The sequence below is a fragment of the Quercus robur genome, chromosome 9 (genome assembly GCF_932294415.1).
Source record: "Quercus robur chromosome 9, dhQueRobu3.1, whole genome shotgun sequence".
NCBI classification, from domain to species: Eukaryota; Viridiplantae; Streptophyta; class Magnoliopsida; order Fagales; family Fagaceae; genus Quercus; species Quercus robur.
In genome coordinates this window covers 20,420,747-20,564,925 of record NC_065542.1, presented here as the reverse complement: position 1 = coordinate 20,564,925, position 144,179 = coordinate 20,420,747, and the positions used below count along the sequence as shown (strand labels likewise).

Here is a 144,179-nt window from a genome sequence, read left to right as displayed (position 1 = left end):
AAGTACAGGTAGCTTCTTTAGTTCAAGTCTCAGAGCCTAATACTCTGGACTTGAGGGGGAGTGTTGAAGAAAGTTGTGAATCAGATCAGAAAGGAAGAAAAAGAACGAAGAAAAAGAAGAAAGAGGAGAAGAAATGAAGTCTGAGATAAGTAGTGTAGTGTGGTAGTTGTAGAATTGTAGTGTTCAGTAATGTATATGTTCACACGTGAACTAGAATGTGTTCACACATGAGTTAACTAGCTGGCATATGTTCTGTAACTAATCCCGTGTAGTTTGGGATATTTTGGGCCTTACTCTGTTTTTGTATTTAGTCTCTATTTTGACTTGTACAATTTCATTATTCAGTTTTATAAGATTAGTTCAATTAAAAGAAAGTTCCAGATTCTTTCAACTCTCTGTCATTTTGCATCATACCATACAAAGTTGTTTCACCAATCACTTTTAGTCCTAAATCCCAATTACCACAAGGTCATTACTAGCTATTTATTTCAAATAACACATAATTTTAAAAAAAATGAATCCCAATTTACAAAGCATGAAGTGAAATTACAAAATAAAATCAATAAAACCTAGATCCCCACAAAATTCACTTCCAAAAATACACACATAATTTCCTAATTATTCAATAAATATAAAAAAAATTACCTCACTCAACAAATTCCTTTATTAGTCTATTAGTGTGTCCCTAATTGTAACCTCTTTAATCACATACATCATGAAAGCATTGCATCTACCATATCATTATCATGGGAAACTCCTTTGAGGATAGCTATAGAAATAGCAAACGCACTATCATATTTGCACTCCACAACTTCTATACCTATAATTCATAGGGATGTCAAGTCTACAAACATACTGCTTGATGATGATTTTACTACAATACTCTCTAACTTTGGAACTTCAAGGTTGATTCCAAGAGATCAAAAGCAATTAGTTACTGTAGTGCAAGGAACTCTTGTATATTTGGATCCTGAATACATGTAAACAAATTAATTGACAAAGAAAAGTGATGTTTATATCTTTGGAGTGGTCCTTGTGGAGCTACTAACAGGATAGAAGACACTTTCATTTGCTAGGCCCGAATAACAAAGAAGTCTAGCTATGTATTTTCTTATCTCATTGAAAGAGGATCAATTGTCTGGAATTATTGAAAATGGTATAGTATATTTTCTTGAAAATGCTTCTTATACTTGGCAAAGCATTGCGAGCACTCGGGAATTGCTTGATAAAGGGAGCTTATGGAGGGTGGCAACAACAGGGAGAAAATTAAAGTGAGGCAAGACCGATGATTATCAACGCCTACCACTCACAAAGTGATGACTCTAAGACAAGATCTGGATGACGTGTGTAAGCCAGTTAAGAGATAAATATCTCAAATGGTGGAAAAGGGACATGTTGGAGAGGATTTTTATGCCAGAAGAAGCTGAAGTCATCACTACCATTCCATTGAGCCCCATGCTACCCAAAGATAAGCTTGTTTGAGGAAGGACAACGAATAATTCCTTTATCGTCCGTGTTGGGAGACCACAATTTGACTCCCTACAATCACTCTAAAAACAGGCCCGCATGGCATGATGTCGAATGCTATAAAAGATTTGCGTGTGTCTTTCTCATCACCAATTGATTTTGAGGTGGAATGACACAGCTTATGGTCTGACAGTCCGTAATATGTACAATGTTAAATTACCGATTCTTCTAAAAACTTAAATTATAAAGAAATTGTGATTAATCACTTAATCATAATTCTAACATTTTCCCTAATGTGTTGGCTCAAACTTCTCCTTAATAAGTGGGGTCCAATACATAGAGTTAGGGAACAAACTCATGATCTCCTATGCTCTAATACCATAATAATTACAAAACTTAAATTGTTAGAAAATGATGAATTTAATCATTTAATCATAATTTTAACATATATGCTAGACAGAGGAAAAAACAAAATGCAGAGGAGAATGTTCCTCTGGTAATGGTAGTGCACAGCTGTGGAAATCTTTGTGTCTAGAAAGGTTCAGTTCTTTGCATGGCATGCTGGCCACAATAGCGTCCCCACGGTTGCTGGGTGTTAAGTGTTAACCCTTGCAGTGAGAATGCCCCAAGTGGACAGGTGAAGCCTCTATGTAAATTAGAGGAAGAGACCACAATCCACGCATTGTGGCTATGAAATGAAGTACACTGATAACAAAACCATTACCACCGCACATACATTTTGATGGATTACAAATCCTTGCTGGGATGGAGGGTGGAGCACGAGAAGAGCAAAGACAACGTTGAGACGTATGTCATGGAGGCATGGGCTATACGGAACAATCGTGGCAATCATACCACGGTTTACAAAATTACAACCAAGAAGGCCAACACAGGCAATAAGTGGCCCGGGGTGGCCCAATAGATTTTTGGGCCTAAGTCAATGTTTAAATTTAGACCTTGATATATTTGAATTTAATTGAATAATATTTTTTTGTACTTCGAATCTATTCATCTAATTTGTTTAGATGCAAAAAATTTTAGAATTTTTAATGAACTTCTTGTTCATAGAGTTTTTCATTTAAATTATTTTATAACTTTTTTTGAAATTATTTTTTTATTTTTTTAGATTTTCACATTTTTTTTTAGATTTTTTATTTTTTATTGTGTTTATTGATAGTAGCAAATTATCTAATTAACCCTTTTAAAACTTCATTAATTTTTACAATTTTTTTTTGTTAACAACTAGAATATATATAAAGCTACAGAGATTATAAATTAAATTTTTTTAAAAAAAACAAAGAAATAAGTGGACAGTGGTCCACCTACATTTTACTAATTCCCACCTTCCCCATTTGTTTTTGATAAACAATTGAGTAATGTTACATTCACAAATTTTCATAATAATTTCACAGCAAATTTTAGTGGTAATTTGTTATTAGTTCTAATTTGGGCCTACCATAAATAACAATTTTTTACCTATTAATAACAATTTTTCACCTAGAATTTGTTGTAAAAATATTGTGGATATAATATTATTCTAAACAATTTATTTTGAGTAATTCTAGGGATACAACAATTTCACGAAATTCATAAATTAGCATGGCAAAAAAAATAAATAAATAAAAATATTGCGAAATTATTGTTAATTCATTGTAACATTTTATTTTGTACATTGCATTAATAATTTAATGTATTTATTTTTATCTAATGGCAATATTTGAGACCTAATTAATACTTTTATAGCTAGGTATAGAAACTATAAGTTAAAATTGAGAGCCTTCTTTCACTTGGGGCCTTAGGCGACCACCTAATTCGAAGTGGGTGGCGTTATAAGTGGGAAGCAACAGAGAAATAATTAAAATTAACTTCGACGGAGCTTTGTTTTAAAAAGTGAAGAAGCGGCTGGCATTGGAGTCATAGCTAGCTAGAGATGAGCAGGGTCATTGTATTGCAGCGCTGAACAAGAAGATTCAGGTGCTGCAAGCCTGCAAGAAGCGACTGCTGATGAGGCACTGTCAGCTAGGCAATAAGCACTGCTTTTAGCTCGGGATCTGCACTTAACGAGGGTGATGCTCAATCCATTATCACAGCCTTGCAAGCCAATGGGACTTCCATGGTGCCTTGTGGGCATATCATGGATGAGATATGACAAGGAGCTCAACACTTCCAGAACTCTAGCTTCAGGAAGGTCCCCAGAGAAGCCAATGGACTAACTCCTGGACGGTGCTATATATGGACTTAAGGGAGCAATGGACCCCTCAATAAAATTACAATTTACCCCACTTTAACATGTTATCAATTCTTTTAAGAATAATATTATAACCACAAATTTTTTTAATAATATTTTTACAAACTATTAAGATGTATGTTTTTATTGGTGCGCACACTTGCATTACTTTTCACTTACCAATAATCACTTACCACATTAGTAATTTGTAAAATTTTTTGTAGTTTTAGAATTTTCCACCTTTCAAAAGCCATAAAAAAATTAATAAATTAAATCTAAAACAAAATATACAAGTCCAAAAAAATTAGCTCAACAACAAAAATAATTAATAATAAAGCTAAAAAAAAAAAAAGCTCAATCACTATTTTACAAAAAACAAATAACTTGACCTTTCAAAAAGTTTTAAACAAAAATTTGTAGTGGTTAAGAAGTAAAGTCAAAGGCCGAAGTTATCACAAATTGCGAGCAACAGAGTTACTCATCCTAACTCCAAATCCTGGTTCCGTCCCTTGACTAACTCAAGTCCACTTTTCTTCTTCCTTATTTGCAAGCTGATGTATCATACTCTTCATAGTTTGTAATTTGAAAAAAAAAAAAAAAATTTCTTCTGTTATAGCAAATGTTTGTAGTATAATTCCAATATAACTAAGCAAGTTAGAGGACAAATAATAAATCCTAATAAAACTAGGAAGAAGTAAAATCTTTTAAGTGAGCCGGTTGCTTGATGGTCCTTTTGCTCCTGGTAAATTTTTCCTACATCAGACAAAAGATGAAGAGAAGAGTTACTAAGATCTTTAATATTACAAACTTATTTAGGTTATTATATAAAAAACAGCAAATCAAAGAGTGATTACACTACTGTAGTATTTCAATGAAAGAAGCAACAAACTGAAAACAAAATTAAGTATTTTGATGAAGGATTTCCCTAAAGAACAGTTGCATGCTTGAGGTAGTTATTTTTTTTAGGCCAAAAACAAAAAAGTTTCCTTGTTCTAAAATTTTTTATTAGAATTGTGAACTTCATCAGTAATTGAGAGATTTTGGATGTTAATATGACTGTTTTTGCATAGTTCTTTTGGATAATATAAGAAAATTAACTGGAAAAAAGAAAAAGAAAACAATATATTTAAATCTCTCAAAGAATCACAATAATGCCTTGTATTATATGAAAGCTTTAGATGAGTCTGCTAAACAGAGAAGCCCTGTTTCACTAACAAATAGGAAAGAAAAAGTTCAAAGAAACCCCTTATAAGTGGGATGTTTGGGCTTTGAAAGACTATAGAAAGCAATTTAAAATATGCAAGAATATAGGGTATAACTGGTCATTGTTCTTAGAAATTTTTAGGCACAATCTAGTGGGAAAACTCCAAGTCTTTGAATTAAGTACAATGAAAAATTTTCCAATCTAGTACTCAGCAGGGAAAGAACTGTCAAATAAGTGAGCTTCAACAATGAATAATTTTATTTTGGCCAAGGTTGAATATAAATCAAACATTAAAAAAAAAAAAAAAGCTTTTTCCTAGAATCATTCCAAATTATATGCAACATCACATCAAAAGTCTTATTTCTACCATAAGATTTGAAAATATTCCAAACCCGAAGTGGTGAATACTCACAAGTTTTTATTTACTTTATGTTTTAAGGCACTTCAATCTTATATCTCTAGTGTTCTTTAGTGGTTTTGTTACATGGTTAATTAGCAATTAAATTCACTATTGCTTATATATATACATACATATAGTTGGTGAAAAGTTACAAATATATGTAAAACTAAAGACAGTCAAAACATAGAGTTTATGAAAATATAAAAGATGAATGGAAACTTACAGTTCCAATAGGGAAAGGAACTTCACATTGTAGATAAGGAAAGACAACTTTACAAGCTGATCCATAATGTGTATGAGGATCAGACAATCTCAATTTGTTCTCCTGTATGTCACCAAAATAGTACTCTTCGATTCGGCAAAACCAATTATCAACCCTAAGACTCAGAATAATAGTATCATCATACGGATGAAAAGCCATTGGTTTGAAATATGTTGAGGGGATCATCTGGGAGAGAATTGCTTGGGAGGGGATTGTGTATTTCAACAACCATACATAATTATTGTCAGTCCTAATACAATTGTGTTGAAGCATCCAAATACGCAGATTTGATTTGTCCGAATGGGAAAAATGCATCACACCCTGGTTTACTCCAATACATGCAAGCGGAGACTTTTTGGCAAGTTCAGGTAGGTCAATAGACTCGACCTTAACTCTTGCACTTGCAGTGATTTCTTGATCAACAATAAACTTAATCAGATGACCCGACATAGATAACCTATATAATGCACCATCAAAATAAACAGATCGTTTTTCCCAGTTAGCCTTACGAACATGATGTTCGAGTTGATGTTGATATTTCAAGCTAATCCAAACCCCAGTCTTTGAATTGTAAATATTGAGTGCACTAAAACCCTGAAAATAAACAATTTTATAGTGACAAGATTTAGAAGGGTCATAAGCCAATGCTGCATATTTATAACGACTTGTTCTTGGATGAGGCTGCTTAGTGATAGTATCAAATTGCTGGGTTAAGATGTTGAGGACATAATAACGACATAACCTTGGACTTGAACTTTGTGATTGAGGATACAGCGCGGTTGTGTAAAAACCTAGAACCAAACCATTGCATGAATCAAGCAAATCTCGTTTGTTGAGTGTCCGTTCAATTGTTTTCCACCAAGCAATTAACTTTTCATCCATAAGAACATCCTTAAAATTAATGCATCTTTTAACACATGAAACGTGTCCAGTATATGCAAGCTTTGATGCCATCTTTGGAAAGCAAAAGTTGATAATCAAAAACTGCCATGACTTACAAACACACGTGAGTTTTGCAAGAAGCTTTGCAGGAAACTTACAAAGAATTTCAATCTTCAAATCATTACTCAAATCGTCGAAGCTTGTAAAAACATGGTTTCTCTCCTTGTTGTTAAGCTTCCTACGTTTCATGGTGAGTGATTCCAAAACATAGGAAAAACCTTTTTTGATGAACTGAGACATTGAAAATTTATGCGCCTCTTTTGGTTTTGTTTTTTCTTCAAATCATCACTCTTTTGGTTTATATATATATAACCGAAACCTTTGAAACTCCCATAATTTTCTACATCAGCATAATATTTAAATAAAATTATTTTTGTTTAGTCCAAATTTAACAAGGAGTGAAACTTTATCTTTCTAACAAGTCCAAATTAAACTCAAACTCAAACTCATCATTATCATTATCATTAATATTAATATTTAAATAAAATTATCATTTTATTTTAATAAAATTATTTTTGTTTAATCCAAACTTAACAAGGATTGAAACTCTATCTCTCTAACAAATTCAACTAAAACTCAAACTCATCATTATCATTTTTTAAATATTTAAATAAAATTATCATTTTATTTAAATAAAATTATTTTTGTTTAATCCAAACTTATATATAAAACTGAAACCTCTGAAACTCTCACAATTTTCCACGTTAACACAATATTTAAATAAAATTATTATTTATTTAAATAAAATTATTATTTTTTAGTCCAAATTTAACAAGGTATGAAACTTTATCTTTCTAACAAGTCCAAATTAAACTTAAACTTAAACTCATCATTACCATTAATATTAATATTAATATTTAAATAAAATTATCATTTTATTTAAATAAATTTATTTTTGTTTAATCCAAACTTAACAAGGATTGAAACTCTATCTCTCTAATAAGTCCAATTAAAACTCAAACTCATCATTATCATTTTTTAAAAATATTTAAATAAAATTATTTTTGTTTAATCCAAACTTAACAATGAGTGAAACTCTATCTCTGTAACAAGTTCAACTAAAACTCATCATTATCATTTTTTTTTAAAAAAAACTTATTTTTGTTTAGTCCAAATTTAACAATGAGTGAAACTTTATCTCTCTAACAAGTCAAACTTTAACTCAAACTTAAACATTGATAATTTATTTCCAAATTTGTGAGGTTAATCATGAATACTATAAAAGCAAAGCAAACCCCAACATATACATATGAGCTCTTCTTATGTTATTTTATTCTCCTCTATTTTGTTAAAAAAAAATTTTTATTTTATGGTTTTTGATGTATTTTTTAAAAAGTAATTTTCGTACATGAATCACCAAACTCTCTCTAGTTGTTTTTTACAAGATAAAAAAACTTGCAATAATTGAAATTATTCTTTTGAATGTAACTCATATTTCTCTTATATTTCTCTACTGTTTAATCATATATATTTTGTTTTGTTTCAATAATTTCTAAGTCGTGAATCATCTTATTCTTTAATATGTTTTGGTCTTTCAAAAGTTTTAATATCTAAATTTTTGAGTTATTTTTTTGCTATATCTGAAATTGTCTGACAAATTTTTTGTAAGCCATTATAAGTTCAAGCAATGACTTCTTCATCAAATTATAATACAAATTGAAGTCATACAAGAGCAAATCTTGCAATGGTGTAGTTTCTTAAATTTTTTATAAAATTATTTTTATCTACCTCACAAATAGGTAGGCTCTCGTGTATAGTACAAGTTAGTGACTAGTTATACTATTTTTAAAATTTATCCCTTAATTTGAATAAAATTTAAATCTGTTAAAATTTAAATGATAAAATTTTACATAAATTATATTATTGTTAAATTTTAGATTTTCCACAAATTCACTATTTCTTTTATGGATAGTCATAATATTCACTTCACTTACACATACTCAACATTCATGGGTGAAGAGAACTATGGTTTTTTTTTTTAATTTTAATTTTTATTTTTATACTTTGTTGGTACTTGGTAGATATATATTATCCATTAACCGACCTTTTTTTTTATTTTTTATTTTTTGTAGAAAACATTAACCTACTTGATATGTTTTCGCTTTTGTTTTTATTATTATTATTATTATTATTATTATTATATATATATATATATATTTTTTTTTTTTTTTTTTTTGTGCTCAGTAACTATTTAGATAAGCATTATACAATCTGACCATATCTACAATTTTGTGGCTTACGTCAAAATGATTTATGTTTAGAAAAAATTGTTGCAATTTGGTAAAGCCATTTTACATAAGTAACTACTTTTAGTGTTTAAATAAAACACTTAAATTCTTTGGATTAAAATGAGTTATGTTTAGAAAAAATTGTTGCAATTTGGTAAAGTCATTTTACATAAGCAACTACTTTTAGTGTTTAAATAAAACACTTAAATTCTTTGGATTTCCTCTTAACACAACATGACTTTTTTTTTCTTTGGATTTTCTGTTCACACGCTACTTTTTTTAAGATTTACTTCAACTTTACACTTCCACAAATTAGACTAACATTAGACTTTTTGTTTATATCAACTTTTTCAATGTGAAATATCAAATAATTCATAAAGAATACTTACCATACGATTCTTTTTCTCTATTCTTCTACCTACAACCTTGCAGGTATGTATTTGTTTACTCTATTTTTTTACCATTAAATTGAATATGTTTTGTGTATTTTTTGTCTTTTGTTTAACCTAATTTTAAGTTTTATCCAATTTATATGATTATGGTTTGAAAATCAATCATTAAATATGCTTAGACATTATTTTTTAAATTATTTTGTGTTTTATGACACGGTTTCAATGGTAATATGTTGCTTTCATCATCTCAATTTTGATTTAGAGAATAATATTCTTTTTAGCTTATGACTAAGCATGTCTTGATAATTTGATGATAAATTATTCATAACAATTTGATTTTTATCGATCATGAAATTTTCTAATAAAGAACAATGATAAACAAGAGCAAGAATACATATAGTGTACAAAGAGATACTCAACAATCTCACAAAGATACAAAATTCTCATTAGAGCACAATTGGTATGTTACAAAATTAATAATAATTTTTTATTTAGGTGTTATCATTTTATATTTGATAGTTATTATACCAATACAATTTATTTATTTTGTTATTATAATAATTATTTATTTCATTATTGTTTATCAGATAAAATATATATTTTATAAGTTTATGATAAAAATGTGCAACGCATAAGCCTTTAACTAGTATATATAAAAGCAGAGACCTCATGTTGGAGAATATGAAATTGTGCCATGTGGCGCATTCTTTGAAGTTCTCTTTATTTAGTTTTCTACTTTAACAAAGTTTATATTTATATTAAAGTATTAGTTCATTGAATTAGCCAATAGAGTAAAAGCATATATTAATTATCTATTGTTGTGCATTAATTATTTATATTAAATGAATTTATATGATTATTTTTATAAACTCTATATAGAAAATAATTTTTAGTTGAAATAATAATAATAAATTTAGAATATGACATTCTTAATCATGTTTAGTTGTTTTGACAACAATTGTCACAAAAGCCATAAAAAATTAAATATTTTAAATTCACTCAAATTAATCTTAATCCTTTAAATTTCCTAACTTCTTTGTGTGTGTGCGCGGGTGTATATGTGTTTGTGTGGAACTAACACTATAGTATGTATTCTATATAATTAGAAAGATTACTAATATAATAAATATGTTTATTTTGTTATATTAATTATTTTAAGCATAATGAAATTTTAATATCATTTTTCTAAGATTTATATGAGAAACAATTGGTTTTTTTATTTATTTATTTATTTAATGTGAGAAACAATTGATTTGAAATATAACATTTTTACTCAAATTTAGTTGTTTTTGCAACAATTGAAACCATGTCCAACAAAAAGGGAAATTGTTTTTTAGTAACACACAATCAAGAATGTAAAAAATAATAATAATTGAAAGATGTGGGGCCCAATGATTTGAGGCCCTGGCCCATTTATTCATCGGGGCCTAAGGCCCGAGCCGAGGAAGGTTGTAGCCCAGGCTCGTTAATACGAGTACAAAATAATCTTGGGACGCAGTCGAGGACGATTCAGTCCTCGGCATGTCCGAGGTCTCACTAAAAGGAAGGGTAAAAACGGTATAGGAACAGTTTGAAAGAGAAAAAAGATCTAAAATATCTAGGTCAATAAAGAGGAAGACGCTGGATAGAATAATGGCTAAGGACAAAAGGAAAGCTGCCATTACTGTCATTCAGCACTCTGCACTTGACAGGACCATACTCCTCAGCTTTTACAACCACCCCCAACCACTCCAGGTATGGGCTGATGGGACAAGTATCAGTCTTGGAAAAATCGATCCTACACGTGGACGAAGGATAAGGGACACCTGCTAGTATAAAAAAGAAAAGTAAGCAATCCATAGGAGAGGCTGGGAAAAATGGCCAAAAACCAGAGCCTCCCAACCCGCCTCCAGGAGAAGGACTCCTAGGGCGACAACGACTTAACCATATATGAACACCACGAAAAACCCACCGTCCGGTGACCAAGGCCTAGTCTTTCAAACCCACGCTCTACAAATGATATTGTTTGGGCCTTTTTACGTGCGAACCCAACACTGTTACGGGTCGTTACAAATCTCGTCCTTACAATTGGCGTCGTCTGTGGGAAAGGCTTGTGTGTTGGCATAGACGGTAGGTCGAGACAGTTCCCTTGTCATTTCTAACAGCTGGTTGTAGTGTTCTAGCGTAAAGTTCCACTAGGGGCTATGTTTCTTTACTAGGGGCTACGCTTCATAGCGTCAGTCGCACGGATGGTTCTAGGGGCTTGGCCGAGGGGCTAACTCCCCAAAAACCCAAGGTCTCATGCCGTAGTCGAGGGGTTAATTCCCCCAACTACTTAAAATCAAGTTTTGGACAAAACCAAGGTATTGCATGGTCCACGGACTCAAACCTATGGGGAAACCAACTACTTGGAAGAAAAAACGGAGTTTTGGACAGAACCAAGGTATTGCATGGTCCTCGGACTCAAACCTATGGGGAAACCAACTACTTGAAAGAAAAAACTGAGTTTTGGACAGAACCAAGGTATTGCATGGTCCTCGGACTCAAACCTATGGGGAAACCAACTACTTGGAAGAAAAAAAAACTGAGTTTTGGACAGAACCAAGGTATTGCATGGTCCTTGGACTCAAACCTATGGGGAAACCAACTACTTGGAAGAAAAAACTGAGTTTTGGACAGAACCAAGGTATTGCATGGTCCTCGGACTCAAACCTATGGGGAAACCAACTACTTGGAAGAAAAAAACTGAGTTTTGGACAGAACCAAAGTATTGCATGGTCCACAGACTCAAACCTATGGGGAAACCAACTACTTGGAAGAAAAAACTGAGTTTTGGAAAGAACCAAGGTATTGCATGGTCCTCAGACTCAAACCTATGGGAAAACCAACTACTTGGAAGAAAAAACTGAGTTTTGGACAAAACCAAGGTATTGCATGGTCCTCGGACTCAAACCTATGGGGAAACCAACTACTTGGAAGAAAAAAACTGAGTTTTGGACAGAACCAAGGTATTGCATGGTCCTCGGACTCAAACCTATGGGGAAACCAACTACTTGGAAGAAAAAACTGAGTTTTGGACAGAACCAAGGTATTGCATGGTCCTCGGACTCAAACCTATGGGGAAACCAACTACTTGGAAGAAAAAAAAAACTGAGTTTTGGACAGAACCAAGGTATTGCATGGTCCTCGAACTCAAACCTATGGGGAAACCAACTACTTGGAAGAAAAAACTGAGTTTTGGACAGAATCAAGGTATTGTATGGTCCTCGGACTCAAACCTATGGGGAAACCAACTACTTGGAAGAAAAAACTGAGTTTTGGACAGAACCAAGGTATTGCATGGTCCTCGGACTCAAACCTATGGGGAAACCAACTACTTGGAAGAAAAAACTGAGTTTTGGATAGAACCAAGGTATTGCATGGTCCTCGGACTCAAACCTATGGAAAGGTCAGCTACTTAACAAGAATTCTAAATTGCTCAATCCGTGAATCAAGTACCAGAAGAGGTCAAAGCTATGAAAGTTATTAGGAAGATGGTAAAACGCCTCATTACTCGGCAACCTGAAGGGGCTGTTCATTTTTTGGGTTATATGCCCTCGGGTGATTACCTCCTACCCCACACCGAGCATTCAGCTGTCATCTCGGCTATTTTTGGGGTAAGTATCACTTTCTCAGGTCGGCATTATTGTGCCAAGCAACTTTGTTAAGTTCATAATAATATTTTTTCTTTAGTAAGGGTTTCGACCCTAAGTGTCGTTTGTTCAGGTTGGCATTATTGTGCCGAACAGCTCTTATAAGCTCATAGTCGTATCTTTTATCTTGGTAAGGGATTTTGGCCCTAAGTATCACTTCCTCAGGTCGGCATTATTGAGCCAAACAATATTATTAAGTTCATTATAAACACCTTTTCCTCAGTGAAGGTTCCTGCCCTGAGTGCCATTTATTTAAGTTGGCATTATTATGCCAGATAGTTCCAATAAGCACAGAGCAAGATCTTTTTATTTACTGAGATTTCGGCCCCAAACAACGTTCATATTATAAAAATAAAAAGAAAGAAGTTACAAGATAGTACGTCTATTCACGGCATAACTATTTCAAAAGAAGAGATAGAATATACGAAATCAAGAAATGATGACCTTTATTAATGTAAAGAGGTGTTACAGTGTAAAATGAAGGGCTTAAACAAAGCCTATATAGAAAATGAGTTATAAAAACAATAAAAAATAATAGCAAACAAACAGAAATCTTTTTAAGCTCTGCTCCCAAGTCTTTCCAAACTCTGCCCCAGTGGCACCCATATTGAGAGGAGGACCTTCCTTGGTGGGAGAGGAGAAGAAGAGGAAGAAGGAAAAGCACCAGGATGGATCTGGTGGTGGAAAGAAGAAGAAAGAGAGTCAAAAGGAGACACCAGTGAAGGAAGGGAGGAAGAAGTAGGGATACTTCGTCCCTGCGTCAGTCCTAACTCCTAACATGTTGGTGCCATGTTAGCTATGCTCATAAAAGAGCGGCTCGTACTGATAATGGGAGATCCCAGCTCAGCCGCACCAGAAGTTTGATGCGATGAGCCCCTGCTTCGGATTTTGATTGAAAGGAAGATAAGGGATATCTTTAGTCTCTCCCATGCCTGCCCTGACCAAGCCATTTTGAGCTTCGCAAGAACGTAACATTTCTGGGAAGGGTATGGTCTCTTCATTCCCATTCCTATCTTGGACTTATCACGATGCAAGGTGTGAGCGATCGGATAAGGGAAACTCTGGGGGAGGCTAAGGATTTTTAGATTTCAGAAGGATTAAAAGGGTCTCTGTACAAGAGAAATAACCTCTCGTTTTTCTTCTTATATGAAGGGTAAGACGGAAGGCATTTAATCTGTCCAGATTCCCAAGAAAATCTGTAAACAAGAAGATACCTGTTCCGCTTCCCCATACCGTCAATAACCGTCGAATTTAAATAGTCTTGTAAAAGGAAATCATTAAAGGCGCGTTTTGGATAAATCAAACGGCAGAAACGCATTATGAATGAATTCAGAGCAATTCTCGTAGCCCGGAATGTTCCCTGGGTAGATTAAGAGACACCAACATTAATGAAGGACAGAGTTAAACGAGCCGTGACAAAAGATTAGCATTACCAAAACCCTCCTCCCCAACCCAGAGGTTGGACAGCAGGATTTTGAGGGGCTATTGTGGGGCCCAATGATTTGAGGCCCTGGCCCATTTATTCATCGGTGCCCAAGGCCCGAGCCGAGGAAGGTTGTAGCGCAGGCTCGTTAATATGAGTACAAAATAATCTTGGGACGCAGCCGAGAACGATTCAGTCCTCGGCATGTCCGAGGTCTCACTAAAAGGAAGGGCAAAAACGGTATAGGAACAGTTTGAAAGAGAAAAAAGATCTAAAATATCTAGGTCAATAAAGAGGAAGACGCTGGATAGAATAACGGCTAAGGACAAAAGGAAAGCTGCCATTACTGCCATTCAGCACTCTGCACTTGACAGGACCATACTCCTCAGCTTTTACAACCACCCCCAACCACTCCAAGTATGGGCTGATGGGACAAGTATCAGTCTTGGAAGAATCGATCCTACACGTGTAAGACGGAAGGCATTTAATCGTTTTTCTTCTTATATGAAGGGTAAGACGGAAGGCATTTAATCTGTCCAGATTCCCAAGAAAATCTGTAAACAAGAAGATACCTGTTCCGCTTCCCCATACCGTCAATAACCGTCGAATTTAAATAGTCTCGTAAAAGGAAATCATTAAAGGCGCGTTTTGGATAAATCAAACGGCAGAAACGCATTATGAATGAATTCAGAGCAATTCTCGTAGCCCGGAATGTTCCCTGGGTAGATTAAGAGACACCAACATTAATGAAGGACAGAGTTAAACGAGCCGTGACAAAAGATTAGCATTACCAAAACCCTCCTCCCCAACCCAGAGGTTGGACAGCAGGATTTTGAGGGGCTATTGTGGGGCCCAATGATTTGAGGCCCTGGCCCATTTATTCATCGGGGCCCAAGGCCCGAGCCGAGGAAGGTTGTAGCGCAGGCTCGTTAATATGAGTACAAAATAATCTTGGGACGCAGCCGAGAACGATTCAGTCCTCGGCATGTCCGAGGTCTCACTAAAAGGAAGGGCAAAAACGGTATAGGAACAGTTTGAAAGAGAAAAAAGATCTAAAATATCTAGGTCAATAAAGAGGAAGACGCTGGATAGAATAACGGCTAAGGACAAAAGGAAAGCTGCCATTACTGCCATTCAACACTCTGCACTTGACAGGACCATACTCCTCAGCTTTTACAACCACCCCCAACCACTCCAAGTATGGGCTGATGGGACAAGTATCAGTCTTGGAAGAATCGATCCTACACGTGGACGAAGGATAAGGGACACCTGCTAGTATAAAAAAGAAAAGTAAGCAATCCATAGGAGAGGCTGGGAAAAATGGCCAAAAACCAGAGCCTCCCAGCCCGCCTCCAAGAGAAGGACTCCTAGGGCGAAAACGACTTAACCATATATGAACACCACGAAAAAAACCCACCGTCCGGTGACCAAGGCCTAGCCTTTCAAACCCACGCTCTACAAATGATATTGTTTGGGCCTTTTTACGTGCGAACCCAACACTGTTACGGGTCGTTACAAATCGCGTCCTTACAAAAGATATATGCATTTTTAAGTAGGCATGAAACATGCCTATCTATATTAGCTACTATGTCATGCAATTTTCAATTTGTAAACACGCATATATATATATATATATATATATATAGTATGATCAAATCACTATACTACTCTTAGTGTATTTTTATTTTGTCTATATATAAAATAACTGAAGATTACAATTTTTTACAATAAAATTTATTGAAATATCATTTTTATACATCGATTGTTGGGAGTAGGGATTTGAATCTTGAATGTTTCTATTGGAAATTGAGGCGTCAATCATTTAAGTTACAATATTTTTGGCAAAACTTATCGAAATATTAGAGAAAACTAATAATAAGTTGCATCGCACATTGTGCGGGAATTTAACTAGTTGTTTAAAAAGTCTATGTGCCCTAGTGGAAATCGATTTCTTATATATTCCTATATGAACTTGTATTCTTATTTTAGTGGTATTTCACCGACGAGCAGTCTCATGAATTAATAGGGTTGACCTAAACGGGTTGACCTCTACTTGGATTGTGACAGTTTAGGCCAACCCCTCTCTCTCTCTCTCTCTTTTTTCAATTACAAGAAATTAAAAAAAAAAAAAAAATTCATGAACATATAATAAACTAGTTATTGTATATAATAATACAATTATATTTACAATAATTTTATTCAATTGTGTCTTGCATAATAAAATTATAAAAGAAGCATATCATGTGTAAGGGGTCATGAGTTTTACCTAGAGACATTAAAAATGGCCATGAGAGTGCTTCCTCCTCAGGATGAAAAAAAAAAAAAAAAAAAAAAAAACAACGCTCGCTTACTTCAATATATCCAAGCGGAGAAATAGGAAATAAAGGCATGCTTAGTTCTAGGGCATAATTAAAAGAAAGGGTTAGAAAACCTACATTCACTAGCACTAGTTTTTCTAGAGGGGATTTGTAATAAGAAGTTGATAGCTTGAGCCGAAGAGGACTAAGTTACACTCAGGTGAATTGAGACATGCCTTGAGCATATTCCCTCATAACATTTTTTGATCAATTACAAATCCAAAGTAGATGGCCTAACATAAATAATCTATATAAAGCTGCCTTAACAACACGATCTTTGAGCTGATATCTCAAACTAGCATATATTATGGCAACAATGGTTGTCTTGGTGACTTAGAAATTGGTGTTCTCATCTTTTTGTTATTGTTGTCCCTTTTCATATGACTCCGCCATTCAAGACCTAAACCACATGAACTTATAAACACTCCCACTCTGCCATTCAACATTACTTTGATTTCCTTCACTATTTGAAGTGATAAAGTAATAATAATATGTGAAAAAAATATATAGTATTTCTACTATTATTAACTAAGAAAGACATTATGAATAGAAGCTTGTATATGATACAAACTATTTGTTTGTATAATACTTCTTATCTAATTACTCAAATCATGTGGAGTGACACACAATTTGTCAATCACATTGAAATTCACACATAACATAAGGTTGGTATGTTATATATTCTCTTCTTCTCTCTTTAATTTTTATTTAGAAAAAGCTTGAACCATTTCATTAGAAGGAAACATGATTTGGGTGAAGATTAATCATCACCCAAATCATTGAAGGATGTACAAACATCATGGTTACTCGTGATAATCTATCTACGTTTCATGGTCTTTACTCCAGAAAAATAGTACTAAACTAGAGAAGGAAAATCTATGGCTTTCTTTTCGTTTTTTTATACTGGAAATATATACCAAGCAATTGTTTAAAAGATATTGTGTTGGTGTTTCCTAGTGTTAATCGAATTCTGAATCCTAAAGTTTAAAAACACTTGCTACGGAGAAAGGGAAAAGTAAAACCAAGAAACCTTTTAAGACAGGGTATTTGTACGACAGGTCGTTTCATCATATATTAATGAGATGGACAAGTGTCAATTCACAATAAGATACCGTATAATTATTTTGTTTATCTTCATTGAATTACAAAAACGATAAGTCGTGGAATAATTAATAATTACCCATGACACGCCTTATGGGAAGATGATGGTTAATTTGGACATTGATGTTGAGGTTTTTTTTTAAAAATTTTTTTTAATTAATTAATTAATATGGAAGGGTTTATTTTGTTCAATATTAAACCTGAAAAAGAGTCGGTTTAGAATCCGTTTAGGAACAATTTATTTAACTGAAATTGAAATTTTTTTGTTGAAAATACTTTAGATAAAGCTAAAAATTAGCTGAAATAATACGGTTAGATAAAGCTAAAAATTAGCTGAAATAATACGGTGAGATCCATGAATAATACCAAAAAGTACAATGAGACCCATAAATTATAGTAAAAATAAACTAAATAATAAAAAAAATTGCATTTTTCAGCCGCAACTTTAGTTTGATTCACAACAAACCAAGCTCATGACAGAAATGAGTCAGCCAAGTTGTAGAATTTATGACCCTTACTTTGATTTGACAGGTCAGGTAAGGTTACCCTTGTATGACAAATATTTTTGTGGACAATGTTTCGTTACATAATTTGTTGTAGTTTTAGGTTACAACTTTACTCAATAAAATAAACATTATTATATATTTCGAAAATGTTTTTTTTACGCTCTTAATACACATGTCAAATTTTGTGTCAATATAATATTATTTACTATATGATTTATAAAGTTTATATTTTATACATAATTTTTAAACTACAAAAATTTGCAATTTAAAAAATTTATTGATGACATAGTTATTGATTTTTAATTTTCTAGAAATTTTGTAAGTACAAAGGATATAAAAAAAAATATATATATATATATATATAATCCAAGGGTAGATTTGTCAAAATTCACCTTTAATAAAAAGATATTGAGTAAGGTTTTAGCTTTAGGCTATATCCAATTTTGTAACTAAATTTTATCCTATTTTTGTTCACATATAAAATAAATAAATTGTTAAAAAAAAACTGACATATTTACTTTTTTTAATATATATATATATATATATATATATCACCAAGGTCCACGGTTGAATACAATAAAATACATTAACAGTCATGGTATAAGGAGATGGGAAATCGACAAATCCAAGATTGCTAAGCAAGAGTGCTTGAATTTCGATAATGATAAAGGGAGAGGATTTTTATCCAAAGGCCATATGCGTTGTCTCATTTGGGCCACCCATACAAATTGCTATACGTTGCCTTTGGTAAAGTCTCTGACAGTTGAAATTGATACGGTATAAATGTCTTACTGTGTCAGACCATGTTGTTATGTATATATATGTGTGTATCAGAGCACTCATTTGGTTGTAAACCCAATATAGAGTTTTGCCTCAAAAGCTATTTAGCATTTTGAATCTGGTAAATTAACGCGAATAGTACTTTTATAAAGTTAATGGATTTATAAATTATGAACGATAAATTATAGAGCTTTTAACTAAAAGCTCAAAATTTCAGCTTTAGCCTTAAATTTGTTTTCAGTTTCAGGACTGCCTGAAAGCTCTTAAGCAAAATTGCCAACTGTTTGGCAATTTCAGCCAAAAGAGCTTGAACCCCTTGAAGCACTTTTTAACTCCTCCAAAAGCAAAACCTGACAAGCCCATATATAAGTATAGGCACTACACTTATGGAAAAAAAATTTGTACTCTCTAAGTACAGTGACGTGGTATTCTTTCTTCTCAGATGCATTCCCAGAATGATTTAATTAGAAGGACCTACAATTCATGTAAAAGAAAGGAATACTAAATATTGAAACCTTGAGAGTACTAAATAATTACTCCTCTTTTTTAAGATTTGCCTATAAATAGGTCTCCTCTGTATAGTCTTACATGTAGTTGAATAATATTTAATTATTATTTATAACATAAATGGGTCAATGCAGCCATGTTCAATTTAATTGAAGAATTTAAGGTACAATTTCTAAGGAATTGTTCCTTAATTTTGCCCTACATACAACTCTTGTGTGCTAATTGCATTTATGTTTTGTCTAGGGTGGCAGGTGAGATATGGCAATCATGGAATGGCTGTGAGGATATCTAATGCTCTTGGGGTGTGTGGATGGTTATATTGGCTGGTAAATGATGCATGATAAATGACAAGAATGTTTTGAGTGAATTTTGGGGGAAAAGATATTGAAGAATATGGTGACCAAGAATGTTTGAGATTAACGCTCTGTTTGTTTCAATGTAAAATATTTGCAAAAGTAAAATATTTTACATGTAAAATATTTGCAGGAAAATATTTTCATTTTACCGTGTTTGACTGTGTACATGAAAATGTTTTGTAAAATATTTTTCAGTACATTACACAATGTAAAATGGATAGAAAAAATTATTAAACTAATTTATTTTATTAACTTCCAAAAAAATATATAGATATGGAGGGAGCATAAAATTTTACAAGGACTACAAAAAAGACTATCTTAAAACCATTGTGATTGAGGAAAAAACTGTTTTGGTTTACAAGGACTACAAAAAAGACTATCTTAAAATCATTGTGATTGAGGACAAAACTGTTTTGGTTTACAAGGACTACAAAAAGGACTACCTTGAATCCTGAAAATCAAGTTCAACACTGGAAGAAGAAAAAACAAAACAAAACAAATATCCCAAAAATTCCCGAAATCTCTAATCAAAATGAAACATAAACACCCCAATCACTTAACAGAAACTCACCCACACCAACAGAGGGAGAACTTTGAAGAGAAATGCTTTGAGGCTTCTTTTTGTTGTTTAAAATGCCATTTTTTTCTTCCTCTGCAACAATGCAGAATTCCTAAAATTGTAATAAAGAATCTGAGTGTTTTAAAATTTTTAAAATGCAAGTATAGAATCGTGGATGATTGCAAAAGAAAAGAAAGTGCAAAATTCTCAACAGAGTTATCACAAAAATCGTTGTTGGCATATTTCTCACACCCAACCACCACCATAACATAGCCACCACAGCAACCCACAAACCATCTTAGCTACCCACCCTCTGCCACCACGAGCCACCACCATGACCCACAATTTGTCCTAACCATCCACGACAGCCCACAAAAGTAGCCACGCTAGACCCAAGCGGAGCAAAAACCCAGATTGGTAACCCACTCGGCAGTAAAGGGAAAAAATTAAAACTAAGAACCTGTGGATGAGTTGATGACAGTGGAGGTGGCCAAGAAATGGTGGAGCTGACAACAACAATGGTGGATTACAGGAAAAAAAAAAAAAAAAAAAAAACTCAGGTGAAGCTGGTGATGGGTAGCGCCGGCGAAGGGAGGAGCCGGTAATGGGTGGTGCCTAAGGTGAAACCGGTTATAGGTGGGAGAGAAGCACCGTGGTGGACTGAGTTTTGGAGAAAATACTGATAGTGTGAGAGTGTGAGAAATAGGTAGAGCATCGGGCTGAGAGAAGAGAACAAAATGTAAAATGTTTTACCAATATTTCAAGTGTAAAATATTTTACACAAATTTGCCTTAGTTATTTTTGTTGACTGAAAATATTTTACTTTTGACTAAATATTTTACTGCAAAACAAACATCATAAAATGTGAAAATATTTTCCTGAAAATATTTTACTTCAAAACAAAAGGAGCGTAAATCAATTATTATGCAGAACAGAGATGAATCTGTTATTAAAAAATTTTCCATAACCAAATGTGTCATATCTGTTGTTGTCACCAAGTATTCTTATGGTGTCTATTGTGCATGAAAGATGTTCTAGCTAGAAGATCTGTATATTTCTACCCCACTACCATTTCTATTCTTTACTCAGGAATCTCTAGGGACCACCTTGGTACTAAGACATTGTTGAACCTTGAATATAACTAAAACGTAGCTTCTTATCATTCACAATTTCACACTGACACCAATCATTGCAGGAGAGGAGACATTCTCAAGCGATAAGGTAAATGATAATGAAGAAGGAGCCCATCTTCAGCAGTTCAAAAAGCTACTTTTGTTCTGTGGAAATGATTATTTGGGCTTGTCCTCACATCCAACAATTAAAAGGGCTGCTGTGAAGGTGTGCTTGATGATATTAACTTTATCAAAGTACACTTTTGCCACATTCGTAGTTTTGTTTTGAAATGAAAATTTTCCTTTTTCCTAAACACACTCCTAAGCAATTATGAACATTATTGTAAACCAGGCAGCCCAAGAACATGGAATGGGCCCAAGGGGTTCTGCTCTAATTTGCGGCTATACTAATTAACATAGGCAACTAGAATCAAGTTTGGCAGATCTACAGAAGAAAGAGGTAAAAGGTGTATTACAATAATGCCTTTAGCTGTTAATGTGTTTTATTTTTTTCTTTATTTGTGTTTGTTCTTATATAAACGGAATTGATCACAGCAATAGAACCCAAAAGTATTTAAGGAATTCTTAAAATGTTGTCATGAGGTGTGAAAGAATTTCAACTAGAGTGTTGGAATTCTACATTCATGTTGATCTGGTTCCATTGATGATGATTATGTATGGAATTGCAATATGTAATATGGTTGGTTGAAACCACAGAGATTAATCATGTGGTTGATCTCAGTGTTTCCTGGGAGGTTTAGTACTTTAGGTTGCATTCTTTTGATCACAATTTGTAATTCATGTATGACCTTCCGACTATTTCAACAGAAAACTAATGCATTCTTGTTTTAAATTTATGCCATAGGATTGCCTTCTCTGTCCAACAGGGTTTGCAGCCAATATGGCATTGATGGTAACAATAGGAAGTATTGCCTCTCTTCTGGCCGTGGACAGAAAACCTTCAGAGGAAGAAAGGATTGCCATATTTTCTGATGCACAAAATCATGCATCAATAATAGATGGTATTTATCTTGCTGAGCGGCAACAAAGTGTGGAAGTGTTCGTCTATCGACATTGTGACATGTCTCACCTTAATGCACTATTGTATGTTTCCATGCACATGTCCTAAACTTTCAGTGTCCTTACTGTTAAGCATATATATTAAGTATTGCAATGCATTTTTGGTTTCGACAGATTGAAATGCAAATTGAAGAGGAAAGTCGTTGTAACTGACAGGTTAGTCATGTTATAGTAAGTGTTACGCTTGGTTTCATGTTTGACAAGCTCCATGTGGTTGAAAACAAAACAAAACACAGTTAATGGTTTTAATACTTTCTATGAAATTATAAATTTTCTTCTCTTTTATTGATTTATTAATTTTTCAAACAATAATTTAAGAAACTTCTATCTTGGATTGGATTGAGAATCATAATCAATAAATTTTTTTTTTTCTAAATCCATAGTAAAAGAGTTACAGCACAAACAAACAGAAACAAGTGGCTAATCTGAAAAAACTAGAACACCAATAAGGATTATTATGTCAAAACACAGCAACCTGAAAACAAAGCAGAGTTAAAACCCAAATTAAAATCAATGAGAACAATTTGTTCTTAGTAGATCTATTTATCCTCTTCTTACTGCAATCTATTCCTGACATCATTAATGATAACTTTCAGAAAATTCTCTTCACTTATGCATTTTCCACAATGAATTTTATCATCCCTTTCTCTCCAAATATTATATAGAGTAGCCTGGCAATGATGCTTTTGAAATTACCACCATGAATCTTGTTAAAGATATAGATATGAGTTTATGTGTAATGGCCCAAGAGGATATATTGTAAGCCCATGTAGGCTAATGACGCAGGACAACCAGAACAAAATTGAAACAATAATAAAATAAATAGATATGACCTTGAAGTCAGCACCTAGGCTTTGGTTGGAGTCAGCATTGCTTGGAGTCAGCATCAAGCGGGGAAACTACTAAGAGTCAGCACCTAGGGTAGACCTGGAGTTAGCATTAGACCAAAGAAAGACCAAACGGCTTTTTTTTTCATTTATCAAAAATATCAACTATCTCCTCAAGGAGTACAATAGGTTGCTTATAAAGGATTGCTAAACCCTAGTTCTAATTAGCAAGGAAACCCTAATTGCCTTATTACAAAAATAACTTTGCTTCCCAAATTAAAATACTAATAGCCTAATAAACTACTAGGACCTAAAACATAAAAATACAATTGACTTGCAAACATAAATAATATTAAATAATAATTTTCTTGCATCTCCCGCATCATTCTCCTCTGGTTGGAGAAAACTCAACCTCGAGTTTTAAAACATTGAAGGATTAGGATGCTGACAAATAACACTTGCTTCAAGTTTGAAATCACCTTAGGGAGCATAGGGAAAAGAAAAACCTTGAATTCCACCACATCAAACTCATTTGGAATAACAAAATCAATGTGTGGAATCAGTATAATCTCTTCTTGAACCTTATGAACCATAGGAAGCACTGTGGTTTTAATCTCTTCGACTTCACCAAGATGTAGATCTTCAAGGACTGTGGAGGGTTGATCAGAAGCACATTCAACAATTTCAACTTTCACATCATGTGCACCTTCTAACATAATACTCTCTTTAGGCACCATCTTTTCACCTTGCTGCTCTTCAATAGATTCATTTCCTTGCACGCATGTGAAAGCAACATTTGTCGAGGCATGTACGTCTGTGCCAACATTAGGCTTTGGTGTTGCTGGAGGAGTCTCCACGACCAAGATATCATCATCAATGTTGTCTTTGATTGGGGCAGCAATAAGTTCATTGTGATCAAGTATCCTTGGTTTCGCAATTGAATTGGTTTAAGTCTTCTTTTGCTTCATCTGAGCAATCCTGTCTTGAACATTTTTCATGAGCTTTACAGATAATTCCTTTAATTCCTTGGTAGATAATTCCTTGGTAGATTGTTTAAAAGTGCGCCGAGGACATGAAATAGGATGAGTATGAGAATTCATCATATTTGCTTCAACTTGAAAAGTACCACACTGAGATTGGGGTAGATACTTAGCTCGATAGTATGATGACAAATACTCATCACAAAGCTTTTCTTTCATATCTTCCCACACATTGATGGCAGGTTCATACCTCATATATATAGCGGAAATATTCAAGATTCTCCCAAAACCTTTATGCTTTACCTCTTAACTTCAACTTGGCATACCTAACCTTTTTGTTATTTGCAAAATTTGCTTGCTCAAAGAATTGCTCCATCCCATTCATCTAGTTGACAAAATCTCGTGGATAAGTTTCATAACCATCAAAATAAGGTGCTTTTAATATTACCATGATTCTCTAAAATAGTGCTTCAACAAATAGTTGGAAGTTGGAACAAGAACCTGAGTTGCTGTGATGTTCTCTAGACAGATTGTTGGAATAGGCTTCTAAGACTATTTTCTCAAATAGTTGCTGAGACTGGGCTGGTTGACAGGTTTGGATTTCGTAGGCTGGGTCTTTTTTTTTTCTTTTTTCTTTTTTTGCAAAAATAATAAAATACATTGTTGCTTTAAGACACTACAGACACGGACTTAAAAAAAATTCAAACGGTCTTAAAAGAAACTACAGACACAGACTTAAAAGAAACTTAAAGTACAGACTCTAAAAGGAACTCAAACCACGGACTAAAAAGAAAGACTACAGAAACTAAAAGAGACCGGCGATGGGCTTGCAGTGCTAGGGACCGGTGATTGTGGCGGCGCGACGACAGGGAAGGTAGTGGCGGCACGATACATGGAGGAGTGGTGATGATGGTGTCGGCGGCGGTGGCTGATGTGTGTGTTGATAGTGTCGGTGGCAGTGGCTGGTGGGTCGGCGGCAACTTAGTGCTAATCTGTGGGTTTCGGCAGCTGGTGGGTCAATATCAGTGGTGGTTGGTCGAGGTTGCCGATGGGTCTCGACGTGGGTCTCTTCTCTCTTTGTGGTTGCAAGGGATTTGGAGACTTGATTGTGGGTTCTGGACTAGAGGTTTCTGGTTGGCTTCAAAATCTGGGTTTTTTTTTTTTTTTTTTTTTTTTTTTTTTTTTGGGTGATATTTTTTAGCTCTTTCCTGCAGTGATGCTTCAACAAATCGGTGTTTGCTCTGATACCAAAACTGACGTAGGACAACCAGAACAAAATTGAAACAACAATAAAATAAATAGATATGATCTAGGAGTCAGCACCTAGGCCTTGCTTGGAGTCAGCACCAAGCGGGGAAACCACTAGGAATCAGTACCTAGGGTAGCGCCAATGGTTGAAATTGCAAAGCTTCGTTAAAAGCATCAATTTTTGTTCGTTATTGATGATGTAAGTCACTTTTGTATATTGATTCTTATGAAATCAAAAGAAGTTCTTTGGAGCCTGTCCTTTGGATTGATGTTAACCCTTAAATGTAAAGTCTATGATATTTATTTGACATCTAAGGCATAGAGATAATGGACTTGAGCAATTTTTGGACAATCAAATTTATTTATTTATTTATTATTATCATCATCATCATCTTCTTTAACTTCCAACTTGCACCTTGGTTTAATACGAATATGGCACAGGGAAAAATGGCTTCTTGCTGTATACCTACTTTGATGCATGTGTATGCTTTGAGCATTACAGAGTTACTGTTGTTGAGAGTTCTTTTCAGGCTCATGGAACATTAGTTTGTGGTAAAAATGGGGGCGGAGTAGCTGAGGAGTTCAATTGTGAAGGATATGTCGACATATGCATTGGCAGTTTAAGTAAGGCCACAGGCTGCATTGGTGGATTCATAGCATGCAGGTAATTGTTCTAGTGTCCTGCATTCTTCCTTTGTGGTATTGACCCAAAAGAATAAAAATAAATCAATAGAAGTAGGGCTCATCTAGACAACTCTAGGCGATATAAGACTTTTCATTGTATTGGACATAGCATAACAGAGTCCAAATCTTCTGTCTCACTTTTCTTTCTCCACTCTATACTCCACCAATAAAAACTTGCCACGTGTTCACCTAATTAATTAAATACTACTATGAATTAATAACGGTAGTATTAATAAGTCAATAATGATAGTATTTAATTAATTAGGTGAACACGTAGCATGTTTTTATTAGTGGAGTATAGAGTGAAGCAGGAAAAGTGGGATAGAAGATTTGAACTCAGCATAACAAACCATTTTTCTTATTTTCTAGAGCTAGCCTTTATAGTTTATATAATGAATTCCTTGAATGTTTTGTTTCTTGTATGTGAAAATATGTCTGACTTGGAATGCTATTTTCTGAATGATATATGAACAGCAAAAGTTGGAAGCAACTCATACAATCAAGGGGACGCTCCTTTATATTTTCCACTACTATGCCGATCCCCATTGCTGCAGCTGCCCATGGTAAACCTTAGCAATCTGTTTTGTTGGGGCTCATTTGATGAAACTTTAAATCTCATTTTTTTTGTTTGATAGTTATTAATAAACAATTGTTCATGGTTCTGGTACGGATTAGGATCTGCCATATTTTTTATGATAACTCTACTGTGGAGTTCTTGAAATCCTATTCATTAATTGTTTGACATTGCAAGTTGGCATCTGTAGAACTACTTGGGGTATTATGAGGATTTAAGAGTACATTAGAAGCCCTAGACGCACTATGGTAATTTCACACATTTAAAATGTAGTTCTAGGCTTATGAAGTAAGGACACTTTATTTGGGGTGACGTACTTGTGTCATACCAGTATCGTACCTGTCATGTCATGTTTAATTTTTATTTTAGAAATTGCTCATGTCGCTGTGTTGCTATGAAGCACGGGTGCGTTTCGGGACTCGGGTGCGAGTGCGGGTGCGGGACTCGGCAATTTTTGAAAAAGTAGGGTGCGGGTGCGGCGGGACTCGGCGATTAAAAAATTATTAAAAATATTTTTATTTATATTTTCTATATATTTTTACTATTAAAATATTCTTAAAAAACACATTAATATACTTGATTCACAAAACAAAGAAAGAATAAGGCAAGAAACGCATCTGAGGTCAGAATTTCGGCCTCTCCGGCGATTTTCACGGCCAATTTCGGCTTGTTTCGGCCGTATCGGCCGTATCGGTCGCCGGCCGATATATACCGATATGGCCGATACGGCCCGATTCTGCTCGAATCAGCCCGGTTCTGCGCGAATCGAGCCGCGTCGGTGCGAATCGAGCCGAGTCGGCGCGAATCTGAGAAAAAAAAAAAAAAAAAAAAAAAAAAACGCAGACGCGGCACCGACACGCGGTCAACCGCGTCGGACTCGGGTGCGGCACCCTCCCAGCCGCGTCCGTGCATTCTAGCTGTGTTGTATCAGTAACCGTGTTCGTGTCCATGCTTCCTAGGTTCTAGCTGGAGAGGGCTATGTGTGTGTAGCTGTTATAATGAAACTGCAATAACTCTATGGACGTAACTCTACTTCTGGCCGAACTACATAAATTTGGCATGCTTGTATTTGTGCCTGATATTTCCTTCGCTTATATTTTTATTGATCACATCTCACAGAGTTAGGCTTATTTCTTACCTTCCCTAACATGTTCATGTTGTAGGAGATTTTTTTAGAACCCTTATATAACAATTGCGATTATATCATTTTTTTAAAAAATATTCTTAAATCTATTCAAAGCTTTGATGCTTTCGCACTTCAATTGCTACTTCCACTCTATGAGGGTTGACCTTTGAGGGGCTATTTTTGTATGTGTGTGTGTGTGTTTATGTGATTTTCTGAAGAAAATATGATGTCATAGATTGGTGATCTTTATATGCTATACTTCCTATAAGAAAATTAATTCTTATTTGCATCAACTAATTGTCACCTTTTCCTCCTTGGTGAAACAATTTCTTTGTTAATTTGAGTATCACAGGTAGCTTCTGTCATTGTGGCGAAAAAGGAAACATGGCGTAGAAGGGAAATTTGGAAAAGGGTACAGGACTTTTGCGCTTTTACTGGAATCCCCATCAAAAGTCCTATAATATCGTTTATTGTAGGGAGTGAAGAAAAGGCACCGCAAGCTAGCCGGTCACTCTCTCTCTCTCTCTTCTTCCCCCCCTCCCCCTCTCTCTGTTTCATTATGGTCATTGCTAAAACAACTACTGAATATGTCAATTAATCATTTCAAAACAGGCATTTGTTGACATCTGGTTTCTACGTAACCCCAGTCAGACCCCCAGCAGTGCCTCCCAACTCATGCAGGTTTGTTATGTACTCTTCAATCTTCATTTTTTTGGTCAAATAATAATAATTTTCCGTTGCCGGGACATGAATCTTCAATCTTCATTATACTTTTGTCTCTTTGTATATGTGTGCGTGCAATTTTTTAGTTTCAGTTGTACATTTATTGGTGACTCAATCTTATGAATCTGCTGCTATTGCTCTCCCTCATCAACTATTTGGATTGTGAGTTGTTCACCCCACAAAAGTGAGGTATTCCCAGATGTTCACACTTCACACACCTTTATCTGAAAATATTGTGAATAGTATTTCCAATTTGGACTAGAAATTTTGGTTGCCACTGAAAAAATTGGATTGCAATTATTTATTATATCTTTCATGTATATATATACAAATATGTATTCATACCTTAGACCCTTAGTGCTTTTTACATGCTCCATCTATTCTGTTCACTAGAATTGTCAATGGTTGCTCAAGTTAGGGTGTATGCAGTTGTGCCAACTGCCAAATTATTAACAAACTGATTATATAAAAGATAGGTCAAATCAGTGTATATAGTGGAAAACTGAAAATACATATACATAAAGATATGTACAAGATGCCTCCGGAAAGGCTATAGGAGTAAAAGATATTTTCAGGTCACAGTTTGGAAATCAAAAGCAAAGCCATCAATTATGGTCATATTCGGGTTTCTGTTCTCATTTGACTCTCTATCATATATGAATTGCTTGATGTTTTGTCAAATGCACGAATTTATTTTTTTAAATTATTTTTCTTTTGTTACTTCTAGGCTTGGGTGACTCTCAGTGCGGTACACACAACAGATGATTTGAAGAAGCTCACCGCTACACTCTCACAGTGCATTGCTTTCAGAGATATTGGCATCCAAATCTCAAATAAATGTGCAAAGTTGTAGTATTTGAATTCTCTTTCTCCCCCATCCTAGTTTGCATTAATTCCTTTTTGAAAGAAGGATTGGAATGTTTTAAACTTTGCTCTGTTAAAGCAGTAATGATTAAGATACTTATGGGCAACTTATGCTGGATGAATTCAATTTTTTTTAGCTATAAGCTTTTATTTGTAAAACCGTGTTTTGTGTGGTTTTCTTGGGGAAAATTCTAAAGAGTAATATTAGGGACAATATTTTTCATAAATGCTAATGTGTTAAGGTGTGGTTATAATTTATAATAACATCATTTTCATATGGAATAACAGCATGCTATCTAGAAGTTGGGAGAAATATTGTTAAAAAAATTGGAGTTTCTAGACTTCTTGAATGGGGGTATGAAGTGGATCATAATTATGTGACAGCGTTTTTTGAATTTTTGATTAGTGCGGCACCAAAGTCTAAACACTTTGGATTAAATCCTCCATGATTTAACTTTGTGAAAGTGGGTTTTGAATTTTTGATTGCTGCAGCAGAAAAGTCTAAATTCTGCCACTTCCAAAAATCTACAAAAGCCAAAAAATGCTACACAAAACAAACATCCATGGACCGCACTATGTTTCTCCCTCAATTTTCTGTGCAGCTTTTGAGACCTTTTCTTATTTATTTTTATTTGATATAGAATTCCACTCTCACTTAATCGAAGTGTATGTGTGCAAAACTCCTCTCTAGAAACTTGAATCCCAGCTCTTACCCCCTTCCCTCCACAAATACTTATACTTGTGAAATGATTATCACGCCAAGGGTGCGCGACGGTGCATCTGAGGCTTGAGGTGAGGCAAATGTTAGGTTATAAAAATTTTCTTTTAGAAAAACTTTTGAAATTTTGGTAGTAGTAGTAGTGGTGGTTATAGTCTTATAGATATAAGTGTTGGATCAGGCTGATCGCCCATAAGGCCATTAGTGTTTTGTACGTTACCCCCAACACTTCATTCATACATTGTTCATGACTTTATGAGGTGTGCCATTGTTATTAACAGACCAAGGCCAGCTGGTGCAAAAGTGGTGATCTCCTCCTCTTTCTCAGTCATTTTTGTTATCTAGTTGAGGTTTCTAGGTTGTGAAAATAATGCGTCTTGCTCTAGAAACAAGCACCACCACCAAGAAGACACATAGAGATGTTGCTGATATTGTGAAACAATTGGCAAGCCAATCCTAAAGGTATATACTCGATTTCTTTCTATTAGTTTTTAAAAACACAAACAAAATAAGCCCATCTTTTTCCTATTTTCGAGTTTTATTTTCTTTAAACTTGGGTTCATTTTACCGGCAGCCATAGAAGGTATATTTTCTACCCGCTTCATGGAGTGGGCTTATTAGATATTTCTTGGTTGTATTTTTAGTTATGACCCATTTAATAAGCTAGGTAATTTGTTTAAATAATTTAATAGGTCATGTGATTTATTACGTACAGACAGTTTTATTTTTTATTTTTTTGAAAAGGTACAGACAGTTTTATGAATTGCTATATAATGAATTGAATTTCTTTAACCAAATTTGGAAGTTTTATGAATTGCTACATATAATAAACTAGTCGCTAACCCGTGCGATACACGAGATAATTTTTATAATTTGGCTCAAAGCATATTATGGCTCAAAGCATATTATAATTTTTTTTTAACCCATAATAGTACAGAAGGTTAAAGCAAGAGCAAAATGGGGGAAAATATAAGGAGAATACAAATTGACTAAAAAAGGGATGAGAATCTTAACAAATTTAAGTTAAGAATAAGCAGTTGCCAATGTAAATCCTTCAATTTAAGAACTTTCATGGCCTTGCAATTAATGCCCAAAAACCAAGTCTTGTCTGGTTGAAAATAGCTACGGAATAAAAAAAAAAAAATTTAAAAGGGGGGCTCTCTCCTTTTCTTCTAACCTCAAGTGTCAAGCAAGGATCATAGGATGGATTATGGGCAATAATAAAAGTCCACAACACAAATTTGGGTAAAAGAAACCACCTGCAACATTTAACATTCTGTGAGGCAAAAGATATGACAATCCAACTACAAATTTGAGTTAAAAAATTAATTGCAAGTAATATAGAAAAGCATGATTCCAATCCAAAATTTGGATTCTAAAACAGTAATAGGTTCAGGAACAAAATATGATCCAACTCAGATTTTCAACAAAGATGAAAAAATTGATGTGTAACCCCAAAGTCTTAGGGCATAAAATTCAACTTAAGCAATCTATATATTAAACTCTAGGAGTTTAAACTTTCTTTTTCAGTTTTAGATGTCTTTGTGATTCTCATTAAAAAAAAAAGCTTTAAATGTAAATAATCACCCTTTCATCAACATGTTTAATATAAACACAGGCTAGGGAAAAAAACCATAACCAAAAAAAAAAAAAAAAAGAGAATCCTATAGAGTTGAGAACAATTACATCTCAGCGAAGAAGCAATTAACAATAAAAGTACTAAATTTCTAAACTTTGTTTTATCAACATAGTACAACTTTTTCATTAAAAAAATTAAATTAAAAAAAAAAAAAAAACATAGTACAACTTAAAATGATGAACCATAGAACAATGGAGAACTTTGTTCCGATTTTTTTTTTAATAGTAGAAAAAGGAACAAAACGGAATAGTAGAAGAATTAAAACCTTCTAGGTTGTGTTCCTTGCAATCCTCCAAAACCAAAGGAAACCCATCAAACAAAAAAAAAACATGAAAAATAATCAAGCAATAGGGAACCAAACGAAATAAAAGAAAAATCCATATGGAAAAAAGAGAGGAAAAAATAGGGATGTACAGAGATTCAATGGTGGAGTTTACAAACAAATAGAGAGACAAACGGATATAATTTGGGAAAACAAATTTGAAAAGAATTGGGAGAATTACCTGACATGATAAACCAATCAAAATCTCATCCTGATTATATTTTTGCTGAATAAAACTTTGGAGGCTGTACTTATTTTGCTAAATCTTGTCTTTGCCATTGCAAGGTGAAAACAACACAACTTTCTTATATCCTTTATGCAACATAAATTTCAATGAGGTTGATGGCATGCTAAGCATGGTTGTAGCTCTGTACCTGCAATTACATATATGTACTTACTTACATATTTGTATTGTAAGAGTTCCAATTAAAACAAATTAGAGATTAATTATAGTAAAGCTATTAATAACTTCCCTAATATGAAAAAAAGTCATCAAGAGCATTTACAAATATAATAAGTCTAGAGGATAATTCAGTGATATAACAATAAGGGAAGTGGCAGAATAAATAAAATCTAAATGCATCTTATAGGGAGTAACAATTAGCATAGCTGCTCCTGGCTGCTCCTTTTGGAATTTAGATCAAACATATCTTTGCAGCTCTCCATACCATTTTAAATCACAATCATATCATTGAAAAAACTATAACACTACAAGAAGAAACTATACAATGTATAAAAGGAATTGAAATGGAACAGAGCTGATATTGTACAAAATTACAACAGAAATTGCTATGATAAGCCTAAAGACTGAGCTAACCTACATTTTTTTATAAGTAAGATACACATACATTGGCTGGATCTTGAACCCAAGACCTCACCATCTACTTTGCTCTTACTAACATACAAGCAGGTTTAGAACACAAAGAGCCTCCACAAAGCTGATCAAGCTTGCTCTCCAAAATTCTTCATAGGTTTGATAGCCAATAAATTAAATCAAAACCAACCAACCAAAATACAGAAAACTAAATCCTACGAAATGCAAAATTAAAAATATTTTTGTTAGTGTTCATATATTTTGATGAAGATTAAGTCTTTCAAACATGGAAGACTCATAGCTTGTCTACAATTATATGGATAACAACAAATAGAACCCAAAATATATTTAAAACCTTATTCAGAAGTTTTGAATTAAAAAAACACAAATTAGTAAACCAAAGTGCTAAACTGGACCCAAAAACCACAATTTCACTCCTACTAACAAATAAATAAAGAGAACAGGTTAGGGAGGAAATCCTAAATTAAATTAAAACCTCAAAACACCAAGAGACAAAGCATAGGTAGAATTTGATCTTCTATGGTGTTCCCCTGGGAAAAACAAAAAAGAACAAAGAGGAAACATATTAGCAATTGAAATCTATAATTGCAGCAAACCCTAATTAGGAACCCCAAAATCCCAAAACTAATAAAAACCCCAAATCAATCCTTTAGCCTCAAAGTCATCTTGATTTCGTCCTAATTCAAGAATGTTCAGAAACTATGGAAACAAAAACCACAAATTAATTATAAGCAAATAGATTAGGACAACAGCAACAAAAAAGGAAGAAGATAAGGAAGATTGAGGATTCAAGGTGATCTTACCAAGGAGTTCTTGAGAAATTGAACCGGGAGATTTTGGGGCAACACTCACTTTTGGGTATCGAATTAGAGAGAATGTCTTTACACATATTGTGGCCTGGCCTGGGTGCGCAAACTGTAACGGTAAGAGTCAGTGGTGGTCAATTCAATTAACACAATTACCTTCACTCTCTACTTCAGCCTCCCCAGGCCCCTCCACTTCAATTTCGCCTTCAGGCTCCAGCCCACCCTCTGCTTCATCCTGAAAACAAAACCGTCACACGCATGCGATGGGTCCTTGTGAAAAACACCAAAATTATTGAATTCCTCTTTGTTCAGTAATTTTAGCGGTGTGTAAGAAGAGGTTTAGGGTTTTATCCGGGAACTTACACAAAGGATAGTATATAATAGAAAAATTAGCACGAACGATCGATGTTGGTGATGATGATTCAGTGGCTACGTGATTGACCTGTCAATGAAATATGCAAGAAGCAAAGAATTAATTTAGATAATAGCAGTGATTCAACAAAAAAAATAGAAAAGAAAAGAAGGTAATTGGGCTAATTAGTACTCCGATGTTTAGGGTTTTAACGGGTTTGATTGAAAAACAAATCAGAGGTTGAAAGGGTAGAGAAGAGAGATGAGGGAGAGAAATAGAGAACAAAGAGGCGGTGTGTAAGAAGAGGTTTAGGGTTTAGGGAAGGAGAACAAAAATTTGGGTATCGGGTTTGGTTTTGTCGTGGAAATAGAAATAGGTTTTTTTAGCTTTTTTTTTTTTTTTTTTTTTTTTTTTTTTTTAATAATGCTGATGATTTAAAAATAATGATGACGTGGACTGGGAAATAAAAATTGTTTTTTAATTTTTTTTTAAATAGTGATGATGTAGAAAATTGTGGGAGCTTCAAAAGTTTCGATTTTATATATATATATATATATATATATATATATATATAGATAAGAGAAAATAACTTTAAACAGGGTTGGAGGAAACCTTTTTAAATGTTTTTTCCCCTTTAATTCTAACTTTCCAAAAAATTTATTTTGACCCAAAACGCTGCCTAAGTTGTTATAAAAATTATTGTGTTTTATATTTAATTTTAATAATAGGGATCATATAAATGCATAATTGGGTTGGATTCAAATATTTATAGTGTAAAACCCAAATCTTAGTGGGTTTTAAAATTTAAACCCAAAGAAAAAATTGTAAATCCTCATTATAAGGGTTAGGTTGAATCAAACAATCCATTAAAATCAATCCATTGTCATCCCTATTGTCTAGGTATGACTACATATTCTTTAAATAATTTTTTAAGATAAAATAAACAAATACAAATAATCTATTTCAAAGTATGGAAAATTATGAGGTACACTTAAAATACTTCATAGTTCCTCGAGAATAAAGACAAGATGTTTCCCTCACCGTTTCCCCAAAAACAATACCCTCCAAAACGTAAGAAATGTTTTGTTGCATGCTGCATGCAAAACATTCACAACATGCATTGAGCCCACCAGCAAGTGTTGTGAGTTTTTTGCTCCATGCAACGAAAACACCAACGTAACTTACATGAAGTCATGAACTACTCTAATATGTCGGTTACTATCTCTTTCTCTCTATATACACTAATGGAGACAGATGAGCTTGCAGGAAAACTTGGTGGAAGAGGCTGTTGCAAAGCTTCAATCTTTGAAACTCCTACTGCCTCATGAGAACCATTCAACTCCCAAGAGATCAACAACGAAAAGCTATTGAAAACGAAACAACTCAAAGTTCCTCAAAGTCTGAACAAGGAAAAGACGTCTTCCACGTGTTTGACAAAATACAGCCGTGAGACCGGTGCTGAGTGGAGATTCAGATTGCTGAAATAACGCTTCAGAGATTGGTCCATTATCTTCCCAGTACTGGTAATATATATATATATATATATATATATATTTTTCTCGAACTCCTGTCATTATTTGCTTTAGCTATTTTGAAATTTTGAATTTGCTCAAAAGATTGACCAATTATTGTGTCATTGTGAAACCAAGAATATAATATGTATATATATGTAATGTATGTATGGTAAGAAAATTAATCAGGAGAAAAAAGTAACATGTAGTAAGGCTTGTTTGGTAACATGGGTTTGACCTATATATTTCCTTGTTTAGCTGCAATTCTTGTGGGTTAATTGTATAAGTAACGTGTGTAAATTGTAATATGTTTGATCTTACTCTATAAGAAAAGAATTAATGAAGAGAAAAATTGAAATAAAAAACAAAGTTTTAGACTAGACTCGCTCGAGCAAGAGGCCCAATGCAAGCAAATAGGGATGGGTAAATTATAGGGAGTGTATATCAACACTTAATAAGTGCTAATTGGCAAATCAAAAGTCTCTATTGGCACTTAGCCAAGACCACTCGAGAGACAGAGAGAGAAATTGCTACCTGATATTAGAGAATTCTGACTTAGTTGTATCTTAGAGACAAATTTGCTAATAACCCTTTAGCAAATTATTGTACAGGAGCCGATAATATTGTCTCAAAGATAGCAAATTTTCATTTGTGTCTCTAAGACATTAAAGTTTTTTAGAGTCCTTAGTTGTTCAGTGTTCACCGCATAATCCCCAACATCAATTCCATATTGGGGGGTGGTGGGTGAGATATGGCAATTGGGATGTGGTGGGTGAGATTTGGCAATTATGGAATGACAATGAGGATTTCTATTGCTCTCGGCGTGTGCTATTGGTTATAGTGGCTGGTAGGATTTCTTTGAAAAACAAAGATTTTGTCATCTTTCATGCATCATTTACCAAAAGCAAACAGTCTTCTGTCATTATCATGCATCATTTCCCAGCCAAATATGGCTATCTTGGCCATAACCTCTCCCAAGTCCCACCAAGAAGTGAACTACTCTCCGACTAGGCAGTTAGCCAAGCCAACTACCCACGTCTCTTATAACTACCCCAGAGGATAGTTATGGACATCTCTCACTCTCACTCTCACTCTGTTAATGGAAACAATGAATTTGTGGGACAGCTTGGTTGAAGAGGCACTAGCAAAGCTCGAATCTCTGAAACTCGTGCGGCATCTGAGACCCATTCACCTCCCCAGTGACCAACAACCAAAACCCATTGAAAATGAACCTCAAAGCAACTCAATATCAGACCAAGAAGAAGCAGGAAAAGAAGTCTTCCAGATGTTCGATGAAATGCAGCAGTGGGAACGGTCCTCTGTGGAGGTCCACATTGCAGAAGAAACGTTTCAAAGCTGGGTCTGTGAAATTTCCACTACTGGTAAGCTTTTTTTTTTTTTCCTCTCTCCAAATGCATATCTTTATTTGTGGGTGATGTTTGAAATTTGAATATGCTCTGCATATATTGGTTATGTATGCAATTTATAATAGTGAATTGCCAACCAAACAAAGGAAAAAAAGAAAAAGAAAAAGAAACAGGGTGATTAACTATTGTGTTAGTAAGTCATTGTAAAACGAAGAGTATTATATATACATGTGTATGTCTGGTGAGAAAATTAGAGTGTGAATTTTAGTGAGGGGGTAGTGAGGCTTGCATGCCAAATGGGTTTGACTTATTTCATTGTCACATGCAAGTATGCAACTCTTGTGAGTCAACGGAGTTCTGTTTTGGCTAGGGTGTGATACTAGAATGCGAATAGGGGAAACTAATGTTCTTGGTGCGTGTCTGGATGGATATATAGGCTGCTAAATGATGCATTGGCAGATGACAAGTAAGGTCGGGTGAGGACAGCAAGGTTAAGTTTGCAGTTATGCATGGCAGTTATAAGCCATTTATTGGAACTTTTTTTCACAATCAGGTGTGTCTTATCTTTTGCTCTCAGCGAGAACCTAGCTATATGGTGTCAATTGGGCATGACAAGATGTCTTAGTTTTAGAAGATCTGCATTATGTCTCCATCACCATCATTTTTTGTCAGGCCAACGCCCTCCAATGAGGATAAGCTTCTTGCATCAATGACCGGACCCAAAATTTTCATCACAATTAAAGCATAAACCCTTGTCTTGTCTCTCCTTAAGCTCTATACGAGTATGTTTCTTGTTATAATTATTGGTAGGATGTAAGTTTCTAACAGATAGAGGCAAGGCTCCTTATAATCTTCAGCTGCAAGTAGTCAATGCTTTTATTTTTATAAGTAAATTATAAGTGATGTAATTGCTCCAGTTGAAAGTAGTCAATGTTACGGATGGTACTTGGCTTCATAGAGACAAGCAAGTCCCTTGTAGCTGATAAAGTGGTTGGTTTAGAGCTTGGACATCAACACTTACGGTGTTCCTTGAGTCCACTAATGAAACAACCTACTTGATATGATGGTTGTAAGCCACCTACTCAGTTGAGAAACTTTCTGAACTGGCTTTGGTACTCTCTTTGAACCCGCTTGTTTGAGTTTGGTCATATCATCAAAAAAATTGTCAATCTCTGTTGGTCCATATCGGGTATGCAGACTGTTTTAAGCAGTGACCAAGTAAGTAAATTTTCTTCTTGTTTTGGCTAGTTAATACCATAGTTGCACTTCATCATCAAGGTGATTTGCGCTAATGCGGCCAAGGGAATTTACTGTTCCGCAAAATTTTGGAATTCAAAGAATTGTTCCACCTACATAACACAGTATTTTGGAATTCAAAGAATTATTCCACCTCCCAAAGTGACCAAGTAATATGTTTGAAAGAAAATTCTTTTTATTTTAATAAGATGTGTTTTTTTTTTTTTTTTTTTTTTTTTTTTTTTGAGAAAAAGGACATAGAGGAGCCTAAAGACTACAAAAGAATAGAATTATGTATAGAGAGACAACGACTATATAAATTCAAGGATGGAACTAGAACTAGTGAATCCCCATTCTCTAGTCCAATCAAATAAAGAGCCACAAAACAAAGCTACCAAAAGGATTCCTGATGTCTTTGTATCCTCAAACATATGATGATTTCATTCCCACCAAATTGTCTACATTAAACACAATGGAACTAATTTCCAAATGTCCGATGAATGCTTACCAAACCAATTCCTCTAACCAAACAATAGGTCTATGACCTTACCCGGTAGCAGCCATTGAATCCTGAAAGATCTGAATGCAAATCCGGTTGTTGAGGGAGTGGTTGTGGCGTTATGGGAGCAAGGAATGGGCATTATGGTGGAGGGTTATTGAGTTGAAATACGGGTCTTCAGTGTATATTGGTGATTGGGGAGGTTTGGGGCTCGCATGGAGTGGGTTTATGGAAGTATATTCCTCGAGGATTGGGATAGTTGGCATGTCCTCAGATAGATGTCCGGTGTAGTAATAGAGCTAGATTTTGGCATGATTTGTGGCTTGTCCCTGCCAAGGGTGGCTTTCTTTTCTTGGTGTGTGTCTTAGGGTTGGGTATTGATGACAAACAACTTAAGGAAGAGGGGTATAATTGTTATGGTGTGGTATTTCATGTACCTAACGGAGAGGATATGAACCACCTATTCCTACACTGTTCTGCGGCTTTGGACCTATGGGCATTGATATTTTGATTATTTGGAGTCTATTGGGTGATGCCCTCTATGGTATAGGAAGTGTTAGTGGCATGGAAGGAGGGTTGGTTTGGAGGGGGAAGTATTGGGACAATATGGTGGGTTGTTCCGTTGTGTCTTATGTGGTGCATCTGGTGTGAGCAGAATGCCCAATGTTTTGAGGGAGAAGAACTCATTGTGTTTAAATTGAAATATCTCTTTCTAAAGAATTTGTATGAGTGGACTTCTTTGAGTTCCTCTTTCTCTGCAGATGGGTTTCTTTCTGGATTCCCCGAGTTCTCATTTGTTGCTGATTTTTCTTTTCTTTGGTTTTGCTCTTTTGTTTTTGAATTGCCTCTTGTATACAGCCTGTATTCTTGGGCTTTCTCCAATTCTCCTTTTTTTTGGTTTTTAATGAAATTATTTACTTATCAAATATATATAATGTATATTATAAAGCTTACCTTAAGAACTAATACTAATCTCTTCTACTCCTAATAGTTAAAGATAAGCTCTGATAATTATCTACAACTTTATTTGAATAATGACTTGAAGGAAGATAAACTTAAACTAATCTGAAGTCAATTCGAGATCTGCCCATGTGTTGGTCCCTTGCCTCGTGCATCTATGCAGTCCATGAGCCATAACAGATGTAATGTGACTTTTAGGGGAAAGCTATTGAAGAATGTGGTGAACCAGAATGTTTGAATTTAAATTAATTATGCAGAACAATGATGAACCAGTTATTAAAACTTTTTTCATAATCAGAAGTTTCATATATTTTGCTATAACCAAGTACTCTTATGTGTCTATTGGGCATGAAAAGATGTTTTAGCCAGAAGATATGCATGTTTCTATCCCGTTACCATTTCTGTTCTCTATGGACAATCTTGGTGCTAAGACATAGTTGGACCTTGAATATAACTAATACGTAGCATCTTATCATTTTCATTGACATGGATCATTGCAGGAGAAGAAGTAACTGCTAATGAAGAGGAGTCCCATCCTCAGCAGTTCAAAAAGCTAATTTTGTTCTGTGGAAATGATTATTTGGGCTTGAGCTCACATCCAACCATTAAAAGGGCTGCTTCGAAGGTGTGCTTGATGATATTTCTTTTAAAGAAAACTTTTGTAAGACACTCCTAAAACATTATGAACTTTATTGTAAACCAGGCAGCCCAAGAACATGGAATGGGCCCAAGGGGTTCTGCTCTAGCTTGTGGCTATACTAATTACCATAGGCTACTTGAATCATGCTTGGCAGATCTAAAGAAGAAAGAGGTAAAAATTGTATTACTATAATTCCTTTAGCATTTTATGTGTTTTCTTTCTCCCTCCATCTGTGTTTGTTCTTATATATAGCCATTTCTAAATAAAGCTGACTTGATCACAGCAATAGAACTCAAAAATATAGGAGTATATAAGAAACTCATAAAACATAACTCATAAAACATTGGCATAAACTAGGGAGTTGGAATTCTGCATTTATGTTGATTTGGTTGTAGCGGTTATGATTATGTATGGATTTGCGAAATGTAATATGGTTGGTTGAAACCACAGATATCGATAATGTGGTATCCTTGCAGGTTTAATACTTCTGGTTTTGTTCTTATGATAACAATCTGTCATTCATGTTTGACCTTTTCTACAATTTCAACAGAAAAATGATGAATTCTTGTTTAAATTTTGCTATAGGATTGCCTCCTTTGCCCAACAGGGTATGCAGCCAACATGGCCTTGATGGTATCAATAGGAAGTATTGCCTCCCTCTTGGTTGTAGGTAGTAAACCTTCAGAGGAGGACAGGATTGCCATATTTTCTGATGCCCTGAATCATTCATCAATTATAGATGGTATTTGTCTGGCTGAGCGCCAACAAAGTGTGGAAGTGTTCATTTATCGACATTGTGACATGTCTCACCTTAATGCACTATTGTATGTTGTTACCTTATGTCCTAATTTTTCAGTGTCCCTATGACTGTTAAGCATACTTTACCCAGGACTCATTATTGCAATGCATTTTGTTTTTTGACAGATTGAAATGCAAAATGAAGAAGAAAGTCGTTGTAACTGATGGGTTAGTCATGTTATAAGTGTTCCTTTATTTTTTGCATGCTCCAAGTGGCTGAGACAAAAACCAAAAATTGAGAACCAGGAAAACACAGTTAATTGTTTTAATTCTCTGTGAAATTCTAAATTTTCTTTTCTTTTATCGATATATTAAATTTTCAAACAGGAAAAACTTTTATCTTCAATTAGATTGAGAATCATTGTCAACAAAATTATTTTTAGATGATTGATAAAACTTATCAAAACCACAGTAAAAGATTTACAGCACAAATTAACAGAATCAAGTAGCTAAGCTGCAAACTAGACCACCTACTTCACATACACATGGAACTAATTATCATGAGAAAACAGAGCAATTTGAAAATAAAAAAACAGAGTTAAAAAAGCCAGAAAGATCACAAGCAGGGAATCTCCACCCTCCAAATACAACAAGCGCTTGCTCTGAATATTTTTAGTTATCTTCTTTGGCTGCAATCTATACCTGACATTGTTAATATAACTTCTAGCAAATCCTCTTCAGTTAAGAATTTTCCAACATGAATTTTGTGGTCCTTTCTCTCCCAATACTATAAACGGTAGCTGCCAAGTTAGCCTGGCTATGGTGCTTTTGAAATCACCATTAAGCTTATCTGTAGCCCACCAAACTTCAGCATCCTATCATCCCACCATTTTGTCATACAAGCACCTTCTACAAATGGCTGACCAAATCCTTCTAAGAAGGGGTAATAAGAACAAAAAAAGTTCTCTCTAGATTCCATTCTACTCCTGCAGAACTGACACAGTAGGCCTCCATTGAAGCCCCACTTAACCATTCTTTCCTTTGTAGCAATTTGATCTTGAATAATCATCAAATTGATAAAAGCAGACCAATCTTCACCATTTAACGTTTAACTTGCTTCCTTTAGCTCTATGCACTTCCCAAGCATAACCACAACTGAATACCCCATTTGAAGTAGCAGTCCACAAGATTTTATCCTTCCCACCATGAATTCTAACTAGAGCCACCTGAGCTTGAATGAGAATCATATTATCTGATCCATTCCTCAACATTAATATTATTTATGTTTGTCTTCTAAACTTTCTTGTGACTTCATTATTTTGAAAACTAACGTTTCAAACATGTGTATGTGCATGTACATTGTTATATTTGATAAATGACTTCAATCTGTTTTTATTGCAGTTTGTTTAGTATGGATGGGGACTTTGCACCAATGGTCGAAATTGTGAAGCTTCGCAAGAAGCATCAGTTTTTGTTGGTTGTTGATGATGTAAGTCATTTTTATGTAGTGATGTTTATGCAATCAAAAGAAGCTGTTTAAGAACCTGTCTTGTGCACATGGTAGTCATCGTTGGATTGAAGTTAACCCTTCAATCTAAAGTCTGTGATTCTGATTTGACAGCTAAGGCATAAAGATTATGGACTAATCTGTTTGTCACAGTTTATTTTCTAAATACAGATCATGTACTACTTTTTAAAGGTTTAGTTTTTCTAAATACAGATATACTTTTACATAGTTTATTTTTAATCACAATAAGCCAAAGAAAATGAACTCTCCCAAACATTATTTATTACTATTAACTTTTTTTTTTCCCTTCAACTTGCACTTTGGTTTAGATCATGTATGGCACTGAGAAAAATGGCTTCTTCCTGTATACCTACTTTAATGCTTGTATATGCTTTGAAAATTAGTGTTACTGTTGTTGAGAGTTCTTTTCAGGCTCATGGAACTTTTGTTTGTGGCGAAAATGGGGGTGGAGTAGCTGAGAAGTTCAATTGTGAAAAAGAGGTTGACATATGCATTGGTACTTTGAGTAAGGCCACAGGCTGCTATGGTGGATTCATAGCATGCAGGTAACTGTTCTAGTGTACTCTTCATGTGTGGTATGATACAAAAGAATAAAAATAAATCAATAGAAGTAGGGCTCATCTAGACAACTCTCAGGAACATATGACTTCTCACTGTATTGGACATAGCATGCAAACTATTTTTCTTATTATTTTCTATAACTAGCCTTAATATAATGAGTTCCTTGAATGTCTTATCTATTGTATGTGAAAATATGTCTGATTTGGTTATGCTGCTTTCTGAACACTATATGAAAAGCAAAAGTTGGAAGCTAATCATACAATCAAGGGGTCGCTCCTTTATATTTTCCACTGCAATGCCGGTCCCCGATGTTGTAGCCGCCCATGGTAATTCTTAGCATTCTCTTTTGTTGGGTATCATTTATTGAAACAATAAGCTTATGTCGAATGTTTAATTAAAATTAAACTTCTTTCTTGTTCATGGTTCTTGCATGGATTAGGATCCTTTATGGTTTTTAGGGTAATGAAGTTCTTAAATTTTTATTATTATTTGACTTTGCAAGTTGGCATCTGTAGAACCACTGACAATATTATTGATGTTTCAGAAAACATTAGAAGCCCTATGTGTACCATGGTAATTGAGTAATATGCAGCCCTGGCTAAATAGGGTTGTGTTTGTGTATATCATAATCATGCAACTACTTTTGTAGCCTTCATAATAAAACTAGAGCTACTCTGAACATAAACCTAGTTCTGGATGACATATATTTAGTGTTCTTGTATGTGTGCCTGTTTTTCTTTGTTTATACTTTATATCGATAAATTATCGATTTCCCCCAAAGCTTAAGCTGTTAGGAAATTGTGAATTTAATCATTTTGTCCATTATTTTAACCTTTTTTTTTTTATCGTCAACTCAGTGATGTAGGGTTAGATCTCTCATATTACTTTGTAGGAGATATCTATAGAACCAACCCTTATGTAACAATTGCAAATACATCATTTTTAAAATACACCTAAATATATTCTAAGCTTCGATGCTTTCATGCTCTCATTCATATTCTCACATTGTGACATAGTTGATAGGACACTACTAGGGTTGACCTTTGAGGGGTTAATTGTGTGTGTATGGTCATTTGATTTTCTGAAGAAAATATTAAATCATATTATGAGTGATCTTTATATGTTACACTCCCTACTAGAAATTTGATTCTTATTTTGCATAAACTATTTATCCACTTTGCCTCCATGGTGAAATACTTTCTTTGTTAACTGCTTGAGTGTGACATGCAGCTGCTGTTACTGTGGCAAAAAAGGAAACATGGCGTAGAAGGGAAATTTGGAAGAGGGTACAAGACTTTCGTGTTCTTACTGGAATCCCCATCTCAAGTCCAATAATATCTCTTATTGTAGGGAGTGAAGAGAAGGCCCTGCTAGCTAGCCAGTTAGTATCTCTCATTATGATTAAGGTCATTGCTAAAGCAACTACTAAATATGTCAATCATTCTGGAACAGGCATTTGTTGACATCTGGTTTCTATGTAATTCCAATCGGACCCCCAGCAGTGCCTCCGAACTCATGCAGGTTTGTTGTGTACTCTTCATTGTACTTTTGTTTCTCTGTAAGTGTGACTGCAATTTTCTAGTTTAGGTTGTGTTTTGGTGACTCAATCTTACAAATTCGCTTTTATTGCTCTCACTCATTAACCAATAGGATTGTGGTTTGATGCTCACCCCCAAAAAAGTGGGATGTGGTTCCCAAGTGTTCACACTTCACACACCTTTACTGAAAATATTGTGGCTATTATCTCTCCAATTTGGACTAGTAATTTTGGTTGCCACTGACTGAAAACATTGGATTCATGCCTTAGTGCTTTTTACATGCTCTATCATATTCCACAGTATGTAACCCATGTATTCTGCTGACTAGATTTGTCAATGGTTTGCATAAGCTATTGAAAAAGATAAAACATAACTTTGATATCATGTTAGAAAAGTGAGACATAATGTTGATACCATGATAACATGTATGAGAAAATATGATAAAGAAAATAAAGAAAGAAGAGAAAAATTGCAGGAAATTAACTTGGTTCAGCTTTAGAGGGCTAATTCACAGCAGAAAGCCTTTGATGGCTACATCTTTCTATTAAGTTCTATATATTTCAAGAACCTGTTGAAGGGTAATTATAATAGGCTAAATTTTAAGCAAAACCAAGGTTATAATACTTGCACTACAACTAAGCTTAGGATGTAGTCACTGTGCCAAAATGTTAAGAAACTGATTATGTAATATAATTAGTATCTACGTCAAATCAATGTATATAGTGAAAATGCATATACATATAGATATATAAAAGATGAAAAACAATATAGAGTAAAGATATTGAACAACAAATAAAATTAGATCCAATTCATTCAGGTTAAAGTTTGGAAGTCAAAAGCAAAGCTATCAATTATGCTCAGATTTGGGTTTCTGTTCTCATTTATGGCCTGTTTGGAAGTTTAAAAAAGGAGGGGGAGTAGAGTAGAGGGAAGGAGAATAATTCAATTACCTTATTTGGAATTTTTTAAGGAAGGAGGGGGAGGAGTTTGGAGGGGTTTGGAGGGGTTTCAACTACCTCTAACCTCTCATTTTTAATTCCTCCAAATTGGAGAGATTTGGAGGAAGAGTAGAGTAGATAAATTATTGACTAGATAAATTTCTCAATTTACCATTTCTAAATTAATAATAGACCAATGTTGCAAGTTCATCTTCAAATAGGGGTAAATTTGTCTATTTTAATCATTTCCTCTCCTCTCCATCCTAATTTTTAAAACATCCAAACAAGGGGAAGGGCTAATTACTCCCTTCCCCCTTACTAATTTTAAAAACATCCAAACGAGGTAGAGGGCAACCATTCCCCTCTACTCTCCTCCCCACTACTCTCCTCCCTCTCTAAACTTCCAAACAGGCCATTAATACTTATTCTGGATGAATTGCTTGATGTTTTTATCAAACTCACGAAGTTATCTTTTTATTCTATTTTAGGCTCAGGGTGACTCTCAGTGCAGTGCACACAATGGAGGATCTGAAGAAGCTTACCACGACACTCTCGCAGTGCATTAATTTCAAAGATGTTGACATTCAAATCTCAAATAAAATTGCAAAGCTGTAGTGTTTGGATTCTTTTTCTCCCCTCCTGGATTGCATTAATTCATTTCTGCAATATGGATTGGAATGTTTGAAGTTTACTATATTAAAACAGTGATGATTAAGATACTTATGGGGCAGCTTAAGCCAGACAATTCCCTTTCTTTTCTTTTAGCCATCACTTTATTCACTATTCTTGAGTCTTCCTATGAATGTAAAATGATAAAATCTAAAAACTTGGACCATAACTATAAGCTATCCTTAACTTAAACAGACATTAATTTATAAGTCTCTGAACATTGGTCATGAAACAATTTGACTCGCAAAGAAACTATTAGTTCACATGTGCCGAGAAGTAAGAAAAAAATTTAGCACTGGCAATTGTCCTCAAAAACAAAATGAGGGTCCAATTGAAGGTGTTAAAGGAACCCATATAACTTATGATGATCTGCTGGGGTAAATACATCCATTTGATTAGCTATATAAGTGGACAGAAAAGGAGCAAAAGAATTTTAAAATGTATAACATTACCTCTTTTCCTTGTTCGAAGGGTACAGAACTTTGTTCAAGATTTTTTTTTTTTTTAATTTTTATAATTGGATTATGTGGCCTCGCCTTGAGAATTTAGTTTACCCGAGGCTCGATTGGTCAATTGGAGTTGATTGACATTACCCTTTTTCTTTTTTATTTTCTTTTTTTATAATGATATATTGTTGATTTTTTATAAATATAATTTATGATATATTGTTCATTAAATATGATCTACTACGTAATTATGTTTATTTATATTGCAATTAGTTTAAATTGTGTGGAAGAAAAAGATACTAGTCGACACATTTTGGGGAGGAACTTTCCTATAACATTTGATTCTCATACATAAAACATTCCTAAAAGAGTTGATTCTCATACATCTGTTTAGTAATTATCAAATTATAAATGGTCATGGTTTATTATTCTCATACCATAAAATAAAACAATTTGCGGTTTCATACATATTCTCGACCTATGCGCCTATGCGGACCTAGAGACTGCACTTATTGAATATTGCCAATAAAAGTCTGCATCAGTTACTCTATTTTTGCATGGTGAAGAAAAAATTATCTTAAGTGCAACCTAAAGTCCTACACTTCCTAATCCCTTCCTTAAATGTGGAAATAAATCCTTACTGATTAACCCTTTTACAAAGGAAAAATTGAAAAGAATTGTAAAATTTTTGGTGAGTTACAATCAAGCATCGTCTATGTCTCCATGCAGGAGTGTTTTAAATTTCAAATATTCTCACTTCCATGATGATTGCATTTAATCATTCCTTGCATGGAATTGATGAACAAATTAATCATCTTTAAGCAATTAATGTTTTATTAGTAATATATTACATGATTACATTTTCAGTCAGCAAGGAAAAGAAATAGGTAGAATAGCTTATCTATATTTTGGATTTGACAATGAGAATTAGAATGATTGGCTACAGTTGAAGAAAAATATCAACAAAGGGAATCCTGGGAACCTGTGCAGCACCATGAGATCAAGCAACACGATTGATTTTTCATGCATACTTGAGTGCCCTTGAGAATCCTTTGACATGACGTAGGGGATGAACTTGAAGTATACCTACATTGGCACACCATATTCATGTAAGAGAAGAGAGTACGCATTTATGGTACTCCGGGAGTACACAATAATTTCTCATTCATGATAATGATAATGATACTGAATAACTGAGATAGGAAAAATTCAAACTGAAATAATTTCATAAAATTTTGGATTTTAATTGAAAATTTAAAAAATTTATAACCTAATTTGAAATATGGCTAAAATTAGGGTTGTAACGAGCTGAGTGAGTAATAAAGGTTTGGGCTCAGCTCAACATAAAAGTATAATGTTCAAACTCGGTTTGAGCTCGAACCAAGCTTGCAAATAATATTCAAGCTGGAGCTTGTAAGAAAGTTTAAAAGCTTGAGCTTGGCTAAATTCGTTACTCAAACCAAACTCGAGCTAAATATCAAGCTCAAACTCGAGTTTAATATCATGATTTTGAGCTTGAGTTCCAACACAAATACATTGTCAAGCTTATTTAATTCAGACAAATGATTCCAGCACCCAATTAATAAAACTCTCAATAAGATATGAGTTTATTTATCAAGTACATATGAAGCTTATTACCAAGCTCAAATTTTTATTTATTTATTTTTTTAATCGAACCCTATTGTTTACAAACCTATTCATGAACACTTTTTTTTTTTTTTTTTTTTTGCTTGGGCTCGGCTTGCTTATTAAACAAACCTAAAACAAAGACTTGAACTTGACTTATTTTTAAACAAATAAAACTTAAACGGACTTTTTATATGAAAATGTTTTTATTTATAATAATAATAATTGATTTAGAATATATATGACATTCTTCCTCATGTTTAGTAGCTTTGACAACAATTGACACAAAAGCCATAAAAATTAAATATTTGTGAATTCACTAAAATTAGTCATAACCATTTAGATTTCCTAGCTTTTATTTTTGTGATATATAAACACACACACACACAAAATCAACATTGTAGTATTTATTGATTACTAATATGATAAATAAATATTTTTTTATATTAATTATTTTAAGTGGTTCATTAATTATTTAAGTATAATGAAATTTTGATGTTAGCTTTCTCAGATTTATATGAGAAAAAAAATTATTAGAAATATGGTATTCTTGCTCAAATTTAGTTCCTTTTGCAACAATGGAAACAAAGTCCAACAAAAGAAAAAAAAATAATACACAATCAAGAATGTGTATATATATATGGGTTAGGTTCAAGTTACACTTGGTATAACTCTAAGCAATGAAACCAATCAATATTTTTTAATTGGATGTAAATTTTGACAAATCGACTGTTGGATTACATTATCTTTATATATTCTCCATGCTTGCAAAATTTCAAGGTAATCAAAGATCAATATTCATGTTATCTATCAATTGTATAAATTTGAGTTTTTGTAGTTTAAAATAATGTATAAAAGATGAGTTTATGGATCGAATGATAAATAACATCCGATTGATATGAATTTTGGCATGCATGTTTAGAACACATAGAAGATGTAATCCAACGGTGAAATTTAGAAAATATAAATTCATTAACAAGTAATTGGGTGGTGTAATATTCAAGTTGTATATATACACATATGGAACCAACATTGTAGCATTGTTCTATGTAATTGAAAAGATTACTTATATGATAAATACATATATTTTTTATATTAATTATTTAAAGTGGTTCATTAATTATTTAAGTATATTGAAATTTTGATGCCGATTTTTTAAAATTTATATGAGAAACAATTGATTAGAAATATGATATTCTTGCTCAAATTTACTTACTTTTGCAATAGTGGAAACAAAGTTCAAAAAGATAAATAAATAATTTTTTTTTGAATTATATCTGTATTTTTATTTATCAAAATGATATTTGCATTTTTTTTAGTAGGCATGAAGTAGGCATGAAACAAGTCTATCTATATCAGTCACAATATCATGCAATTCTCAAATTTGTAAACACATATAGTATGATCAAATTATTACAAAATTCTTATTGTCTTTTTATTTTGTCTATAAAATAAAACAATAAAGATTAAAAAATTTTACAAGTAAAATTATTGAAATATTAGAGAAAACTAACAAAATGCATTGCACATCACGCGGGAACTAGACTAGTGAAAAAGTAAAAATGAAAGCTATAATTTGGGCAATGTACTTACATTTGCTATGAAGAAAGGAATCTCATAATTGAGCAACGGGAGCTCATTCAATTATTTAAAATATAAAATTATTTCTCTTTTGGCTAACTAGTTGTAATTTCCTTTGGGTGTACCAAATTTAGGGAGCTCAATAGCTTGAACCTAATAACTCAGGTCAATTTCTTGATCAACAAGAAACCTAATCAAATGGCTTGATATAGATAATCTATATAACACCCCTTCAAAATAAACAATTCACTTTTTCCAATAAACCTTAATAACACGATTTTCAAGCTAATATCTCAATGTAATCCAATCTCCACTCTTCGAAAATTGAGCACCTTAAAACCAACTTTGTAGCCCAACTTTGTAGTGATAAAATTTACAAGAGTCAAAAGTCAAAGCTCAATAAAAGGTTATGTCTTGTTCTTGGTTTATTTGGCTTAGTTAATTGTTAGGTTAAGGAATTAAGGACAACATAATGCCATAAGTTTGGACTTCGTTGAGAAATATTCAATGCTTTAAAATAAAAAAATGGAAACCAAATCAAGTAACTCTTGCATTTGAAGCCTAAACCGTATAAGATTTTCCCATCAAGTATCAAACCTCCCTTTTGATAAGAGAAATTCTCAAAGAAAACCCATTCAGCAATTCATGAGACGGGTCCAAAATAAGCAAGCTTTGATGCCATCTTGGGATAGCAAAAGTTGATGATGATCAAATGCTGCCATGCTTTAGAAACAAGAACCCTTCCGAGTAACTTGCTGTGAATGTGGTAAGAACCTTTCCGGGTAATTTGCTGACAATTTCAATCTTCGTGCTCTATGCAAGGACTTTTGCTGGATTGATTTTTCTCATGTACATAGACAGGGTAATAAACCAGCACACCTACTAGCTAAACATGCCTTAGGGATTGTTAATTTCTCAGCACGGATTAAGAACAATCCTTATTTCTAAGAAAAAGATCTTCTCTAGCTAGGATGTAGTATCTTCTTCGCACCATTAATAAAGTTTTCAATCTTCCCATTAAAATTTAAAAAAAAAAAAAAAAAAACTGACTCTCGTTCTTTTATTCATTAAATATAATCTGCAAAATTTTATTAGTTTAATTAAGTTAGATCTTACTTCTTAGCTTTTTTTTCTTTTTGTTTTTATTTTTTCGTATTATGTAGAATGGCCGGTCGGACTACACGTATGTACTGCACATCAGCTATGTAATCTGTCTTAATTTTATAAGGACATACATTATTCTTAATTTGTTAAACGAATCCGATAGTAGAGTCAAACGCAGGCCAAATACAGCAGCATCTAAGTAGAAACATATGAATGAGACAAAGCTATCTTTTTTTGTTAAGTGTGTCATGGTATAGCAACGTGCTTTTGTGAAATTAATTCCTATTAATGTGTGAAAGTAGCACTCTGTGCTTTACCGCGTGGCTGCGTGAGTAAGGAGAAATTATAAGGTCCACATTGTGGACAAGTGATGTGGTCAATCATTCCACTAAAAAACTTTCATATATTTAAAATTGTCGGTTAGAAATTTTTTTTAAACAGAAATTAATTACTGACTCAGCAATTTTAAACAAGTGGAAGTTTTTTAGTGGATTGGTGGACAAGTGACGTGGTCCACCAGAATACTCTATAATTTCTCGTGAGTAAGAGCAAGGGGCAAAGCCAAGAATTATTGTTGGGGGCAAGTTGCGACGCTAATATATGTATCAAGACAATTCCACATACACATAAAAAAAAAAAATTATATATATATATATATATATATACATACATGCTTTTTTATTATATACACATATATATACACATTTTTTTATTTGATAAGTTATATTTATACACACACTCAACCAAAAAAAAAAAAAAAAACTTAGTATTTTCAATTAAAATTATTTTTGATGGCTGTAAGGACCAGATTTGAGTTCCTAGCCCAAAAAGTGGATGAACTTTGGCCCAAAAAACCCAATACAATGAATTTGTAGAGGGTGGGTTGGAAAACTGGGCTTTAATGAATCAGACAACAAGTGAAGTGGATTCAAATGATAAGAAAAAGAAGACAGAATGGTTTAATCTAAAGAAAAATCGTCCTCGATACAGTCCGAGGAGATCAATTCTTATATATTTCTCTCAAGTTTGATTACAAGTTCAATTCTTGATTGCTATAGTATTTTCTCTTAATTTCTCGATCCCCTCTCCTAGGATCTCTCTTCTATTTTATACTACCTTCCCCTTTCATCTCCACCTTCCACATGCAGATTAGATTGTTGGTGTTGATTCTTGTCTCGTCAGCACCTTCCTAAAGTCTTTGGGTAGTAGCTGTAAGGCTGAAAGTTATTGTTTAGATATCACTTCCTCATTAATGCGGTCAGAGAGTTAACTGCAGAGCCTTTAATGTGGTGGTAGCAGCTTTCCCTTTAGATATTTCATTCTCTCCCTTTGTCTTGTTCCTTCTAGAAACTTATCCTCATCAGTGGAACTATCCGGAACATTGCTCTTGACGTCAGACCGCATCTTCTAACCTCGGCTTTGACCAGCCGAGGAAGCATTCATCCTCGGATCACTTCCCTGGAACATATCGCTTAAATCCCTTCCTTTATTTATCAGTGCTGACCTCTATCCCATGTCTTTCCATCCTCAGGCTTATGAGGTGTCCTTGGACTGGGCCCTTGGCCCAATACATTCTACTGGGCCTAATATCCCTATAATGGCGATCTTTCATAAAATAAAATTCATTTTTTCCATTTTCATAGTGAAATTCTTATTAAGTTTCATTTTAAATACAAATTATCAATTTTTATAATAAAGTAAAAAATCTCTCAATTGAACTAATGAAATTTTTAAAAACATAAATGATCCAAAACTTGGAGGAATAAGTTAGACTCCAAACATATCTAAAAGCTACCTTACTCTATCTAATTATGTGGCAACTAAAGACACATTTCATGTGTAGTTTTAGTGACAAATTTTTTTTAATGAGTCAATAATTTGTTAATCACCACATAACGGGTTGAAAAAGATAGATTCAAATATGTTTGATACCACACTTTATCAAATATTTAACATACATAAGAACATATTTTATAATAAAAAATAGAATTAGGAAAAATAAAGTTATATCTCTATTACTATTAGACCAATTATTTTTTTTAGAACATTATGAGACTAATTCAAATATTTAGGGGGGGTCAACTCTTATTTTTGTAGACCAAATTTTGAAAACATTAAAATAATTGTATATATATTTTTAAAAAATTCAAAATTTTGGGAAGGGTCATGGCCCCACACCCTTATACATACCTCCACCCTTGAGTAAGAGCAATAGAGCATGTCCTTTACATGCAGGGGCCGCCCCGCCGTGGGGGGGGATGGGGGGGTGGGAGTGCCCTTGAACACTCAAAATTTTCACTAATAATACTAGTATATTGAACAAAAATGTTGCCCCCTGACATAAAGGACAAAGAACTTTTCTATTTATTGTGTTGTACATGTACTAACTTGTCTAACTTTCTTTCAATTCACATCAATTTTTTTTACACCTAATACTAATAGACTTACACTCTTACTACAACTCTTATACTAATAGGTCCCACTTAGTAATGATTAAAAAAAAAATTAACCCACTACACAGAATAGGAGTCAAAATTCAGAGGCCTAAACCTAATAGAATTCTGAAATATATATAAATATATATATATATATATATATATATATATAATATAAACAAACTACTTTCAAGCATGCCTGACACCTCCCATAAAAAAATAAAAATTCTTTTGTTACCGGTTTCTTTCGGTTTGTAACCTAGAGTTTTCTGTTGAATTTTTAAAAGCATTCGAGCCATTGAGTTACATTTAAATATTCACATTCACATGTATATTGCATACTCTTAATACTTTTACTTTGATTTGTTTTTTTATTTTTTTTTTGAAGAATCAAATTATATGTTTAAACTGTTTGTATTTAGATTGATCTCTAGATTTGATTATTCTTAAAAATAAATTGATAATTATTTTTCTTTATTTTAATGATATGACATATATATTTGTAGTTAATTGAGATTATGGAGAATTCTGATCTTAATAATGAGTTCGGATCAATTCCTAAACGAACTTGTATTGAAGTAGATTCTGTATGACAATTACATTAGCATTTAATTGTTTATTTATTTTGTTATTAATTGATGAAGCCGAAGATCGTCAGTAAGCCACACGATACTCACACGCTCAAGATGATACCTGTGAAACAAAAAAACAAAGAACCCTAGGAGAGTACCGGTGTGGTATCGGCCAAAGACCCTCCGAAGGTTAAGTTAGAAAACCTTTCACAACTCTAGAGTGCCAGAACTGGGAGGAATTATGCGTACCTTGGTTTGTGAGGGTCTCAGGGTTTTTATAGTAGTGTAAGGTTGACAACCGTGCCTTGGTTAAGAAGGTGTTTCCTTTTAAGAGAGATTCTCTTTGATTTGCGTATTTTGTGGAGTTCTTTTCTTATAGGACTCTCTTGATTAGGATTGAGCGTGGTGCGTAAGATATTTCCATGTACGCTTATGCGTGTAGGCCAAGTAAGGCCATGTCAGACCCGTCAATGGTTCTATTATTCCCTTCAGCTTCCTTGCGTCGGCTTCTTACCTTCGTCTACACATTCCAATCGTCACCTTTAGGTTGACTCCCCAAAAGGTGACATCGTCAGCTTCCCGGTAGGGCCGTCGACCTTATCTTGTCATTGCTCGGGCTAATGGTCATGTAGATGAGGCTGACGAGTTCGTTAGGACCATCAGCTTTGCCTAATGGATGAGTTCATCAATTCTTCAACTTCCCTTATCATTAACATTGATTAATTTTTTACTTTCAATCTTGTCCCCCGACCTAAATTCCCGGCTCCGTCACTTTTTACATGCAAAAGTTTAAGATTTAACAAAATATCATGTTGTCTTACACTTCATTTTTTTTTTTTTTTTTTTTTTAATCTTTATATAACGTCTTACACTCCCTTTACACTCTTCAAATATATCATGTGTCAAATATAGAAATTCTAAAAAATTATTGACTCATAATATTAATTAAAGTATGGACATCATGCGTGTATACTTCCAATGTAAAACAATAATTTTCCTTTTTACATTAGATAAATTATTTAATAAATCTGGGGTTGGATTGTATTATCAAACTTGATACATTTTTCTTCTATAGCCCCCAAAACACAAACTAAAAATCAAAATGATCACAAGAATTAGCCCTACATTATCCATTTTTATAGATCTAATGATTTTTACTTATTAATTTTCATAAATATTTTTCAACAAGATTATATTATGTTATAATTGGTTTAAACATATAGTTGTATTGAATTCAACCGTATAGTTGTGTAATGAACAATTTGTTTGAGAAACAAACTAACAATTAAACACACACGCATACACACTTAATTACACTCTCTCACCTCGACCATATAGTTGTGTAATGAACAATTTGTTTGAGAAACAAACTAACAGTTAAACACACACACTTAATTACAATCTCTCACCAAGCTTAAACACATTATTTATCCCAAAGTACCACTACAAAATGGCCTAACTCTTATAGTAATAGAGTGGGGTTTTAAACGATGGGAAAGAGTTATTGCATTGATACAGTAAAAGTAGCATTATTTTTAGAAGAAGAAAAAAGAGTTGTTGCATTGATAACTTCAATTATCTTTGGAACAACATGGTTAAATTTAGTGATAGAGCCTAAGTTATTATATCTTTTTTTTTTCTTTTTCTTTTTTGTCTCACAGATTAGTCTAGAGGCCACAATTTTTTTGCAACTTATTAAAGTGGTAGGTCATGAGTGGTGAAAATAAAAACAATGTTAGTGATGAGTTCATGTGAAAGTTATTATCACCATTCGCAATCAGCCACCTAAACAAATTGTACAAGAGTTGAGTTCCTAGCAAAGTTATTTGAGTGATGTTGGAAATACCACAAAAAAAAAATATATATATATATATATATATATATATATATATATTTATATATATATATATATATATATATATATATATTATAAACATATGTGTTACCAATCATAATAAACTAGTCGCTAACCCGTGCGATGCACAGGATAGTTTTTAAAAAACATATATATTTACTTTGCTTAGAGAAATAATCACTTGAAACAAATAAGAATTCCCCTCTACTTACTATGGCTCAAAACATACTATGTAAGTTAATTTTATTTGAAATGTAATCAAACATTAAAGGAAAATAAACAATTGTATACCAATTATTGCAAAATATTTAGATGCACAAAAAATATATAATAAATGAATGCTTAGGCAAATATTCCATTTAATATTTTTTGTTTATTCATCTTTTGACTTATTTAAAAAATATATTCCTTATACTTTGTAATCTAGAAGAGTAGATGATACAAATATTCTACATGAGCACAATATAAAGGAAGAAACTCATAACAAACTTTAGGGATAATAATTTAATAATTTAACTATTTTTAGAGATAATTTTATAATTGAATTCATACAAATAAGTTATAAACACTCCCTCTCTCTAAAACTTTATAAAAACTACCATTCAAGCATAAGTAAATAAAGATACAACAACTACCAAAATAGCTTTGACATAAATATTTTGAAATTCCCAAGGTCTTTATACACAAAGGCAAAACAAATCTCCAGTGTACAACTCCTAATTTCCACTTGAAAATTTTATCTGCAAAATAAGAGAATTCATACCTAAAAAATAATTCATTTAGAAGGAAATAAAAGGAATCAATATATATTTTCTACTATTAATGGAGGCTTGCAATTAGTATGCACTTCCCTCCCTTTACCACTCATTTGAAACAATGGGAAGAATATTTTACATAAATCCATTAACTGCTTATACTCAGAAGATAAAGCAATTATGAAAGATACCATTTATTTCAACCAAAAAAAGAAAAAAAGAAAAAAAAAGAATAATCATAATGAATCGAAAAGAGTACTATATGGATGGCTTAGGGATGATGATCCAATATGTTTTGAAAATATTGAACATCAATGCAAGAACCTATACGTGACTTTTATTAAACATTACATTTATCACGAATTCTATCCAACACATGCTAGAAACTTTTAATTCAAAAACTTTTCATAACTAAAGAAAATCAAATATGACTACAAACGATGTGAAAAAAAATTTAAAACATTATTAGCAAAATATATTAAAAAACAAACATAGACCAAATACAATAGAAACTAATAAGGAACTTCATTAGCACAACTTTCCAATCAAAGCACAAAAGCGTATGAAAATAAAGAAAATGCTAAATGTACTACTAATTTTACAACAAAAGGCTTAGACAACTTACTTCAATGAACAATTGAAGGAGTGACATTTCATAACTTTGTACAAATGAGCCATTCTATCCACTACAATGACAACTTCAAATTCTAAAGCATCATCCAAGATGTTGGATTTGTGAATGTAGTATTATACAAAATATGAATGATTCCAATTCATGGGCAACTAAAAAGGCCTAATAGATGCTTCTAATGAGGGAAACATGAAAAGAACTTGCCTTAGTCAAATGAGTTCGATGTTGTTCTAGACAAAGAGAATTTCAAAGGATGTTACCAAGAAATTGCACATTGGAGATGGTGAATTTTTAAAAAATAATGTATGATATAGGTGGAACATTTTGAACAATGAATTTCATGATTTTACCTTCTCATATACTTTGTTCAGCGACAAAAATATTGCTCTACATGCATAGGAGGGATGCGGTGTTTTCCTTCATTGGTAAAGGAACAATGTTAGCACTGAATCACCTAGATCTGGAAAGAGCAATCTTTAAGTTGCAGAGTCCCACTCCATGGTCAGAAACTCCGTGCATAAACCCGCTATTGGATATAACTATCAAACTAATGGTTAAAAATGCCTATCAAACTAATGATTAAATAGAGACAAATAGAAATGTATATCATTAGTTAATATAAAGACATAATACATAAGCTAAGACATAGGCAGTAGGAACATTAAAAAATCTTATCAGATTAATATGAAATTGAAGTATTCTAAACATAATATACAAAGTTTTAGAAAAATGATTTGGCAATTAAAATTTTCTCCTATCTTAAAGCCAAAAACAGTTCCAATTATAAGATATCACATTAAGGAATCATGGATTAAAAGAAAAGATACCAAGTGTCAAATTAATTTGAAGATAACTATTATAAAAATAAAAAATAAAAACAAAAAACAAAAGAGTTAGCAGTGAAGTTGGATAAAGAAAATTAAGGGCCCGTTTAGTAGAGGAGTTTGGATAATGTTGTTTGTAGTTTTTTGAAATATGTGTGGGTAAAAATGTGTGTGAAAATGTGTGTAATGCTGTTTAAAAGCTGAAAATATATTGTTTAACAACTCTACCAAACAGGGCCTAAACATCTTAGACTTCTAAAGTGATCAAGTAGAGGAGGCAACCAATTCATATTCATTTGTAGGCCCAAAATGTCCTAACTATAAATGAAGCAAGGAGAAGGTGACTGTTGCTACCATTTTGAAATGAAAAAGGTAATAGTTTCAATTGCTCAAGTCTTTGCAAACAATTTGTAATTCTCATGCCTATAGTGGTTCTTTTTTAAGAGAACCATCTATAGCTCACAATATCAATGGAATAAGAATAACAAATTCTAAAAAAATATAAATTATGTTGTAAACAAAGAAGGCACCAGATTACCAATCAAAGTGAGTATTGGCTTTGCAATGCCCCAATTTATACTATCTTCCCTTTGCCCTGCTCTTCCTCATTTATTGGCCAACAATCTCTTCTTTTTTTCTTTTTTTTTCTATATCAATTAACACATGTCAGAACAAAGAAAAAACAACAAAATTGAACTTTATGTGATATCCCAGAACATTAATAATGAAACCAAAACAAATCCAAATATTTTATTAATAGTGAAACTAAAACAAACCCAAATATTTAATTAGACTGTAAAAAGGGGAAACTCAATACAGATCAAACCAAAAAAAAATCCATCTTTGTTTCTCATAAAAGACCTTAAAACACAACAAATTTTTCCAACATACTCAAAATATGTCTTTACCAAAAAAAATCCATCTTTGTTTCTCATAAAAGACCTTAAAATGCAACAAATTTTTCCAACATACTCAAAATATGTCTTTACCTGCACATCACAGGGTCCAATTGTACCCTTATGGCCGGCAGAATCTTGGTGAGTAATGCCTCCCTAAAATCCAAAAAACCCCATTTTAATTTCTTTACAATTAAACCTGATAATAATCAAGTAATTGAATAGCTTTGTGACAAAGTGTACCTGTAACATGTATGTGACAGTCAAAGAACCTGGAAAAACAAAATAGATATCACAATATAAACTGTCTGCTATACAAAACATATGTATGCACATTTATGTTACCAATATCAACATGTAATACAAAGTTTAAAGAAAATCAAACCAACCCATCAACAAAAAAGTAAATAATCGCTATGTTACAGTTTATAATCCAACCTAGATTGATTCTGATGTGGGGTTGATTCTGATGCCAAAACCCATATCCCCAAGCCACATAAGCAGCTTGCCCTTCCCCCTTTTACTATTTCAATTTTGTAGTAAAATTTGATACATTGAAAGGAACCAAAATTGAGGGAGAACCTATATTAGGGTTTCAAGTATTGATAAAAACCAATTCTAAATCAAAACAAAATCTGAACCAATTTCTTAAATCAAAACCAAAACAAATAGCCGAACCTAAATCCTATTAAACACCCAAAATTAATATAAAAGATTTTACCTGTAGCCGTTCCAGCAGTCTGATGTTGGTTGGTTGTGAGGCGAAGCATTTGTGGCATAGTTGAATTCGGTTACCGTCGCAGGGGAAGAGAGCATTTGTGGCGTAGTTGAATTCGGTTACCGTCGCAGGGGAAGAGAGAAAGATCTGCGTCTGGCTTTTCTGTTTTTGGGTTCCTGCGTATGGGTCCTGCAGTGTTTGAAGGAGAGACAGAGATAGAAATAGGTTTTATCAGGTTTGTTTTGGGGAGAAATAGTTTTGCGTTTGAAGGAGAGACACAGATAGAAATAGGTTTTATCGGGTTGCTTTTGGGGAGGAATAGGTTTTGCGTATGGTCTTTAGGGTTTTATTTATTTTTTAATAGTTTTATTTTTTTAAATGATGTGGAAATTTTTTTTAATAGTTTTATTTTTTTAAATAATGCTGATGTGGAAAAATGTGGGAGTTTCAAAAGTTTCGGTTTTTTTAAATAATGCTGATGTGGAAAAATGTGGGAGTTTCAAAAGTTTCGGTTTTATATATATATATAGACTAGTCGCTAACCCGTGCGATGCACGGGAAAACTATTAGAAAATAATAAAGCATGCATATATTAAAAGACAATTTAAGTTCATGTGTGCTTGCAAGGGATACATACCTAAACAGTTCTTGCGGTAGAAATAAAAGCCTTATCTTTGAGATAAAGAACTGATGTAAACAAACTAACCTTACATAAAACAAATTAAAAAAAAAAAAAACATAAAACTGATAAATCTCTTAAAACCTAAACCTAAACCTAAACATAAGGACTAAAGAAAATCTGGAGAGAGAGAGAGTTTGCAGAAACCAAAGAAAATCTCTCTATAGCTTAAGAAACACAATATACTAAAATCAAAGAGATAAAATTTTCAGAGGACAAAATATTATAGATAATTTAAAAGAATTTTGGTTTAATTCTTGAACACCGCAACTCTATAAAATTCATACTAATAATAATATTTTATGATAGCGCAGTTAGAATTTTGGTTTAATTCTTGAACACTGAATTGGAAATTGATTATATGAGTATTCAATGGTGAACAAAGTACCATGTATTAATTAATATATAAACAAAACTAACCTTACAAAAGCTGAACTTTATAAGCTAAAATCTATACCGTGCATTGTAGATCTTGAATGCTTTAGGGCTTCCTACGTCTGGAGAGAGAGAGTTTGCAGAAACTGTGGCTTTATATTTCTTAACTTGAGAGAGGGGTAAGGTTGCTAGGGTTTTGTAGATCTTGAATGCTTTAGGGCTTCCTACGTTTGGAGAAAGAGAGAGTTTGCAGAAACCGTGACTTTATATTTCTTAACTTGAGAGAGGGGTAAGGTTGCTAGGATTTTGAGGAGTTATAATTTTTATTTATTTTTTATTTTTTATTTTTTAAATATTGTGCTGACGTGGAAAATTGTGGTGCCAGCAAAGGCTTCGGTTTTATATATATATATAGATTAATTGAAAACATTCATTAGATTATGAAATATAGAAATATAACATTCATTGCTACGAAGGTATGTAAGTATTTTATAATAAAATTTATACTAGTTTTAGTATTTTCCAAATGGTTTATCTTACTCTCCTCCCACACTCCCAAGTCCCACCAAGGAGTGAACTACTCAACTACACTCCAACTTGGTAGTTAGGGGTGTGCATGACATGGTTTTTTTTAACCTAACTTGATCTTCTCAGATTAATTTCTCCTAACCAACCCAACCCATTCCTAGTATAGAAACAAACCCAATCTTGCCCACATGGGTAGGATTAGATTGGATTGGATTGATGAGTTGTGTTTATATGTTTTAGGATAAAATTTAGTTATAAAATTGGTTGTAACTTAAGACTACAACCTTATTCAATATCATTTTATTAGAGATAAATTTTGACAAATCCACCGTTGAATTACTTCTTTTTCTTATAACCTCCATGCTTGCAAAATTTCTAGAAAATTAAACATCAATAGCTATATCATCAATAAATTGTTTAAATTGCAAAGTTTTGTAATTTAAAATTATGCATAAAATATAAGCTTATAGATCATATGGTAAATAATATCTGATTGATACAAAATTTGACATTTGTATTAAGAGAGTAAAGAACATGAAATTCAACGGTTAGATTTTCAAAATATGTAGTAATTTTTATTTTATTGAGTAAGTTTGTAACCTAAGGCTACAACTAATTTTGTAGCTAAATTTTGTCCTATATTTTATAGCTTATAAAAAATTGGGTGTGCATCAACTATTTAAGCAATTTTTTTAATAAGTTATTAAAATTCACACAATTTCCTAAATGGTATTTCAAAATTTCAAATTCATCAAAACTAATTTTCAAAACCTTAATATTTGTTCCACATGTTTGTACTCACAATCTTCGAGCATTCACATCCCAAAATTCTATCACATCCTATTTTATCATCCCAAAAAGCTACTTTATCAATTATATCATACCATTTTACAATACTCTCAGCATTCCAACTTTTATTTTACAATACAACACATTAAAATAATATTTCTACATAATAAAATAATATATTTCAAAACCCAAATAAAAGCAAAAACCCAAAACCCAAAACCCAAAAACCCGGTGAGAGAGAGAGAGAGGAATTGATAAAGTAAGTGAATAATTTTTTTTTTTTTTTTTTTTTGAGTTACAGTGCAATTCTACCTTTAGAATTGCACTTTAGCACTATTGCAAATTTTTTTGCAATAGTTGGTTTTTACAAGTCCGAATGTGTGGGGAGTTTTGGACTTTTATGCTAAAATTTCCCTACATATAGCATATGTCATTCCCAATATGAATGCTCCTACAAATCGTGTTTTTAAAACATATTTATAATTTTGAAATCATGTTTATGTTGAAAACACGATTTTAACTAAGGTCACACACATACACTCTGTCCATATAAAAAAAAAGTATTTTATATCAAATGATACTACGTCAGTGGTATCAAAATCTAATAAATGAGAGACATGTAGATAAAAATAAATACCCATAAATACATGTCTTTCATTTATCAGTTAATAGTGGAATATTATTTTGACACAACTAACACGATATCATTTGACACAAAATCCCTCTCCCACCTGTAATAATCAGCCGACGTTTGTATTGTGGGTTAGGTGATCACCCTTTTAACTTTTAGTCCTAGTAGCAGCTAACCAAGCCAACTACGCTCGTTCCAGTCCAAATCTAATAACTACCTCTCTCTCCCTCTCTCTCTCTGTCTCTCTCTGCTAATGGAAACAATGAACTTGTGGGACAACTTGGTCGAAGAGGCACTTGTAAAGCTCGAAAATCTGAAACTCCTGCGGTCTCTGAGACCCATTCACCTCCCCAATGACCAACAATCAAAACCCATTGAAAATGAAGCTCAAAGCTCCTCAATATCCGACCATGAAGAAGCCGGAAAAGATCTCTTCCAGGTGTACGATGAAATGCAACAGTGGGACCGGTCCTCTGTGGAGGTCCAGATTGCAGAAGAAACGTTTCAGAGATGGGTCTGTGACATTCCCAGTACTGGTAACCTTCTTCTTTTCTCACCAAAATCCTATCTTTATTTGCTTTGGTTTTTGAAAAAAAAAAAAATTGTGGGTGATGTTTGAGATTTGAATATGCTCTGCGTATTTGCATTATGAAGCTAATAACGTTTTTGCCTTTTGATTTCATTGGTTATGCATGCAAGTAATAATAGTGAATGTCTGAATTGTAAACCAAAACCAACTATTGTGTTTGTAAGTCATTGTAAAACCGAGTGCAATATGGACATATTTATGTCTGGTGAGAAAATTTAGTGTGTGAATTTTAGCGTGGGGGTAGTGAGGGTTGTATGCCAAAATGGGTTTGACTTATTTCATTGTTACAGCTTACATGCAAGTAGGCAACTCTTGTGGGTCAATGAATGTTCTGTTTTGGCTGGGGTGTGTGTTTAAGCGGGCAATCATGATGAGATATGGGAATAGTGGAATGAGAATGGGAGAAACTAATGCTCTTAGTGTGTGTGTTGGATAAATATATTGGCTGCTAAATGATGCATTGACGGATGACAAATAAGTTCTGGTGAGGACAGTGAGGTTAAGTTTGATGTAATGTGAAATTTGGGCAAATGATATTGAAGAATATGGTGAACAAGAATACGTAACTCAATTATGCTCGGCAGTTATGAAACATTTTATTGGAACTTTTATCACAATCCGGTGTCTTATCTTTTGTTCTCACCAAGTACCGATATGGTGTCAATTGGGCATGATAAGATGTCTTAGTTTAAGAAGATATGCATATATCTTAGACTCTCAAGGGCCTTATTTGTTGTTGAATTTTACAAATATATATCATCTCATTATTCACATTGACACTGATCATTGCAGGGGATGAGGCTGTCTGCAGAGATAAAATAACTGGTAATGAAGCAGAGTCCTGCCCTCAGCAGTTCAGAAAGCTACTTTTGTTCTCTGGAAATGATTATTTGGGCTTGAGTTCACATCCTACAATTGGAAAGGCTGCTGCAAAGGTGTGCTTAATGATATTTCTTTACTCAAAGTATACTTTCCCCAAGTTCATAGGGTTTTTTTATTTTATTTTATTTTATTTTATTTTATTTTTTTATTTTTAATTTTTTTTAATTTTTAAAAATAGTTCTCCTTTTCCTAAAAGGACTGCTAATTGTAAACCAGGCTGCCCTAGAACTTGGAATGGGCCCAAGGGGTTCTGCTCTAATATGTGGCTATACCAATTACCATAGGCTATTGGAGTTGTGCTTGGCAGATCTAAAGATGAAAGAGGTATGTATTATAAAAATGACTTGAGCAGTTTATATGGTTTTTCTTTTTTATAAATTTTTTCTTGTTATTATATCTAACCATTTCTCAAGAAATTCAAGTTGTTCATGGTATAAGAACCCAAAAGTATGATTAAGAAATTCATAACATGTTGGCATGAGCCAGGGTTTGAATGAATGCCAATAAGGGTTTTGGTATACTACATTCATGATTGACTTGGTTCCAGTGATGATAATTATCCAGATCACAGGTTTTGCAAGATGTACTATGGTACATTGAAACTCATAAAGCAATTATGTAGTTTTCTTGGAGGTTTAATAAATTGGGTTGTGTTCTTTTGATCACCATTTGCAGATCATCTGACATTTTCTAGTTTTTTCAACTGAAAACTGATGCATTTTTGTTTAATATTTATGCTATAGGATTGCCTTCTTTGTCCTACAGGGTTTTCAGCGAATATGGCCGTGATGGTGGCATTAGGAAACGTTGGTGCTCTCTTGACTGCACGCAGGACACCTTTGGAGGAAGAAAGGATTGCCATATTTTCTGATTCACTGAATCATGCATCAATAATTGATGGTATTCGTCTTGCTGAGCGACAAAAAAGTGTGGAATTGTTCATCTATAGACATTGTGACATGTCTCACCTTAATGCACTGTTGTAGGTTTTACCATTTTCTCTTAAATTTTCAGTCTCACGTCATTGTTTAGCATACTCTACCCAAGAATGATATAATTGATGCATTTGTGTTTTGACAGATTGAATTGCAAAACGAAGAGGAAAGTCGTTGTGACTGATGGGTTAGTCATGTTGTAATATGCGTTACTTACAATTTCACTTTAGCAAGCTCCATGTGGCTGAGAAAATTAGGCAAAAATGAGAGCCAGAAAAGCACAGTGCATGGTTTTAAATTTTAATGCTTTCTTTTGATATTCTAAATTTAATTCTCTTTTATCCATTTATTATGTTGTCAAATGTGCACTTCTTCACTTGTTTTTTCCCCTCAAAAAAAAAAGAAAAAAAGAAAAAGAAACTTTTATCGTGGATTGGGTTGAGAATAATTGTTGAAAAAAATTCTCTTGCATTCCTCTGGGCATATACATCAAAGTCAAAGGTGGCCATCTTTGACACACATGGATCCCACTAGGATATTCTGAGGCTTGTATTATATATCATTCTTCTCATTCAGATCATAATGAGAACAAATTATTATATAATAAATGAAGTTTAGATACTTATAAAAAAAAATAATAAATGAAGTTTAGATAGGGGACTTCCAAGATGTCTTTTTAATCTTTAGTGGTTCACATTTATCACCATGTAAATGACTGTGCTAGGATGGGCTTTGTTAGTCAGTGGGAAACAGTGTAGTCTTTATTTGTTTAGCTAATTGTGTTCACGTCTTGGTTTGTTCTCTGACAGACTTTATGTCTGGTGTACTAATTAGGTTCATCTTCTAAACTTTTGTGTTATTTCATCATTTACAAAGAGGGTGTTTCTACATATGTGTCACGTGTGTGTGCGTCTGTGCATTGTTGGATTTGGTGGATGACTTCAATCTCTTTTTATTGCAGTCTATTTAGTATGGATGGAGACTTTGCACCAATGATCGAACTTGTGAAGCTTCGCAGGAAGCACCAGTTTTTGTTAGTCATTGATGATGTAAGTCACTTTTAGTATTAATGCTTATGATATCAAAAGAAGATGTGTCTTGTACACAAACTCATCTTGGGATTATGGTTAACCCCAACGTGAAGTCTATGATTTATTGATGGCTAAAGTATGGAGAATATGGCTAGATCACATCTCTGACAATCATATTCATTCTTTTAACTTTCAACTATCAACATGCATCTTGGTTTAGTTAATGAATGGTAGAGGCAAAAATGGCTTCTTCCTGTTTACCTTCTTCAATGCATTATATGCCCTGAACAATAGAGAGTTACTCTTGTTGAGATTTTTATTCCCAGGCCCATGGAACATTTGTTTGTGGTAAAAATGGGGGTGGAGTGGCTGAAGAGTTCAATTGTGAAGGAGATGTTGACATATGCATAGGCACTTTAAGTAAGGCTGCAGGTTGCCATGGTGGATTCATAGCATGCAGGTAATTCCTCTTGTGTGCTCTTCCCTCTAAGTATGATGGAGAATAATAGAAATAATTAGGCTTCTCTAGACAATTCCTGGGAAGACTTTCATTTTATTGGAACTGAGCAAAACAAATTATTTTTCTTTAGCATTTATACCATGAGTTCCTTGAATGTTTTATCTCCTGTATGTGAAAATATGTTTGATTTAGTTATGCCATTATCTGAATGCTATATGAACAGCAAAAGGTGGAAGCAACTCATACAGTCAAGGGGTCGCTCCTTTATATTTTCCACTGCCATGCCAGTCCCCATTGCTGCAGCTGCCCATGGTACACCTTATATCTTCCTTTCAAATGCAAGCTTTGTGGACAAATTATTGATAATTATCATTTTTATGTTTATTCCAAATAAAGGATCCTGAGTGAAGGGAAGAGTGAGAGCAGAACATAAAAGAAAGAAGTGACTAAGTTTTTATCCCAATTCACAGTGTTGTTGTGCCGTAGGAAGCACACATACTTCATTTAGGGTATTGTACTTGTGTTGGATACCTAACACGCCTGGGACACTTCTGCATGCGTATCCTAGCCGTGTCCTTTTTAAAAAAAAAAAAATGTAGGACACGGCCAAGACACGTAAACAAAAGGAATCGAATACCCTTTCACAAAACAAAAAGAGCATTCATGCCATAAATCTTAATATTGTATTTGAAAGTTAATAAATATCTTTATTCTTGGCTTGCATCCTAATTTCTAAACATCCTGTAATAGTCATGGATTTGCTTTATTATCAATTATTACTCTTAATTTGATATATATATATATATATATATATTTAACATTATATGAAAAAAATGCTTTATAATATATAGAAGATAACAATAAAAATTAATTTAATAGTTATTTAATAGATGTGTCCTGTTGTATCCATGTCGTACTCGTACCCATACCTGTGCACTGACAGTTAAAATTGATAGGCTGTTGCTTACCAACTCATTTGCCTACTCTTGCTGATGCATTTATGGAATTCAAAAAGTGTGAAAAATCAAAGCCTCAAGATATTTGTTAAATATATGTAATTACATAAAGGTGTAATACCAGATTATTTGGTATTCTAAGTAAGAACCCTCATAAAACCATTGGAATTATATCATTCTCAAGAACATAATTAAATAGCGAATGACCTTTAGGTCAAGTGGCATTTCCTAGTGTTTCCAACCGTGACATCTAGGTTCAAGTCCCCCTCCCCCCACTTGTAATATATAGAAAAAAGAGCATGCTTAAATATATTCTAGGCTTTGACACTTTCACACCAATGTTTTTGTGTTGTTATGGTGGTGCGTATATGCATGTATGTATGATTTTTTTGCTGATAGTATGAGACATAATTGAGTGATCTTTAAATGTTATGCTCAGTGAGAAATTCAAATTCTTAGTTGCCACAACTAATTGTTGCCTTTCCCTCCTTGGTGAAATACCATCTTACTTAATTACTTGAGTTATGGCATGCAGCTGCTGTTCTTGTGGCAAAAAAGGAGACATGGCGTAGAAGGGAAATTTGGAAACGGGTGCAAGACTTTCATGCTCTTACTGGAATCCCCATCACAAGTCCCATAATATCTCTTATTGTGGGGAGTGAAGAAAAGGCCCTACAGTCCAGCCGGTTTATCTCTCTCTCTCTCTCTCTCCTCTCTGTGTGTGTATGTGACTATTGTCATTGCTAAGACAGCTACTGAATATGCCAATAATTCTGGAACAGGCATTTGTTGAGATCTGGTTTCCATGTAACTGCAATCAGACCCCCAACAGTGCCTCCCAACTCATGCAGGTTTGTTGTGTACTATTTGTGATGCTTTTGTTTTTTTGTTTGTTTGTTTGTTTGTTTTTTTTTTTTTTGGGTTGTTAGTACCTATGTGAATGTAGCATTAGTTGTATATATCTTGCTAGCTTCATGCCAAGAACCCTGTTGCCTAGTGGTATTTTTTGGGATTAAGAATTTTGTGTGCCCCTGACTGAATACGATAGTGGATTCACTCATTGCATCTCTGTTTTCTCCCACCTCAATACAATCTGACCAGAATAAACCATCCACCCATCTTATTCTGTTGACTAGCAACAATTATCTCATACATTGGATATATGCACCCTCCCTCTCACAGTTTGGGTCCACAACTGTGTTGGACAGACCTGCTGTGAGGAGGATGCATGTATCTGATGTACAAGATAATTATTGCTAGTTAGCGAATATGACAGGTGGATGGTTTATTCTGGTCAGGCTGTATTGAGGTGGACAAAAAATATAAACAATCTGATCATGTAAAATAAATATCAGTGTATACAAATTATGAATACAGTAAGAATGCATATACATAAAGATATGTACAAGTTGGCACTGGATACAGATTTAGGAGTAATTATGTTTTATCATATGCACAAATTGAATTTTTATTCTGATTTTTTCCTTTTAGGCTTAGGGTGACTCTCACTGCAGTGCACACAATGGATGATCTGAAGAAGCTCACCACTGCATTGTCACAGTGCATTGATTTCCAAGATATTGGCATCCAAAACTCAAGTGGATATGCAAGGCTTTAGTATTTCGATTCCCCCTCCCCCACCCCCCCCCCCCCCCCCCCCCCTTCCTGTGGACTGCATTGATTCTTTTTTTTTGCTAGAGCATTGATTCATTTCTAGGATAATAATTTATATGTTGTAAATTTTGCTCAGTTAATCACTGTTGAATGATCTGAATAATGGATTTTCAGCCATAAGCTTTTATTGCTAGTGAATGATCTGGCTAGGTCAATTTACTCTCATCTAATTGAGTCTGCCCGTTCATTTAAATTCTAAGCTAGAGCCATGAGCGATTCTGAAGTAATACAAAGGAACTCATTTTTTGCAAAGAAACTATTATGAACCTTGTGGGAAGAATTTCAAAAAGGTTGGCACCTGGTCATTGTGTAATCGTCAAATATATATATATATACACACATCTGTGTGTGTGTTTAACGTGTTTGCATTGCATGGGCATGTGTTTTATAAGTAGTCACCACCAACATGCAAGTAAGAGCCAACAAAGCAGCATTATTACTAATTTACTATATATTATAATGCTTACCAGAAAGGACAGGACCTTGTCTTACATAGATCTCAAGTTTTTCACTTTTAACCTTTACTTCCAAAAGAGAGAATCCTAGAACCTCCAAAAGATATGTTGTCTATATAAAACCCCTTCTTACAAGTTATATATGTATTGTTCAATCGTGTAAATATGACTTTACTAAGAATCTCTTTGTATACTTAACCCCTATAAACCTCTCCACATAACAATATAAAAATCAAAACAATCAACCCTAGTTAGACTTGTCCAAAGAAGGTTTGGGAGAAGCCAGACCCAACCACCACCCCTCTCCTGATGTCAACCACGAGGAGTTGGAGGTGGAAGAAGAGCTACCTCGAGGAGTTTGCTGCTTCTGGTCATCAGGGTTTCTTTTCATATCCTTGCTTTCTGTTTCTTCCTCATTCTCAACCATTTCGAACTGTAAGGTACAAAAAAGCACATCATAAACGCAGGAAAACTGATTCATTTTCCTCATATATAGTAAGTTAAACAGAACAATGCAAGAAGTACTAATATTTTTCACGTCTTGTTAAGGTTATGAGTTGTGATTGGAACAATATATGCACTCTCTCGTGAGTGATACCACTTTTATAATACATCGATGATAAGTTACGTCATAAGTTGTGAAAATTTTTATACCACTAGACTTATTAGGGAAAAATAGAAATAAGTCTACAGATACTATTTTTCGCAACTATTGCCATGATTTATTGTGATTGGTATATGATAAAAAATTAAAAATGATGTCAATGATAGAAGGGCTATATATCACTAGTGAAATTTTTTTTTATCCTTATGATTACACAATTGGAGGAGATGAGGGCTAAGAGATGCTCACCTGTGGCATTGGAGCAATGGAGGTCAGGTTAAAGTGCCTTCTTTGAGAGGTGATAGTCCCACAAAACGCAGTGTCAGTGTCACTCTGTTGTGTCTGAGGGGGCTCATTGAGGTTAATGAGGGAGTTTTTGGTTGTAGTGATACTATGGGTCTGGGGGGTCTCAGGTGGGAGAGGAGGAGAAGGAGAGGGTTTAGTGATTACACACTGAAGGATGGCATTGCTGACAGGGCGCCTCTCAGCCAATGGCTTGACAGGTGAAGTTGGGCGTGGGCCAAGTTGAGGCTTATATGGAGGGAGGAGATGAGATTTTAAGGTTGTGGAAGAGGCTGAAGGTGGAGTTGAGATCACTAGGTGGTCTTCAGGGTGGACCATAGACTGAGGGGATGTGATCATGTTTGGCTTTGGCCACAGAAAGGACCCCTGTGGCTTGCATATCCTGAACCCACTCTTCAGCCTTTTTATCTTTGCTGCCTTGTCCTCTGTTGCTGTTGTTACTGCTGCCTTGTCTCCTCCCTTGTCCTCTTGTTCTTCACCTGATTTGTTCTTCTGTTCCAACTGATCCTTTGTCTCTCTTACAGTGTGTGATGGTGTTGTTGGAGATCCTATCAATAATAGTGGTGGTGCTTCTGATTCTGGCATGATTGTTTCCTCCCCTGCAGCTGATTTCAGCATACCCATTTTCTCCTGCATTAATAAGCGTCCATCAATGCCACTTCATTTACCTCTTTTTTTTCATTTTTTCTTTTTTTTTTTAAGCAGCGCCCTTAGAATAATAGTTAACAATCTATTTTAGGAAAATTTTGATACTACTTTTATGGAAAATGGAAAAAACTGTTAAAATATTAATTGTTTTTTTTTTCCTTTTTTTATAATTTTTTTTTAAATAGATCATTAACCATTACCTTAACGGTATTCGTTAACATTTTTTTTTTTTTAAAATTTATAAACCACTTCATTTATTACGTAGTAGTTAATTCAGCACCATTATTCATGAAATATATGTTGTAGATCCCATGTTATAATGTCGTTTGCAATAATTATTGTCATTCCTCCATTAAATCAAAACATGACAAAACTGACAAAATATTAAGACAACTGCTCAGGTGTTATTCATGTCTAGTACATCTCAAAATTATCCCAAGTAGTTCATCAAAAAAAAAGAAAAAAAAAATTCTCCCAAGTATTATTACCCGGAAGGGAATTGTTAACCCATTTATTAAATGTTATACTTGGCCTTAAAAAAAATTTATTAAATGTTAAACTTTAGATTTTCTAATTAAATACAATCATGTTTTTGTATTAATTAATATAACATAAAAGTTATTATTTTCTCCTAAAGACAATTAATTGGCCAATACAGTGACAATATAAAATTTAATTGGGTAACCTTATACAGCATAGCTAGAACTACAAATGTCCTTTATTTATTAATGGATCAGCATGTGGGTCATTTCCAAAGTTCGGATGCTATGGTCTTGACAATAATTGTCAGGCGCTTCAGGGCAAAAAAATAGAAATCATGGCAATATACCTACGCACTTTCAATCGACAAAACAGCAAGGATTAGAGGATAGGTTCATGGTTGGTACCTCCATTCCACTCAAATATTGTGAAATTTTCATCAATTCTTTGACTTCTTTATCAACATTAGCTTTCCTATTCATCCAATCTGTATACATTTCCTGTGAAAACATTAAGCAAATAGTTGATTATTTGGAGGGGGAAAAATATCAAATAGTTAATACAGGCATCGTCAAGCTGAATTGAACACTAGCAAAATCTGTTAATGTTCACCTTCAATGGAATCAGTGAACCTTCTTCATGGTCCCAGTTCAGACATGTCACAGAAGAATTTGGGGTGGTGGCAATGGGTAGATTCTCCTCTTGCTTTTTGGTCACCAGCTCCTGAATATTCCTGTTTGACCAACATGATCAAAGACACAATAAGACTAAACTCCATTTCAGAAAAGTGACTGTTAAGAAAAAAGGCACTAGGTACTAAAATCCACAAAAGTGATAAATGAAATAAAAAATGGAAAGAGAGATGGCATTATTATCAATAAGAACAAGGCCAAATATATAAAGGATCAATACTATCAAGAAAAAAGGTCACTACTTTTTCATTTTGGCCATCTCTTCCTTGAGCTCCCCAAGCTCTCTGGTAGAAATAGCATCCTGAGAAGGGCCATCTCCTGGCTTCCACCCAGGTGGTGGAATCCAATAAGGGTCTTGAATCCCAGCATCTTTCCTAATATTTAGCAGATCAGCACTCTCCAGCCAATACTCCATGGCCCCTTCAGAATTGTGCCGCCGCCGGAACCGCTCCTCCCCTCCGGGCGCCACCTTTCCAGCCATATGCTTCAGCAAATGGTCTAATAAACCTGTATCACCAACGAGCTTCCTTGCCTCTGTTCTCAGTGCTGGCCTTAGTATTGGATTCCCAAAGAAAGCTTTTTGGTCCTTCATAATTTTCAAGATGTTCACCTCAGCCAGCTTGTACCTTCATAAATACAATTTCATGTATCAATTTAAAGAAATTTCCAAATCTATTCAAATACGAAAACTACTTTCAATTTACTATTAGACTAATTATGTAGTAAAAAGTTAAATTTTTTGACATAATTATTGGAACAGCTCTTTGTGTCCTCACCTGTCCACAGACCATCTTTCTATGGAATTTTTGATCTTTTTCTTTTTACTCTGATTGTGAACCTGAATTTGAGATTGCTTCTTCTGTCGCTTAGCTCTTTTGGGCATTTGAGCTCTTCTAGAACCATGGCACTTTCTCTTAAGATTCTTCTTTGCCTTAGATGACTCTAGCTCCACAGCTTCACCATCAACTTCTTCTACCTCATCCTCATCCTCATCATCTTCATCACCACCTTCCTCTTCATCTTTCCCTTTCCCTTTCCCTTCTTCTTCTGCTTCTTTATCTTTCACATTCATTGATAAAGTTTCAACCTTTTGCTCTTCATGCCTGCCTATGAACCTGACCCTCTTACGCTTACCCCACTGGACCATCCCAGTGAGATTGACCTCAGAGCTGCACATACCCTTTTTAGAAGCTGCATCCCTGAGCCTAGTCCTCGAGGCTGGGCCCGAGTCTGAGTCTTTCTCAGCCTCCATACAAGGCACAACCCAGAAGCTCCATGAGTTTCTCTTTTCTGCAATTTCCTGAGTTGTTAGTCTTCTATAAAGCACCTCTCCAGCAAGTTCTGAATCCATTATGTATTTCTCATTCAGTGAAGGAAGCTTCTTCCCCTCTGGTTTCTCACAATTCCCATTGCTAAAATGTGTACGAAGAGAGCAAGTGCTTGGATACCTCACTGCTACGTTAAATTCAGTTTTCTCACTCACCTGAAAAAAAAAAAAAAAAAAAAAACCCAAGTCATCAAACTGACCCAATTGAAAAAAATAACAATACTTGTTAAAAAGAACCCAGAAAAGATGTATATATGAAAAATAAAACAATAACAATAACAATGGTGGAACTTTTGTGTATAATATGTACCATGATGACCCTGATTGAGTTGAGCTGTTCTGGGGTTTGTGGTGTGAGCTTGGAGTGATCAATTTCATAGAAAGATCCCACCTTTATGTGCTCTATAGCATCTGCATTACCAGAAAAGTGCAACTGAATAAACTTGAGGGACATGGGTGTAAATCAGTAAATCTAAAAAAACGATGAGGGCATATCAGGGATGTGATAAAAGATGCCGAGTAGGGGTACAATTGGAAGAACCTTTGGACAGTGAATGTCTAGCCAAAGATGGCCTTTCTGTTTGCCCCAAGTCCAAGTACATCATTTCCTGCTCAAAACCAAAAGCCAAAAAACGAAAACGCAGTCACAAACAAATTATACACAATTATTATACATACCCATTTTTCTGATTTTATAATTATAAAAAATAGTAAAAAATACACACTTTTATCTTACCCAAAATACTAACTTTTACGGGTCCGGTCCGGTGCTAGACACAAAAATTGACGCTTGTTGTATTCGTGTTGCATGACAATATCAAGTCCATCTTCATGGTTCAAAATTTATTTATTTTAACTCTAATAGTCGACTACATCATTTAAATTTTTAAATAATGTAGTATTAGATACACCAATAATAAAGAGTGTCATTTTTTGCCTAGTACACTAAACACCTACAATTTTCTCTTTATATTAAATTTCCTAAACCTGACATTACTATGCCATTCGTTTTAAATAGATTTATTTTATAGATTAGATTAATTTTTTTTTTTTTTAGTATACTAGATACAAAATATGGTCTTCTCTCCAAGTTTCCTAAATCTAAATGCTGAATATTTAAAATAATACACTTTAGATTTATAATATATAATCTAAATCACAAAATAAATTTACAATGTACCATTTTACTCTCCAATTCATGACCAAAATACTAGAGAGCCTATTCAATCAAATGTTAAGAGTATTTGGGCTAATAATTCGCACTTTGACAAGCACACATCACACATGCACGTACACAAACACAATCTGCAAAGAATATACGCTGTTTAGCTGCAATTGCAAATATATATATCAGCAAGTGATAATGGTTTTGATATACAATACATGCTTTGCCATTCATGCGGGTTTTAGCAAATCTCATCATTATAGAAAACCAAAATCTTCTCTCTTTTTCTCTACTACACGTCCATGCACACAAACCCCACAAATATCGCTGATTTGCTCTAACAGGATCTGGACAACATTACACGCGCTTTTGTAGCGCGTGCTAAGACAACAAATTGCTACTACTCAGCAATATTCACGTTGGATTGTTTTTGCTTTAGCATCAAATCAACTCAAATAAATATATCAACCCCAATTTCACAGCGCGAGTGGAAACATACTTGAATAACCAAAAATAAAAAAAATAAAAATTGAAACTCAGACCACCATGCTTGTGTGAGTGAGTGACAGCCCTAACTAACAAAATAGAGATCACCAAAGATGCTAAACCATAACTTTTTGGCACAGCTTTTGTTAAAAAATTTCCAAGTAATGAGCTGTTAACAAATTGTGGCAAAGTAATAGAGAGAGAGAGAGAGAGAGAGAGAGAGAGAGATTACTTTAGCTGTGGCATTTACATTATCTAGCTCCTCCATGGTTGTGAATCTGTAAAGAAAATACGGACCAAAATGTTTAATGTGCATGGTAACAACTAACAATATGGTTAAAATAAAAACTAAGATGGGAATTTGAGCAAGATGTTGAAATGGGTTTTCAATATAATGTACTTTGCAGCTTTTATTTGTTTGGATTCATGTAGGGTTCTATGTATATTATATAAATAAACACTGTGGCTGTGTAAGAAAAAGCTTTAGAGTATAAACATGGCAAAATATGCAGACCCGAACTTAGAAACAAACAGTCACATTAAAATAATAATATTGCCCAATGAGTTTAAACTATGAGACTATGCAGGAGCTTGTAAAACTAGCAAAGAGTTGTATCTATTCTTATTTTGAATTGAAACAAAGACCCAGGTTAGTTTGATTCATGAAAAATGAGTTTGAATTGCTTGGGTTAGATTTCCAGGTACTTTGCTATTGGTTCACATCAAAAAAGATTTCCAGGTACTTTCCTATTGGTTACATCAAAAAAGATTTCCATGTACTGAAAGTCAGAAAACCCATTTCCTAGAAAACAAGTACAAGCTTTTAAAAAAACTCCAAAACCCATTTTACAGTTTCCCTTCAGTTTCCTACGATTTTTCTCGTGAGCCAAACAACTTATACATTCTTATCTCCAAGAAAACTTGAAATGCAAGAAAAGAAAAACGCAAAAAAAAAAAGAAAAAAAAAGGGGTTATTAACTTATTACCTTTGTGAAATATACTGAAAACCCAAGTGGAATTTGACAAAAACAAGTTATAAAACCTGCAAAAAAAAAACCATCACCAAACAAGTTCATTGTGTCAAATTTCCATCACAGACTTAGTTCCATGAAACTTATCATGTCAGAACCAAACAGAGAAAATAGCTACCTAAGCAGACCTTAATTCTGATCGATGAGAATTAATTTGTTGTATCAACAAGTTGCTTTTTCTTTCTTTGTTTCCTTTTTCTCTGTGATATTTTTCTCGAGAAAGTGGGAGCGAAAATTTGTTATGAGTGAAATCCGATTGAGCGTAGTGTCACCATTTCATATATATGAGAGAGAGAGAGAGAGAGAGAGAGAGGCAATGATTATCAGACGTGTTGGACCTCACGTGACCTTTGGTCCCCTATAAACGGTTTGGGAATTTTTTGAAGTTACCGAAAATGCCCCTGTTGAACTTTTGCATGAGTGATATGAGACACTACTAGTATTGTTTATACTTTATACACTATTACCAGTACTTTCTCATTGTGTCACCCAAGTTATGTAGCTACACCTAGCAAAATGTTTTGAGTTTGTGCAAGTTTGGATTTGGACTGACTCAATTTCCTTTAGGGGTCTAAAAATCATTGTCCACCAAAAAAAATGGTTTGAGTTTGTGCAAAAGTTTGGATTTGGGTGGGTTAACATGTTTGGATTTAATTTTGTCGGGTTTACATATAGCAGTCAATAGTGTGATATACAAAATATTTCACTTTTTTATTTGTAACTTTTTAGAGTGATGAGTTTTTATTAGAATCACCTTCATATTATTAATTCCACCGTTAATGTCAATTTTATTAGTGTCTCTTTAGTATGACTTATTACTTTAATTTTTAGAAATATGTTAATTGAAGAAAACTATACTTAAGGGGGGGAAAATGAAGTTTTTTTTTTTTTTTTTTTTTTTTTGAGAAATGAAGTTAAAAAGAAACTGTACTTTGAAAAAGTGTAATTTCAAAACAATATTTCAAATGGGTTTGTATCGATCACAACATGCCATGCAAGCAGTTGTGAAAACTTTGTCATCAAATAAAATTTATTATTTTCAAAATCTATGAGAAACTTTGGCTTGACTAGTTTTGATCGGCGATGCACCTTAATTGCGTTATGTTGGATGATAATTATATCCCCACCTCAAACGTGATTGGTTATTTCTTTTTCTCATTCAGATATTTGTACCATCTATATGGTAGACTAGAATTTGCATTACAAAGATTTTCATCGATTTCTATGATATGATATCATATAGGCTTTTTTTTTAGCTAAATTTTTAGAATTTATATTGGTCAGCTTAACGTTTAAGTTTCTCAAAAAAGAACAAAAGCTTTACGTTCAATGATGACTAAAGATACACATAATCGGTCCATAATTTGAAAGAGTTCCTTTTCTTTTCTTTTTTTAGAGATAATAGCTTTTAGCACGAATTTTTTTTTTTTTTCTAGCTCATATTTTAGGGTCAGAACCCAATATATTGGAAAAAGAATTAGTTTTTCATAAAAGGCAATACCAAAATAGGTTTCTAATATAAAAAATACAATGGTACAATCTGACTTAGAAAAAGCTTAAAAATGACAATCTCTTATCCTATAAAGTTACTTTAACATAAACACAACTCGACAATCTAATTTAAATAATTATACCTAAACATAAGAATGTCTTATATATTCCAGCAAAATATTTTTTGAAGTCTCTAATCATCTGGCACTTCTTCTATTATATTTGAGCTTCCACTTTTTTTTTTCTTCTGCATTGCAATAAATATATCTAAAAGTTAGCTTCTAATTATGCATATATTAATCCCAAAAGATATTTTTAAAGTAAATAATTAACATAAATAATTATTGCAAAAAAAAGGAGTATAATATCTTGCAAGTGTCTTATTCATTTGTGCAATCAAAGCACTAACATTATCCTTAAGAATCAATTGCCAATAAAAGAAAAAAAAAACTAATAATCGATAAGCTTAATTAAAAGCATAAAACTTTTTTAAGCAAAGGGAAAATTTCCTCAATACCAAACAACTAGTACTGGTGATACGGTATCACACACAACAATATCTTGATAAAGCTCAAAAGCCCCCAAAGTACCAAACCCCCAAATTTTAAAGCTTTCTAAAAAGAAACTTAAAAGGCAAAAGGAAAGCTTTTTCTTTTAGTTTCTTCCGCCAAGAAGATCAAAGTTCCGCACAGCTTTAACACCTCATCCTTAATTATCGAAAATTATATATATATATATATATAAAAAAATGTCACATCAATATGATTGCAAAATTTGGGATATATGTACATCCCTCCAATATGTTAAAGTTTAAAACCATTTTCGGCCATTGCATAGCTAACCCAAAATACAATCACAGTAAGAGCATCCATAATGAAAAATGTCATCTTATCCTATTTTATTATTTTAAAAAACTACTTTATCAATTATATCATACTATTTTACAATATACCCAACATCTCAATTTTTATTTTACAATACAACACATTAAAATAATATAAATTATACAATAAAATAATAACAAATTATCTATCACTCCTCTCTCTCTCTCATTTCTGTCCCTACCTCTATGTCTCTCTCTCAACAACCAAACAACCCAATCACTACCATACCACCACCATGCCCACCATGCCACCATTACCCACTGTCCACCAAAATCTCACTGGAACCAAAAATCCAAATTAAGAAGAAAACAAAAAAAAAACCCAAAAAATACCTACCAAACCCATTAAAAAAAGCCAAACAACCCAGTCACCACCACCGCGCCTTCAACACTACCCACTACCCACCAAAATCCCATCGGAACAAAAACCCATATTAAAAAAAAAAAAAAAAATCCCAAATCAACCCCGATCAAAACCCAAATAGTTGTTGAGCAAAACCTCGACCAAAATCCCACTAGAAAACACACACACTGTTGTTGAGCAAAACCCAAATCAACCCCGATCAAAACACAACACATAAAACCCAAATATTAAAAAAACACACTTGTTGAGCAAAACCCAGATCAACGCCGATCAAAATACACAAAACACATTGCACCACCCCTGCTAGATCAATGTTTCTTCCATAGCACCACAACACACAAAACCTAGCCCATCTTCATCGAGCTTAAGCAACCCATTATCGGCGAGAATCACAGCCCATCATCGATGAGCTTGAGCAACCCATGCCAGACCCATGCTAGAATATGCCCACCGTGACAGAGAGACGTGATGAGAGAGAGAGAGGTTGTTGTGGAGAAGGATAGAAGAGATGAAAAACATAGAAAATAAAGAGAGAGAAAAAGTTAGATTCATTTATGGGTGAATAAAAAACTATTATTTAGTTTTACAATTGTGCTACAGTGCCATCCTACATTTAGGATGGCACTGTAGCACAATTGCAAAAAAATTTGCAATTCTGGCATTTTACAAGTCCGGTTGCCAACACATTTTTATGCCTTGATTGTACTTTTCCCCTACATTTTCCATTTGCAAGCCTAGTTGTGAAAGCTCTCATAGTTGGGAAGCTATTTAAAACCCTAGGAAAAGTTAGGATATATGGGTCATCTCAACTAAAAAAAAAAAAATTGATAGAACTCTATATGATAATTGAACAAAAGGGATAAATTTTCAATGTACAGAATTCACATTGTTCGATTCGAAAAGTTACCTTCATAAAACTGATGACTCAAACGTGTTTGGTCTCTGCTCTTAGTCTCTTTACTTTCTTCCACTCACTACACAATTTTCTCTACAATATTTTCTCCTTAATTTCAACACTAACACTAATCTAGTTCATGAGAAATATCCAAATGCAAACTCGGAATAATTAGGCCAGACACACTTGTAGAAGGCGATGGCAACAAAGACGATAATGACTGAAGAGTGACAATAATCTGAGAAGGGTCGTGTTAGGAGTTTTGTTAGTAAGATCAAAAGAATTTAACAAAGAGGTAGTCATAGCAAAATTCGAATTCTACTTATACAGCCATGTTGATGTAGGATGTCCCTTTATGCAGTATAATTTACAATCTCATGAAAGGCAACCGCTGTATACAATTTCAGTGTAATTGTACAAATCATTGCAACGCTTTTTGCAGCGTTTTGTGCATCTCTTTTTCCTTAACTGCGCCTTATCTTCACACGGAGTGTGAGAGGGAAAGCAAGGTGGAAATAGAGAATTAAGTGAGAAAAAGGAAGAAAAGGATCAGCTTGCACTGCATTTATTATATACCATTCTTTTTCTTTTTTGATAACAAAAAAAATGGGTAGAGGACAATCTGAGTTGGCGTATTCCACTTAGACATGACCATAATGACACCCTACCCACTAGGCCTAGACATATGGGAGCAGGGAATTCGGATGAGCCATAATTGTGCACTCAGCCCTGTTAATCTAAGATGCTAGTAAGCATGAGTCAAGAGCATAAAATTATTTCCTAAACGCTTCCCATTCTAACACTATACTAAATGAAAGCAAGCATAAATCTAGATCAAACATAACTAACAACTAAATACTTAAATCCAATTTGATTAAACTTTATTACAAAGTTCAAAGAAAGCACTTACTAGCATAAATCCTTTGCAAATGCTAAGAACTAGAAGATCTCCTAAGAAAGTACAAATGAAGAGACCTCAACAAGTTTTGTGTGTTCGTGGTCTCCTTTTTTGTAAAGATAACAATGTCCTTTCTATTGACTTCCACGAGTGCTTTGACAATTTGTCCTTTATATTATTGCGCCTGAGAGGTTGCCTTGTAACATGAAAGGTCATCTATCGAGTGGACAATTTTATTTACTGTCATAACATATTATCTTTTGTTTATCAAATCTTTTGAATTGTACTCTGAAAATGAATACACACAAATATAAATACATAGGAGATGAATACATATAAACATAAATATATAAGAGATTATGAGACGACTTACATATTCTTTAACTATTTTTTAAATGAAAAAATACAAAAAGAATATAATCCATGAATTTTTGTCAAAATTAAACTGACTATTGTGATTTTAATTTGAATAAACTTTTAGAAATGTCTAAATTGATATTGGTTGGGTTAGAGGGGTTTTTTTTTTTCAACCTTGTCGGGTAAATAAGTTTCTAATCTAATTCAACCCATCACATGTGTGTAAATTGTAGATTCCAACCCAACCTCATCCTTATGGGTCTAAGTGATTCAGTGGTCAATAGTTACATGTTTCCTGCATCGTAAAAATTGGATATTTATAATCTATTTCAAAACTTTTTTTTAAAAATAAATTATTACACTTTTTTTTTAGAGAGTTTCAACCTATGACATCCGCTTTACCAAGACACCAATTCAGTTTTTGGTGTAGGTGGGGATTGAACCCCAAATCTCTTACAATTATTAGAAACTTTACCAGTTGAACTAATTGAAACCCACAAATAAATTATTACACTTTAAATAATATTATGTTAATGGGTGTCTTTAGGAAAATTGTTATTAAACCATATTAGGAAGGTTTTTAACACAACTTTCATGGAAAATATAAATAATTGTTAGAAAAATTAATTGCTTTATCATTCTCTCATAAAATGTTTCTAAAAATAGTTCATAAACCAATGCTTTTAGAGCATTCATTAACATTTCCTATTTAAATAATATGCCTAAATTATATACCAAAATAAACCTAACAAAAAACATTAAAAATAAAAGTAATAAAACAAACTTTTATATATATATATATATATATATATATATATAACGAGTTGTGTTATGTCATATAAACTGAAAAAATCATCAACTTTTTTTTTTTGAGGAAAAAAAAAAAATCATCAACTTGAACCCAATACAACACAATACTCAAGATAAAATTCAAACCCAAGCCAATCCTACCTATGATCTATGAAACCAACCCAAGGCACCAAGTTGAGTTGGGTTGGGTTGAGTCAGGCTTGTTTTGTTGGATTTGTGGGTTAGATGCACACTCTTGCCCCAAGCATTACTTTTTGCAAATCCTTTTCCAACTTCTCATGAATCTTTTTTCCTTTTTTTTTTTTCCTTTCTTCCTATCTACACATGGGCTGAAACAAAGGAAAGCAATTGGGCTAGCCCTTCAAGCTCGAAAGATCAACCAAATGGGTAATGGGTGTCTAAGAAGTATATAAGGTTTCTTTACCTTTCCGTCACTACTGAATGTGGGAATCCAGGCTTCTGCACACGTGCATATGACTCAAGGCTTGCAAGTAAGACATTATTTTCTGATACTATTGGTAATACCTCAAGTCTTTCAAGCCCAAAAGACCAGCCTTATAGGAAGAGATGGTTAGGAGTTATAAACTTTTCAATAGATAACTTCTAAGTACTTTCCCATTAGACTAGACTTTTACGCTTGGAGAACCAGAAAGTGTTCCAAATGAGGAATTAGAGAAGAAGGGAGAGGTTTATCAACTTGAACTACAATTAGCACAAGTATATATACATACAAAGGCCATGCTACCATGATCTTCACGACTGGTTTTCCTAATTAATACTATTTCCACCCATAACTCTCCTCCCCTTCTTTAAATATTTTGTTACGTTTACAATTTGGACCAAAAAAAAAAAAAACTAATTTATAGGATCTCTACACCCTTTCTTATGCTTGTATGAAACAATTAAATTGGTTCAATTTTAAATTTGTTATTGTTTTGGCCACTCATTTATGAAATTCTAGTTCCATCCCTAGCATAGGTCAAGAGTTATTAAAAGAGCTATTATATATACTGAGGAAGTAGCTATTATTTAAATGTAAAATTCACACATAATTCTAATTGTATTCAATCTAGTTGGTATATAGTATGATTTAAACATTAAAAAGCTGTTGATGTCCAAAATATTACAAGTATTGAAGTCCAAAACTAATGAGCCCTTAAGGATAGAAAGTCCCAATCCATAAGCTAAGGCCCTTTTAAAATAGGTAAAAGGAAGCCCAAGCTCATGAATGGGTAAGCCTTAGGCCTTAGAGAAGGAAGAAAAAAGCAAAGGAAGCTTGGTCCAGTCTCTGTGAGAAGAACCCCCAAGGAGCCCAAAAAAAGACTGGTCCAGGATACTAAGGAGCTACCAGAACCAGGGAGGAGAAATTCGGGAAGTGCAGGAAAGAATCAGCTGGGACATGGATAGCTCAGAGAAGCATGCTCATAGGCATAAGGAACGAAGAAAGACATGTCCCATAAACTGCCTGCAACCCAAAAAAAAGGATTTGGAAACAGATAATGACTTAGGAACTAGCACTTATGAAGGGAAGCGTGGTACCTCGGGAAAAGTAGCAAGATGAACCATTAAGGAAGGTGGCTAGGGATCTTTCAGCTTGACAGAGGAGAATCTTCCGATTTAGAGAAAAAAGACAAAGGATGAGATAGCTGTCAGGGTAATTTTTGCGACAAAGGTTGAGATTGTAGAAATGAGCCCAAAAACTCCAATTGGATTTGTTAAATTCATCTGTTATTTGGAGAGCCAAGCCCAAAATTCGCAATCTGAGGTACACAAAGGCTAATGGTGCTTTATGGAAAGAGAAAACCAACACAAAATGAAACACAAGAAAGTGCAAAAACTATATATTCTTAAGTCAGAAATTTCAACCCACAGTCACCAAGAGGGAGAAATAAGGGAGGTCCCAAGCAAGAGAGGGAGAGTTCACCTGTATCAGTATTTTCACCTCCAAGCCTTCAAATTGTCCATACACTAGGTAGCTGACTGGGCTTTTGTGTCAAAGTTTTGGGTTTTTTGTAGGAAAATGTTGTTCCCTCTTGTGGGTTGGTGATGAATATTTATATCAAGCTTTAGGGGATGCTTGTGACCAGTTTTTTAGTTGGGAGGAAGGCCTTGGACTTTTCAGATGCTATTTCTATGACTTGGTGTATTATGTTTTATGCTTAGGGAAAGGATTGGTTGCTTTTTGCATGATTTTGGAAATAAAGTTGTTTCCTCTTCATGGCTAATATCTCTAGTCTTTGTAGACCTTGGAAAACTACATTTGGGTGGCTGAGTGGGCTAGGTTGTTAAGCCTTTTTCTTATAATTAGCTATGCTTTGGTGTGGAAAATGGAACTAGGCTGAAAATTAGGGGCACAATCACCCAGAGCATGGAGTCAAATCTGGGGTAGAAATTTCTGACACTGGACCTCCTTCATGGGCCCTAAGTGCCCCCAACGTCCCTAGCCCACTTTGTGGCACATATGGACTGGGCCCCTGTAAAGGTCCAATAGGAACTAAACCCAAACCCACCAAACCATTCCTACTTAATTCCCTAACCATTTGCATGGGCTTGGGCCATGCAACAAAGCAAAATACATTAATAAGATACATTAGACGGATCTGCTAAGCAATTGAGCTTAGCCGTTCTGTTGAACTATAAAAATTGTTACGAAAATGACTATTAATATTAGCCCCCCTCGCATGAATGGCGCTTGTGGCATGCGTGTGAGCTTCACAGAATTTTCGCAAGCTCTGAATACTTGATGAATTATGGTATGGGCCCACACCTGATGACAACATAGCCCATTAAATCTTCGTACGTTGCACGGACTAGCACATTGCCTGGGCATTTTTTTTTTCTTTCTAAAATCCCTCTTCCTTATCTCATGTTGTTGCTGCCATCATTGTTATTGACCTATACACATACATATATTTGTCTCACCCTCCTTTCCCTTTCTTTTTCTTCCTCTTTATTTTTTGGTCCACACCTTTTCCTTTGTTTCCTTGGTCTTCATTTTTATTCTTTACTTCAAGTAATAGGCGTGTCAAAGTCAGACTCCTTTATGACTTTTGTCTTATATATATGTGTGTGTGTGTAATATATGTCTAGCCATTTCTTCTCTTCTTTTGTTTTTGGTCCACACCTTTTCCTTGGGTAAAAGGCGTGTTAAGGTCAGGCCAACATAAAAGAATGGCCTCCCACCACTTGTTTGCACCCACCAACATTAGGTTCACCTTAGAAAGTGGGACACGAATTTCTCATTTTTTTTTCTTTTTGCCGAATGGTTCTCCACTTTGCTGTGTTGGGCACTTTGTCAGTCCATTCTGCTATCACCGTGACTGACCAGTGAGGCAAGAAGAAGGTCAAGAAAGAAAGGGTACAAGGGCAAGAGTGAAGAGATCAGCTCTTCCCATGGTTTGATTTTTATCTTCCTAGTCTTGCCTTATCCTCCTACCATACAAGCAGAGCCAAATGAGTTCAAAATGGTCGCGCTCCAAGGGTGGCAGCAAGAGTTCGAAATGGTCATAGATCCAGGATAGTGGTGGTTCGTCGCTGTCGTTTGGTGGGTCGACGGTTGACGACTCACCACTGAGACCGCTTTGCAATCCATGGGTCACGACAACTTCGCCTTTCCCTTTTCCTTTGCCGCTCAATCCCGCGACTGCAAATGAGGAAAAAATGGAGATTAGGTCTGACATTGTGGATTTTGATGAGTTTAATCTTCCACCACTGAATGGCATAACAGAGCTCCGACTTTGTTGCCAAGAGGTACTTCCCATTCCTATCATTTTTAGTATGGAATGTGGCCACTTTGTTGATTGGGACCGTTAGGTTGATAGGGAATTTCAAGATATTGAGTTTGTGAATTTATTGAATTGGTCTCAAATCTATGGTAATGTATTGGTGTCCCCCAGTCTAAACATGAAAAAAGACATTGCCGGGTTGCGACATTTGGTTCATAGGTGGAACTCAGCAACCCATAAATTCTTTTTTGCTTGGGGTGAGGCTACTATAAATTTAGAGGATGTAGAGAAAATTTTATTGTTGCCCTTGGTGGGTTGCAAGTGGCCATGGCCGATTGTGTTAGTTGAAGGGAGTGAGGGTATCATTGAAGAATTGTACATGGGTTATAGTGGTTGTGATGCTCCATCATGTAATAAACACTCTCGATTTGCTGCATGAGTTTGGTATTTTGAAAACTTTGAGGGAACCCTTGTTCGTCGTGTTGCTTTCGTGGTTTATTGGCTGAATCGCTATGTGTTAACTAAGTCCCCCTTTGATCATAAAAAAGCATATTTGTTTCCTCTGGCTGTATTGCTGGCTCGCGGCAAATCTCTCGCTATGGGCACCATGTGCTTAAGTAACTTGTATAATCATTTGGATGCTCTTCACACTTTCAAAATAGAGGGATCATTGCATTATGCCGTGGTAACTCATTTGAACTTGGCATTACTGCAAGTTTGGGTGTAGGAACGTGCTTTTCCTCTCGTAGCATACACTCGTTCCATCACAGCTATTCACAAGCGCTATCCACCAAGTCCTAAGAACAACCAGCTTAATTTTTTTACAAAAATTTTGTGAATCTCCTCCCATACTTCTTAAGTGGATAGGAGTTAAGTCTCCCTCACTATCTTGGGTCAAGTTGATGGATAGGGAGGTTGACTTTATCTGGCATCCATATGTTAGCATTGTCGATGGTTTTTTGTTAACATTGTTGGATGAAGATGTTGAGTCTAATGTGAGTGCATATAGTTTTTTGTTAGCTCATACTCCACTTTGGTTATTTCCTTGTGGTCCCTCAAGTTCTTGGGCACGGTACAACCTACACAGAGTTAGGCGTCAGTTTGGGTATGATCAAGGTGTGCCGAGTGAGAACCCAGTGGTCCTTGACAATGAGCATTCTGTGACTCCATTCGTTTTGCAAACCGGGCATTCTTGCTTGAATATGGCACCTCCGCTGGCATTGCTTCCTGAAAATCCGAGAGTTGGGGTTCTTACTCGGAGGGCTTGTCGATATTGGAATAAGATAGCTGTTAGGTTCAATGATTACGTAGTGGCTAGTAGGAATGAATGCATTTTCCCTCCCCTTCCTTTGGCACCACTTAATAGGTCGCCATATGAAATTTAGTCATGGGTTGATCGCATATTTTACAAAAGAGAAAATAGGTTTTGTGGCTTGGCATGATGAGGTAGCAGCTTGGGTGGCATACACAGGCGAAGTTCCTAAACCTTGGAAAAAATATGAACCCATGGCTAAAGCTTGCGTTTCTATTCCTTTGGTGCGTGGTGAGGTCTTGAATGCCAAGCCCCAAGCTAAAAGGGAAAGACCATAAACTTTTGTCGATGCCTCTGCCCTTCATCCTCCCTTTCCTAAAAAAATCTGCTCCTCAGTAGCTGCGGGCTCGAGGGTTTTATCCCGCACAATGTTGGCGCTTCGCGCCATGAAGGATGATGCTCTTGCGCCCTTGAATTGTGCCGTCACAATGCATCCTTTGCCTAGACCTGAGGTTTCTGACAACTAGGTACGTCCACTTCCTTCTCTTTTCCTCATTATTTCATTTATTTATATATTTTATTATTATTAGTTTTTGTTTTGGTTATTTTATCATTCATATACATTTTTTTTTTTTTTTATCTATCACTCCACTGGACTAACATCACTCCCCTTTTTTTCTTTTTTCTTTTTTTTTAGGTTCCTTCTTCTCCTGTGGTCTTTGACGGAAGAGTGATATCCTAGATTCATTTGAAAATGACTTGTCGGACGATTGTGAGAATGTTGCAGTATCTATTGCTGCTGCCTCCCCCTTTATCACTATAGAAGAAAGGTCTTTAGTGGGCCCCGACAATGAGATGACCTTGGTGAGTCAATTCCTCCAGTTTTTTCTAATCCACCCCTTGTTCCTCCTTTTCTCTCTCTCTCTCTCTCTCTCTCTCTCTCTCTCTCTCTCTTTTAATTTTATTTTACTAAAGGGGATCACCACCCTCTCATTCAGGATATTTCACTTATTGAAGAAAGCTATGATGAGACAAGTGAAAGTTCAGCTGGAACCACAGTGAGCCTTACAACAAAATTTTTTTTTTTTTTTTTAAATAATAATAACTTTATGCCTCTACTCATACCATGTGACTTCATGTGCATAAGGGACTTTGGATGTGAGCAAGGGAGTCGATGCTGTCGGGGAGGCGACCAACATGAAGCTTGTGATCACAAAAGCCTCAGTGAGTATTTTAATGCTTCCGGGGGTATGCATGTTCATATATATGTGTGTGTACATATATATGTGTGTGTGTGTGTGTGTGTGTGTGTGTACATATATGTCTTTCACTTCTTCTTTTTTTTAGTTTGTACATACATTTTGACTGGTCTATATATCACTTACCTACAGGTTTAGGTTACCCTCGGTATAGGTGTTGAGGCACCCGTCGATGCCACCATCGTATCAAATTCTTAGATTGAACCCATGTCCACATGTCTTGATTCCCTAGCTCTCATTTCTAATGGGGAGCACATCGAAGCTTTCTTAGGCAGGTTCGAACAAGATAGAAATAATGAGCATGAGGCTTTCCATTTCTACAACTTCCTAGGCCCAAGCGCACGTATCCATATCGGTTCTCAGTCCCTTTAGAGAGTGTTCCATTGTTGGAACATCTATAAACTAGGCACAATGATTTCATCAGGCAGTTGACAGTCGATTCAGTTGTCAGGAATCCTTTATTGAGGATCTTGGCTGCGGTGCTTATGGATATGCAAGAAACTCAGGTGAATGCCTTAACTAAAGAGCGATTGTTTGAGTGGAGGGATACTGTGAGAGACTTACATAAGGCTAGTTTGGAAGTTTCCTGTGTTCTCTGTCATCTTCAAGATTTTGCTACATTGTGATTTCGTAGTGACATGAAGATTCGTGATTGGCATCTATTGTGGGACGGATTTCTGAATTGGAAACAGAGCTCGCAATATTGAAGTCAGAAATGGTCTAGTTGCAAAGAAGTGCTCCAGATGCCATCATCTTGGATAACACTACCATTCATGGCCTGCTTTGAGTTTCCACCGTCTCTTTATCACATGCTTTTTTTTTTTTTAGACAGATGTATCTTGTAGGGAAAAGTGCTTAGACCCTTTTTTTTGGGTCCTTGTGTATGGAGACGCCCCACATCTTCTTTTGTTTTAGGTTGTGTACATGTACTGAACAACCCCTTTGGCTTTGTATTTGGTATTTTGCTTAGATTAACCTGGCATGGTTAATGTGACCCACATTTTGTATCTAAACATATTATGTATAAAATATATTATCAAACGCGTTTTCGTGCTTAGCTTTGAAAAATGTTGTTCATGCTTTATGGGTGCGTATGCATCTATTTTTAATACTCAAATTAAAGTAGTTTCGTACCTTCCTTTGAGATCATGTATGTTTGCAGGTTATGTATTGCTACTTAGAAGCAAGTCGCGATTAGTCAGGTAGTCAGCTTACCTTTACTCCATCCTCCAAGGAAGTGTCAATGAGCATGGTGCTTGACTATTGTGGCCTTTAAAGGGTGATTTGGGCCTTCTCGTACCTCATTCTTTGTGTTCATTATATATATTTTTGGCTCGCCATTTAGTGGTTGCCTCCCCTGTATAGTACGTAAGGCCACCATGCTAGTGTTTTTTGGACTATATTTATTTATGTAGTAGATCATGCTAGCTTGCCATTGTCTAGGGGGATGGTTTTGTTTTTCCTATGTTCGTAGTTAAATAGTATACCTACCATCCTTACCTATGGTAGGCTATGGCACCATTTGTATCCTCACACTCGATAGCTCTATTAGAGCAGTAATTAGCCATCGCTTAATAAATGTATCATGTGTTAATTTATAATGTTTAAGTGCATGGCGCTAGCTTTTGATTCATAAGCCCACTTGCTATTTTTGCAAGGTTTCAGGTATGAACATGCGTCATCGCCCTTCCCTTCTTTTTTTTTTTTTTGGTTGGTCCCCCTTACTATTTTGTAAGGTGTACCTTTGAGCAGATGTCAGACTCCTTCTTGTGAATGAGGATTTAGCCATGACATTACTTTATTGACTTCCTTACCACTTTGTAAGGCTTGTCATTGAAGGGGTACCCACCTGGCTTCCCTTACCTTCTTGAGAGCATAGTAGTCTCGCATGTAGGGGTCTTACCTTGATTGTGTTTTCATGAGCTTTCTTACGAATTTGTAAGGTTTGTTGCTTGAACAAAGTGATTCATGTTCTTTTGAGACATGTGCGCTTACATGTGTGTGTGTGTGTGTGTGTGTCAGAAAAAGGGAAAAGGCGAAATGAGCATGTGATGATGCCATTTTTTTTTTAAAAAAAAAGTGGGCATTCTCATGGCGGATGACGCCAAACCTCAAAAGTGAGACGGTGTTTTTCTCCTTAGAGGAAATAAAATAAAAATAAGTGATGCATGATACCTATGTTTCCAAAACATACCAGAACTCCTTGACTTCACTAAGCGTGATAAAGCTTAAGCCACTTGCCATTGATGGGATCCATTATGGCAGACTCGTCCTTTCACAACGTATGGGCCTTCCAAATTTGGCGCAAACTTGGAAGGAGCCGCTATGTTTCTTCTTACGTAATCTGCTACTCTAAGAATGAATTTGCCTTCCACGAAGATCCGTTCACACACATTCTGCTCATACATGCTGCTCATTCGCTGCCAGTATCGCCGTACCCTCTCGAATGCAATGTCACGCGTTTCATCCATTATTTCTAAGTCCACCAACTACACCTCAGTGCATATATTCGCATCTGTTTCAAGCTCTTAGCCTTGCAATGTGCAAGTTGTTGGCACCATCAACTCCATCGATGAGATGGTTTCAGTTCCATATACCAAAGAAAATGGTGAAAATTCAATGGCCATTTTGGTGGAGCTTCTATAGGCCTAAAGTGTGTCGAGAAGATATGTATTCCAACCTCCAACGTAGTCAAACACCATCTTACTAAGAATTCCCAATAAGACCCTATTGGTTGCTTCCACTTGTCCATTCCTTTGAAGGTAGTAAGGGGTTGACCTTCGATGCTTGATTTTGTAATACTCGATGATTGCTCAAATATCTTTGTTTATGAACGAAGTTCCATTGTCGCTCACAATCTTGTATGAAATCCCAAAAGGGTAAAGGATGTGCTCTTTAATGAAATTGGCCAAAGCCCTGTCACTCTCTTGAGCAGAATAGCTTCCACCCATTTCGTAAAATATTTAGTGGTGACAAGGATCCAAATGTATCCATTCGATGGTGGATGGATGGGGCCGATAAGATCAAGCCTCCAGGTGTGGAAAGGCAATGGTGTGCTCATGTCTTGCAAGCTCATAGGATGGGTATGGATGAGGTTCGCATGCGTTTGACAGGTGTGACAGCATTTAACAAACTCAGCGGTGTCCCTCTTCATCAAAGGCCAAAAATACCCTACAGATAGAAGTCATTCGTGGAGTTTCTTCCCCCTTAATGCTCTCTACACTCTCCACCGTGTACTTCTCTCATTACGTCTTGCGATTCTGTGAGGCCTAAGCATCTTAGTGGCTCACCATTGTATCCTTTACAAAACAAAATCCCTCATTCAGCAAAATAGCACCTGGCTAGCTTTTTGAGGTAATAAGCTTGTTAGTAGGTAGGACTCATTTCAAGATGAATTCCAGAAATGGTGTTCTCCAATCAATCGTCTGGAAGATAGCATATGATTTTGCCTTATCGAACACATTAGCATTTTGGGCACTGGCTTTGCACTTCGCTTGCTTGGTTCTTCATATCAGGCCAAAAATAACCCAAGTGTTAGAGGCGTCGATAGAGGGGGATTTCATTCTTGATGCAGCAGGTCCTCTCATGGACTTCGCTCAACCTCTTTGCTGCTTCTTCTAAATTTACACACCTTGCTAACACTCCTCTAGGTAGCCTCTGATAAAGCTTGCTAGCAACAAGCGTATAGTCTCGGAGCTGTTTGGCATCAATTTCTATTCCCTGTTCCAATAAGGCATCTCTCAAAGGTGCTTGCCAATCTTCAGCTCTTGCAGTCTTGTTTTTAAACTCCTCTTGCAAGAGTAGTGTAATGGGGATGCTTCTTTTGAGGATGATAACTTTGGTGCTTTCCCCTTCGAACATGATTTTGGACCTAAGCGTGGCTAAGGCATCAGTATGGTGGTTGTTCAATCTTTGCATGAGTTCTATAGTCAACTCATCAAAGTGATCCTTTAGCCTATGAGCCATCGCTTGATATGGGGCCAGTGAGGACTCTTTGAGAGAGAAATCACCCTTCGCTTGACTTACCACAAGATTCGAGTCTCCTCGCAACTTGAGCCTTTTGATTCCCATTTCTCGTGCTATCGCTAGGCTGATAAGATATGCTTCGTATTCCACCACATTATTAGAACAAAGAAAGTCTAACTTGAAAGACATGGATAGGGCTTCGTTTTCCTCATTAGCTAGGACAATACCAGCTCCTCCACCGGAGGAAATGGAAGATCCGTCAAATGTCATCTCCCATAGACATTTATTCTCCTCTAGGCATGCCACCTCTACAACTTCTCCAGGTACTTCATCTATGATTTGTGAGATGTCTTCTATAGATAATTGGGCTAGAAGCTCCGCTATTGCCTAACCCTTAATTGTCCTTGGAGTTGGAGTAACCATTGTGCCAGCCTACTCGAGAGAACATGCCTTTGCAAGAGCATCATTATCGGATTGGACTTCGTCATTAAGTGCATTGTGTGGGCTAAGAGATAATGTCGCAATTTTTGCGCTGCATATATCAAAGATAGACAAGTGCATTCAGCTCTTAGATAACGAGTTTCTGCATCTCTAAGGGCTCTACTTACATAGTATACGGGCTACTCAATACCATCTTCACCTTCTTGTGCGATTAGAGCTCCAACAACCTTGTCATTCGAGGCAAGATACAGTTGCAGTGGCACGCTTAGCGTTGGTGACCTAACAGTAGGTAGGTCGGTCATCATCTCTTGCAATTTGCGAAAAGCTAACTGGAGTTCATCGCTCCATTGAAACTTCACGCCTTTCTTTAGTAATGGAGTGAATGGGGTGATCGCTACTACTAACCCCGATATGAATCTCTAAATGTAAGAGAGCTTTCCTATAAAGGACTTCAATTCTTTGATTGATATTAGGGGTTTCATCGTGACTATGGCTTTCACTTTCAATGGGTCCACATCGATTCCTTTTTGATGAATAAGGAATCCTAGAAATTTTCCAGCTGTCACCCCAAATGCTCACTTCAAAGGATTCATGCGCAGTTTGTAACGACGACACCTCTTATAGACTTTCTTGAGGGTTCTCGTATGACTCTCTCTAGTTTTAGACTTTATGACTATATCGTCGACATAGTCCTCGAGTTCCTAATGCATCATGTTGTGGAAGATAGTGGTCATAGCTCTTTGATACATGGCACTCGCATTCTTAAGCCCAAATGCCATCACGATGTAGTAGAAATTTTCGATAGGAGTGCAAAATGCGATCTTTGTTGCGTCTCTTGGTGCCATTTTGATTTGATTGTAGCCGCTAGAACCATTCATAAAAGAGAACATCTCATGACCCGTGGCCAAGTCAATAAGCAAGTCCATATTAGGGAGAGGAAACTCGTCCTTTGAGCAGACCTTGTTCAGGTCTCGAAAGTTGACACAACATTTTATCTTTCTGTTCTTTTTCTTCATGGGAACTATATTTGGGAGCCACTGTTGGTGTTCAATAGGCTTGATAAATCCTGTTCTAACAACTTCTTAACCTCTTGAAGAATTCGAGCTTCGACATCAAGATGGAAAATCCTCCTTGGCTGCACCATCGGTTTAGCCCCCGGTTCAATATTAAGAGCATGAGCCACCATTCCGGGATCTAGACCCGGCATTTCTTCGTACTGCCATGCAAACACATCGCGATACTCTTTAAGCAAAGACACTAATTCCTTTTTCTCTGGTGGCATTAGCAAGGGATTGATGGAGATAGGAAGCTCCATATTATGATCATCCAAATTGACTATTTCAAGTTCCTCATTGATTGGCGACAACTTAGGTGGGGTCAACACTTCTTGCGATATTGCTTCTTTTTTAGTTGGATTAAATGTTTCTTCTAACAAACAGCAGGAGGAAGGAAAACCCCCTTGTGTCAGTCCGGGGCCCTCTCGCTTGGCGCATTCAGGCCCCATGCGCCTTCACAAGAGATAACCGGTGCACTCATCAGGCAGTTGAATCTTCTCACATCTTGGAGCATCATGAGTCGTCTCCTTTCGCTCTTTGTGTTTCTTCCTCCTTTCAAGGAGATCTCGCAAGTCCACTTCAAACCCTCCTTTAATATCGTCCAAACTAGGCAAAGGGGTGCCTAAGGGCTTCGTAATTGCTTCCTCTCCACTTATGGTCAATTGATCATAAAAGGCCGCTTCTAGATAACGAGCCTCTGATTGGTCGAAAGGAGTAGGATTGGCTGGGATACGAATCAGTTTTCCATTTAAGCGTCCTTTTACACATTGATGGTAGGTAGACGATATAAGCTTGTGCTTGTGTAGCCATGGCCTTCCTAATAACACATGGTAGGACATAGAAGAATTGAGAACATGGAACCTGGTGAGCCCCATGAGTGGTCCAACCTTTAGTACTAACTAAATGTGTCCAATGGTATGTTCACATCCTCCTCCGAATCTGGTAATCTCCATTGTTAATCCTTGTATTTTTCTTTCTGGAAATGCCTGCTGCAACAAGAATACTTAATGGAATAACATTGAGGGATGAGTCGGTGTCCACAAAGGCTCTCCTCACATGAACTTCATTTATCATTGTTAAGACATATAATGGCCTCTTATGATTGGGGTATTGGACTTCCATGTCTTCATCGGTAAAGGTGATTGCGTTGGTCATCTCTAGAAAGGCTCGACTTGCATGAGCTTCTGCTATAAAACAATTGGATTCGAATGAAGATGCAATGCCAACTATGGCTTCTATCGCTGCCATTCTAGCCTTAGGGGTTAATCCCAATTGGTTGAATAGTGAATGGAACGCGGGACTTCTTTGCAATGTCTTAATAGCAGATGGAGTAAGTGTGGCGAATATCATGAGATCCTCTTCTTCATCGCCAGCATGTATGACCACAGCGACTATCCCCTTTCCCTTATCATGCTAAGGCAAAGGATTTCTTTGTACACCTTGAGCGCCACGGCCTACTTTGAGAGTGCCATTTGCCAATTTCTTATGAAACAACCTTCGTATGTAACGACATTCCACAGTTGGGTGATGAATATATATGTGGTAGCGACAGAAACATGAATGTTCCTTGTCTTCCTCGGTTGGCTCTCTATCAATCTTGTACAGTTTTATCATTCCGTCCGCGATCCACTGATCAAGGATGACATTCAACTTCGCTGATGTGCAAGATATGGGCAGATATTCTTCAACTGCCTTGCCTTTCTCACGTTTCTTCTTGCTAGCAGGCTCATTGGCAGCCACTAAGAGCGCTTGGGGAGCATTCCTCTTATCAGTCTTTGTCCGCTCACTTATTTTCCAAGCTTTCTTGTTTTTCTTCCAAGATGCTACGGTTTTGTGAGCCTTTTGGAGTAGCGGAGCAAATTTCTTGATCTCCAAATTCTCAAGGTGAATTTTGTACTCAGAAAACGTATTATTAATGCAAATTTCAACCAATTCGTGCTCCTCGTACTTCATATGGCATTCGAGGGTTGTATCTTGGAATTGTTGTATGTAATTGAGAAAATCTTCGCCGGTCCTTTGCTTAGTGTTGTGCAGCCCAATCAATGTAACCTCCTCTTGCTCTTGGTAATACTTCCCACAAAAGCACTCCACCATGTCCTCCCACGACTTGATTGATCCAGCTGGGATCATGATGTACCATGAATAAGCCTTGTCAGAAAGCGACTTGGAAAACTCGTGAAGGCATAACTCCGAATCACTAGTGTATGGGCCCGTAGTATCTATGAACTTGCTTACATGCTCAAGAGAGTTTCCTCGTCATCCATTATAGAGTGAGAATGTGGGAACTTCACAATTTCGGGGATATGGTTTGTGCAATAGTTCAGACAGGTAAGGAGGTTGGCAAACGAATTGCCTTGGCACTTTGGAGATTTTTGCTTGTTCCCTCTCAATAAGCTTTGCTACGTCGGCAAGCGTGACATGTTGAGAATCATTATTAACACCAAAAGCATCACTAGCTTCGTCCTGCCTAGTCTTTTCGCTATTATCCGCCACCTTTTCATTTTGACCTTTTTCGAGTGCAAGCTCCTCCTGTCGTGAATTTTCCTTATCGCAAGCCTTGTTGGATTCTTCAATGCGCTAGATAGCTTGAGCGAGGTTGTCCTAGTTTCGCTGCATACCTCGCATCATTTCAAATAATTCCTTCATTTGCAGAGGGGGTTGTTCAACCTTCTCATCAAGACGTACTTCCCTCAAAGAGGAAGCGTCAGCGGCTGCTCCTTGAGATGGAGTGATGGTGTGGGACGTACGTTGGTTTATTAACTTGGGAGGCATGGTTTCTCCTTCCTTAGTTGCTTGACTCCCTAGCGGAGTCGCCAAAATGTCGGGGTAATTTTTACGACAAAGGTCGAGATTGTAGAAATAAGCCCAAAAACTCCCCTTGGGTTCGTTAAATTCATCTATTATTTGGAGAGCCAAGCCCAAAATTCGCAATGTGAGGTATACAAAGGCTAATGGTGCTTACAGACTGGACCTCCTTCATGGAGTCAAATTTGGGGTAGAAATTTCTAACGCTAGACCTCCTTCATGGGCCTTAAGTGCCCCCAGCATCCCTAGCCCACTTCGTGGCACATACGAACTGGGCCCATGTAAAGGGTTTAATAGGAACTAAACCCAAACCCACCAAACAATTCCTACTTAATTCCCCAACCATTTGCATGGGCTTAGGCCATGCAACAAAGCAAAATACACTGATAAGATACATTAGACGGATCTGCTAAGCAATTGAGCTTAGTCGTTTTGTCAAACCATAAAAATTGTAGCGAAAATGACTATTAACAATAGCCAAAAGGGAGGTTTTGAAAAGCCTCTCTAGAAACCTTGGGAAAAAAATATTAAAAGTCAATCCCTACGACCCCTCAAAGAAGAAGTTTAGTTGATGACTTTTTGGAGGGAAGCCTTAAAAGGGGAAAATAGTGAAAAAATAAGGAAGGGACCAACCACCAATGTTGCTGACATAACATTGGTTCTGGTACCCATGACAGCAAATGGAGGGAATCAGTGGTATACCAAAAGCCCTAAGAAGATGCTATAAAAGGGGGAGAAGCCATCAACAAAAACCATTAAGCAATAACTGATCAGAGCCTAAAAATTTTTTGAAAAACTTCCTTGAGATTCAAAAAGGGAGAAAAGGGGGAAAAACATCGTCCGTGATCCTGAGACAAACACTAGAGGATATAATTGGATTCAAACCTCACAAGTCTTAGAAGCCTAAAATAGCTGTCTAAGTCTGTGACTTTTGAACTTATTTGGACCTTGTAACATATCCCAATGCAAAAAGGACATAATGTATTAGAAACTCAAGAAATAATGAAGCATTATTTATTATTCTGAAGACCCCTAACGTTTTATTCACTTTTCTTTTTTACTTATATCATTCTTTACTATTCCCTACTGTGCAATATGTATATATTTTGTATGTGTAAGTGTGTATGTATTGTAAGATCCATGTTTTGTGCACAACTTGGTTCGTAATCAGCTCAATATAGTTACAGTGAACTAAGTCTAGTCCACCAAACAAGTATAAAGCCCAAGATCCTTATTTCTACATAGGCCTGGGTACTATCAAAAAAAGAACCCACAAAAGCAAAAGATGGAATCCAATATATTGTATGAAGCTCAAACACGTTTTAGAAATATGCGAGGAATAAAATAATAATTCAAATGAGTGATACAAAGAGTCATATTGAATTTCATAAAATATGATGTATACAATGATGCAAAGACACAATAAGTGGTCTTAGCAAAAAAAAACACACACACACGCAATGAGACTGTAATACCAAATATATATTCAGCTAAGAAAAAAAAAGTAATACAACTGCTATTTTTGAATTATGTATCATCTTTCTCAATCTGAATTAGATATCAACACCAACATCCAAACAAACGCTAAAGTCTTTTCTTTTTCTTTTTTAAGAAGAAAACAAACACCAAGTCTGATTTGAAGATAAGATAGTAAACTTTTAGCATACACAAAATTAGAATGCTCATAAGAAACTTTTAAGCTAATGGAGTCAGTATCCAAAATTTGTCCTTAAAAAAAAAAAAAAATTAAGGTTAACAAAAATTGAATCATAGAAAATAAAATAAAAAAGATAGGTTCCAAGTTTTATTTATAGTAGTAAATTGGAACATTTTTTTGGTAGCATCAGAAGAAGTACCAAAAACAGAAATTAACCATACTATTATTTTTCTAGGAAGTGGCTTAGGTACACAAATAGTTCATTAGCTTTGGTGGGGTTAACTAGTTCAACCCCATGATAATCTCCTTCAGTGAATCGTGTTTCCACCTTAATACCCTTCTTCTTAAACATCTCTACCAGTTTCTTTTGACTGTCAATCAATGGGTCTCCATCACAGCCCTTCACCACAACCAACCAACCCAGCTTCTTGATTTGATCACATTCATCACCCACCGTTGGATTGCAATATTCATGGTCACGGTCAGACCCAATTGGCAAAGACATTTTCCACATCAGATCAGTACCGCTTATTGGCAAAACTGGATCGTCGATCAACCTCAGCTCTGATTCACTCCTCTGTGTCGCACCAAAGAATGGTACGTGCAACAAAAGCCCTTTGATCTTCAATGGTTCAAGATCATCTACGGCTTTAGATACACGTAGCCCCACATGATAGGCTATATTGCCACCAGCACTAGTACCCATTAGATAACACTTGGAACAATCAACATGGTCACGTATCATTTTTTCATGTGTAGTCTTGATCCAATGTAACGCTTCCACCGAATCATCGTACGCCGCGGGAAGGCGGTGCTCGGGAGCGAGGCGGTACTCAACGGAGACGACCACGGTGGAGAGTTGATGTGCCATGTTGTAACAAAAGTCATGATTAGGTGTGGAATCAACATGTGTAATAATAAAGCCACCACCATGGTAGTACACGATGAGAGGAAGTTTTGTGGTGCTAGTGTTATTATCTAGGGCTTGACGGGGTAGGAATATGCGGACATAGGTGTTGTGTTCTGGGTTGAGAATTACATCTTTGGTGATCACAGGGGTGGAACCATCGTGATCATCAGGTGCAGCAGCGGTTTGAGGAAATTCGTAAAGACGTTTGATAGTACCATCGTCGTTTTCAACGATATAGAGAAACTTAAAGGGATCAATTGGCTTTGTAGTTTCTTCTTTAGACATGGTATTGAAATATGTTGATCAAGTACTGCGTTGAAGAAAGAGAGTTTAACAGTGTAGTTTATATATAAATAAAGTAAGCGTGGTTCGTAGTTTATATAGAGGGCGTTTGGATTCAAAAGAATCCTGCGTCCATGTTTTCCAGTGTTGTGTTTTCCTTTTTTTTTTTTTTTTTTTTGCCTGCATTTGTTGAGTTTGAGAGATAAAATGTACTGTTATGAACAGTATATGTACTGTTTACAGTATGTTCACGTATTAAAAAATATTAAAAATGGGTCCCACGGTACTATTTATACATTTAAAAATTATTTTGCTACAGTGTTTCAGTTTTCAGTTTTCAGTTTCAGCAACAATAAACTGTGGTTCCCAATGCTATGTTAGTTTTTATATAGATAAGATACATGTGGATCTCAACGATATATTAGAATCTATTTGGATACCATTTATTGTTAAAAATTGAAAACTAAAAACTGAAAACACTGTAACAAAATAATTTTTAAATGTGTAAATAGTGTCATGAGACCCATTTTTAATGAAAGTTTTACTGAAAAAAGAGGTTTATGGGTCCCGTAAACAATGCACGGGACCCTCGCGCAAAACGCTAGACGTGCAAACGCAGGACACTTACCGCTACCCAAACATTCACTTAGTTTATCAACAAATGTTCAAAGTATGATAGTTAACATTAGTAGTAAGTCCGTTTGATTAGAGATTTCTAATATCGTTGTTTAAGTGTTGTGGAAATACGTATGAGTTAAAAAGCGTTATACAAATACGTGTTTCAGTATTTAAATACTGAAAACTGTTGTTTAAACAAATATACCAACTCTCCCTATATTATTATAAATAAGCTAACATTGTGTGTGTGTATTAGAACTCATTTCTCTCTCTCTTGTGTGTGTTTGTTTTTCAAAAAAAAAAAAAAAAACTAACATTAGCCTGTTTGGTTAGAGATTTTTAGTATCATTATTTAAGTGTTGTAGAAATACGTGTGGATTAAAAAAGGTTGTGGAAATACGTTTTTCAACATTTAAACACTGAAAACTATTGTTTAAACCATTGTACCAAACACTCCCTATATTATTATAAATAAGCTAACATTGTGTATGTGTGTTAGAACCTCTTTTTCTCACTCTTGTGTGTGTTTGTTTCTTTTTAATAATTAAAAAAAAAAAGAAAATAAAAAAGAAAGAAAGGAAGCTAACATTAGTCATAATAGAACATTATTTATATAAATTTTTAATAAATTATTTGAACATTTCATGTGAATACGATAGATAGCTACCATTAGCCATAATAATTTTACTTCCTTAATAATTAGAACATTAGTTTATGTAGCATTAGTTGATCAACTAATGTTCTTAGTATGATAACTAACATTAGTCATAAAAATCATTATTTGGTGCCGTTTGGATTGCGCTGAAACCTATGTCTGCGTTACTTTTTTTTTTTTTTTTTTTTTTTTCATTTCACGCGTTTTGCTGAAAAGTAGGGGACAATTATCACTGTAGTAGTACTGTAGCAGTACTGTTTATATACTGTAACAGTACTATTCATGGGACCCACAACCACTTTATTAAAAAAAAATTAAAAATGGATCCCACGGCACTATTCACACATTTAAAAATTATTTTGCTACAATGTTTTCAGTTTTCATTTTTCAGTTTCAGTAACAATAAGTTCAATCCAAATGAACCCTTTATATGATTATAAATAAGCTAATATTACTCAATAAGCTAATTATATATCCATATAATTTCTTTAAAATATTTATAATATAATTTATTCGAATCTGCTGGCACCACCTTTTGAACTTCATTACCATTTGTCGAATTGATAATGTGCAGTGAGCCCACTATTATTATTATTATTATTATTATTATTATTATTATTATTATTATTATTTATTAAGGAGATTAACTTTCTATTATTATTAATTAGCTTGTAACCTCATACATATGCATTAATACACTTAAAGATATACAATAAGATGAATAATATAATTCTTATATATATATATATATTTAATTTAAATACTACTGATAGTCATTTTTATATTTTGTTAATTCTTTAAAAAAATTTGTAAGGATATTATTAGGTATAAAATGTAAATTGCCTATGTTTTTTTTTAAAAAAAATTATTGTGAACCAATTTTTTTTTTAACGATTAATTTATTCTAGACTCTTTAGTTTTTGTACTTAATAACTCATTTGGATGAATATTTATGATGTGGTCCCACATTTGATTCTAAAATAAAACTCTTTAAGAATAAATAATTTAAGACACATGACACAAAATTGGAACTCTAATTTGAAATTTTAATTTGAGTTTCTCTCAGTTTCACCTATTATTATATATATAGATAAGCTAACATTTTAAGCTAACATTAGTTGATCAACTAATGTTAGCTTATTAATTAGAACGTTAGTTGATCAACTAACGTTCAAAGTATGATAGCTAACATTAGTCATGAAAATCAGTAATTATATGATTATAAATAAGCTAACAATACTCAATAAGCTAATCATAAATCCATATAATTTATTAAAAATATTTATAATTAGAATTTATTCAAACCCGCCTACCAACAAAAAAAAAAAAAAAAACTGATTAGTGTCATACTTGCTTTTTAATAGTATAGAGAAACAAGTATATTGTAAAATAAAACATAGTCATCATACTCACATATGGAATTCTCTCAAAATAATTGCTTCCTTTCAACTTGTTTCTCAATTTGAGTGGCAAAATTATATAGAGACTTGTAAATAAAATTAGTTCCGTTTGAGGCTCTCACCCAACCCTATTGGTCTCATTGCCTAGATATTTAAAAAAAAAAAAAAAAATCCAACAGTTAGGGGTTGCTAGGTCTTGATACTCTCTTCTTAAAAATTTTATAAATTACTTGTTCCAAAAATTTAAGCAAGGAGATATTTATAATGGTTGGTCCCATACTCCCATTTGTGAGTTTTCGCCGACGCCACCATCTAATGATAAATACTAAAATACCACACGCAAAACCTTTTGACTTGCTAAAAACAATGTATGGGATTTAAAGAAGACAAAAACGATAGGTACCCAGTACCCAGATATGGATTTGGAGAAAGACAAGGTGGCGGTCACGAATACCCACTAGCAAGAGGTGACAAAACCAATACCCAATTATAGGAAAGTATAAGAGCATCCCGCAGAATCTCTATAAAGGTTGGTCCCATACTCCCATTTGTGAGTTTTCGCCGACGCCACCATCTAATGATAAATACTAAAATACTACACGCAAAACCTTTTGACTTGCTAAAAACAATGTATGGGATTTAAAGAAGACAAAAACGATGGGTACCTAGGGTGTGTTTAGATTGAACTTATTGTTGCTGAAACTGAAACTGAAAACTGAAAACTGAAAACACTGTAGCAAAATAATTTTTAAATGTGTAAATAGTACCGTGAGACCTATTTTTAATATTTTTTAATGAATAAAGTGGCTGTGGGTCCCATAAACAGTACTGCTACAGTACTGTGCCGTTTGTCCCCCTTTTCTGCAAAACGCTTGAAATGTAAAAAAAAAAAAAAAAATGAGTGAAAACGCAGACGCAGCAACGTAACGCAGAACCAAACACACACCCAGTACCCAGATATGGATTTGGAGAAAAACAAGGCGGCGGTCACAAATACCCACTAGCAAAAGGTGACAAAACCAATACCCAATTATAGAAAAGTATAAGAGCATCCCGCAGAATCTCTATATTTTTGTATTATTTGGAGAATGAGTTTTACCTTTTAACTATTCACTTTTTCAAATACATTTTTAACAGATTCTTTATCTCGTTTAAATATTATTTCTTCATTCATTATTTATTCTTTTTTTAACTACACATCTTCCAACATTTTTTTATTCAACACCTAATTATTATAATAGGAAAAAAGCATTTGAAGAGTGAACAATAGCTCATCAGACTTGATGAGCTACTGTTCATGAGCCCCAAAAAAAAAAATCTAAGAATAGAGAGTCTATTGGAGAGCTTTTTTTGGGTTTCACTCTCTATTATAGAGAGAATTTTGGGTTTACATAGACTATTGAAGATGCTCTGGTGTTTCAATATTACCAACTCACCATCTGACCAACTCACCATCTGAATTGGTGTTTTCCAAATCAATAATAAATTGACATTAGCTTAAAAATATAACACATCAGTTTACTGAACGACACCAATAAAATGAAAAAAACACCCTTAAAAAATTTTGGAAGCCTCGCCTCTTTCTCCCACTTTTCACATCTGAATTAAAAAAAAAAAAAAAAAAAAAAAAAAAAAAAAAAAAAACTAATTTCTCCTCTTCCTCCCTCTTACTTTATTGGTCTGTTTGGAAGTTTAAAAAAGGAGGGGGAGTAGAGTAGAGGAAGGGAGAGTAATTCAATTATCTTGTTTGGAAGTTTTTTAAGAAAGGAGGGGGAAGAGTTTGGAGGGTTTGGAGGGGTTTCAACCACCTCTAACCCCTCATTTTTAATTCCCTCAAATTGGAGAGATTTGGAGGGAGAGTAGAGTAGATAAATTATTGACTAGATAAATTTCTCAATTTATCCTCTCTAAATTAATAATAGACCAATGTTGCAAGTCAATTTTCAAATATGGGTAAATTTGTCGATTTTAATCATTTCTTCTCCTCTCCATCCTAATTTTTAAAGCATTCAAACAAAGAGAAGGGCTAATTACTCCATTCCCTCTTACTAATTTTAAAAACATTCAAATAAGGTGGAGGGGAACCATTCCCCTCTACTCTCTTCCCTCTCTAAACTTCCAAACAGGCCATATATCTCCCTCCCCGCAATCCTCTCCATTCTCTCTCTCAACCCAAACTCCGATTATGCCGCTAGTGCACGGCACTATCCAGCATCTCCAATTCCTATGAGACCGACCCTAATTCCTCTATTTTTAGCGGGCTCCATTGCCACTTCCTTCTAGATTTATTTCTGATTCCCTTGCTACTTCCAACACCAGACATGCAAGAAAGTTTTTTTTCTCTAATTTTTGGTTGCCTTTCAGTTTCTTTTCTAAAATATTTTTTTGTATGCTTCTTTTTTCTCTAAAATTACAGGTGGCTTTTAAATTTTTTTTTTAAAAAAAATCCAGATGCACATTTGTGTGTAGAAAAGGAATCTTGATTCTTGAACAATCGCAGGGATGCCAACGTAATAACATGCGTGTCTGAATTTTAACATTGTATTCCTACTTTCCCACCCTTTTTTTTATAGATGTATTTCCACGTTCTCACTAGTTTTAGCTTTTATAATTAAATTCCTTACACATTCCTTTGGAAGTGAGATTCATTTGTATATGTTTGATAAATGTCTCAACAAAGATGATCACTCCTTTGTTCATAAAATATTTAATATACCGTAAGGGGTTAATTTTTTTAAAGGATGTTATTTTGGGTCAAATTAAAGTTATGTTTTTGTTGTAGTTTCATGTGTAGAAACATAAAGCTTCTTTGTTTATTAGTTGATTACTAGTATTTGGTGGGTGTGCTTGAGTTTCAGCCATTAAAGCTATGCATTTTAAAGATTGTTTCTTTTAAATGCATCTAAATTTGTATTATATGCTAGCTTACTTGAAATTTTCAAATTTTGGTACTTTGTAGTGGTTTTTTTGTTGTTGTAGTTGTTTAGTATACCATTGGTGGTGGAATTGGAATTGGAATAGTAATACATTTACTTTAGTAAAAATAGAGGGATGAGGTGCAAATATACTTGGTAACAAAGAGATGATGGATTATTGTAGTGGTGGCAGTGGAGGAAATAGTGGCAGGGGCATATAGGAACCAATGGAGGGTTGTGATAGTGGTGAGATAAATATTGACCATCTGCTCCTTCATTGCTATTATGCACAAAATCTATGGTCTCTGGTGTTTTCTTTGTTTAGGATACATTAGGTTATACCTAGAAGTGTCTTGAAAACATTGTGTTCTTGGGATGTGATGTTTCTATTTTTTGAATAAGAGTTTCATAAATAAATAAATAAATAAAATAAAATAAATAAAAAATATTGAATGATGGAGTAAGTTGAGAATGAGATATTGTTTTTGTTTTCTATGTGATTTGGATTGGCATTCCCTTACTCTTTTCAATAAGAGTGGTTTTACTAGTTTGAAGGTTTGAGTTGAGGAAGTGAATAGGAATGAATTTGTTCATTTCCACATCTCCAATGTGGGGATGGATCCTTCTCTTGGTCCTTGCAAAAAAATGTTTGGTAAGATAGTTCAAATAACAATTTTCAATGTTTAAATAATGAAAACTAAGAGCCGAAAAAAAAAAATGTTTGGTAATGGATTTCATTTAGGAGTGTTTGAGTTAAAAGTTTCTCACTTTAGGGTATTTGAACATTGAATTTAAAAAATTCCATCTACCACTTTTCAGTTTTCAAATAACATTACTCAATGACACTTTTGTAAATATTTAGAAAAGTGTGGGACCCACTTGATAAAACCTAACATAACCCAACTCTCTCTCTCTCTCTCTCTCTCACCTCATCTTTTTCTTTTTCTTTCTTCACTTTCATATTTCTTCATCTCTCTTCACCTCCATTACTTCTCATCTCATCTCTCTATCTCTCTCTCTCTCTCTTTCCAAATCATAGCAAAATCATATGGAAAAGCCAAAGTAGACTAAAGAAAATCCAACCTCACCGATTAGAAAAAAACACAAACCCAGATTTCTTCATCTCTCTCTCATAATCTCTCTCTTCCTTTTTTTTTTTTTTTTTTTTTTTTTGTGCAACGGATTTGTTAGTTTTTTAGAAGAGTAATGATAGTGGGTTCCTGGGATTTTTTTAGCAAACGATTGTGTTTTTTTTTTTTTTCAAGAGGAGGAAGAAATTTTTTGAAGAGAGTAGAGGAAGAAGAAGACCAAACGAGAATAGCACAGAAAATTCTCACTCCTCTAATAATTATTAATAAAACTAGTCGGAAACCCGTGCAACGCACGGGAACTTACCTATTTGTAATAGACTAAAATAATTTTATAAAATTTTAAATTGATTATGAAACTATACTATTGCGTGAATTGCTCCTATCTTTTTGAGTTACAATTTAATGAATAAGCCAAATTTAGATATTGAAAAAAAAAATAACTAAAAAGTTCTGATGTTAAAACGTTCGAAAGGGGAAAAAAAATCAGAAAATTTACTATCACTGCCTAGAAATTATTGAAACAAAACAAAATATATATGACTACCAAATAGAGAAATATAAGAGAAAGATAGGTTACCTTCAAGAGAATAATCCATAGTTATAACAGTTAAAATTTGCTAAACCGTTTCAAATATTGCAAAAAATTGAACCCAAAAATTTAGATGGTCAAACTTTCAAAAGACAATAAAATTAAAAATCAAAACATTCAGAACCTACAAATTATAAAAAATAAAAAATAAATAAAAAAAATCATTATTGCAAGACAATTTCAGTAAGGATGGAAAGCTTTTCTAAGTTTTTTTTTATCCAATTCTTCCTAATTGATGAAAAATTTGGTTCAAACATTATCGAACACTTTGATGGTGCAAATAATATAGGCTTCCAACATAATCTTTAATTAATAAACAAAGAAACATGACACCATAAGAGAAAATATAAGATAACATATAATGCATATACCTTATTTCACAGCTGTGAGAAAATATCCACACAAAAGGAATTGAAAACTTGTACATACGCTCCATAAGGTAAATCTTAAGGTTATATAATCTAAAATAATATAGAATATAGCATCTTTGAACCACACAAAAAGTTAACAAACTTACTACAATACTTGTAGTTATACTATATATTGTAAAGTACTACTCTATACAAAACAATAGCAAAAAAAAACTAATTCACAAAAAGAGAAAAAGCAATAGCAAGCGTACCAAAGAAATTGAAGTTTAGGGTTTTCTCTCTTAATGGAGACGGACAGAGGAGATTGCTTTAGGATTTTCAAAGATTTTGTCTCTTATATATATATATATATATATATATATATATATATAAGAGACTCCTGTTAGGACTCTCTCACTATTTAGTTTTAAAAATTAATTTTTTTTTTAAATTAAAATGATGATATGGAAAATTGTGGGAGTTTCAAAGGTTTCGGTTTTATATATATATATATATAGATAATTGTACATGTTAGAAATTTATCACTTAAAAAAAAAATACATACACATACCATACTCACAATTATATTTTTTATTCACATTTTAAAATATGTTGTTTGAAACATGGTACCAAACACATTTTTTGCATTATGAGTATTTTATACACGTATTTTTACAACACTTTTTAAGTTATAGTTTTCACATCATTTTGAACAACAATACTTGAAAGCTACTACCAAATAGGCCCAAAAAGTGCTTGTTTTATTTAGAAGTAGTGTAGTATCATTTTATAATTTATTATTTTGTGTGATTTTAGGTGATATACTCGATGCGAAATCAATTTATTTGATCAAACGTCATCTATTAATGAAAGTTGTTCATTCATCCTTTACAAAAATATCTGCGTAGTTCGGCTTTTTGTTTGATCAATTTTCCTGATGTAGAATTATGGTGATCTTATGGCAATAAATGTGGATAATGATCTTATGGCAATGAGTGCAAATTGCTAGTTTGCTACCCAGTTGGGCTTTCATAATGAAATGTATAAAAAGGTCCTGTATTGTAAATAAAAAAATATCGATGAAATGTGTTAAAGTTTCCTTGTTATTCTAAACTCTTTCCCCACTTCTTACTCTCTATTCCGTACAGTTTGGTTCCCTCGAAGGACCATTGCTTTCATCTAGAACCAATTAGGTTCTTATTAGGATGCTGTTTGTATATTGAGCTCACTAGTTACTACTGAACTAAAAAGATGTTGTAGGCTCTTTATTAGCAGTTTGAGATGAATGGAGTGCATTTGTTTCTTATATTAGTTAAACAATAATCTTTTCTATTTCACTTTCATTTTAGAAGAGTCATTCGTTTTATTATGTACTTCTAGCATATGGTTCGGTCAAATGCTTTAAAGATCATTAGATAATTCTAAAAAAAAAAAAAAAAAAAAAAAAAAAAGATCATTAGATGATTGAAAACAATTATGCTTTCATGGATGGTCAATTAAAATCAACTAAAGGATTCTACCACTAAGTTTTTGAATTATGATTGATAGCTTTTTTGGACTAGCTGATTACTTGTTTAGAATTGTGCATTTCAATATAAGCTTTTTTCATAAATTCGGTTGCTTAACAATTAGGAGTAAATAGTGTTAGCATTAGTGTCCTAAAATCATATTGTACGATGCTATATATGATATTATGTATGACATTATGTTATAAATAATAAAGTTTTTTTATTATCTAAAATAATGGTAGCATGAATATTTGGACATTATCATATAATCCTTGAAATGTATAGTATGTGATTTAGTCACAGAAGATATAAATCATAAGTTATTTGTAAACTCAAAATCTTAGTTCGTAATCGGTGATGAAATTGAGCATTTCATCTGTGAATACTATAACGTGTCAACTAAAATAGTTTGTCTTGATTATGGAAGTGAAAACTTCTGGTTGATATACTGATGTGTCTTAAGTATATATTAGATTTTCAAATATGGTTCGTTCCCCAAACTTTTCAAATATAAATTAGATTTTTACCCTTAAATTTACATAAAATTTTCAAAAGAAATATGGTTAGCCCCTTAAACTCTTCATATTTTTTGTATGACACTATTAAATTGGTTCAATTTTATATTTGTTATTATTTTGGCCTCCCATTCATAAAATTCTAGTTCCACCCTTAACTTAGGTCAAGAGTTATGGAAAGAGTTATTATATGTGTATTTAGGAAATAGCTATTATTTAAATGTAAAATTGACACTTAATTCTAATTGTATTCAATCTAGTTGGTATATAGTATGATTTAAACATTAAAACAAAAGATGGAATCCAATATATTGTATGAAGCTTAAACACTTTTAGAAATATGCAAGGAATAAAATTATAATTCAAATGAGTGGTACAAAGAGTCATATTGAATTTCATGAAATGTGATGTATACAATGATGCAAAGACACAATACACACGCACACGCGATGAGACTGTAATACCAAATGCAGCAAAGAAAAAAAAAGTAATACAACTGCTATTTTTGAATTATATATCATCTTTCTCAATCAGAATCAGAGGCCAAAATGGGCAAATGCCCTTTTTTCGGAAATTAAACATCTTTGTGCCCTCATTCTGAAACTAAATAGGGAAATGCCCCTCTTTTGTAACTCGATAATGCTAAAATCGAGTTATATGAAATACTCGATACTATAATAATCGAGTTATAAACAGGTTTTTCCCGCACTGCTGGCATTTTTTTTTTGAATCTCTACATAACTCGATTATTTAAAAATCGAGTTATTTATACTGTTATAAACCCTGATTTCGTACTGTCTTTGTGTCAGGTGGAGTGTTTCAATGTAACTCGATTACTGTAATATCGAGTTATAAAGTATACTTGATATCCGTAAAGTCGAGTTATTCTCTTATAATTTCTGCACACCTTCTCCCACTCAGTGTGCCTTGCTCTCTGCTGAACTGAGGACTTTCTGCTGAACTGAGTTGGAACTCCTCCACGGATCAACAGCGGCTTTCTTCAAACTCAATTGAAATTTGTATCACCTCAGGTAAAAAATTCACATCACAATTTTAGGGCAATGTTATTTTCATTTGATATTGTACTAAATTTTGATTTTTTAGGTTGAATGAATGTGAAGTAAGTACATTGGTGTGATTTTGGTTATTTGTTGTAGTAAACGTTGGTGAGAAGAGAATGAAATAATTTCTTTACTATAGCAACATTTTGTATTGCACATAATCATCATTGGTTAGACATTTACAACAACATTTAGTGTTGAAGACAATGTGTAGACATTACCAACAATGTCTATTGTTTATGGTCAAATGTTGGTGTTAGTGTTAGTATTTCATTTTTAGCATGCAATAGTACACAATTTTATGAATGTCTTTTCTATGTACCATTCTATGCAGGATTACATTATTTAGCAACAGTTGATACACACTGTTAACTTGATCATTTGGTGTTATTGTATTCAGTGTCAATGTCTGGTTCTGGCAACCCACAACTCTATAGGCCTCATGATGTGTTCACTGCTATGGGTCGTTGTTGGGTATTGGAAGATGAGTTCAGCTATCCAATCAATCCGAATTTGCGAAATAGTGCTTACGTTCACAATACCATGAGACAGGAGTGGGCTTGGTTATTTCGTGAACAACAAATGTTTTATGATGAGTTGGTTGGTTTTAAGTTGCCAGTGCCTCGGCGACTCGCATCACAAATGCCCAGAGACAGCATCGACGAACTTCGTAAAGCATTGAACCGCATAAGAGAAGAAAATAATCGAATGAAGATACGTCTTAATCGATATCGGACCCAAGTCGAGATTCGAGAATCAGTGCAGGAAGGGTGGTACGAGCATGCACAGTTCATGCAATCACTTCTTGCTGATCCCATTTATCAGTCAGACGTGGAGATGTCAGATGAAGAGTAATCGTGTCGTGTCGTGGTGTAATTAGATTTTGTTGGAGAACTATTTTGCTTAACTATGTGTTATATGTATGGTTGCATTTGTAATATGTAAACCTTATTATTGATTATGAGAAGCATGCACGTTATTCGTAATGTAGATTATTCTCACATAAGTCATAAAAGTCAAATATTCTCACACATGATGTTTTTCAATAAGCACGTACGACATGACACAGAAAACATAAAATAACTTACACTAACATTATTAACTTAACCATAGACATAACACACACACACACACACACACACCACAGTGGCATTCATTCTGATAGGTAGTCCTCGTAGTTGAGGACATTGTTACGTTCTGCCGGAGTGAGTTGCCTGTTTGTTGCAACGGCTTGCTCCTCCGCCAATTGTAACATATGATACCTGGACCTACGAATTATCATAAGATTGTTCTCTTTTTTTATTTTCGTCACTGCACGCTCATATTGGTGCATGTTTTGTTGTGGCAGTGTGAGCGAGCTACGCTCGACAAGAGGCGCTCCGATTTGCAGGAGATCATTGTGCAGAGCGTTGGACTCGTTCACGCGAAAGTCCCACTCCTGTTGCAATCCGGCATAGTATTCCCTCTCGTCAGAATCTCTTTGCGTTCTATAGTTATTTGGAAAACGAGGTAGCATCCAATTACGCATTGACATTGGAAAATGTGACTTTAGATCGGTATGTGTAGAAGTTTTGCAAGGGTAGATGTATGTAAATGGGACTTCAGTATGTGTAGATGTTTTGCAAGGGTAGATGTAAATGGGACTTTATATAGGGGTTTTGCAAGAGCAAGTATTCAGGTGGATGTGAGTATAAGTATTCACGTGAATAAAGATGATATGAGTTGACAGTATATTGTTCAGTGGCGTCTGTTGGTGCATGTGATTCGTTGAGGTAGCTGTTTCATATGGCTATAGCTTGTGCTACAGTAGCGGGCTGGTGATGTGTACTGCAAAAGAGGTTGCGTATTTATTCACGTGAAGACTAATCAACATTGATGTGCTTCATCTGACATGATTTGACGAGACAATGTTGAGCTGTGTTAAATGTATCATAAACTTCTCAGGGATGCTATAGGTACATCCTTTAAAAATGTTGCATTGCAAAAGGATGCATAGCTGTGTATTGACGTGCGTGTAGGTGATATGACTGGATAGGGTTCAACAGTGCAAAGCTATTGAGCAGCACTACAAACATCAATGTAGCAATAGGACCAATAACACTCGAAATTGATGCACAAAAATTTCTGCGTTGCTATGTGTATTGACGTGAGTGTGGATGGGTACTTCTGGTCAGGGTTCAACAATACTGAGCTATCCACCGTAGCTACAGTCATTGCTCCCTATGGTGGAATTTGGCAAGTGTGATTGAAGAAAGCTGATAACAACATTAGGTTTTGTAATGGTTGGCAGGATTTCGCTGAATACCATTCTATCTGTTATGGTTATTTTTTAGTCTTCAGATATGAAGGAAATTCAAGCTTCCATATTGTTATATTTGATAAGACTGCCACTGAGATTCAATATCCACGTAGGAAGAATTGTAAATTGGAAGATCATCAGGTAAAAATATCAAAAACTTAGATGAAGATGATACAAACATTTCTTCCTTAATGTACAAACCCATAAAACATGAAGTCAGAGAAAAGTTTGTTCTTAAAAAATTACAGATTATGTCCAGAGGAAGAGAGAGAGAGCAATCCAAGCAGCCAAAAAATTGAAGCCTAAAAATCCTTCTTTCATGGGTATCTCGTGGCCACATAATATGGTGAGCCTTTATACATAATGTGATTATGATGTTCTCTTAAATATGGCTTGGAAACATATATGGGAAGCAAGTATATTATTGGGAAGCAATTTGTCACACATCAATGTCTTGTGCTATTACCCTCCATCAAAACATATTAAGCAATGAGATTCGGGGAAGGCTGGGTTGCATTTTTGAAAGACAATAATTTAGAAAAAGGAGATGTCACTGCCAATGAGGTGATCGAAAGGACTCCTGTTGTGATTAGTGTCTCAATATTTCACTTGGTTGACCATCAGAGTTTGGACAAGGATAACCTATTTAAAATTTAAACTAGTGATGTTTATGCTTATATTTAATTAGGGACTTTGATCACTACTATGGTTTATTTCTCTGACCAGTTTGGTATGTCTTGTTCAAAACTATTCAGAATTCCTGTGCTTCATCTGACATGACTTGTTGAGACAGTACTGAGCTGTGTTCAATGTATCATAAACTTTTCAGCCATGCTCTGCATCCTTGAAAACGGTGCATTGCAAAAGAAGGCATATCTGTGTATTGACTGGACAGGGTTGAACAGTGTGAAGCTGTTAAGCAGCACATGTAGCACTACGAACAACATCTGTGTACCAATGGTGGACAGCTCACACCCAAAATTGATGCATAGCCAATTCAGGGATGCTCTGCCTCTTCGAAAACGGTGCATTGCAAAGGGTTGCACATATGTGTATTCACGTGAGTGGGGATGGGTACGTGTGGTCAGGGTTCAATAGTTTCGAGATGTTGAGTATCACATGCAGAACTACATCAATCAAGTGTAGCAATGATGGACAGCTTACCCCCAAAAATTTGCTTACACTTTTGAAGGGTCCTCTGCATCCTTGAAAATAGTGCATTGCAAAATGTTGCATATCTGTTTATTCACGTGAGCATGGATGATATGACTGGACAGGGTTCAATAGTGTCGAGTTGTTGAGCAGCACATGCAGAACTGCGAACATGACTTCGCCGAACAGTGCCGAGCTGTGTTAGCCTTTTCCAACCTCACTTGCCAAATGCTAGTATTACGAGCAGTGAGTGTAGCAACAGTAGAGAGTTTTATCCCCCTGTTTCCCTACAAACTTTTCAGGGAGTATTTGCAGGTAGAAAATGTAGTTACATTTTCTCAACATCAATGTAAAATTACATGAAGAAAACTATGCTTCCAAGTTTTACATCAATGGCTTTCGATCATCACAATTGCAATATTAGGGAGCTTTCAAGCAATGCTACAACAAACCAATAACTTGAATGAAACATTTCAAAGGCTGATCAGGCTTTTAGGCCTTTACTCTATTTTTAAGCAAACCAAATATCGTTGTGAGAGTGTGTTGGGTGAGCCATATGGATTTTCAGTGAGTGAGTGGTTAGTCTGGTTTGGACGAGTCTTTATGTAATGTATCTATATAAAGTAGGACACTATTACAACTAAGATACATAGATACGTGCATATTATATCGTGACTCAAACAACTCATATAAAAGAATTATTCGAATTATTGAATCATATGCGCGGTTGGTCTATGTGGTTTGGATCAGTCTGTATGTATTGAATCTATTAAATTTTCCTACAAGTAATGTGCAATAAATATAATTTGGAGGCATTTCACTTCCTAAGGTTTTCCCTACATTACAAAGCAAAGGACATTGTTCGTCCATGACCCACATTACTTGAATGTAGCAACAAAGAACACGTATGAAAAAAATGAGAAAGTGATTTCACATAAACTTAGCCAAAAGTAATAAACAGTTAATCTTTAGAGTTGCAAAAGTTGAACATACATAATCATCATTTGTCACACATTAACAATAACATCATGTATTGCACATAATGTGTAGACATTAACAACAACGTCTAATGTTCGTAGGTAGAAATTTTTGGAAATCATCATTGCTTGAATCTGAGAAGTCTGAAATATCTGTTTCATCATCTAACGCAGTAATTTCATTAATAGACTTCATGGCTCGCTCTTGCGCCTTCCCCTTTAGATGCTTCCTAGCCTTTTGGATTGCGTGAAAACGGTCTAGTCGCCTTTGCATTTGATTGTTCTCTTGTTCAAGACGAGCAAGTATGTTGGTAGGTTCATCTCTAGGTAACTCGGCAGAGCGTGCCTTAGGAACTCGTAACCCGTGCCATCGACAATACACCTCTAACTCACACCTCTTCTCGTATAGGGTTGACCATGGTGGTTCTGCTATAGTGAACTCTATTGCGGTGGTATCTGTACTTAGTTTTGTAGGTTTGCCGACCATGATGTGTCCGACGCTTCCAAGACTCTCATACGTGTATATTGGCATATTAACGAAATCTCTCTTCTTTCCAACCCATTTTCCTCCATAGTGGTCTGTGTATGTATGTAGTTGTTGATCTGTTGGAACTTGTGATGATGCATTTGTTGAAGTAGGTCCAAACTTGTTTCGCATTGTACGATTTGATGTTGAGGCATTGCGACTCATAGCTTAATCAATCTACGAAGTTAGCGGGGTAGAAAGTTAACATTATATCACTGGTGCATTTATAACCTCATTTCACGGTCCAGGCATTACAATTTCACTTATTAGGGCCTGTCATGTCAAACCCTTCAGGAAAAACACTATATGAACAGGATTTTAAATGTTCCTAATGTCACATCAAAGGTGGGCAGTAGTTGCAACAGTAGATGTAAATGAGACATCTGTGCATCCAATTTCACAATTCTGTATTCACGTGAGTGTGGGTGTGAAACAGTGTCGACTTGGGTATCCACATCGTGTAGAGCACCGAACATGACTTGACTAAGCAGCAGCGTCTGTTGGCACATATGCTGCGATTGAAGGAGTTTGATATGACTACAGTTGGTGCTACAGAAGCAGGCTGGTGACGTGTGTTTAGAGTTGGAACTTGGTCACCTTCAAACTTCGCTATATTAATTGTGTTTTGTCTTTCACCAGCAAGTTCGCAATATTAATTTATTAATTATGTTTGGTCTTTCACAAAATAAATTATGAAGATCACAGTGTTTTCTGTGATTTGGTCATTTTGAATGTCTGTAAACATCATGGTGTGTAAATATGACGGTGTTCATTATCTTTGGTCATTAAACATTTACAGGTTAAAAGCATCACTTTGGTCTCAGAACCATCACTCTTACAAATTACGTAGCGCCATAGGCTGAAACACTGAAATTTCTCTTGTAATCGTAGCCAATTGATGTGAGACTGCATTTGAGGGAATACCTACTTACTCGACTATTCGATCAAACATCGTGGTCAAAGACTTGTCGGTTTGAAGCGAGGCCCAATTTGGTCTGAATACCACATCTGTTATACCGTAGATGTTGGTGGTGGCTTGAGCTCCTGGTTATATCTGTTTAATTGTGGACTTTACCTTTACAAAATCTTAAACATCAGGGTGTTTATTATCGTTGGTCATTTTCAAGGATGGTAGTCAAAACGCTCTTCCCATAATTCGTGACTGTTGGTTAGAAGAGATTGCACATAGGTAAAACCATGTTCAACCCTGAAACTAAGCTCTCAAACAAACGCGTGCCATAATAATTTACAGGTTGAAAGCACCACTTTGCTCTTAGAACTTTGATGTTAGTGGCTTGAGGTCACTGTTATATCTGTTTAATCGTGTTTGGTCCTTCACAACATACTTAAACTTCACGATGTTTATTATCTTCAGCTCACAGTTATCTAATATATTATGTAAGGGGCCACCACTTCAGGTTTGGATTCCTCATATTTGATTAAAAAAAAATCCGTTAGACCTAATGCTAGAGTGAATGAGGTCATGCCAAGTGTCGCTTTTATCTTTTTCGACGAGTCTGCACTGCAAGGTTTCATCAATAAATTTTGTAATGAAAATATGATGCATGAGGAATAGTCCAGGCGAGGATCAAATTCAGAATAATATAATTGCTGATTTAAGATCGACAAAAATATCCAATTAGTGGAAAATACATGTAAGCTCAGCAAAACCTCCAATAAAAATATAACCCATTAGTCAAGATATAGCTTCAGCCATTGTTCCAAGGAAAATCTCCTAGGTGGTTCATCGTTAATATCAAAACCTGTAAACGAATTGTGCTTTCACAAAACCTTCCATTTGTATTAATAATTACTATAATCTAAAAACACGTGAGCGTCGTACAGAATTATGAAATAAATGTTATTTACACACAGACTTGGATCTACTTGATATTATATAGAATCACATAATAACATAAAAAATTCTTAGACCATTACATCCATTTCAATAATACTAATGATAGTAACGATGGGCATGAAACTAACCATCATATTAATATATCAAATTACTTTCAACGGATACCATGTTCTTCAAATTTCCACTAAAATAAAAAAATATAGAACTGTCATACAATTCTCCAAATATGTTATAGCAACCACGAACTGAAAATCATCCCCCCCTTGGGTACAATACCCAATGGGAATCATCAAGAGTCAGATGGTGTAGAAGGTGGAACAGGACGTCTATAGTGAGCTAAGTCCGCTCGCATAGCTCCAACCTCGGCAAGAAGACCATGTAGAAGCTGACCATGGGCTGCCTGAGTCGTCATAATGGTCTCCATCATAGCATGAAGAGAGGGAGGAAGAGGGCATGTATGCGCTGCATCAACAGTGTCAACATCTATCTCATCATCACCATCCTCGGCAACAACAGATGTGGGATCCCCATGCATGTCCTCATCTTGAACATCTCCAGTAGTAGACCGTACTCGTGGTCTGTTGGATGGACCAACACTGAGGTCGACAACCTTCTTTTGGGCAGTTCGCTGTTTCAGAAATTTGGCTCCTATAGGGGCTTGGATGTGAACCAACTCGTGGGAAGGAAAGTTGTTTAATCTTAAATATTTGAGGACCCTATGGATGAGAACTGGGAAAAACAAAGCATGCCTCTTATACTTGCTCCTACGCACCTTGACAATGGTTTCGATGAAAAGGGAAGGAAAACAAATGGAACTATTGGTGACAAGGGCGTAAAGCAAGATACACCTGTCTACAGGGATTGTATGGATATGAGAGATAGGGAAAATGTTGTGACAAGCTATCCTAAAGAAGATATAATTAAGCTCAGTCAACTCACTTGAGCTAATACTTCGGCCAGAATCCCGATTGTTTGATCGTCCACAAAGAACATCCATAACATCATCAATACGAGGAGACATAGAGTTTGGATAAGTAGGTGTACAAATTATAGGTACATCAAGGGCTTTAGATACGTGCTCCCTAGTTATTGTAAACGGTACACCACGTATGGACGATGCCACCTTGTGACCACCAAGATCCTCATGCACCGATAGATTCGAATAGAATTCTCTAATCAAGTCAGCTGGAGGGGGTTGTATGTTTGTACATAGGGACAGCCAATGCCTAGACTATAGATTCTCACGAACAAAAGGATGCAGTTCCTGTAAATTGATTTGCCTTTCTCCCCAAATACGCCTACGCTTAATCAAGGTTTCAAAGGTTTGCTCATTTTCTGGAGTGAGGAACCTTAATTGATCAAACACCACTTCAGGTTCGGATGCAGCTTTGCATTTTCCCCTCTTAGTCCTCTTCGGACCCATAACTAATCGATGGTCAGTAGTGCAAACACGATCAGCTCACACAAAAACAGAACCAAAATGAAGTTTGAAGCAGAGAACAAAAATTGAAGAGTAACCAGCTACCATGTGTAGAAAATCATGCACACAATATACTGTCTAGAGCAGTTTACAACAACACAATGAAAACCAAATATTCTTATTCACGGGTTGTTTAGTTGGTGCAATAATTGTAATGCATTTTGGTCCGAGTCAATAATTTGAAGTTAGAGACCTAGAGTATATAACAGAAGTCTTATCATATAGGAAACATACAAGTGGATTTAGGAACTGACATATATTATACCATCGTAGCTACATGTAGTAAGTTTCACCAGCTTCTATAAAAAACAGAAAATAAATTGCACAATGTACAGTTCAGACATACAACCAGCATATATCTATACCACACACATATGGAGCCACTGGCAAGTTCATTTTGTGGAAGGAAGACAACCTATGACATAGGCAACCTTACTAACAACAATGCATTTGACTAGGCAAACACCCAATTTCATCACAATCTTCATAGACATAGACATAGAAGTGTGAAGCATCAAAATGCAAAATTTGAGAATAATGCACCAACAATGTGTAATTTCAAAGACAGCAACCGTTAAAAGAGTCTTACTATGTAAAATCCTCGACGAATTTGCGCGGGAAATTGTGGGTTCTAGCCGGATGAAGCGAGAGCAATCGAAGATGTAATTTCGGACAGCTGCAAGTTCTGCAGAACTGGGGAAGAGTTAATAAAAATGGGTAATAGATTGTAATGTCCATATAACTCGATTTTCTGGAAATCGAGTTACATGCAATCAAATTTTCAGCACAAGGGCTTGCACATAAACCGACTGTCCGTAAATCGAGTTCTGTGTAGCACAAATAACAAGAATCCAGTTAATGGTGGAACGGCTTTCTCATAACTCGATGTCACAGACAACGAGTTAATTTCAAATAACTCGATTATACATAACTCGAGTTATTTTTCTGGGCCCCCAGATATTTGGACTGGTCCAGATGCAGTCCAAGACGAATCGAAGTTTAATGGTAGGCCTGCCACAATACTCGATTCTACGTGAATCGAGTTCTGCGCAGTGGACACTCACAAGAATTCAAATTCCTCGAGATTTAGAAAATCGAGTTACGTTGTACACATGCACCCACCCAGCCCATATATTTGGACTGGTCCAGATGCGGTCCAAGAGGAATCCAACTGTATATGGCTACCTCACACAAAACCGAACTCCGGTAAAATCGAGTTATTTGCAGTAGAATATCTCAAGAATGCAATTTATGTGTGTAATGGCTTGCATATAAATTGATACATCATAAAGCGAGTTATTTGCAGAGTTACTCAATTTTGTAGAACTTGAGTTATTTTCACTGGTCTCCCTTAATCTTCCTGTTAGGTGTAATCATTTCTCAACATTAATTGACAATAACAAGTAGTCTTCTAAGTTGTTCCAAAAATCATGCGGAGCCTTTTTATTTAATATTTTTTATTTACTTCTTTTTTAGTGGTACGATTCTCAATAAAATGTAAGTTTCACAGTTGAGTGAAAATTTCTTTTTCATGAAAATTTCTTGAGAAAATGGATTTAGAAATAATCCAGACTCATGATTCCTTATGACAATGATAGAATTACTTGCATTTCTACCGTGTGGATGACCCACTTTCATAAGCAGTTAATGGCAGCAGTTATGATAGGAGTCTGACAGATGTTGTTTGCAGGTTTGTTTAGTTCAAAGATGATGTTTTTCTATAAATTTTGGTGTTTTGAATGCTTCCGTGTATCCTAAATCTCTCTCCTTTTTTATTTTCCCCTTATATTCATCCTTGCGTTTGCAACACTACTATTCTTTTGAAGGACTACTGCAACAAAAAAAAAAAATATCATCCATTTTGTGTAGATTTGATTTCAATATAATTTAATTATCTTATCCAAAAGCATGAGTATGGTCTCTCGAATTTTAATGTTTTTGTACATGCAGGGAGCTTGGCATTGGAATACAAAGATTTTGTATTCATTTGTAAGATACAAAGATTTTTCAGGAAACAATGATATTTTTCTTTGAGCAACGATTCATCAAGTTCATTGAATAAAACAGTACATATTTTAGTCCTTGCAGTTTACAAGAAGTTCCAACTTCATCTATAACATTTGAAAAATTGCTACCAAGTGAAATTTTGAAAATTTAGCTATCAAGCTTTTCAATTTGCCACATTATATTGATTGACACAATTGATGGATTAACTTCTCACTTATTTTTTAAACATCTAAATTTGCAAACATCAAAAATAATGACTAAAAATTATTGCACATGGTGTTATTGTATTAAAGTGTTACAATATATACAAAACATACAACAATGTCATCTGAAAAGAACAAAATCCTATAGCAATAACAATGTTGACCCCCCTAAAATAAAATCCAAGAGTCGCCATTCAATGTAATATAATTGAATGACATGCAAAAAAGGCCAAAATCCAAACAAAAGCGCATAAAAAAATACAGCATCACATTCATTTTAAAATACATATGAAAGTTCATCATAGTAATTAAAAATTTCCCAAGAGTGAAACTCTAAACATCACAAAAGTACCCAATCAATAAAGTTGCAAACTGGGATGAACAAAATAGGGATGAATAGTAAAGTTGCAAAGTAAACACACTCTAAACATCACATAATATTATCATCACTTTGCATCCACCCTAACCACTTAGTCTTGGCACTTGAAAATGTGGACGTTTAACACAACACCGTCCCTCATAATCAGCTCAAATACGCAAACATCTCCTACTTGCAAACTATTTTCCCTCACAAACGCAGACCAACCAACTGATACGACACATGATGAACCCCCACTTCGTTCATAAAGGTATAGCTTCACAGGCCATAATCGGTCCACAATCTGGAGCTTGACAGGGAGTATACTTCCTTTGGTGTAGTCCTTGGTAAACCCGTCTCTTGGTAAGTAGTTGATAATGTGTTGGGGTAAACTCTGTACAAGGAACAATAATAGATATTTAACAAATATATTCCAGCAACAAGTATCTAATTGATCTACATCTTTTCACCTAAAAACACAAATAAGAAAAAATCATTACGAACAAAATGTCCAGCCACAAGTATCTAGTGTGACAATCTTTCTAATTGATCTATGAAAAATGATAGTTAATGGGAGTTGCATTTCTAAATTACAAAAATATTCCATTTTAGTGAAGCTAAAAGCTTACCGCACGATCCTTGCCATTAACGTAGGATGGACGCATGATAACAGTGAAAAGGGGATTTTCTGATTTAAAAGCATTGGCTATAACAAGATTTTTAGCTACACCACCGTCTTTCTTAGGATGGGCTGATCCTGAAAGAAGTTGAAAATACGAAGTCATGCACATAAAATTAATAGAGCAGAAGCTAAACAAATCAACCAGTTGCTTACAAAAGTGTAACATTCAAACCTGAACCCTCTCCCCTATAAAAGTGTTTGATGATTTCAACAGAGCTGTCATCACTCTCATCATCTTCGATCCTATGAACTTGGAGTTCGTCGTCTAAAGTATAGTCTATTTCTGTTGCAGTGGCATCAAATATGAGTACATGAAACTGTGAATTTCCTTCATATTTGAAAACCAGCAAGTGCCCCACTGCTACACCATGAGAGCTTGCAAATTCGGACCAACCATTTTGAAACCAAACCCCCCCAGCATGTTGTGTCAACTTGACTTTCCATTTTCTACCATTTGGAATAGTGAGAAAGGCCATATCTGACAGGTCCACTCCAAATTTCTGCACGAACTCATCTGGAATCCGCTGTAAAAAGAATCTCCATAACATAAATGCAGGCTAGGGAAATAAACACATGCAATCAATCCTTATACACAATGCTAGAAAATAAAAGTTTGATGATGGCAGAATACTTCTTAGTTACAACCCCCCACTCCCACACAAAAAAGAAAAGAAAATCAAACAAAATAAAATGTAATCCTGCAACATTGACGTTATATTTAATAGCTATAACAGTAACAAATCTTATGAATTTTGAAACCAAATTATACAACCTAATCTTATAGCTTCCCTTAATTTGACATCATTGGCTGTCAAAGTTGCAGAGTTCCATATAATACTATGCTACATTTACCAAAACAAAGAATCTAACTCTAGATATACAAGTATAAGTCCATCAGCTCCATTTTTTAGTAAAGCCACATTGTCTCAGCATATATATAAGGAAATTCCAATTGATGTAATCATGGGCCTCCTCTAAATCCAGCTTACATAATACTCCTGGTATGGCAAATTTCAAGGGAATCAGTTTGAGTAGTAGTCTAATTACATTGCAGGAAAAGAGTTAGTAGCCTTTTTATAAATATGAGAGCTCGAATTCAAACTAATCCTAATCCTTTTATTAAGTAAATTCTAACCCTGCATGTAAGTTTGTAATTATTGTAATAAAACTTGAACCAGTGAGTGCCAAATGACTAAGATGGACTCTCAACTAAAATTCTATTTTCAATCCGAATGGGCCTTTTAATTGATGCAAGTCCTTAGGCATTAGTGGAGGTCTTCCAAAGACGCCCTGTATTCGAAGCAATGCAACTATTGTGTCACAATCATACTAATCTTTTGTTTCATAGTGCTTACTAAGATTTCATGAAATTTCATACATGATATCATATTATCATGTAATATATAATATAAGATGTACTTTTATACATTGCGAAAAGTATAATCAAACTTAGCCCTCTGCTCTTGCTCTGTATTTATTTTTCCTCAATCTCTACCATGCGCTTATCCCTGTTTCATTTTTTGTTCATATAAAAGTGTACGATGCAAAAGTACTATGTTATGTGACTGTGTTCTTCTTAAAGTGTAACCTACGTATTGCAAAATGAAAGTTTTTCTGACTACATGTAACAAATGTACATTTTTTCAAGAATCACAAATAAAGAAGATGAAGTGTTCGAAGTGTATATTAGCATATGATTTTCAGAGGAATCTAGTTTATAAATGGAAAAAATACTTACAAGCTTTCCTTCCTGAACAGCATTCGGCAGAATAATCTTGAAAAAGTGTGGGGACCGATCAGCAGGACCATCGTTGTTGTCTCTCCGCCATTGAGAAGCCATTGTTCTGGTTCTCCAAACTTTCGCTGAGAGGAAGTTGAACAGTTGCTGCTTCGTACGTTTGAGCACTAAATAGTGGGTTGGTCATACACATAACCCGATTATTAAGAAATCGAGTTATGTGTACTGGGACTAAAAGGAGTCCATGCTGTGCGCAGTGTATCTCAGAGGAATCCATGTTGTGTGTGGTGGTTTGGAAGTCCATTTGAAGTAACTCGATATCCTGAACATCAGGTTAATGTACAATTACTCGATACCCAAGAAATCGAGTTATATGCGAATAACTCGCTTATAGAGAAATCGAGTTAAGATAATTGGACTGGTCTCGAGGCAGTCCAAGAGGAATCTAAGGGTAGACAATGGTGATCAACGTATCTCGATTCTAGAGATATCGAGTTTTGTTCAACATAACTCGGTAACACCTAAATCGAGTTAAGTTGACTGGGCTTCCTGACCCAGCCCAGATAATTGGACTGGTCCAGAGGCAGTCCAAGAGGAATCTAAGTGTAGACAATGGTGATCAACGTATCTTGATTCTATAGATATCGAGTTTTGTTCAACATAACTCGGTAACAACTAAATCGAGTTAAGTTGACTGGGCTTCCTGACCCAGCCCAGATAATTGGACTGGTCCAGAGGCAGTCCAAGAGGAATCCAAGTGTAGAAAATGGTCTTCAACGTATCTCGATTCTAAATATATCGAGTTTTGTTCAACATAACTCGGTAATAATTTAATCGAGTTAAGTTGACTGGCTTCCCGACCCAGCCCAGATATTTGGACTGGTCCAGAGGCAGTCCAAGAGGAATCTAAGTGTGCACAATGGTCTTCAACGTATCTCGAAGCTACAGATAGCGAGTTCTTCTCAACATAACTCGGTTATAAGTAAATCGAGTTACCTTGACTGGGCTCAAACACCCAGTCCAGCTATTTGGACTGGTCCAGATACAGTCCAAGACGAATCTAGCTGTGTAGAGTGCTCTCCAACGTAACTCGGTACCCTATAAATCGAGTTATTTTGAACGTAACTCGGATATAGAGAAATCGAGTAACTTAGATACTTGACAATTGAGAATGGATACAGTCGAAGTGGATTGAAAATGGACTGCAACGTAACTCGTTATCTTGAAAATCGAGTTTCATTTAGTATAACCTTGCTACTTGTAGTTTTGCTTGCGATTTGCACTGTTCACACCCATTCAGTATCGTGCTTATTCATAGTAAAAGTGGACCTGCTGACAACCATGCTGTGAACAACAAGTCATCCATACAAATCATAACCAACGTCAAATATGAGTACATTCCCCCATTTGCATTACGCGAATAAAAAAATCATCCATATATACAAGCTTATTTGTAAGTAAAGAGCCTCTATGCATTTAAATCAGTTGATGTACAAAAATAAAAAGTTCCATTTCTGCATTTTAAACATTCTTCACAATTGTATGTTGAAACTTGGACAGCATCCGCCAACAATGGTTTTCGGCAAACATGGAGTCATAGCATTTGAGTGACACCTTCTATTTGTTCTTTTCAGAAGTTGCCTCCTTTCTGAGGAGTAGCCAACACAGAAATTAGTATACAACCCATGGTAATTAATAAATTGAATTGACAAATATATATATATATATAAGCTTCAAGCTTGCCTGCTTAAATGAGGAGCATCTACAGTTACACCTTGGCAACAATTACAAATTTGCAGCAAAACATATACAGTTAGGGAAATAGAGACCTCATGAATACTAGAATATGTACACCACAAACAATAAGATTGAAAGAATACTACAAATTACTGCCCACATCTTAATTATAACTCATATAATGTAATATCTAAACATGTAAAGAAGAATAACTTATGATACCACCTTGTTACTATGATTTGTAATTGTTACCTGCTACATAGCACCATGGCTTGTTGAAGCCACATTTCGAGTTGGACATGTACGACGGTTATGACCCTCTTGGCGACACAACCCACACTTCAACTTTGGTCCATTCTCAATCCACAATGAGGTTGGCAACTCCCTATCCTCGTCATCCATCTCATTGCGGATTCTCGTGGACTTGGGCCGACCTTTTTCACGGATCAACCGCTGGTTTGGCATCACGGTTCTCCTTTCTGCTGGCTCCGGCCATTCTAACCTATCTTTTAGTGGTTGGAATATAGGCTCATAGTTGTGATACCGTTCTTCAAGGCGGTAGAAATGATCCATATACTCAGTGGCATCATGGTTGTGTTTGGCACAAACTGCTATCAAGTGGGAACAAGGGATCTTGTTTGCTTCCCATTTGCCGCACGTGCATGTCATGTCTATGAGGGAAACCCTATGGGTGTGATCTCCCCCGCCAGTGTTCAACAGTGAAGACTGTGTCTCCACTGTATATAACCGTTGTTGCGCACTCATCCTTCTAACAATATGGAGCTTCGTCTTCTCTTGATTTTCCTCGAACTTGTCATAGGCATATTTGCACCACACTTGCCCCTCTTCCAACTTCTCTAGGGTTTTGTTTCGACGTTCGTCAAAGTATGAGTTCACCTTGTAAAATGTAAACTTCACCATTGCAGTTATGGGCAAGCTACGTGCGCCCTTAAGTACCCCATTGAAGCACTCTGACAGGTTGGTTGTCATTGCCCCATATCGGTGCCCATGGTCATGTACAAGTGTCCACTTTTCTTGATTTACCTCCTTAAGATAGTCGTACGCAGCCGGGTTGACATTCTTGATGCAATCCATGGTGTTCTCAAACTTCCTAACTTGATTCGCAGTTGCTACGTTCCATACCAAGTTCTTCAACGGCACACTATTGAAGTTAGTGTTAACATTGCTTACTAAATGGCGGAGGCAATACCGGTGATGGGTTAAGGGCGGTTGCAAGTAGCCCCTAGTGGTGTCATCGAAGCATGATTGTATCCCACGATGCCTGTCGGATATTATACACAAATTGGTGCGGTCTGTAACATAGGTCAACAGGCATGCCAAGAACCATCCCCATGTCTCCGTGCTCTCGCTTTCGACAACGGCAAATGCGAGTGGATAAACCTCGTTGTTACCATCTGTTGCCATTGCTATCAACAGCTTTCCTTTGTACTTGCCATAAAGGTGCGTTGCATCTATGCTTATCACCGGCCTGCAATGCCTAAACCCTCTAATACACGGACCGAAAGCCCAAAACGCGGAGTTGAATATACAAGTCCCCGGGACATTGGGGTCACACTTTAATGTGGTCACAGTATCCGGATCTGCATCAGACAATGCAGCTAGAAATCGTGGCAATTCTGCGTACGACTCGTCAAAATCCCCGTAAATACGTGCAACTGCCTTCTGTTTGGCTTCCCAAACCTTGTACATAGTTACATCATGCCCATGCCTTGCATGCAACATACTACGCAAGTCCCTTACCTTTCGGGTTAGGTCTTCCCGTACATACTTCTCAAGTGCAATGGAGATGAACTTTGAATCCATCATCCGCCCATCAGTTGGTAGCTGGAGGGATGAGCAACTATGGGGACCCTTACATGTACTGATAACCCACATCCCGTGCTTCTTGCTGCAATTGGCCCGAATTGACCACAGACATGCCTCATTCTTACACCGCACTACCAGCCTATTGGTGTCAGACTTGATGACCTTGTATTGCTTATTATGCTCCACAGAGTAGAGGGTCAACACATATTGAACAGAGGCTTTATTCTTGAATAGCATCCCCCTTGCTGGGTGGTCATCTTTATGCCAACTTGTAAGATGTCCTGTACCCAATGCAGGTGATGGGTCATTAATATTGTCCCATGTGTTTGATGTGAACCATTCTGGGATAGGAACTGTTGTAAGGAAATCCTCCTCATTATTTTCGATCAGTGGTACATCTAAGACCTCCGCGTCGTCCACTGGTCCATCAGTATCAATGAACTCTTCATACACATCTCGGCTGGCATCAATATCAATTCCCCCGTCCATATCAGCTTGGACATGCTCATATGTGTGAGTAGACCCTCCCACATCATGTGTATTGGTGGCGCCCACCACTTCAGTGTTGTCCAAATGATCAACCGCACTACATGGTTGAGTATTGTAGGGGAAAGGCGTGGCATAGGCAAAGGGAGGATGCACGTCAACCGACAATGAGTGTGGCTCTTCCACCCCACTGGCATGCTGTGAACTTGCACTACCATGGAACCCAACAGCCTCAACAGTTACATACAAGTCGGACGCTATGAACTGGGGGGTCCGCTTAATCACTGCCCACATCATGTCCACGTCAGCATCGCAACCCAACGGATTTGAGTTGTAGACAACCTGAGTACTCACAAGTATCTGGGGGGCACGGTACACAATGGATATCTTATGTGACTCCTTGTCCAACCGTAGAGCTTCCATTATCTTCCGGTGCATTTTTCTCAAGTGTGTTCCCCATTTCAACTCAATGAACTTCTGCTTCACTGACTCGCCTTTATAGGACAGCCCATGCAAGTCATGGAAATACTGTTCCCCATCATAGTAAACGTAGAAGCAGTGACGACCCATGCCAGACCTGGATAAGGACAATTAATTGTGGTTATCATGCAGAAGATAGGGGGTTATGTTAATGCAACAGTAATTAATCTTTTACAGATGCATTATGATGCTATCCTAATTATAGGTGTACACACTTGATTCGTTTGGACACAAACATTGGCCTTTTAGGGGAGACGTGCCACAACAAAGAATCAGGGTGTTTGTAATATCGCTTGGTAAGGATGCAATATGGAGTAGGAAAATGCAAACATGGTCAGCAAAACACTTTCACCTCGCAGGCTTTCTTTTTCAGAACCCACACAGTAAAGACTTTTAGAACTGAAAGAGCCATACAATTTAAACCTCAGTATACAGTACACATCATTGTTAATATGTATGAATGAATGCATATGTCATCATATGAATTCACCGTACAATGTTTGTTTATATATATGTTTATTTAGAATGATTATATACATATTTCCCAAAATAATTCTCAAAAATAATTATTATATACATTACTATATAAAACTCGACATATTTAGGAACAATATGTATACAATGTCACTATCACACACACACACACACATATAAGATTATTCTCACATAAGTCATAAGAGCACACAATAATTAATCGTTTCTTGGACAATTTTTTCCAGGATTTTCAATGCACTAACAGTTTTTGCAATTCCTAACAAAAATGTTTCAAAAAATTGGTGCCCTAAGCACATACATTATATGTAAACATACCTATACATGTGTGTGTGTGTATATATATATATATATATATATATATACATGTGATCATATATGGGTAGGTAGCTTTGTTTATATTTACATATATTTGCATATACATACATACATACATGTATATATATATATATATGTGTGTGTGTGTGTGTGTGTGTGTGTGTATATATACATATATTTGGGAATGCCACATATACATCTTATGATATGGGTAAGTACGTTTGTCTATATATACATATATCTATACATACATACATTTATGTATATATATACACACACATAATGTCAGAATAAGACAGTTGTAGAAAGCAATCCAAATTATAAGTAGTTATGTAAGTCAATCCATTTATAAGTAGTTATGTAAGTGAATATATACCTGTCAGGGAAGATGTGCCAGAACAAAGAAGAAGGGGACCACAGCAACAGCACGCCTAGTGAGGATGCAATAATGACAAGGAAAATGGCAGAAGAGTTAGCAAACTTTGTTCACCTCATAGGCTTTCTTTTTCAGAGACCAGACAGTGAAGGTTTTCAACACAGATAGAGCCAGACACGTGCATGGATTCTGAAATGTGGGGAGGGGGACAACATGACTCGATATTAAAGAAATCGATTTTATATAAAACTCGATACCACATAAATCGAGTTACTGTTGACAAGACGTATTGAAATGACGGCATTTCAGAAACTCGGTTAATTAGAAGTCGAGTTACATATAACTCCGCATGCTATAACTCAATTTCTATAGATTCGAGTTTTAGCCCCATTTCCTCTACAAAAGCCCACTTCACACGTTAGAAGGTGCAACCACATTCTAGTGCAAAGAGTTCCCACCATTGCGTTTTTGTAGAGCAGGATGGGACGAACCTATGTTGTGTTTAACGGTCGTGTTCCAGGCATATACGACAGTTGGCTAGATTCGAGTAGACAAGTTCATAAATTCCCAAACGCCAATCACAAATCATATAAAGATCGAAGGGAAGCCGAAGCTGCATACATGGAGTATTTGCATGGTAATGGTATGGGCGTGCATGGTGGTGTGTCTACATCGTGGGAAACTCCAAACATATCAACCTCAACTCCACCTAGCACTTCTCAAAGCGAAGGAACCAACTATGGCAGTGGAGACATTAGGCACACTTTGTTAAGGTATCAGTTGGAAGTTGCCATTGAGGAGCGTGACCACGCAAGGAGGATCGCAACGTTGAGTGCAAACATGTTGAATGAAGTGGTGGCTCATGTTGTGGGGGATGATGAAGTTGATGCACCCACGAGACAACGTACGGATGCATGAATGCAAAAGTACGACTTCTTGTTGTGGTATTTAGTAAGATATGTATACTTCCAAGTACCATCTGTTGTCATGTGTGCTTTAAGTAGAAGTGTCATCGTTTTCCAATTGTTTCACTGGCAGATATGTATATATGGAAAAATAACCTTATTATTTTTGTTTTTGGACTACTTTGGTCTTATTCGGTCCATTATATCTACTTTGGTCTTATTCGGTCCACTGTGGTTTCTAGGAAAATCGGTGTACTACATTCTATTTACTCTATTTGATCCTATTCAGTCAGCTTTGGTCGTACCCCGTCTATTTGATTCACTGCAGTCCATTATTGTGTAGTTACAAAATACTACATCAGCCTATACACAATGAGCCACGATTAACGAATGTACATGACGTAAAAAACAACAATGAATTGCATAACCTCTACATGAACGATTTGGAAATCCTCCTCGTTGGAGGATTCACTGCAATCCATACCAATCAAAGAAAATTCAAAGTTTAAAAAAGATAGGATTGGAATTATTCATACATGATAAATCGTCCAACATTAGAAAATTATCTACATTCTTCAAGTCAATTCTGAAAATTTTAATAGCCACAATATAGAAAGTCCAGAACAAAATGACCATGAATAAAAATTGACACCAACCAACTAAAAAAACAAATAACACAGCTATATAAAGGTTCTTGAATCCCAAACACAGTAAATAAAACCCTAAAATTATGATGTACCTTGTAATATTATTCTGAATTAGAAAAAAAATGAACACTTAAAATTTAAAAGTTACGTAATCTCGTGAACATTACATGGAATACTACAGGTTTCAATAGATACATTACTATATCTTCCCTCTAGCTAGCTCCACTGGACAAAACAGGTTCATCTCTATGAGAGTGGTCTTGCCACTGCCAATTCTGCCAACAATACGTATTTTGTGCCCTTCCTTAAATGTGCAACTGATCCCCCTCAGAACAAGTGCATCAGCCTATATTTGATCTGTTTTATCAATGATATATAAAGCCATATTATAAAGCCAAGTTTGAAGCAAATAACACAACTCTCAATCATGTGAAGATAAATAGAAAACCAGTCAGATTGGTAATGAATGCCAAAGCATTAGTCCGCTTAGATAAAGTCCGGAAGAGCAACTTAAAATCAAGAATGCTTGCACTTCCGTCAAAAGTGCAAGCATTCCTTTCCCACTAAATACTCCACAGGAGACAAAGAGGTATCATCATGTCTAAATTTTTTAGCAATCAAACCATGTAAAGCACTAAACATATGACGATTACCCATGTCAACAGTTTGGTCAATTAATGCCAACTTATAGATCAAAAGTCTTATTAAATGCTTCTTCCACTTCTAACTTATAGGAAGCTCAAAGAAAATATGTTTGATGATCACCAAACAGACATGTAAGAAGAAAATTTTACAGCATCATTAGTTTGCAAAATCTACAATTATTTTCATTCCCACATGATTTCAACACATTGCAGATAAGGATATATATATATATATATAAAGCACAATGAAGGCAAATAAATGGAAAAAATACCTGTATGCCCAACAAAAGTATGTGTACATTTGCTTCCTCTCCAAAGTTTTAAAGTTGTATCACTTGAACCTAAAATCGTGGTAGCATAAAAATGAACCCCATAAGTTCATAGTGAAAGACAAAGTAGTTGATAATGCATTCCAATCTGATGTAACCAGTTCCAACTACCAACAAAATCTAAAACAATATCTAGCAGAACAGTCATCTACTGAATCATATTATACCTGTAACAAGCTCGCCTGAAGGCAGCTTTATGAGTGCTTGGATTGCTGCCTTATGAGCCTCCCAGGATTCTGAAGGTTGGCCACTTCTCCAACGTCTTAATGTACTGTGGTGAAGGAGACATTAGATACTAACCGAAAATTATTGAGAAAAATGCATATACCTTTGTAAGCATAGATAATAATTCAAACCCAAAAAACGGCAATACACAAACAATAAAAGTAACATTCAAACAGTATGCAAATTTTTCATTAATGCCTCCATCAATTCATTAAAGCAAATGATGGACAAGATTTGATTCATTGGCCAATGACAGACACAACATATATATATATATATATATATATATATATATATATATATATACTGAAAATCATAAAATAAGAAGGCTAATTGATGAAAAAATCAATAATCAATTAAATGTTTCTCATTGGGTTCCCAATTTGCTACCAAAATGAAAAGGTAATATATACAATGATAAATAACAATTACAAACCCCAAGAAGCGAAAGGAACAAAACATGCACACATAACTAAGATTTTTGCCGTTTTCAGCTTTGGGTAAGCTATATTGTGAGCTGCTCTAGAACAATGCTAGAAAAAAATATAAATTCTATTCTCCAAAGTTCCTACTAACGAACTTGTAATCAAATGTACACAGATCTAATCATTCTAGAGAGGAGGGGATTTAAAGGAGATTAAAAATAATAAAATGGGAAGGAGGATGTACCAATCTAGGAATTGTAGGGAAGGCGAATCAGAAAATTAGGAGAGAGACACATACCTAGCCAAGCATTGTAGAGACTCGGATAAATGATTTGCTACAAAGGAGTTGGTTCTGCCATTGATCCGCATAAACTTCGTCATCAAACTCTTTTACAGAAAGTATCAAATTACTTCTTCTTGCTTATCAACAATACCACACATTTGTTTCTCACAAAAATAACAAAAATAAAAAAACAAATTACTCTCTTACAACCCACTTTACTGTAGCTAACAACATACAAAAACACAAGAAAGTTTGGCTTCAAATGAATACCAATCCAGACATTTGTCAAATTGCAATCAAAACTCCAAGTGCAGAAAAACTTCCTAATACATCAATAAATACAATACGCCTTATGGGTTTTCTCCAAAATATCAATTTCTTGACAACAAACACATTGACAGCCAGTATTCTCCCCAAGCAATGATCCAGAAATAGATGCACAGCCACCAAGATTCTCCCCAATTAGTAGAACATTTTGCATGCTTATTCCAGTCACCTATACACATGAAGAATAAGCACACAAGGACAATCCAGCTCAATGGCCTTTTCGTGTCCACCATTGCAGTTAGGTCTAAAAAAAAAAATACGACTTTAGAAGAAAAGTGAAACGTAACTATGCAGTCACCTATAGGCAGGAAGTATAAGCATACACTAAGGCATTTAATGATCTTTTCGTTTCCGCCCATATGCCCTGACAGGTCTAATCTTACCTGTTTCATCATACACAACAGCATAATTAAATTAACATAATCAATCAAATGCACAGTACAAGTAGCTCAAGAAGATGGGAAGTGTAGATGAAGTACATACCATCACCGGTCCCGCAATCGGGAGCATGCGCACGCGGGCGTCGCGATCTCCGCAAAGCCTCCACCAGCTCAATGTCCTCAGCTGGTATTTGCTCAATCTGTACAGCCTCTCCGTGGGCGGTTTGAGATGGAGCTGACATGGTGGGGTCCACATGCACTAGAGGTGGGGTGGGCATGCCTGGTGTGGGGACAAATATGCATCCACCATCATGGGCAGATCCACTGAAAACTGGGGGCGACATACGAGGAGGGCCCTCAAAGTCCGTGCTAGCACCATGGGATGTAGTGTGGGCTGGAACAGTGCCCTGATGATCGACGCTATGGGATGGCCCAGCACCATCGCCAGGCGTGCATCGCGGTGTCCTGCCGTCGTCATCAGACAGTACCCAATCAGTGCCAAGCCATGCCTCTTCTACACCCTCCTCATTACCTTCCTCGTAGATGGGAGCCGACTCGGTCGTACGGCTGCGACCAGCTTGACCACCTCCACGATGTCCACCCCCACGAGACCCACCACGTTGCCCGCCACGAACTGGGGCCTGTGTATCAATGTCAACTGCTTCTGCAAGCGCATTCGCCAATTTAAGTCGGCCTAGCTCCTCCACAAGCTCTAGTGTAAATGTAAGGTCAGTGTGCATGTCAGAACCTTCATCGCACCTCGGTATAGACCTAATCATCGTCCGAACCTACAAAACAAGGGCGTCATAAAAGCAAGAACGCAAGTATGATGCAAAACTTGGATAAATCTGTTCCAAAATCAAAAGAAAAAGTAGCAAACATAGCTAATGAAATCCTTATATTACTTATAATTATGAAGCATCTTTAAAAAGACAGTGTATAAAAATAGGGGTTGGCCCCCCCTGTGCAAAAATTTATAGTTCCAACCCAACACTCAGGAGGTTGTATGTTTCCTGTTATGTTTATCGCTACGCAATCTAAACATTGAGATAATACTTCTAAAAAACACGTATAGTTGGTTGTACATAAGTTCAATCTTAGCATAAGTGAAAATATCAGAATTTCACTTCTGTATCTAGGCTTCACGAGATTTACAACTCCATTAATATCACATTGCAATCAGGACACATATTTTGAAGTTATTATTTCCTAACGTACACGCCCAAATCAAATGAATTGAAAATATCAAACGCAAGCTTCAAGTTTCAATTAAGGGAAGTACCAAAAACTTAGAACATATATCATACTTGAATCTAGTATAAATGCACATCTCCTTGCTGCATACTTGCAAGATTTTAAATGACCTTTAAGCTGTTGGGAATTGCATTCTACCAACAGTTTAGTAAGGGACTTCCCAATCCTAGAGGTAATATCTATCAAGGAATATGTAATACATTAATCAGTCCTGGAGGAAAGGCTATCTAAACTATCATGAAATGTGAATTTATCACTACTACACAGAGTTGCACCGTCCATTTTAAAGTAGTAGTCTAAATACCAAAAACAAAAAAAAAATAAACAAAAAATAAAATAAAATACAATAAAACCCAACCCAACCTACCCTTTTTAAAAGTTGAATGTAATTATATGAACAAAGGTGTGGTCATCATTAGTCATTGCCCATTAACCATTCCTCATGCAAACAAATTGGATCAAGACAAATTCAGTTTGTTATGAACAACTTAAATCATGCAGTATTTTGACTTTAAAACATAATGACATGTCATGCAGTATTTTTTCACTTTAAAACAAAATGACAGAGAAACTTATAGAGATGTAACAACAATAATTATTGTGGACTTTTGCATGCATGATAAAGCTGCTGAGGATATTTAATCCAACAATGGTTTCATCCATAAAATAGGAATTGTTGCCTCACCATGAGTTCCCAATACGCAGACTCTGGTGTTATGTACCGCCTTGTGTGGCGATTGTACCACATCATGTACTCAACGAGATACGTATCATCATCGTCTAGGAGATCGGACCCGCGAACTACATTCACTCGGTTGGCCCATTGCCGAATAAAGGGATCATGTTCTACCTCCCAGTTCTTCTCCCATTTACCCTGAAGGGATATCTTGTGAAGGGTAGTCGATGTATCCACGACACTTGGAACTGGTTGCTTCATCCCAAACTGACGGAGGACTCGCTTAGGATGATGCCACTCCACTATCCAAAAGAATATCAACGACACCTCGGCCCTCCAAATATGCTGCCCAACAGTGCAATACGCAGGTAGGGAGCCTAGCGTATGCGTGTACGGCTCCCATACAATCTGCATAAGTAGATTATGTTTGTGATAGTGAGACATCATACTAATTTAACATTATGTTTGTGATATGTAATATGCAAAGCATGGAATTTCTAGCCTCTAGTCGTACACAAAATCTTCAGGGATTATTGGGCAGAAACTAAAAGAACAACAAAATTGACCTGCAAAAAATATTAAAAGATCTAGGTTGTTCATGTCCACCATTTTCAGCCTCATGTTCATATGCTGGACAGGGTTCAAAGCTAACTGACACCATCAAATACTAGGGTTTTCAATCTGAACCAAACTTAGAGGAGGGTACTACAGCATCCTTATGGCTGTAAGATGAATCCAAGTTGATGATTTCGCAAAATCTTTTTATCGTAATAGAAATATTGTGCTACATTAATTGCATTAGTCATTAACAATGTTTCAATGAATGAGAACAAAATGACTATTATAAGGTCTACTGAAGACATTGCATTTCAAGTACCACTTTATATTGCAAGAAATGGAAGCTATGTAAATTATTACATGGTATAATCCTCATCAAATACTGTTATTATATTTCTATGTAAATATATATTTCTTATAAATTTTAGTGATGGAAATTACGTAAGCCTTTTAGTTATCTCAAACTAATCATGTCAATGTCTAAAATTACATTCCTCTTGAAGAATATGGTGAGCAGCATATTTTGCACGCTTCTAAAATTATATGAATAAAGTACTCGTTAATAATCCATAGCTTTTAATAATTTTAGGACTATTAAGGCAGCTAAAGTGGGGACAACTTAAGGAGTTGCATGCTGCAATTAAATTGTGCTCTCCAACTTTGGTGCAAGGAGCACGAACTAACTTTTCATTTAGGTCAACAACAAGAGGTAATGTGTCAAGCGTCTTTATGTTTTCTCATATATCACTGATTAACAATTATTTGTTTCTTTAAACTTAGGCCATTGTTTTCCAAGAAGACAATCGAGGCTGTGCATATTCAAAATATACCACTTGAATACGTAAATCGAAGTCAAACAGTATTCTACTAGACTGTAAAAATATAACCTTCAATTCAGCAAAGGTAATTTATAACGTACAATGTAACAATGTTTTTTGCATCACAATAACAATGTTTGTAATCCTGGATACCCCTATGTTAGAAGAAGAAATACTAAATTGTCTACTTATTAGGCAGAGCAATAACTATGGTTTTAAGCTCATAACATTTTATTAATTAATTACAAGTGATTTCACAAGCTTAATTACAAACCGTACAAGCTTAAATTTTATTTGTTTAATCAAATTTGTAGCATATATTGAGACTATATGCAAAAACAACCGACTAAAGTAGAGCGTGATAGTAATCTGGTGCAATTGTACATATGAAACTTCTAGCCAAGAGAGTTCGATCGTACCTATGAAACTTATATCTATGCCCAAATGGAGCTCACACACTAAAACCACCTGCAGCACCAGTGGCACCAATGAATTGTAAAGAGCTTAGATTCACATTGACTACCTATGAAAACACCATCAACTAGAACATCCCAAACGGATGTTTAGATAACATAAAAGTTTATATTAACCTTAGATGGTCACTTAATACTAAATATTGCTATGTTCTGTCACAGGGGTAGTGAAATGCATAAACTCCAAACATTAGTAAGTTTTTGAAGGCAAAGCAACAATTGAGACTATCTTCGGTGCTCACTCTGGCATCCTAAACAACCCCAAATCTCACAAAGGGTTTAACCTATACCCTGGACTCTCGAGTTCCTAGTGGGGGGGCACTAATGGCTTTGTATTTTGGAAATTTCACAGTGTGGACCCAAGCAATGACAACCATCCAGCATTGGACAAGGACAAGCTATGGCAATGGCTTAGCCTATGGTCACTCTATGACATTCAAGGCAGAGTAACTCCATCCTTTAGTTTGCTTAATTTCAAATTTCAATGAAAGCCAGAGAAGTGATCATGTGTTTTACGGGCCAATGATCAATAATGTCATCATTCCCTCTGTTTCTGTACTTAGGCCAAAAATACAAATTGGGGTTATATTTTTGCTCTCATGTCATGATTACACAATAATTAGATAAAATTTTCGTAGTTTAACATTTGCAGCTTTCCCAACGTTCTAAATTTAAAGAATTTTATCATTTTATGAGATTTAACAGCCAACTATATTACAACAGTGAAGAGAAGCTCTAACTCAGCAAATTTAATTCAACGAAAATCTGGAATATAATTGTGGTAATATCTAAGTCAACCACCAAAACTATAGCGAATCGAGAAGGTGTGAAATATTAATAAGCTTCAATAGTTCTAAAAAAAATTTCTATTTTAAAGCTTTAATATTGAAGTATAACAACTATCAAAGATTCAAACTCTCTCTAAAAGAATTATGAGCACAAGTCTGGGCTAACCTGTTGAGCAAGACTCCAAAACGCATGTAAAGAAGCAGAAAGTGCAAAAACAACGAAGAAGACAGTGAAGCAGAATTCACGCAAGGATTAGGGAAAGAAAAAAATTTGGACCATTTCTCGATTTATGCGTGTCATCCTTGCGCAGGGGCCATGCGTTTTGAAAATATCATTTGTATTCTAATATGCCTTGATTCCCTTGTTCTGAAAAGACCCATATTTGTCAAGTTTATAGTTAGAAATTTGTTGTTTAGAATTTAATTGATATCTTCTGCGTTTACAATCATTCGCCTTATATAAAGTCTTAAGAAATATTGTTTTGAAATTTTTTAGTTCATTTTCATAGCAGGCTAAAAGTTCTATTTTCTCATGTTAAGTAGGTTGAAACGGTGTATAATGACATAATCAGAAAATGAACACAAACTTTTGATTCAGTTAGTAGCTGGAAAGAATTTAAAGATGTCATCGTCAGTTTCGAAGATGCATCATTAAAATCAAATGAATTACTTGAGCACACAAATACAACCAAAGACAAATCTGATTATCTTTGGTATACTATTAGGTAAATTCATTTCTCATTGAATTATAACCAATTACATAATCCAATATGTGCGTCTTCTCTTCATTGCATCAGCTTAATGACATTTGTAACAATTGGTGGAGTTTTTGTTTTTTGGTTGCAACACAAGTTTGAACTCACTGCCTTGCACTAAACCAAGACTTCATGCTCAATCTTTTGCGCATGTTGCACATGCTTCAAACATCTTGGAAAAGGGACAATTTATTCTGTGTTTTTTTTTTTTTTTTTTCGGTGTAAATCACAAACGTTTCCGTACATAATGAAGAATATAGCCAAATTCTACTTTATATATATATATGACTAAATTTATATATAACCCATTGATTTAACCCAACTTAACCTGAGTCATGTTAGTTGGGTTGCATTGGAAAAAACCCTTCAATCCAACCCAATTTGGAAAAAACCCTTTGATTTAACATTCAAGAATTTTTTACTTTTGTTTTACTTTATGTAAGGACGAGCAAGTATTCATGCAGGTGCTACAAATGGAAGTTCTAATGTGAAGTACTTCACGATGGACATTCCAATTGAGTTAAATGATGGGATGGAAATCCAAGTATCAAACAAAATGATTGGATGGTATTATGAAATCAACTCATTCCTACAACAATCCAAGAATTCAAAATAAAATAAAAATTGAGGGAAACGAAAATAAAAGCATGTGCGGTGCATTTGAGGAAAACGTGCTCGGCCCGTAGTCATAAGAATTGAGGGAAACGTGGTCATAAGAATTCAAACTAAATTAACCGAATACCTGCTCGGCCCGTACTGAAGCCAGTGACGCCCGGTACGCAGCAAGGACGTGTGTGGCATGCTCTGCGGTGCATTTTGGCCCGCTCCACCTACCAAACATGAGGTGTCGACAAATGCTCATTACTGAACCTTACATTTAACAAACTTTGCTTTTATATTTCACATCCATATACTAAGCATTGATAAGTTTCTTTCGTTTGTTAGTTTGGCATAATTTTAATTATATGAAAGAGACAAATAACGAGAACTCAATGAACGTACCTAATGGCAAGGGGCCCTGAGTGCACTGGCGGTAGAGGCGGCCTCACAACAGGGCATAATTGTGGGAACCTTGAATAGGCCCATAGCTGCACCAACAAGAGTGCTCCTCCAATCTGCATCGCATCCTTCTTCGATGCACCACAAAGTTGCCTATACAGCCAGGCCAATGCTGCACTACCCCAGCTATACCGTCTCGCATTGCTGACTGGGTTGAGCAACTGCAGAGGCAGCAGTAAGACCCGGTCCGCAGACCTGTCCATGAACAAGAGGGCCCCCATCCGTACAAGTAGGTGGTAGCGGGCATGTTGCTGCACGACTTCGTCAGCAGCGTCCACAACTAAGGGAGCGGCAAACTGTGCATCAAGCCAGGTGTATCTTATCCTCGCCCCAGCAAGGGTAGACTTGTTTGAGTTTGGTATCGGGGGTGGAGGTTTATGGCCCAACAACTGTTCGCACAGCTCACTCCATTTGTAGTCTGTCTTCCCAGTGACAGGCAACCCATCCACCGGAAGCCCCAGCATCACCTCCATATCTTGCAAGGTGATACCCATTTCTCCATGGGGTAAGTGGAACGTGTGCGTCTCCGGACGCCACCGCTCAACCAACGCCGTGATCAAGGCGTGGTCGACCTCCATATCAGGAACCTTGAATAAACCAGTCAACCCTGCTGCATCTATGTGTTGCATGATACGTGGATCTAACCCACCCTGTGGCAATACACATTTACGGCGTCGAACCTTTATCATGCCAGGCGCCTCCTGCACACGGACGAGTATTCTGTTAGGAGATTAAACACGAGGTAATTATAAAACAAACATGTATTAATAATACTACTACATACCTCGTCAGCGGCGCACCTCCAAAGTGGACTTGACCGATGATTCGGCTGCTGGGCCAACTGGGTATCCACATCGGGTCCAGGCCGCACTCTATCTAGTGCCTGCATATCTGACATGGCAGCAAATACATTGTTAGCAATTTTCTAACAAGTAAACCACATTTAATATAAAATAAAAGCATAGATTCAGTAAGACATTATATTTTGAGCACAAGATTTTCAACATCACTTCTTAAATAAATAAGAACTTGCCATAAAAAAAATTATTTCGGAACTATTTAAATCACTTCTTAAAGCTTCGGATAATTATTAATTAACTATTTATGAAAATATAAGTTATAACACCACTCGATTTGCCAAAACCCCTCATCAAAACCCCAAGCACATTTAAACTCATTAATGAGAAAATCATCATTGCAGCATATAAAAGACAACAAAATTCTCATCTTCATTAGTAAATTTACTACTTCCTTAAGTTTCAACAAAATAATCAAAATCCCACACAAAACGCAACCTAACATTAACCAACATCAGAAAATATTTCAGAGGGAGAGGACCGTACCTATAATCAGCGGCGGCGAGAACCAACGACGACTGATGGAGACTCGAGGAAGAGTGGGGAAGCCTGATCGCAGAGCGAGAGAGATAGAGTGTGGAGAGAGAGTGATGGCAGAGAGCGAGGGAAAGAGAGTGTACAGGGAGAGCGAGTGACTGAATAGCGTTGTGAGACGTTAGGGTCCTATTGATTCAAACCGCTGAAAATAACTCGATTTCCAGTTTCCCGAGTTATGACCGTCTACACAAACATTTTTTTATTGGGGAAAATTCGAAGGGTCAGACTAACTCGGCTATACAAATATCGAGTTATTCATTAAAACTCGATTTCTCTATTGTCGAGTTACAAAAGAGGGGCAATTCCCTATTTAGTTTCAGAAAGAGGGCAAACGAATGTTTAATTTCCCAAAAAAGGGTATTTGCCCATTTTCTCCCAGAATCAGATATCAACACCAGCATCCAAACAAACACTAAAGTCTTTTCTTTTAAGAAGAAAACAAACACCAAGTCTAATTTGAAGATAAGATAGGAAACTTTTAGCATACACAAAATTAGAATGCTCATAAGAAACTTTTAAGCTAATGCAGTTAGTATCCAAAATTTGTCCTTAAAAAAAATAATAATAAGAATAAGGTTCACAAAAATTTAATCATAGAAAATAAAATAAAAAAGATAGGTTCCGAGTTTTATTTATAGCAGTAAATTGGAACATGTTTTTGGTAGCATCAGAAGTACCAAAAACAGAATTAACCATCCTATTATTTTTCTAGGAAGTGGCTTAGGTACACAAATAGTTTATTAGCTTTGGTGGGGTTAACTAGTTCCGCCGCATGATAATCTCCTTCAGTAAATTGTGTTTCCACCTTAATACCTTTCTTCTTAAACATCTCTACCAGTTTCTTTTGACTGTCAATCAATTGGTCTCCATCACAGCCCGTCACCACAACCAACCAACCCAGCTTCTTGATTTTATCAAATTCATCACCCACCGTTGGATTGCAATACTCATGGTCACGGTCAGATCCAATTGGCAAAGACATTTTCCACATCAGATCAGTACTGCTTAGAGGCAAAACTGGATCATCAATCAACCTCAGCTCTGATTCACTCCTCTGTGTTGCACCAAAGAATGGTGTGTGCAATAAAAGCCCTTTGATCTTCAATGGTTCAAGATCATCTACGGCTTCAGATACACGTAGCCCCACGTGGTAGGCTATATTGCCACCAGCACTAGTACCCATTAGATAACACTTGGAACAATCAACATGGTCACGTATCATTTTTTCATGTGTAGTCTTGATCCAATGTAACGCTTCCACTGAATCATCGTACGCCGCGGGAAGGCGGTGCTCGGGAGCGAGGCGGAACTCAACGGAGACGACCACGGCGGAGAGTTGATGTGCCATGTTGTAACAAAAGTCATGATTAGGTGTGGAATCAACATGTAGAATAATAAAGCCACCACCACGGTAGTACACGATGAGAGGAAGTTTTGCGGTGCTAGTGTTATTATCTAAGGCTTGACGGGGTAGGAATATGCGGACATAGGTGTTGTGTTCTGGGTTGAGAATTACATCTTTGGTGATCACAGGCGTGGAACCATCGTGATCATCAGGAGCAGCAGCGGTTCGAGGAAATTCGTAAAGACGTTTGAGAGTACCATCGTCGTTTTCAACGATGTGGAGAAGCTTAAATGGATCAATTGGCTTTGTAGTTTCTTCTCTAGACATGGTATATATTGAAATATGTTTTTTTTTTTGAGAATCTTATATTGAAATATGTTGATCAAGTACTGTGTTGAATAAAGTAAGTGTGGCTCCCTATGCTATGTTTGTTTATATATAGATAAGATACATGTGGTTCCCAACGCTAAATTTTTTTTTTTTTTTTTTTTATGAGAAATACTGTAACTTTTATTTATGAAGAGGATAGGTACATAGCATCATGAAACACAAAAGATTCAATAAACTGTGGACATTCCTCTATCCAAGTTACAAAGTCATGAATACCCTTGGCATGGTGTGCTAAAGCATGTGCCGGTTTGTTCCCCTGCCTTCCCACGTGTTGAACTTGAAAGTGCCTAAAGTCAAGCAACTTTTGTTGAATGCTTTCCATGATGTCAACAATTGCAGCAGGTGGTGTGGTGGAGCCCGATAGAATAGTAAAAACTATGTTGGAATCAGTTTCAAAAATCACCTCAGGTATGCCTATATCCCATGCAAACGAGACAGCCACGTCCAAGGCTTTTGCTTCTGCCTCCAAGGGACCCAAAGGTAGGTGCATGTGTTGACTCAGGGCGGCAATGACTGCTCCCTCGTGGTCACGGATGACAGCACCGATACCCACTGTTCCGAGGTCGTTGAAGAGAGCTGCATCAGTGTTAATCTTGAACCATGGGTATGAGGGTGGGACCCAACGAGCATCTGATGGGCTATATTAGTTTATCAGCTAACGTTCAAAGTACGATAGTTAACATTAGTCATAAAAATCATTATCCATATGATTATTGGTACGTTTGTTAAGAGATTTTTAGTACCGAAGTTTAAGTGTTGTAGAAATATGTGTGTATTTAAAAATGTTGTAAAAATATGTATTTTTTTTATGAGAAAAAAAATACGTATTTTAATATTTAAATACTAAAAACTATTGATTAAACAATTATACCAAATCCTCCTTATATTATTATAAATAAACTAACATTGTGGGTTAGAATCTCTTTTTCTTTTTGGATGTATTTAATTTTGTACCGTACCGTCCAATACAACAAGAATTTGTCATGCCGGTACAGAAACACTTATGTTTCGTACTTGTTTAAATACCGATTCATACCGGATCGTTCCGGTCAAACGGGGATACATATCAGATTTTGGCCAAAAATGTTATAACGAACTGAAACAAAAAAAAAAAATCAAGTTTCACTTTTTAGATC

General features: G+C 35.2%; 6 protein-coding genes, 3 long non-coding RNA genes and 2 pseudogenes across 11 annotated transcripts; 4 read left to right on the top strand and 7 right to left on the bottom strand.

Moving 5' to 3' along the window:
• Window positions 1-5,488: 5,488 nt before the first annotated feature.
• Window positions 5,489-6,691, bottom strand: LOC126700823 (F-box protein At5g07610-like). The gene has a single exon (XM_050399007.1). The coding sequence runs from the start codon at window positions 6,689-6,691 to the stop codon at window positions 5,489-5,491; it is 1,203 nt and encodes a 400-aa protein (XP_050254964.1).
• A 15,155-nt stretch (window positions 6,692-21,846) lies between these two features.
• Window positions 21,847-29,804, top strand: LOC126699279 (8-amino-7-oxononanoate synthase-like; annotated as a pseudogene).
• A 6,604-nt stretch (window positions 29,805-36,408) lies between these two features.
• On the top strand, window positions 36,409-46,533 carry LOC126699277 (8-amino-7-oxononanoate synthase-like). The gene is made up of 11 exons (XM_050397006.1): window positions 36,409-37,165; window positions 40,346-40,470; window positions 40,549-40,656; window positions 41,071-41,309; window positions 41,410-41,451; window positions 42,625-42,712; window positions 43,163-43,296; window positions 43,550-43,638; window positions 44,543-44,693; window positions 44,765-44,833; window positions 46,277-46,533. Exons 1-11 carry the CDS (start codon window positions 36,883-36,885, stop codon window positions 46,401-46,403), a joined length of 1,455 nt encoding a protein of 484 aa, XP_050252963.1. The 5' UTR covers window positions 36,409-36,882; the 3' UTR covers window positions 46,404-46,533.
• Window positions 46,534-58,680: 12,147 nt separating this feature from the next.
• Window positions 58,681-60,197, bottom strand: LOC126699278 (uncharacterized). Its single transcript, XM_050397007.1, has 3 exons — window positions 59,904-60,197; window positions 59,426-59,454; window positions 58,681-59,338 (listed from the first exon to the last, which is right to left on the bottom strand). Exons 1-3 carry the CDS (start codon window positions 59,959-59,961, stop codon window positions 59,075-59,077), a joined length of 351 nt encoding a protein of 116 aa, XP_050252964.1. The 5' UTR covers window positions 59,962-60,197; the 3' UTR covers window positions 58,681-59,074.
• A 2,849-nt stretch (window positions 60,198-63,046) lies between these two features.
• LOC126699276 (8-amino-7-oxononanoate synthase-like) lies at window positions 63,047-69,594 on the top strand. The gene is made up of 11 exons (XM_050397005.1): window positions 63,047-63,438; window positions 64,284-64,426; window positions 64,590-64,697; window positions 65,117-65,355; window positions 65,454-65,495; window positions 66,270-66,357; window positions 66,666-66,799; window positions 67,023-67,111; window positions 68,291-68,441; window positions 68,538-68,606; window positions 69,247-69,594. Exons 1-11 carry the CDS (start codon window positions 63,156-63,158, stop codon window positions 69,371-69,373), a joined length of 1,473 nt encoding a protein of 490 aa, XP_050252962.1. The 5' UTR covers window positions 63,047-63,155; the 3' UTR covers window positions 69,374-69,594.
• Window positions 69,595-69,897: 303 nt separating this feature from the next.
• LOC126700822 (protein DYAD) lies at window positions 69,898-75,857 on the bottom strand. Its single transcript, XM_050399006.1, has 10 exons — window positions 75,822-75,857; window positions 74,480-74,546; window positions 74,249-74,349; window positions 73,719-74,094; window positions 73,388-73,607; window positions 72,854-73,237; window positions 72,532-72,652; window positions 72,327-72,419; window positions 70,738-71,421; window positions 69,898-70,317 (listed from the first exon to the last, which is right to left on the bottom strand). Exons 1-10 carry the CDS (start codon window positions 75,855-75,857, stop codon window positions 70,132-70,134), a joined length of 2,268 nt encoding a protein of 755 aa, XP_050254963.1. The 3' UTR covers window positions 69,898-70,131.
• Window positions 75,858-98,598: 22,741 nt separating this feature from the next.
• LOC126699256 (carboxylesterase 1-like) lies at window positions 98,599-143,004 on the bottom strand. Of its 3 annotated transcripts, none has more exons than XM_050396990.1 (2): window positions 142,866-143,004; window positions 98,599-99,558 (listed from the first exon to the last, which is right to left on the bottom strand). In XM_050396990.1, the coding sequence occupies exons 1-2, from the start codon at window positions 142,978-142,980 to the stop codon at window positions 98,702-98,704; spliced, it is 972 nt and encodes a 323-aa protein (XP_050252947.1). In that variant the 5' UTR covers window positions 142,981-143,004; the 3' UTR covers window positions 98,599-98,701. The 3 variants fall into 3 exon arrangements, with proteins under 3 accessions (XP_050252947.1, XP_050252946.1, XP_050252948.1); XM_050396989.1 differs by having other exon boundaries at window positions 98,599-98,725; window positions 142,033-142,980; XM_050396991.1 differs by having other exon boundaries at window positions 98,599-99,491; window positions 142,799-142,980.
• LOC126699257 (uncharacterized) lies at window positions 99,401-143,073 on the top strand. The gene is made up of 2 exons (XR_007646731.1): window positions 99,401-99,491; window positions 142,799-143,073. It is a non-coding gene; the product is annotated as an uncharacterized LOC126699257 (long non-coding RNA).
• LOC126699258 (uncharacterized) lies at window positions 130,989-132,166 on the bottom strand. Its single transcript, XR_007646732.1, has 3 exons — window positions 132,061-132,166; window positions 131,837-131,905; window positions 130,989-131,277 (listed from the first exon to the last, which is right to left on the bottom strand). It is a non-coding gene; the product is annotated as an uncharacterized LOC126699258 (long non-coding RNA).
• Window positions 133,084-133,701, bottom strand: LOC126699259 (uncharacterized). Its single transcript, XR_007646733.1, has 2 exons — window positions 133,637-133,701; window positions 133,084-133,536 (listed from the first exon to the last, which is right to left on the bottom strand). It is a non-coding gene; the product is annotated as an uncharacterized LOC126699259 (long non-coding RNA).
• LOC126701293 (U6 spliceosomal RNA) lies at window positions 138,366-138,476 on the bottom strand (annotated as a pseudogene).
• Window positions 143,074-144,179: the final 1,106 nt, after the last annotated feature.

Coding starts and splice junctions, on each gene's coding strand:
- LOC126700823 (XM_050399007.1), bottom strand. CDS start 6,691: ATGAAACGTAGGAAGCTTAACAACAAGGAGAGAAACCATGTTTTTACA.
- LOC126699277 (XM_050397006.1), top strand. CDS start 36,883: ATGGAAACAATGAATTTGTGGGACAGCTTGGTTGAAGAGGCACTAGCA. Junction 42,713..43,162: donor TTTTGTTGGTTGTTGATGAT/GTAAGTCATTTT, acceptor AGTTCTTTTCAG/GCTCATGGAACTTTTGTTTG. Junction 43,297..43,549: donor GGTGGATTCATAGCATGCAG/GTAACTGTTCTA, acceptor CTATATGAAAAG/CAAAAGTTGGAAGCTAATCA.
- LOC126699278 (XM_050397007.1), bottom strand. CDS start 59,961: ATGCCACAAATGCTTCGCCTCACAACCAACCAACATCAGACTGCTGGA. Junction 59,455..59,903: donor GACTGCTGGAACGGCTACAG/GTAAAATCTTTT, acceptor TTGTTTTTCCAG/GTTCTTTGACTGTCACATAC. Junction 59,339..59,425: donor CTGTCACATACATGTTACAG/GTACACTTTGTC, acceptor TTTGGATTTTAG/GGAGGCATTACTCACCAAGA.
- LOC126699276 (XM_050397005.1), top strand. CDS start 63,156: ATGGAAACAATGAACTTGTGGGACAACTTGGTCGAAGAGGCACTTGTA. Junction 65,496..66,269: donor AAAGTCGTTGTGACTGATGG/GTTAGTCATGTT, acceptor TTTTTATTGCAG/TCTATTTAGTATGGATGGAG. Junction 66,358..66,665: donor TTTTGTTAGTCATTGATGAT/GTAAGTCACTTT, acceptor TTTTATTCCCAG/GCCCATGGAACATTTGTTTG.
- LOC126700822 (XM_050399006.1), bottom strand. CDS start 75,857: ATGGAGGAGCTAGATAATGTAAATGCCACAGCTAAA. Junction 74,350..74,479: donor TAGACATTCACTGTCCAAAG/GTTCTTCCAATT, acceptor CTGGTAATGCAG/ATGCTATAGAGCACATAAAG. Junction 74,095..74,248: donor ACTCAATCAGGGTCATCATG/GTACATATTATA, acceptor TTTTTTTTTCAG/GTGAGTGAGAAAACTGAATT.
- LOC126699256 (XM_050396990.1), bottom strand. CDS start 142,980: ATGTCTAGAGAAGAAACTACAAAGCCAATTGATCCATTTAAGCTTCTC. Junction 99,559..142,865: donor TCCTCGAACCGCTGCTGCTC/CTGATGATCACG, acceptor CCGCTGCTGCAC/CTGATGATCACGATGGTTCC.